Here is a 123,114-nt window from a genome sequence, read left to right as displayed (position 1 = left end):
CATCAACACACTGCAATCAGGGCCCGTGCCAGAGACCCCCCAGCCCTTACATTTCCTGCTCCACTTGGGTCACTCCAAGAAGCTGTCTGGGTTGGGTGTTGCCATCCTTTCCCTCTGGCAGCAGTGATCTCAGCCATCTTTAGTGGAGTGTGGGTGATGCAGTGGTTTCTAAAGCAGCCTGCCTTTGAGCTGAAGAGGGAACATTACCAGGTCCAGACCTCTTGTATGTTTCAGTAACCATAAAATCATTAAGGTCGGAGAAGATCATCTAAGTCCATCTAGTGCCCACTAACCACGTCCCTCAGTGCCACATCTCCAAGTTTCTTGAATGCCCCTGGGGATGGTGACTCCACCACTTCCCTGGGCAGCCTGTTCCTGCACATTACCACTCTCTGAAGTTTTTTCTTAATATCCAACCAGAACATCCCCTGGCACAACTTGAGGCCATTCCCCCTCATCCTATCACTATTACTTGGGAGCAGAGACTGACTCCCACCTCACCACAACCTCTTTTCAGAGAGCTATAGAGTATGATAATGTCTCCCCTGAGCCTCCTCTTATGCAGATTGAACAATCGCAGTTCCCTCTGCAATACCCTTCTCTAAACCTGCTCCAGGGCCTCAGTGTCTTTCTTTTTAGTGAGTTCCTGAGGTGTGGCCTCACCAGAGCTGAATACAGGGTATGATCACCTACACTCTTTCTGATACAAGACAGGGTGCCAAGATGGCCACCTAGGCACACTGCTGGCTCATGTTCAGCCAGCTGTCAATTAGCACTTCCAAGTAGCACTCTTTTCCTCTGAGCAGCTTGACAGCCACTCTGCCCCTCCCCTATAGCGTCACATAAGGTTGCTGTGAGCGAAGTGCAGTGCACAGCACTTGGTCTTGCTCATACAACTGGCCTCAGCCCATTGATCCAGCCTATCCAGATCCCTCCATAGGGCCTTCCTACTCCCAGGCAGAGGGACACATCCCCCCAACTTGGTGTCATCTGCAAACTTACTGAAGGTACACTCAATCCCCTTGTCCAGATCATCAATAAAAACATTAAACAGCGCTGGTCCCAGTACTGACACCTGGGGACCACCACTTGTGACTAGTTGCCAGCTGGATTTAACTCCATTCAATACCACAATCTGGGTCTGGCTTTCCAGTCAGTTTTTTACCTGACCAAACCATGGGAACACCCACTTCTCCAGGAATACTGTGGGAAACAGAGTCAAAGTCTTTGCTGAAGTCTAGGTAGTCCCACACATATTGTGAGAGTACATTCAAGGTGCAAACACTTGAGGTTTTTATAGAACATACCATAAAATAGTACCATAAAATTCAGCTAAGAGCCAGAGATCTCCAAATAACCAACGCTTCTGCTTTCTGCCAAGGATTAAAACCAGCAATAAAATTACTTGCATAAGAGTGGCAGGACTGGATATTAGTACTTACTGCTGGAAATAGTCTCAACCCAACAGATTTAATTGCCTTGTGCCATTGTCCCAGCTCCTAGAAAGCAGCATGTTGGTGCCACAGCTTCCCAGGTTCTCAGTACTACTCCTGCAGCCAGTCTTCCTTGTCTAGTTCCTCCCATCTGTTAGAAAAGCATCTTGAGCTGCATACTGTGTGCCCTGTTAAGGAGCATGATTCCACTGGGACAAAACTGCTCAGAAAGCCAAGAAACAATGGAGGAGGCTGACACAGTCATGTCTTCCAAACACCCTTCACCAAAGCCAGCAAATAAAAACTTCAGACTCATGTATGGTCAAAATGTCAAATGTACTGAATGTTTTGTCTGACAAAATATTCAGTAGAACAATTCAGTAGGATTTTCAGTAAATACAGATTTGTCCCAAGTTCACAGGGAAGAAACATGCAGTGAGGACCATTATAAGTAACTATATGTTATAGCTTTGCACTTGGTTGTAACTTTGCACTTGGTTGTAACATTAGAAGTAACTATATGTTATAGCTTTGCACTTGGTTGTGAAGAATTCTCAGGTTCTGGACTTAAATTATTATTTCATCTTTATAGATTAAATCCATGTTGAACAAGGTGAACAAAATCCAAGGTGAACAAAAATTATATATATCATACGGATCCCCAGAGACGCCACATTTTGGAGTAAACCAGCATCTAGCTCCCTTGTAAATGTTCCAGGAAGGCAAAGTGAATGCAAAGCACGTCAAATCACAGCATGCACTGCATGCTGTCACTGACAGAAAACACTGAGAATTGATTCCTGAAACTCCCTCTAATCTAATTTCTTCTCCATCATCAGTTTGGTCCTGCTGTCGTTCCACAGGCCACAGTGACAGAAGATGCTGGAGGAATCACCCTGAGAGCAAGGCTAACATTCACTGATGCCCACATAATCCTACAATGCTGATATGAAATGAGTCCACCTGCAGCTCTGATCTAGCACGCAGGTATTCCAGCACCAGAGTCCATGAGAGCATTGCCTGCAGCAAGGTCCTCTTTGGCCGTTAGAGGGGAGCAAAAGACCAGAAATGCACAGGGAGGCACGGCAAGCAAGAGCAGGTAGAAGGCTGGTCCTTCCTGAGCTCTTCTGCCCTGGGAGCAGCAGGGACCTCAGGCCCAGGGAGAGAAGAGGATCCCTGCTCCCCACAAGCAGACCCTCTCTGCCCTGCTTCTCCACTCTCTTTCTAGTGGCATTTCCTCACAAGTCACCCGAATGCGCACTTGGGATGCACACTGATGCAGTGGGAGGCTCATACAGCTTCTGCACAGTAACAGAGGAAGTAGTCCTCCCTTGCAGCTCCCTGCGCAGTGCTGACCAGCAGACACAACGAGCCGCAGTTCAGCCTAAAGGTCTCCTTCTCATGGCAACATGCCACTGTATCAAGTAGATCTGTAATGTGACCCTCACTGCGTTTTAGCATGGCCCTTCTGAAGGATGTGCACAATAACAACAAAGGTTGGAGGTCTGAGAACAGTTTTGCAGAGAACTAGCCAAGTGTTGCCTCCTTCATACAGGTGTTCTCCAAAAAACTGTGGTGGGAAACATGCTAGGCTGGACTTCCTCCTCCTGCCATGCAAGAGTGCTTCCCTGGCAGGACAGAACAATGCAGATCCACAGAATGGGAGGAGAAGGTTCAGCAGAAGGCACCCTTTGGAGTCCTTACAAGTGCTCCTTACAAGTTATTTCTTATTCCCTGACCAAGTTACTCCTACCATTGCAGATCACTCCAAAATTAATGTCAAGGATAGCTAATCTCCCAAGGGTTAAACACAAAAGTAATGGTGATGTCGCTTAACCTAAAGATGCCATTATCTGCAGTCCCTCTCTGCACAAATGCCATCAGAGCAGCTTCTCTGCTCCGAATTAGAGGTTATGGGTTGCAAATCCCTCATGAAACACTGACTCTGAAAATCATCTCAACGGAGTGCTCCTCCTGGTGGCACGGCAGCGGTTACCATCTATGTTACTTTCTCTTAAAACCTGCTAGTAGTCTGGTGGCAGTTGTAAATAGAGAATAAAAAAAGTGAAGTGAGTGAGCCAGTGAGATTTTGCCTGGAGTTGCTGTGCTTTTAAACTTAATTCTGGAAACAATAGCTGAATGCATATTCAGAATCCACAGAACTTCAGATTCCCAGAAAGTTGGTCAGTTTAATTCATCACTGTCAAGTTTTCACAGCTGGAAATTCAAAGGAGGGAGGACATCAGGTAGGTCTGACTGCCTTAAAAACGGGGCAAGCTTGTGAGCCAAAATTCCTGTTGAAGGACTCTTGATCAAGACTGTTAGCATGCTTTAAGCAACCTGATCAGCTGCACCTTTATTGCAGAACTCTCAGAACAGAGGCTGAGTGGAAGGAATTCAGGAGTGCATCAGTTGTGTTTTCTGAACTGCTCATTAGAAAGACTTGACGTTCAGTTTTTGTTTAAAGCACTGAGCGTGTTCTGGATGAAAAGAGTAAAATGAACTACATCACAATGACAGGTTAATTAACCAAACCTCCTTGTCACATGCTGCCTATATTGTTTACAGTGTATGCCTTGCATTCTCAAAGACTAAACACAAAACCTTCTCTTTGGCAGAGCTCAGAGTATTCCTCTGTGTGACTTACACAGCCAGATCTAGCCCACAGCCCTGCCAGCCCCTCTCTACTTCTCCATCTAGGCATTTCCTTGGCTAGAACCCCAGATCTTGCACTGCTCCTGCTTGAACTGAGACTGTGCCTCCTAGAGCATGGCACAAAGGTCTCCGAAGCAGAACTCCAGCTGAAGACTTCACCCAACTCATGTTTTCGTGACAGGCACAGTTTAACCTGTAGCGCTTTCAACAAAAGTTCACCTATCTTTTTTCAATTCTTCATTCACTTTTCAAACAATGGACATTAGATACATACCCATTAAGATTACATATCCACTAAGGCTTTGCTTTTCCCCACTCCTTCAAGCTTCTTGTTCTCTGATTTGATACATACAAAAAAGCCACCTTGTTTTCTTTAAACTACTGTTAATTGATTCCACACACCGCCTTGGGCACAATTACCTCTACACAGCTGAGAAGCGTCACTCCGGTTTTCCAGGACTTCCAGTAACAGAAGCAATCTCTACACTGCAAATCTTCTATTGAGTGTTAGTGATCTTCACATCAGAACATACTTCAGTCTTGCAACAGCCTACCTTACAGAAGGAGACAGGGATTAGACAGCAGCAGCACTATTCCAATTCTGATGCAAAGGCCTTCTATTAAATAATAATTCCGAATTTCTCCTCCAGAGGATCACCACGCAGTTGTAACTGCTATTGCTAAGGCTACTTGCAAGAAGCCAAGAAGGGAACAACCCAGCTGCACCCTACCTGAAATCTCTAAAAGCAGCAGTGGAGTAGCGTGTAGATTCAGCTGGATGGTGGGAAGCATGAGAGCAGCCTGATTCTGATGTTTTAGGGACAACAAAGACTCTAATTGCTTTTCTTTATTATTCTGAAACTAAATACCCAGATAGCTAAACAGCTAAATCCACAACCTAAGTAATGTTTGTGCCTATTACTCAGCAGCCATACAAAGGGGCTTCCCAGGAATTTGCTTCAGCTCAGACAAACCTGGCAGCTGGTTTGAAGAGGCCACTGAGAGGAGAAGGAGGGGGAGTGGAAGGAGGGACAAAGTTAGAAAGAACAAGGAGCAAAACCTTTGTAGCTATTAGAGCGCAGTTCCTTCCTCCATTCAGAAGGGAACATGATGTTTCTGTATCACACCATCGCTTGGCTTCAGGCTTGGAAACCCCCAGTATGCTGTTGCTGCGTGTCTGCTGAGGAGAAACCCCGTGCCTCCATGCCTGTTGCTGGCAGCTTACCTCTGCGTTCCATTCTGTCAGGGCTGGTGTTGGCTCCGTGCCTCCCTCACCACCCTGGCCTGTCCTCTGTGCACAGTGAGGGATGGCACTGCTGGGGAGCGCAGCACTTCATTTTGGAGCTGACACCATGGGGACATAGCTGAGATGAGCTATACTGCCTTGGCCTAAAGCACCCAGTCCCTAAGGCACAGCCAATTAGTCCCACCACTGAAATCCAGCTGGAACCTCCACAGAAACTTCCCTCCTCAAATGAATTACGTTTGGGAACTTTGTCACGGAGTTGACCAGATCAATCTATGTCCGTGACAGGGGCGACAGGCCTCTGCCCTCCCCCCCCACCCCAGTCCCACAAAAATGGGAAGGAAGGAAGGGAGGAAAAGAACGGCGGCAACAATCTATGGAGGAAAACTTATTTTACTATAATATTGGAATACAAGATAACACAATATATACAATTTAATTGAAATTGAGATTAATAAATCAGACAAGATGAGAGAGAGAGAGAGAGTTCCTGGGACCGAGTGAAACCTGAAAAGCTTGGAACGGCTAGGAAAGCACCCTCCAGCACCCACTGCAAGGCAGCAAGAGAGCGCCCCCCCCACCCAGAAGGGTCAGATCCCGTGACTTCTGTAATGTACAGGGATAGGTATTTGGAATTGGGGCAGTGACACTTTAATGCCCTGTACACTACATGATGTTTTGATGTGGAATACTGAAACCCAAAAACAAAAAACAAAAACAAAAAAAACATAGAACTATGACAAACTTAGTGCTGATGTGAGAACCTCCCACGGGCTGCCTACAGGCACAAGGATTGCTGCTGAAGGTGAGCAAGCCCTGCTGTGCAGCACCCCCTATGGCCTTGTTCCTCAGACCAGCACTGCTAGGAGCAGACACCCACAGAGCATGGGCTCAGTGCATCACTCCAGGCTGGGGAACACAGCTCGGTGCTTCTCAGTGTCCCACTCTCCCTGGGCCATTCTCCTCCACACACCCACACCTGCTGCTTGCACAGATGCTCCCTAGGCCTGGCCAGACGGGCACAGAAAGAGCCACAAATTGATTGAAAGGAGAAGAACTCTGCCCTCTGTGCTGTGGGAGTCGGTGATCCTGGAGGAGAACTTCTTGTGGTGGATAAGATAGCCGTAAATAACTGTAATGAGGAAGAAAAGGGAAGCATTGCCATATCAAGAGGATCAACGAAGGGCATAGGGAAAACCAGGGAGGGGCCCACAGGCAGATCCTGCCCTTGGTGAGCAGGTAGCTGTGGCTGGGCTGGACTAGGCTCATGCACCAGCCAAAGGGAAGGTTTGCTGGCACACAGGTACAAGGAAACTCCCTCATCTCTTGCTCATTGCTCACTGCCATTTAATGATGGGATGAGTCAAAATCTTGGAGCCTTCAAGGAGCCATCCTGGACACTTTCCTCCCACAGTCGCTGTGATTTCACACTTGCCTGCAGAGGGAGACGGTTCCCCCTTATTAGCCAAATTTTGTTGACACAATTTGGTGCCATCACCTTCCCAGACTGGAAAAACCAGCCGAGGAGCTGATGTGGTAGCTGTGGGCTGAGGATAGGCTCTCCTGTTGGGATGCTGACATGGAAGGCACACCAGGACCCTCCTGCATATAAAGCACTGGGACTGATCAGCACTACCTTATGAGCTGCTTGCAAATCCTGCTGTGCTCCTTCACACCTGCCTGTCCCCAGCCCAGTCTGACCCTGGAAAACACATTCATTTGCAGTCCCAAGGTGCCTGCAAGTGAGGCCTGGTGGACTCACACGGCCACCTATCCCAGCGCAGAGCAGGATCCCCATACGGCTGGATGAACTCAAAAAGCTTCAAAAGTGTTTTCCCTGTGCCTCCCTGCCCACAGAGCCCTGGCAGGAGTTTGCGGGCAAAGATGAGACTGCCAGCACTTCAGCTGGGCTCCCTGTGAACCAACAGCGGTGGGTGAAGGCAGAAAAGGACTCGGCTTTGGGAAAGTATTGAGTCATGTCCTACTTCTCCTCAAGGGGGAAAAAACAGGGGGAGGATTTGTTGCCTGTTTGGTGTTCTTGTGTATGGCAGAGTAGGGCACACAGCAGCCAAGAAGCACCATATCCAGAGAGGAGGAACCAGGGCTGTCTGACGGGCAGAGCTCACCCCATTCATTCCCCAGCACAGGTTTTGGCCCTGCCTGTATGTGTGACAGGCTGCTCATTATTGGTAATTGAACTTAATAACCAGCTGAAAGCAGTGTTGTACTTTCCCTCTGTATTCAACACTGAAAGATTAATGTGGAGAAATCCAAACAGAGAAAGCTGTGCCTTTAGCAGGAACACAGAATAGTTAAGGAACTTAGGAATAAAGCTGGAAAGCTAGAGAGTCCTCATCTTTGATAGATAAATCCAAATACCTGCAGAGAACCACCCCATTACTCATAGAACAACTCCTGGCCATTTCCAAATTCATACACTGCTCTCCCTGGGGACGACTCTCTGGGGTAAGTTCTGTATGGCCACTGCCTGCTCATGAGGTCCTTGTGCACAGGTTTGTGCTTTACTTCATTAAAAGTAGCTTTCTCACTGAATTGTTGAAATGTCTTTTCATATGCATATTTTAACTCCCTGGATGAACACGCTTCCTGTCTCTGCTGTATGTTTGGAAGTGAGAGTAGTCATGAAAAGCTTAAGGACATCACTATAGCAGACAACACACTGGTGGTGCCATACTTTTATTTTCCTGCCTTGAATCTCCTTCTGAATCTGCAATCAGCAAGAAGGCAGCGTTGCTAGAAAGCTGGAAAATGATCTTCAGGCTTTTGTAAAACTGCGCAGTCCTTGGGCCATAAAATTCTCCCTACTCTTTCACTTGCAAGCAAAACAAGGTGCAATTCTCCAGCCCCCACCAGGCCCTCGTGCCCCTGTTGATGACAACAAAGCCACCACAGGGCAGCCTGCAGCCACACTGCAGAAATGGCACCAATATATTTCCCCCCAGAAAACACCATCCTTGACATTTAAACTTGGAGGCAGAAAAGTGCCATGTAGCCAGTGATTCCACCACCCATGCACTCTCCACTATTTGTTATAGCAGCTCGTCTTGCTCTTTTATCCCCCACTGGGAACAATTGCATTCCATGTCCTAATCTCAAAGCCACATAGGCTGTGCTTTGTAGCAGCCCAGCAGGTCACCAAGCCCATGACTGCCTGCAGTCAGCCTTGGGTACCCCAGGAGCTGTCAGAAAGTTCGGGAAGAACAGCAGCAGCGTAGGGTCACAGCCTGTTCTCACTCACCCTAGACAGGAACGGTGTCTGAAACTTCTACTGCAGCCCTGCTGCATGCTGAGAGCTGGGGAGGAAAGGCAGCACTGCCAAGTGTCAGAGAAGCACCGAGTCAGAGCTGGGCACTGCCCCAACCCTGGGCATCCCAGGAGCCCAGCCAAACGGCTGCTCGCTAGGTTACACACTGTGCTGCACCTCAGCTAGAATGAGAAACACACACAGAGGCAATCAGGAGCAGAGCCTGGAAATGCCAGCAAGGTTACTCTCCAGCTTGTGGCAGCTCTGCAGAGCCCTCAGCATAGGGCATCACCAGCAGGGCTGCGAGCCAGTGCTGTGGGAAGGTTGTGCAACTGCACCCAGGTGTGGGTTTGCCTCAGAGCCCTGAGTGAGTAAAAACACGTGGGTATCACTCCACACCACATCCCTGATGGGAACAAGAGCGTGTCTGCTCACGTTGAAATGAGAGGGACATTTTCTTCAGAATGAGCAGAGGTCATTGCTTCTGTGAACAGCCTGTGCATGGCCCACTGCCTGCGTGCAGCTCCACAAGCTACTGGCTGATCTTCCTGTGGCCCAGGCAGACACGTCTGCTCCAAATTCTTCTTTTCGTACAGGGTTAGAGGTTCCACAGTCAAGGACGTGTTACAGGTGGAGCAGAGTAGGCAGTATGAGAGCTGTGGGAAGGCCAAGATAAGCTGCTGACAGCTGTCAGTAGGGGCCCAGAAGTACAGGGAGGAGTGGCAGTGGTGACAAAAAGGGAAAAAACAAGGCTCAGGGACTTGCATTAAACCAAGACTGGAGCACTGCTACATGGAGGAAAGAACATAACTTTATTTAAAAAAAAAATAATAATAATTTAGCTCAAATACAAAGAAGATTGCCAAGGGTTGAAAGAAGCAGGAAGAACGATATTTACCCCCAGAACTTTGAACAGACCGATTTCATTCTCTTTTGAACAATACTTCCAGTGCCCCTCCCTGCCCACAGCTCTGCTCAGGTCCTCACCTGAATGAAGGAATCCTGGCTCTCGGGGCTCCTAGTAACAAGCCAGAGGAGAAACAGAACCAGCCTAAAACCAAACGCTATTCCTACCTCCAGAGTTACCACAGAGATGCAGAAAGAGAGAAGAGCAACACCAGCATCTAAACCAACGCGCAATAAGAAGGGAACAGCTCACGTTCCTCCCTAGAAGTCTCCCTACCCATGCCCCACTCCCAGCATCCTGGCCAAGTACTTCCACCCATGCCTGAATTCACATCCCCGCCCACCAGTGCAGTACACAGAGGTGTGCACATCGGCCTTCGCAACAGTCCTCCCTCCCCCCGGCTCTTCTCATCCAGACCTGCTCATCTCTCGCCTCTCGCTGTGCCTGCGTGCCGTACATTTCTTGGCATGGCAGCAGCTCGTTTCACACTGAAGGGATGTGCCCTAGAACACACTGAGCCACTATTGCAATTTCTTCTGTTCTGTGAAGTGGCCTCTCACACAATTGCCATTCTGATAGACAGGGCTGGCTGCCTTCCTCCTGCACCACACCACAGACTTGTAGAGGACAAATCCCATGCTGGCCAGGCACAGTAGGAGGAGAGCCAAGATGTCCAGGCAGAAGTACTCGTACAAGGAGAGGTCGTAGACAGCAGGGCGGAGGTACGGTGCCCCGTCATGACGGAGGATGTACTCCAGCCAGTACACTGTCCTGTTGAGAGCGTGCATCGGTGTGTCCAGGTGCAGAGCAGAGATGAGTTTAGCTGCTTTTCTGTAGCTGCAAGGGAAGAAGACAATAAATCATTGTTCTGACAGGGGCTTCAGAGCTGAGAAGTGGCCTGATCCATCCAGCGGTGCTTTCGATGAGCAGGTGTTTCCTTGGGCCAGAGGAGCATTTCCTCCATGATTTCCTTTGTATCTGCTGTGAAAGCCACTCTGATGGCAGAGAGCATGTTACACGTTAGCAAGGCTCCCTCAGTTCAAGTTCCTCAGTAGGGGGGCTGCTGAGTGACTGCAGGCAGATCGTAGGTGTCTAAGGTCAGCCTGTGCCAGTATACCTCGTCCAGCAGCAGTCACATCTGGTGACCGAGCCAAATCCTTCAGCCTGCCAACTGCTAACACCCTAGCTACTTACTCTGAGGTCAGTAGTAGGGGCTCCTAACAGCTGATTTAAAAAATTATAATAATAAAGCTCTTGGATGGCACTTTAACCACTATTTGCTTCTGTCATATTAGGTGGTGAGTGCACTGTGTCACAGTGCCACAGCAAATCTCAGAAAGGCACCAGCCCCTGCATACAGTCACCACCAAGGAGGAGCTCGATGCACCTGAACACCTTACCTGGGGTCAGTGATAACCGTGACAACAGCCTGGTAAAGCTCCTCTTCTGTCACACTGTTCCAGTCCATGAGGATACCCATGCCCTTCGCCTGCACTCTGGTCATGATGTCAAACTGATCTCCATAGAATGGGAACCCCACCACTGGCACACCGTGATAAATGGCCTCAAATATTCCATTCATCCCACAGTGACTGACGAAGGCTTTCACATTGGAATGGCCTGCAGGCAGAGAAACAGCAGCAGGTCAGTGTCTTCTGCACCAAAACAGGGCTATCGGTGGCTTCTTCAAGGCACACAGTTTGTGTGCGCTTAGTGAAAGCCAAGCATGCTGAGCAGAGAGATTGAACATTAATCTCTGCAGCCCAAAACTTGCTGGACACAGCCAAGAGGAGGTGGGAGATAGCAGCCGAGGTACAGCTTCAAAACAGGTGTTAGATGAAGATCAGGTGTTAGACTTAACACCTGATCTTAAGGTGTTAGATTACAGATGGTACATGCAACAAGTGAGAGATTTTGACCCATACAGGTGCTGTTTTCCTTGTACGTCTTTGCTGTAGTTTGGACATGTTGCTAGTGGCATACAAGTACACACATATACACACACACACACACACCTTGCCTTACCTAGCAGGTCGTTTTGGGGCAGCCAGTCCATCATCAGTGTGTTCTCACCCAGGTTTCTTGGCTTCTGTCCGAAATATCTGTAGGGTGAAGTCAAGAACAAGATAGGAAAAGACACACATGCAATTACAAATTCAATCAGATCAAGAGAGGGAAAGGAAACTGTGATTTTCATCCAACTGAAGTTAGAAGGAAGACCTTGCCCTCCTCACCTCCACACCACCCGCTGTGGGAGGCGGGCAAAGGCGCCAGCCATCTTTTCCACCAGGTCAGTGGGAAGAGCTCGGATCCCAATGCCAAAGGAGACGACAACAACACCTGCATCTGCTCCTTCCACCCAGAGACGCAGATCCTGTGGGTAAAACACACACAGATGCCTTGAAATCTTATTGGAGAAAGGCCCTCCCACCTGCTGCCTCTGCCAGCAGAGACCAGCCTATGGAAAAGATGAAGCCAAATCCATCTCTTTTTAACTGGGGAAGCAAGGAAACTAGGAGACATCAGCCAGTACAACTGCTGTGAAGCAGGTGAAACATTCTCCTATATGCTCTGCTGGGCACCTCTTGCTATGGATTCTGTCTGCTTTCAAGTTCCCCGTGTACCAGCTCACCATCAGAGACATTTTAGGGAAGTTTCTCAAATTGTCTTTGAATATGATACTTTCTTGAAACAAACAAACAACACATTGTCTAAGAACATGAAGGGTAAAAAGAACACAAAAACTCACCCTGTTTTTAAGAAAACAATTAAACCAGAATTTTTTACTAGCAGTACCTACAATGTTGAGTATCATAGGTATATAGGAGTTACAAAGCAGATTTTAGTGTTACTCTCTGGGGATGTTTGCCCTTTCTCAGGTACTTTGGGACTTGAGCCTTTCTTTGCAGAAGAGCCCTAAACCCCACCAGCAGCCAAGAATCACAATGATTTCAAAAAAGGGCTTTGGTTTCTCACTTCTCTTGAATCCCATGTTTCCTTTTGAGTAATACAACTACTAGAACTGTTAAGGAAGAGGAAGTACTAGCTTGGCTTTGCTGGATAGCACTTCAGTGACTCACGAGGCAGAGGATTACACTGTCCATTATAGTTAGGCCTTCACATCTGGCTTTCAGAAATAGTATTAAAGTTGCTAAGGGAAGTATGATTGACCACCAAAGATGCTTAACTCTCAAATACATATCTATATTCCACTGTGCCCTAATTAAAGGAACTCTCTGCCACGATGTTTCAGATGAGGAAATAAATCCTTTAATTATATAACTCAGCTCCTGCAGAGATGGGAAATATCTTAAGCTACACCTAGATCGACCAAGCGCCTCTCTCCTGTTGCCATCCCATCACCTGGGTATCAACCTGCCCACCTGCCTGCTGCCACCTACCACCTGGCTCTGGACCTATCTCCATCACTCTTCCCTTGGGTGCCCTGGGCTCTGAAAGCCATGAAACACATGAGTAATGCCACAGCAAACAACTCCCTTCTTTATAAGGCAGGCGTGTATGCGTCCAGATTGGACCAAGCTAATGTTTTGCAAGATCTGCAGGGCAGTCACTCTCTGACACAGATCTTGGAGCATCCTACATGAATTGCATTACCTGCACACTGTGTCACACTGGAAAGGGTAACGTGCAGCCATACTTATCTCAAAGACTTCTGATTCAAAGCACCTAATCTCATTTCCTCCTTTTAACTTCAAAAAGGGAATCCACAGTCACAACTAAAGCTGCCATCAGAGACCTTCACAGGCATTTAATCAGGTGAAACTTGAATCTTATCTCTATTTCAGTCTATCAGTTGGGACAGCAGGACAACCCAACTGCCTCAGTGCTATTATCCAAGCCTATTTCCCCACACTGTTTGTAAAAGTGGTAAAGCAATGAGAGGAATGGGAGACAGGTCCTTCTCCATTCCAATGCTGTCCTTCATTTGGAGGCTTTATGGGTTTGTCCTTCTTAATTTATTACTGGGGACAGAGAGGTACAGATCAGGGAAAGCCTCTGGGATGCCTGGGGAGTTTTCCTCAGGGCTGGCACTTAGAAAAGAGAGAACAATACATCTTGGTTTTGTATACTTTGGGACTCCACAGTGAATTTGATAAGAAAATAAACACAGCTCTCTGCTATTTCTTAGGGCTACCTGCTTGTAGGCAGAAATATCTTGTGAGAAACTGGATTAAGGAAGAAATTCTGGATTCATTTAAGGCAGTGATGAAGCAACAAAGACTGATTGTTCTTCCTACTTCCTCTTAAAACCTAGGGACAGTTTACTTGTGAACTACTTCCAAAGAAAATACTGCCATTACAGGACACATCGTTTTACACTGATAACACAGCTGATTCCTTCTTCAGGACAGACAACTTAACTCAGTACCCTTCCTGCAGACCCACAGTCCTCAGTGCTCCCAGTCTCCTTACTGCACGCTGGCACCAAAACAGCCTCACAGCACTTACATAGCTCTACAGAAGATTTGCACCAAGTATCTCCCCATCTTAATAGGCAACCATGGCTCAAAGCTTTCCTGCACTTACCACTGGAAGAGGCTTTGCAGGCTCAGCAAGGATGCCTCCTGTGAAAATGACATGGGGGAGTGTTGGCCGGGGAAAGTCCAGCACCACATCATTACAGAGGAAGAAGAGGCTTGATCCATGGACAAGATCTAGCATGGATATCTTGGGCTCCACCCCATGCTTCTCCATGAGATGTTCAAACTTGGGGAGGATGACCAGCTTTGTAGCCACACGAGTGATCATGTAGACCAGGAGATTCCAAGTCCTACCAAAGAAGCTCATCCTGTCAGTCATCAGGGAGTTGAACTCAGGGACATAGGCAACGGGGGAAGTGGCACCAATCTCTGCTGGAAACCAGAAGCCAGTGGAGATCACAGCATATTTGACACCGAGGATATGAGCCAGGATAAAGCCACACATCTCATTGGGATCCACCAGCAGCAGGTCAAAGTTCTCATGCCGCAGTTTCTGCAGGAGGGTAGAGTTTCCCAGCACAAGGTCACAGTTTTCCAGGTACTTCTCCAAAAAGGAGAACATCTCCAGAGAGGTCATCTTCCCTTGGAAGACACGCTTTATCTTCTCCTGCACCCACGCATCTGCGCTCTGCGTGCTGAAGATGCCCCAGTATCTCTGCACGCGGAAGGCAGGCAGGTGGGCTTCTACACCCCGAGCCTCATGAAGCAGCAGCACGGGGTCATGGCCCCGCTCAGTCAGTGCCTCTGCCACACGCATGAAGACTCGTAAGTGGCTGTCAAAGACGATGGTGGGCATGATCAGCAGCTTGGCACAGCGGCATGGCTCCAGGCTGAATGCAGCCAATAGGAAGAGAAAAGCAGCGGGGCACGGTAATGCCTTCATCTTCTTCACTGCAAGGAAAGACACGTGCCATTTATATGGTATGAAAGGCTCGGCCACACGCTTGGACAGCTAACAACTGAGACTACAGCTGCAATCCAGAAGCTCCTAAGGTGGGAGAGGGGAGCAGCGGGGATTTCACTAAAGGGAGGAGAAAGGAAAGAAAGCACAAATAAAACCAACAAAAATGTCAGATACTAGGGTGTACGACATGTGTTTTCCAGAAATTCAGAGCCTCTTTTCTGTGCCCAAGAACAGGTGGGCTGACTACAGAGAGGAGCAATCAGAGGGGCCCTGTGGAGTCACAGCACCAGCTAGGGCACCTGCAGCTCCATCCCTGTTCATCACTACAGGATCAGCACAGCTGAATTTCATTTCTATTTCTGCCTGCCTCCGAGACCTTAGTGGCTGTGCAAGCTCCCCAGGAGGCCTGCACAGCCCAGCCAGACAGCATACTCTGCCTTTGTCATTGCAAACCACCATGCTTGGTGCAGAAAGGGCAGGAGAGAGCCCAGCAGGACTAAGGTAAAAACCTCAACCTCAGAAAGTACAGAAGGGGTCTGGGTGGAGAGCTGCCCCCTCCCCAGTGATGGATCAGCTGTGGGAAATCAGTGGAAAAGGCTGGAAAGGTGAAACAGGTGCTGGAATATCCATGCAGTGGGAAAGAGCAATCCCTGAAAGCAGTCCCGGAGACAATGCGCAACACCCAGGGCACACTGACGCCCCTTAGTCACACTCCTACAGCTGTCACCCCATTCCCAGTTTAGTGAAACACACAGCATTTCTCTTGTGTAAGGGGTGTTGCTACATCACTGGAAGCAAATGCGCCTCACCCACACCTCATATTATTTTGGGAGAAGAATTACATGATAATTATTTGGGAACAGTCAGAAGCAGAGCCGTGTCCTGAGGACCCAGTTCAGACTTGCTGGGAAGGGGGTGGGGAAGGAGTTACAGTGGGAACAACTGTAAGTGGATGTAGGACAGCCTCACACACTAAGCCCCTAAGGGGCTACGGGGATGTGGTGAAGCAAAATGGGAACCAAGAGAAGCACCATAAGAAAAGCATTCCATCCCTCTGCTAGCAGGAACAGGCTGGCCAAAGCCAGCAGCACGGCTGCAGGCCCTGGGGCACCTCTCTGCACTGCCTGTGCCCAGAGAGGCACCTGTAGGCATTGGTGCAGCCCAGCCCTCCAGTTGCATGAGCACAACTCCCACAGCCACCTCTGGACTGAGATCAAATGGTCTTCAGCAAGAAACCACCAAACAGTGGGGTTCTGGAGTGCAGTCCTGCTGGGGGTGGATTCTCTGCTTCTGTGGTGTGGAAGTGTTGGGTTAGGGGCTGAAAAATGTGAGAAATAACAATGAAAGGAAAGGGAAAGGTTTGTGAGGAGGCAAAATACACCCTTCCCTTTGCATGACAAATGTTCAGCAAAATCACACAAACTGCACAGTTATCACTAAGAGCCCAGGATGCTTCCATTCGGGCTGAGATCAGCTCTGTGCACTATGTTTGACAGGGAAGGACTTCAGCATTAATGGAATATATTATCAGTGTAACTGAAGCAACCAACAGCCACAGCTCCGAAGACAGATGATTCTTTTTGGGTGCTTTGTATCAGGCTGAAGCACTAAAACCTTCAGCAGCAATCAGTCCAGGTAGATGCCCACAAAGAAAGGGTGATGAGCAAATATCCCGTAGCAAGAAAGCTGTGCTGTACACCTCTCCTTACCCCTCTAGTATTTTCTGTTGCCTGGTTCCTGCCTAGGAGTGGGAAACCCAAATGCACAGGGCTCCATTATTTCTTCCTCTGCTTTGTAGTCTCCACCTCAGTCTTGCCCACAGTATGAAGAAGTATTTTTCCCTGTAAACTTCTCAGGAATTAACAAAGCACCAACAGAAATCTTCACCTGAGTGCTCTAAACTCCTAGAACAGGAAATCAAAGTTTGCCTCATCTGCTAGGTGTAATCAGAGAAAACAGCAGTATTTGCCACCACCAGGCTGATGGCAGCCACTCAGTTGTGACTAATGGATGGAAACACAAGTCCCATGCAGGCAGGCAGCTCAGAGCTGCTGCAGGACAGCATTGTGTTACCAGTGGGAGCTGCCCTGGGAAATCTCTGGTGAAAACCTAGAAGATACAGTGCTGAACAAAGCCTTGTCTTGTTTTGTTGTTGTTGTTGTTGTTTTTATAATGCTGTTCACCTGCAGAATGAGCAGTGTGCAATGGGTCTGCTCAGAGCAATGAACCTTCCTGGCGTTTTCTGTTTGACATTCTCATAGCAGCCACAAGAAGTTCCAAGAGCGAGCAAAGCCCACATCTCCTAAAGATCAGAGGGAAAATCATACCAGCAACCAAGCTAACAGAGCAACCAATGCCTTGCACCACTTCCACACAACAGCATCAGAAGCTCATCAGAAGCCCCTCCTCTTCTATTTTGGATGGAATGATGCAGTCCTGAATCAGGTTAGAACTTTTAGGACCTGGGGCCATTTCCAACAGCATTCCTGGGTCATTGAGGTGGTACAAAGGAAGCTGTGCAGGCATGGTGGGAATCTGTGAGCCAGCAGCAGGTTGGCAGCCTGTAGCTCACAGCAGGGAACATTGGCACCAAAGAGAACAGATTATCCTTAACAACCAGGAGGACAAATTAAAGTCTGTGTGTCAGTTTATCACACTGATTAACACACTGCTCCAAGAACTCAGACTGCCCAGTGGTGCCCAGCAGCACACCTTTGCTTTCCCTCTGACCATACACTAAACCTGCCCATGTAATGGGATAGGTTTTCCCACTCCGTATGCACAGACTTCCCAGGTGCCTCCTGTCGGGGTTGGAGCCGCTCTGTAGCACTGCCTGCTTCACCAGCAGGCTTGTAGGGAGGCTCTCCTCTTGTTTGCAACGTGGTTGCAAGACCAGAAGCAGCTGAGATGAGGCTCTCTGAGAGCATCAGGGACAGCCAGCCAGAGCAGCTCCCAAATATTCACGTGAGCCACATCTTACAAGCACACATAACAGCTCGGTGCACGCTTTGGGCTAAAAGAGGGTTGTAGGATGCACAGGTTGAACAGGTTCCCAAGGTTGCAGAGGGAAGCAGAGGGCCAGGAGAGCAGAGAGCTTCAGAGGAGAGGTCAGAGGGATGGGAGGAGTGAAAGCCTACCCAGCACTGCTCTGTCATTTCGGCTCCTTGCTTTGGAGGAGCACCACATTAAAAGGAAGAAGTCATTAAGCATCCCAGGAGGTTGTGCAACCTGTGTAGGAAGCACCTGGGATTGATAAAGCCATGCCAGACAAGTTGGGCCACGTTTAGCAGAATTACAGAGGCAGAGAAGCTGAAGATAAGACTCAGCTTCTGTAAAATCACTGACGCCTCCACGTTAAAAATAAAATAAAATAAAGTTAAATTAAAATAAAATAAACAAAACAAAAACAAAACACACACACACAAAAAGCCTACTTGGCTCTAAGGATACAGCAGGAGTGGAATGGAACCTAGCCGAGCTACCATCAACTAGGGCTGGAGTGGAGGAGGAGGAAGGAGGGTAGGGAAGGTGCCCCTGAGATGCGGTCAACGAGAGGAAGATGCTGTAAGAGGCACTGAGGCTCAAGCGTCAGTGTATCCGGGCTCCGATCCGCACAGTGAGGCGGGCACCCAACTCGCGCCCTCCAGCAGCCCTGTGAAGGCGGAGGGGCTCCTGCAGCGCCTCATCCCTCCCACCGCCAGCGGAGCGCTCGGACACCCACGGCGCGGCGCCTCCCCCGAGGCTCTCTTCCCGCAGCTCTCCCCGGACCGGCACCCACCTGCACAGAGCCGCGGCCCGAACGGCACGGCGAAGGTAAGGGAGCGGCCGGCGCCCGCCCGCCTTCCCCTTTCATGCCGGCCGGCGGAGGGTGCGGGCGGGGCGGCCCCGGCCCCGGGGCTGCTCCGCTCCGCCACGCCCCGGCCCCGCCAAGTTGGGCGGGAGGAGCGCCGGGAGGGCCGTCCCCGCGGCCGTGGGTGGGCAGAACCGGCGTGCGGGGAGGGGGCGGCGCGGGGGTTCCGCAGCCGCACGGGCAGGCGGGGCCGGGAGCCCTCTCCGGGCTGGGATGGGGGCAGGATGGTGCGGCAGGGCTCCCGTACCGGCACCGTACGTCCCATGGGAGACCGTCCTGTCTGTCCTGTTCGACGTTAATCGCGGCTCCACTGAAGCCGAAACGCCACGTGGGAAGCGGGCTAACTCGGGGACGGCGGCAGAGCTGCGATGCAGGCCGAGCTTGTCCTGCAGCTCCAGAAGCAGTCTCCCCTTAGGAGTGCCACAAAGCACTGCTCAGTCGGTTCCAGCGGGGCCTGTGACATTCTGCGTGTGCTGCTGCGACCGCGGGCGGCGTTACACCGCCTCCTCCTACAGCGCGTTCGAGATGGAGGGCAGTGGTTACGGACTGACTGATGGATGGCATTAATCACAGCATGCCAACCAGCGCGGTACTTCTCTCCCGGCCTTCCCTGAAGGTGCAGCACGAGGTGCAACACCAGCACTGCAGCACAAGACCTCCAACAGGCCGTGCTCTTCAGGGCGTTCCCTTACCCTGAGCAGGCTGTCACAGAGCAGGAAGGCATCAAAGGGAACACAAATTACACCTTTAATAGGTATCCACGTTTTCGAGTTGTGCCAATTCTTACTCCCACAGGTTGGAGCTACCTAACTTACATTGCTAAACACCATAAGGTCAATCTGGCAGCAGCACTGCAGGAGAGTTGGTGCAAGGGATCTCAAGAAGTCTCAGCTTGTCTTGACATCAGTAAATAACCTTCTATCTTCCATCCTCTCCAAGTTTGCTGCAGTAGCAGCAGCACCCACTAGCCAGCTGCACAGGCACCAGTCCCCTCTGCAGGCCCATTACATCCAGCTGAACACCCAACTCCAGCCCCAACAATTGGGTGCAAACTGATGCAGTCAGCCTTAGTGCTGCAGCTTTTACAGGACCCAACCCTTCCCACATCCCACCAGCCCCCCCACATCAAATGCACAGATTACAAAGGCAGCAATCTTTATTTTTGGAGACACTTGAGTACCCACACATAAAATACCCCAAGCACAACAGTTTTTAAAAAGTGTCTTTCAGCAGTTAGAGAGTTCAAACAGAAGAGGGCAAAATAAATGACAAACTAAAATGATAAACTATAAGCAAGGTTTTGTTCGCATCCCTAGCACAGGTAAAAATTCTTCCCACCTTCCTTTGGCCTCCAATGTTGAATGCTGTGTGATATCTGTGGCCCCTGCCCTCCCCTTCTCCCCCCCAGCCCTCTGCACAGTTGCCGAGGATCCAGCAACCAGCCCAGTTGTGCAAACCCCAGGGGAAGTCCTGAAAATGCTCATGGAAACAAGTTGCAGCATCTGCACATGGGGTTGGGTCATCAGTTGCAAGCAATGCTGAATTATGAGACATTGCTTTGCACACAACTGTGGCTTCCTGCAGCAACAGGGCTCTCCTCACTGGCAATCCCCTGGGAGGGTACAGAAACAGCCTCTAAGGGGCAGCGGTGTCACAGCATGGGGGCAAGGCAATCTCACAGCCCACTGCCTCTTTTCCCACAGATGTTCTACACTGTTCAACCCATACTGGCTATGTGCTCAGCATACTGCTCCATAGGCTAAAATTAACTTAATCCACCTAAGAGGGAAATGAAGATCTCTCAAAAGCAGCAAGCCTTCAGATCATCTCATTGCTTATAAAATCTCACTTCCTGCTGCAATTACTGAACATGAGACTTTACTCACACTACACAACTTGTGGTGCAACACAACACCAAAGTATGTGCAATAAGGTGATGGGAAACTGGCATTTTGCTTATTCAGAGGGACTTCACAAGTAGAAAAACGCTGAAAGAGAGCAAGTGATTTAACCAAAGCAATTTAAGGCATTAATGTTACATTCATCTCATCTATGATCAATTGGTGTGGCACAGTACCAAGTAAGCACAAACTGGCACATTATATGCTCAGAGAGAACAGAGTGGTGCCATGCTGCAGTTGAAGCTTCTTTGGGAAAAAAAACCCAACTGAAATCACAGCAGAAAGCAGAGCTGGGTTTAAAAAGCTAAAAATAAACAAAAACCCTCACTTTCTCCTCTTCCTTAAGCATTCCCGCTGAGCCAAAGACACTTCTTCCAACATGACAGCAGGAACTGTTGACTGTATTGAGGCTATCTCCACTCCCTGGCTAGATTCCCAATGTAAGCCTTACCAGAAGTGCCACAGTAATACAGTAAAGACCTTGGCCAACTTGTAACTCCAAGCCATGCGATTCCTCAGCTACTGAGATGAATTTACTCTCCTCAACTACTCTTGCCAGTACCCTCAATAGGAAATGAGGGAAGAAGAAGGTAAGAGTTTATTGCAATACAAAGCAATCAGAAAATAAAAACCTGGACACGCTGCAACTGTGAATTTGAAATGTCAGATATGAGTGGAGATCACAGCCACAGGATTCAAATGGGTTGCTGCTCTCAGGGTAACCAGCCAAAGACAAGTCACAGTACTTGCAGCTTCACAGGTATCCAAGTTAAAGTAGCCGAAAAAGAAACAGTGGGTTAAGTTAGAGGGAAATAAATTCTCCCTTTTACTAGATGACAGGAAACTAGAACAAAACAACAAAACAAACAAAACAAAAATTACTGTAAGTCTTTTAAAATAAGACTAGAAAATTTAAGTCTTGGAGGTCACCCTAGTGGTGTTTAACACCAGCTCAAGGATGGTTTCATACGAGGGGCCTAAATCAATATTAGATAGAAATGAAGGAAGAAATCGTCCAACCATTCTCCCACACCCCCATACGAAGCTGCCTGCCCACAGGGGGCTGTGGAAGTTTGCGTTCCAGGACGGTTTCATGTCCATAAAATCCACGTGCCCATCCAAGTGATTCTGGTGAGCAGATGGTTCACAAATTTTCAAGGAAACATTCTCATTCGCTTTCAAACTTGACTGAATTTACTTGGGTTGATATAGTGCCCCCACAGTAGCTGCCTCGTTTTTTCTTAGTCTTCTCATGGCGAAAAGATTTGCCCTTAGTGAATTTCAGGATATTGTTAGCCTTCTCGCCCCAGTCACCAGCTGCTCCTTTCTGTAAGGGATGAACAGGGAGAGGAAGAAGAAACTCCTATCAATATTCAAGAGAGATGAAGCAACATTGTGCCCTTCATCGTGCCCAGTAAGTGCCAGTGCAGAAATACTGGAGCTGACAATACTCTTGTGCACTCCTCCAGCCAGTGCTCGTGCAGGGCTCATGCACCTCCTAACAGCACCTCCTGGTGGAAAAAGTTCCCATCACATGACTGCTCAAAAATCTGCTCTGGAGACCTATATTTACACAGGTCAAGTGTTCCCCCTCTGAGCACCACCTAACCATACCTTTGCATCAAAGGAGTTATCAGCAACACGGGCATCCACCTCAATTTCTTCTTCTCTTACACGTCGGAAAGGAGAAGCTGCCTGTTAAAAAAAAAAAAAAAAGGCACACTAAGCACATATTAGCACATATCTTCCCTTAGGGACAACCTCCCTCCCTCTCGGTCCCTGTATGGGTCACCTAAAGCCTTAACAATTTCTCAGATTCATTATATTTTCCATTCTTCAGATCAGGTAGCACAGGGCTGCTCCTCTGCAAGCACATCCAATCAGCCTTTGCCACAATAACATTATGTATATTAAGTAGGGTTCTCCAGACAAGATTCAAGTGCTTGAGGAAGGAGCAAAAACATAAATAATTCCTATGGCTTGAGCCCAAAGAAAAAAGAAATCCCACAAAAGAACCCTATTGTTTTAGCATGCAAAGATGCCTCTCCTGCCAATCAGCAGCTTGCTCTCACTCACCCGTTTCACTTTCGGAACTGTATGTGGTGTTTTAGGTTTGTTCTTTGCCTTTTTATTGTCTGGTGTTTCTGACTCCTGAACAACTTCTCTCTTCTGTTTCTTCTCGACTATGCCTGTTAGAAGTAGCGTAGTAAAACTTCAAGTAATTGCAATGTGGAAAAAGACAATGGCATCTCTCCCCCAAAATGTAGTCTTGAGACACATCAATCTCTACATTATCCCACCAAAAAACAAAAACAAAAAACAATCAAGAAAAAACCAACAACCAAAAACCAGACACCAATAGCTACCCTGAGCAGCAAGGATTTTGCCATCCTATCTATCTAAATGGGTGATCATCAACTTTATGTAACTGAGTACCTCTACATTAATGATTTAGTGAATTTGAGAAAGTTCTGTCAGTTAAAATCTGCCAATTCTTGGAGTTGCACAGTAAATACACAAGCACATCTCCAGTTCATTGTGAGCGTTTTCTGTCCTGTCTATACAAAACCGAGATTGTGCACTGGGGCTACACCTGTGGTGATCCATTCACAATACAGATTGAGGTCCCCCAGCAGTCTGCATAGTGTTACTAATAACTAATAAACGCACAGACAGCAACTAATAACAACTGTACAAAGTGGGTTTCATGTCATCATAAATTCCTCTGCCAGGAGATACATAACATAGACAAAAAGGAACAGTAAATTAAAAAGTGGTTCTTCCCTCTCTGTACTGCACCAGATAGCATAACATAACACAGAAAGTAGACTGAACACCATTTAAGAAAGGCTCCCACACATGTTCAGCTCTGTAACATATTGACTGATGATCCCACTTCCCAGACCGTAGGCAATACCTCCATTTGCTTTTCCTTTCTCCTCTTCAGAACTGCTTTCACTGCTGCTACTGCTGTCACCAGCTGGCTTAGACTTCTGGTTCTTGGCTGCTGGTGTGGATGCTTTTGCTTTCTCTGTGGAGGCAGCAGTCTGAGAAGTGTTTTGTGCCCCTTTCCCAGATTTTTTGGGCTTCTCATCCTCTTCGCTGGAACTATCAGAAGAGCTACTACTGCTAGATGCAGCTTTCTTCCCTGCAGCTGCTTTTGCTGCACCCGTAGATTTGTTAACTGGTTTCACTGCTGGTTTCTTTTCTTCCTCACTGCTTGAGCTCTCGGAGTCAGAACTGCTTGCTTTGGGCACTGGGATTGGTTTGGACACTGGCTTACTTGTTTTGCTAGCTAATTTAGTTGGAGGGGCTTTCTTCTTCTTCTCCTCCTCAGAGCTGCTGGAACTGCTATCTGAATCAGAGCTACTTTGTGCTTTCTTTGCAGTAGCTCGTGGCTTCTTTGCTGCAGGGGTTGCTGTTTTACCTGCAGGTTTCACAGGCATCTTTTTGTGAGAGCTATCAGAATCTAGAATGGAAACAAGAATTCAAGACTCAGCCCTACTCCTTCAACATGAAGTTAACAAACTCAGTGCTGTCACAGTACACTTCTTTAATTGATTGAAACAACACAGCAGTGGGCAATCCCTATCCAAATGCAACCTCACACCCTGGCTGGAAACACAGATTTCGCAAGTACAATACGCACACAATAATTCTTTTTTCTCTTATCCCAATACCTGAGCTGTCTGAGGAGGAGCTGGAGTCCTTCTTTGCTTGTCCAGGCTTGGCAGCTGCTTTTGCTGGTTTGGAAGCATTCTTTATCACAGGTTGTTTAGCTGAGAGCTTACTCCCTACCTTCTTCTCATCTTCAGAGCTAGAATCTGGACAGAAGTAGTACATTCTTTCAGTTAATAACCTTGGGGTACAAGTTACTTTAGTAATGACATGTACGTAACTCATGAGAAAATAAACAGTGACACCGGTGGTGGCTATGTGTGGAACCACAGATAACTTGCAATAAGAAGCATCTGATGAACGCTTCCCAAGCGGGCAGGGGACAGCACTCATCTTTGCACCTATCTTCCTTCTTGGGAGAAGTGAACACAAATAGAAATTTAAGCTATTTATTAAAGCATGCACAAAAAAGCAGATAAATATTTGCTAAATAGGATTCATATGTTAAATATATCTTATTACATATAATTTATAGTAAGGGACTGGAAAAGAAATTGCAAATATCACCAAAAACAAACTCAAGAAGAAGAAACATTAAGAAAATAATCAATAAAGATCAAATAACAGGCAAGAAATTAAGAAGGCAGGAACTGTGAAGAGGCAATAGGACAGGAGCTCAGTATTCTACTTGCTATGTCAAAGGTGCTTAGCAACATTCCACTACTGAGACTGGAGATTTCTGTGCACAATTACACCTGTCTGACAGTAACCTGGAACACTACGCTTGATCTATTCCAACACCTCTGAACACCTTCTTCACAACAGTAAACAAATCACTGTTCATTTCTGAAAAACTAGACAATAACAAACAGAAAACACAGATCTCCTGACACTTGTTAAAGGATCACACAGTCTAGTGCTAGCTGTCTGCAGACAGACAGGCTGCTAACACTCACAACCCTACTGTAGCATTAGAAATGTTGAGATAAACAAATCAGGAGACCTTTAAACAGGAGGAAAAAAGCATGGTATGCTGGGCCGCATTAGAAAGCAACTTTATCCATTTATTTATGGATAGAATTAAGCTTGGTATGGTGGTAGTAGGTTTTCCTATCTTATTTTCAAAGCTTCTCTCAAAGCCCATAACAGGATAACAGAAAGTGAAAAACTTAAGATATGGACACAAGATTAACAATGAACCTTCCTGGAGAAACAGAGTGCCTCCACCCTTCCCACCTGGCAACACAGTCTCTCTGCTGTGCCTCATGATCAGGATGTGCCCTGCACAGCAGGCTCTTTCTCAATTTCACAACGTGTGGAGATCGCGAAACTTTTAAGCTCATATACTAAAGGTTTTTCACAGATACACCACATCAAACCACCTTAGCCAACAAAAACATCAACAGAAAACAAAATGATTTCTTGAATTACCTGAGTCACTGTCTGAACTGGATTCAGCCTTCTTTGCAGTCACAGCTTTGCTTTTTGGGGTAACGATTGTTTTAGCTACTGCTGCTTTGCCTGCAAGAGCAAGTCTAAAATTAATACACGTCATATTTACACAAAACCTTTGTACTGACGTTCAAATCTTCCCAGAAAGTTCCCTGTTCAGTATACTAGTAATTCAGTCAGCACCCTAGAAGCCAAGCAAGAACCTGGCCAGTTTCAGCAGTGGGCCTGACTCATCCTCATGAAACAAGATCCCTATGACTTTTCAAACCAACATGTGTAAATAACCCAATCTGCACAGTCACATACACTGTGTTCTGTTTGAGATAGCTTCCAATTACTCAGAAATTTCCAGAGAAGCAAATAGTAACACAGACTTGTCATATGCCTTTTTCATGGAACCGAAAAGATGGCCATAACACTGATTACACTGTGTAACAATTTCTTCTGAAGCCTCCTGCTCACAACATACCCGTTCCTCCCTTTGGAGGCATCTGTTCTTCCTCATCACTACTGTCTGAAGAGTCACTGCTGTCAGCCTTTTTCACTGGAGCCTTGGCAAGAACTTTCTTTGTCTGCACAGCTTGTGGTGGTGGTACAGCACTGTACTGACCTGCAGAGAAACAGCATTTGGATGCCCATACAATAACACAAGCAGCATATCTAAGATGCTATAGTTAGAATAAATCACTTCTGCTTCTTGGTTCCATTTACACCTCTCTTTTATGTACAAAGATATCAGCATGTAATTTCAAATGTTACACTTACTTCACTGCTACCCACTGCTTCTACTGTAAGTTTAGCTACCCTCTTAGGGAACACTAAGAGCACTATACTGTATTGAACAGAGACTCGTTTAGTCCATCAGACCATCCATAAGACCACAACTTAACAGCCCTGGATACTTCAGGGAAAAATTAAAACAATTTAAAAACTGCAGTTACAGGATAACCAAATTACAGGCAAATGAATTCCCAAATCCTGACAGACAGGAAACCTTTAAGGGCCTTAAAAGGCCATCTGAACAGTGGATATGCAGACAAGTTAGCCGAATCTCAGAATCTCCACCACTTTCCATCCTCTGCTGAGAGAAGGTCCGAATTTTAAGCTTACTCCCAAAAGCACACATGAAAAAAGCTGCTATGTTTCTGGTTCACAAAACCAGCAGCACTTAGAAGTTTGTGTGCAGCAAAATTTGCCTTTGGCTGTCAGCTGTTAAGTCCTGCCATCCTAAAAGAAGTACTCTCCCACATAGAACAATGGTATCTAGCATTTACCAGACTTTGGCTTTTTTTTTGCAGGTGGCTTTTCATCATCTGAACTGTCAGAAGAGTCTTCACTACTTGAACTTTCCTTGGCAGGTTTGGTTTTCCCTGGACATGACTGTGTGGCTACAGGTTTGGGCACAGATTTCTTGGGAACAGCCTTAACACAAGAAGGAAAGAAATACAGATTAAAAAAAAAAAACCAAGCACATGCTATGGAAAACTTGGGTGGACAGTTGGATGCAAATCTCTAACTATATGTCTCACTTAAGAGGCAGCAAATTTTGAACATAAAGGAAGAAAATTAATGAAGATTCTCACATGCAAATTTCAGGAAACACATGAGTATCACATCACGGCCACTATGCTGTTATTTTCTGCTACATAAATTCTTAACTGAGAGCTAATCTGGCTGAAGAGCACAGGTAGCTAAGCACAGAGAATTGATGCAAAATGAATGTACAAGGGAGACTATATGGTTAAAATATAAGAAGACATTTTCCTGTAGAAGTAGCAGTGGAAAGTCAGGGCATGGACAGGACATGTTAGGTCATGTTCTGCTAGGAATGTTACACAGAGGGCGGTGAGGACCTGGCAGCAGAGAAGCTGTGGATACCCCATCCCTGAAGGCCAGGTTGGATGTGATCCTGGGCAGTCTGATCTGGTGGGTGGCAACCGGCCCACGGTATGAGGCTTGGAGCTCAACGATCGTTAGGGTCCTTTCAAACCTGGGCTATTCTATAATTCTATGGCATAATCCCACCATAAAAAAAAAAAAACAAAAAAACACACAACTGTTTAATAGCCATAAATATTTTACTCAGCTTCCACGCAGTATGTGCACATACTCTGAAAGACAGAGATACATCCAGTCTTACTACGTTACTATAGCACTTTAAAACTCTTTCAAAGTCCAATTTACCTTTTTCTGCGCAGCCTTTTTCTCATCAGAATCTTCACTACTGCTGCTACTGCTGCTGCTGCTTGGTGCTTTCCCATTGACCACTTTGGTGGTTGCTTGAGCAGCTTTATTTCCTTTTGGGACAAGTGAAAAGCAATACTAGAACATATGCTCTGAGAAATGAGGAGTCATTACATTCAGCATAAAGTATCATAAAGAGAAAAACACGGGAAAAGATAATAAGGAACCATTACGGTAAGTACTGTAAACTTCTTATTCTTACTCTTCTTCAAGTTTAGGGATGATTTTCTGTAAGATGTCCACTCTAACTTATTAATACTTCCATGACCAAAGACTAAGTATTGTTAACGTCTTCCAGCTCTGCACTTCAGGGGAATACACTGATAAAAGCATAACATAAGCAACTAAGGTTGCTGATTGCAGCTACTTATGCAAATAATACAGCCTTTATGACCTGATGTTTCATTTATGACTTGATGTTTCATTTACAATCAGTTCTACGCATGCTCCATGTCAGAAGTAGACTGCTTGAGAATAAAAATGGCAGAGACAGCAGATTTGCAAACTATGTTAACAGGTATGCCTCACTCCTCTAGCTTTTTGCGCACACAGACTCACAATATGCAATAAGGGAGATACCTGCTTTAGGTGTCGCTGGTTTTGGTGGCTGTTTCTTTGGTGCTTCTTCATCTGAGCTGCTTGAGTCAGAGCTGGAGCTCTCTGCTTTCTTCTGAGGCTGGATTTTGGTTACAGCTGGCTTTACTGCAGGTTTTGTGCCTTTCTAAACGAAAGGAAGAAAACTAAGTAGCCCTTATAGCAAATAAAAGAGGCTAATAAATGGTACACGTACAGGAAGTTTAAAAAGCTGGAAACCTCACAGCCTAACAGCTGGTGTCTGAAAATCTCTGAATAATGTTTTTGTTTCCAGTTTTGCTCTGGGAAGCCTCACAGAAGCACACAGAATATGTTCTTTACTCTTCAGTCTCCAGTTCTTCCCCTTCCAAAGAAGGACAATCTGAGACTAACACTGGGTTCTCTTCTTTCGGGGGATCAGACAAGTTCAAAGACCGAAAACATTGATGAGGCAACCTTGGTTTGCCTCTTCAAGTGTAATACTATTTTTCCTGCCTCTCCTTGTCAAGACCATGGCAGCAGTGAAAAAGGAAAAGAGAAAATTCTCTATTTATACATGCATATAAGCTGTAAATAATCTTTCTCTTAAAAAAAAAGAAGAAAAGCAAGCACTGATAGTCTTGGGAAAAGAGCCATGAGCAAACATGGATGTGAAACAAATAGCTGTTAGACATGAAATTAATTTTTCAGAGGATCCATCTAAGCAGTACACTGTCAATTGCAGAAACATCTCATTACATTGTATCTCCAGAAGTCCAGGTTCTTTGCAGTTTATGAAAACAAGCTCACTGTCACTAAGAATTTTGGTGGTCAAATTTGCTATCATTCATCGTTATCTAGCATGTAGTAAAGAGGCTAGAAAGGAAGGCTGACCTTTGCTGGCTTCTTCTCCTCCTCCTCCGAGTCCGAATCATCACTAGAGTCCTCGCTGCTGCTCTTCGCTTTCTTGGCTGGAGGAACTGCTTTTGTCTTTGTTACAGCTGTTGCTTTAGCTGCAAGTAAAGGAAAAAAATACATTGATCAGCTAATCCACACTTCCCACACACATATATCCTGTATTAGTATTATATCACGTTAAAATGATCTATTAAAGTCAGTAAACTATGCCTGAAGATTGTAACATTGACCCAGGCTTCTGTTTGCAATACACAGAGCAGTAGAAGAATCCAAAATAGTTCTAGATTCATCCATCCCTTATTACTCACATATTTAAGAGCAGACTTATCAGCAACAACACCCCACATAAGAAGCACTCCCACAAACTGAGAGAATATTGAAATTGCCATCAATGCTGAATACCTTCCAGCATCAACAATAAATCGCTGCAGACTTCCAAAGGGAACCACTGCAGTACTGTGCTACAGATTTTAACTTTTATCTACATAACGAGCTCATGCTCACTGGGAATTGAAAACGTACCACAAACAGAAATGGGAAGCGCAGGCAGTAGAGCTGCCAGGAAGAAGATTGAGGGATTGAGTGCATCCTCAGTAAGTTTGCAGATGACACCAAGCTGGGAGGAAGTGTTAATCTGCCTGAGGGTAGGAAGGCCCTACAGAAGGATCTGATGATAAGTAGCATCAATGTGTTGAGGCCAGCTCTATGAGCTTCAAGACAACCAAGCAACAGGTCCTGAGCACTGACTGCAAGAACCCCATCGCTACAGGTTTGGGGCAGAGTGGCTGGCAAGTGGCATGGAGGAAAAAGATCTGGGGGTGTTGGCTGACACTTGGCTGAACCATCAATGGCATCCTAACTCATATCAGAAACAGTGCAGTCATCAGGACTAGGAAGATCTCTCAGGTAAAAGTGACAATAGAATGAGAGAAAATGGCCTCAAATTGTGCCAAAGGAGTTGAGGTTGGATATTAAGAAAAACTTCTTCTCTGAAAAAGTGGCAATGCATCGGCGCAGACTGCCCAGGGTGTGTTCAAAAACACAGAGCTGTGCACTGAGGGACATGGTTAGTGGGCATAGTGGGGGTGGGTTGATGGAGTACATGATTTTAGTGGTCTTTCCCAGCCTTTACAATTCCACAGCTCTAAGACCAGATCGTGACCCTGCTCCCTGACAGTAGCAGAATCGCTTCACCTGAGCCACAGCCACCACGCCATACCCAGAGCAGGCTCAGGTTCCCAACCCAACGCGGCCCCTTTCCCCCTCACCCGGCTTCTTGGCAGGCGGGGCCGCCGCCTCCTCCTCCTCCTCACTGGAGCTCTCACTGCTGCTCGAGGCAGCCGTCCGCTTTGCCTGAGGCCCGTTGGACACGAGCTTCCTTTTCCTGGCGGCAGGAGACCTGCAGGGAAACAGACGGATGGACGGAGCTCCGGGGAACAGCCCCTAGCAAAAGCCCCCCGCCCCCGAGCAGCACTCACTTCACCCAGTAGCTGAAGATGTCCAGCAGCGAGGCGGCGTTGGGGTCCTGCTCCTTCTGCGGAGACACGCGGATACGCGTTAGCTGCAAGTGCAGGGACACGCTCCACATCACGCTCCGCTCCCTCCCCTCACCCTCCCTTCACCCGCCCCGGCCCCGCTCACCGCCGCCGCCTCCTTGGCGAAGGCGCGCGCGGCGCCCTCGAAGCGGTTCTCGCGCAGGAAGGCGAGCACGAAGGGGAAGAGGTCGCTGGGCACCGCTCGCCGCTCCGCCATGCTGCGCCGCCACGTGCCGCCTGCGCGCACGCGCACCGACGCGATGACGTAACACCGTACGTGCGTGCGGCCGGAAGCCCGCGCGGCGCCTCCGCTGCGGTCTGAGGCGAGGGTACGGCGCCATGTTGGAGGCGGGCGGAAGTGCGCGCGTAGCGCTGGCAGATTGAAGATTTCGGTGCGGTTAAATTCGCTTTGTCCCTTTTCTCCCCCCGATCAGCCCCCTCTAGTCGTAATCCGTTAAAAAGGGAGAGGCGAATGGTAAGGAGCAGGAAGTGCAGGTTGCTCTGTGAGGGAACGTCCTGCCCGTCAGTTGTAGAGCCGCGTGCTAGCGGTAGGGGCGCCCGCAGCGCCGGGAAACGTCGCACGTGAAGCAGATCCAGCATCTTCCTGGGAAACGTGCAGAGCAAAAGGAGATGGGGCTAAAATACACGTACCACTAGGCCCAAGGGGACTACTTATAAAGGGGAACTAGAGAAGGTCCTAGAAATAGAAATGAGGTTACCTACAGTAGGTATGTAGAGGTTTGAGGGGTATGTAGGAGGTAAGGTGAAAGATAAGGTTTGAAAAAGACACACGTAACAACAAAACAAACAAACGAGCCTCTAATGCATATATTGAATGCTGAGACTAGAGCTTAAAGTGAGCTCTGGGACTTTGAGAGTAAAGGGTGTGGGGGGAAGTCACAGGTGAGGCTGATCAGAACGGCTGTGGCCTGTTACTGTATGGGGGGGGAAAACTGATAAAACATTTAATTCAGCTGCTGTATAGTGCTGTGGCTTTAAATTAGCTATTTCTCTTTTTCACTAAAAGCTTTCTTGTCTGTAAGCTTCGAAGTATTTGCTAATAAATGGAATGTTCTATTTTATTCCTTTTGCTTTGCTCTGGGGACTTTTTTTGTTGTTCTCTTGATAGAAAGTCTACTGAGCGTAAGTGGGAGAGAGCTCTTTACTGAGAGTCCTAAGTTAGGGCTGCTAGCATTGAACAAGTAGGAGTAAGGGAGTAACATTAATGCTCTTGATGGTTCTCTTGGCCTGTTCTTTGTAAGGCTGCTTAGGTACTACTGTGCCTAACTGTATGGGAGTCCTGTCCCTCTCATGTGCTTAGGTGGTGTTCGTTGTATGCAGGAAGGTCTCACTTGTTGCTTTCATTTTCTGGAAGGTCTCATGCTTGTGCTGGGGGGGAAAGAAAGCACCTTATGTAGTGGCAGATACTACTGTAAATTAATCTAAGCACTTAGTACTTAGTACTAAGGTACTGTTGTGCAGTTAGAGACAAAGGCAATTCTATTTTACTGTTAAATAATTGCATTTTGTTTTCAGATTCTTATCTGCCCTTATACGTGGGATTGATCAAATGTGAGGTGCAGAAAGGAAGCTATTTCCAGGAACCATTATTTCTCCTGATTTTCATTTATTTGAGACTGTCAAATGCAGCTGCAAGGCCCATCTGCAAAGCTCAGCACAGGTTATGTGCCTCCTTTTACATCAGTAAGGAAGAGGTGCATCTATTGCTGATAAATCCTTTTTATTTGAGGTTCTGCTATCTTAAGTGATTCTGCTGTGATAAGCCAGGGAAATTAATGGCTGTGTTAAGCAACGTGAAGCCAAAAAGCTAAAAAAGCTAAAAGTTTGGATAGGTAAGGTGTGGCTAAATTTTCTTCTTTTGGCTTTAAAGAATTTCAAAGCATCTTATGCAGTAAGATCTCTAAAGATTCTGAGATTTTACTGCATAAAAGGGAGGCAAGAGAAAATCTTTCCCATGTTACAGATGTAGGGAGTTACGTGTATTTGTCTGCTTTGAGGATCAGAGCCTGTCCTGTCTCCCTATCAGACAAATCAAATTGCCCTTAACATCAGCAAACTGGTTTTGAGCAACAGCTTTAGCAATTAAACCTACTACATGATCTGACCTCTGTGGTGAATTTTGTGGGACAGATTTTGGAGCAAGGAAAAGCAAGTGACATATCTTCGTGTCAAGTGCTGCTTTAGTCAGTGTCGGAATTGTGCTGGTAGATAAAAAAGGAATTGTAGAACTGGAAGCAGAAGGTCATTGGGTTATTACCCATAGGGGAACTGGAGGTAGAAACAGAAAACGTGATGAATGCTCTTGAAGTCCACGGGAAAATGGTCCTTACACTGCAGGGTGGGTTAAGTAGTGCTATTCCTGTGAGGAAGGTGCAGATCATGCTGATTTCTAATGAAGAACTGACTCAGCAAGGCTCAGGTTTTCCTCGAATTAAAGTGGTGAAATTTGTTTTTCTTTGCATGAGCTGCTGTGCTGGAGCTGCAGTCTTAACTGAGGACCGAGAGCCTGACTTGCAGAGAGACAACCTGGCTCTTCCTCAGTAGGACAGTAAGGCATTTCTTTTACTTTTTCCCAACCCACGACTTCTTTTTCCATGCATTGAAGTGAGACTGACATGTTTTGGTTCCAAGTGTGTGTAAAGCATTCTGTTGTAATTTTTCAGGAGGAGGTTGTTGTGAAGTTTGCTGCAACAGAGCACTGACAGTTACTTTGGGGAGGCACATTAATTTTATTTTAGAGGCTAAAAGGATTTCCTGTGTTTTACACTGAATAAATCAAATAGCATCCCAGGTGACACTGATACAGGCAGAGAAATCCCATGGATTCTCGTTAAGCAAGAAGATGATATTGCTAGCTGCTTATATGATGCTGCAAAGCTCTAAAGGGAGAAATAATTTAAAACTTGTTTCAAAGAGCACGTTTAAATCCTAATCTGACAACAGAGATGATTTTGAGATTTTTTTCACTTTTTATTCTGAGATTAAACAGATTTACAAGAGAAATAGCAGTAACTGTGGAATAATAATTATGAAGTCGTATATATACTAATTCATCTATTCTTTCTCATATCTGTTTCTGAATATATGAGTATTATTCCATTATATCAAAAAATTAGAAGAAAATAGCTTCCAACTGGCAGATTTTTGTCCCTTATAAATGTAGATTCTGTAGCTGCAAATTTTTCCAGCACCCAGGTCTTTATTCTATTGTACATACTCGGAATTCAATTGGGGAAGTGCTGACTTCTTCTCTGCATGCCTTCACTTTCTCCTTAGGATGTACCCTCAGGATTTTTTTGTTTGTCCTAATAATTATTGTAGGAGAAAACTGCCAGTTTTTGGAAGGCAAGCCGTAGTATGTAGTTATTTTGCAAGCTTAGAGTAAGTTTTAGGCAAAGAAAGGTTTGGAGGTATCTGGAGAGTTTAGTTACGTTTGGAGATTGAATGGATAAGCAGGAAACAGACTCGGTTCTTGCTGTGTGTGACTAGCTAACTGCTGTGCTCTGCTGTCAGTGCTCATGGCAGTGAGCTGCATGCACAGTGTGCCCCACGTGAGTGACTTTTTCTTCACTGGGAAACCAGGCTGTAGGGCAGTCGGTGTTTGCTTTACCAAAGTGCAATGATGAAGACTTCACTGGTTCCCAGTAAAGAAATGTATTTCTGAATACATAAATATATACATATATATACAAATGTGTTGTATGTATTTTTTTTTTCATCCAAGTTTGCAAGGGAATCACCTGAAATAATTATTTGAGCAGAATCTATTGGTTTGTCCTAAGTGACAAACTAAATTGAGCCCTATTTTCTGAGCTCCAGCAGAACCTTTGGAACCTTTCTGCTGCTCTCAGTATGAGCGCAGTCATCTGGACGCTGGTGAATCTAAGGGCACCAAGGCGTGTCCTCTCTGATTCTTGTGTTTTCCACCTTTCCTGGCTGACAGCTGTGATTTTAACCACTGTACTCCTTGTTATTACCGTTTCATGTTCACCTGCTCTCTTTCCACTGTATTGGACTCTTCTGTTCCCATCCCTCCAGCCAGTGCTAAGCCCTGCGGAGCCGGAGCAGCTTTAGCTGGAAGGAGGAACGGAGACAGTTCGAGGGAATCCCAGAGAAGATATAAGTGGTCATCCTAAACGCTCGCTTTTAGGTAGCTCCGCGGCACGTGGGTTTTAAAAGCGCTGGAAAGCGAAAACGAGCAGTGCTAGAGCAGGAAGGAGCGGCCGGGGCTCAGCCTGTGCGCTGTTAGTACGAGCGAGAACCTGCCGTCGCGGTAAGCCCGAGGGCGCCGCCGTCGGGGCCGGAGCTCCGCTCGGAGCGGCCCCAGGGGCGGTGCTGGCCGGCGGCGGGGCGGGCGGGGGGCGGGCTGCGGAGCGGGTCTCCGGACGGGCCGAGGAAGTGACCGCGGGACGGACGCCGCGGTGCGCCGCCGCCAGCCCCGGACCATGACGGCCTACGGTAAGTGCCGCGGCCGCTCCGTGGGGACCGGGGGGAAGCGCCGGGGGTCGGTCGGGGACGGTGCGGGAAGCGCCGGCCGCCGCTGAACGGGGCGGTAGAGGAGCGCGGAGCTGCCCCGGCCGCAGCCCGCCCCGCAGGTAGGGCGGTGCAGCCGGCCGGCGGGAGGGGAAGAGGAAAGGAGAGTGCCTCCCGGAGCGCCGCGCTCGCTCGGAGGCAGCTAACAAAAGGCGATGGTCACCGCGATTTCTACCCCGTCTTGCTCTGCTTGTCTTGTCGCTGGCAGAGCTGTGCTACTGAGGGAGAGTGTTCGGCCGAGTAACCTTGCCCTGCCGCGCACCGGTCGCCTCGGTGGTCCGCCGCGATGTTCTGTAGCAAGGCAGCTCTTCCTAAATATCGCCTTATTCCCCACCATTTGCACGCTCCCTCTTCGGGGTACGATTTTGCTGCCTTTTGCCACAGTGGCACCGGTCACAAGGTGCGCTGGGTTGCCGTCCGTCTTCGCTGACATGTGCGGACAAAACTGATTAAAGTACACCGGCAAACTCCAGAGGTAGATGAGGTTAACCCGAATTGTGTAAGTTCACTAGTGCCCACTCTGCAAGTTCCCCCTTTGCGGGGAAGTGTGTGCGTCCTCTCTAAAAAAGGGAAAATGTGCCGTTCTCAGAGAGTGAAGTAACGGCAGCGTTTCACTGACGCGTATCTCCTTGTGATGTAAAATCAGCTACACGGGAACCTCTGGAGACTTGTGGGCAAAACTACCTTTCTCCTTAAAGAGAGGTGGTTTCACAAAGACTCCTAAAAGTAGAACGGCTGTAAATTCACCTATCATAATGCAAATCTCATGTGAAGGAAAAAAATGTATCTAGTTCGGTTCTGTTTCCACTTGCTTGTTTGCAGCACATTGAAGTGGAAGATTTCTATTCTGGTCAAAGTGAGAGGTGTCGATAGCCTGTTAATAATTATTGCATGTGATCACTGTTGCTTTGTCATGCATTCCAGCTAGGCGAAGAATGCATTTCCTCATACATGACTTAAATACACACATTGTAGACACCAGATATGAAAGTTACTTCTTTCTGTGGCACACCAGCAGCTTCTAACATCCCTTGGAAGATCTCTCATTTAAGAATTTGATTTTTAAGGCATCTCAGGTGGAGTTTAATTGATATCATAGGGATTTTTTTCATAGGAAATGCATCCTCCTGTATCAAGGAATTGGCTGCTGCTGTTTTCTTTTATCTTCTATACACATATATGCCAAAGCAAATTGATGATAATGTAGATAAGAGACTACGTAGCGCTTCTTCATTTTGTCAGAATTTGAGGCAGACTTGATCTAGCAGATGAAAATCAACTTACTTGACACAACATTCTGTCTTTTAAGACAGTGGAAAAGATTTGTCTAAGTTTTTTATAGTCTGTGGTTGGTCTATGGACCCTGAGAAGGCATGGACTACGTAGAAGGGGGGTACAAAAAAGCTGTGTACTGTTAGATCTTAAATTTGCTTTAGGAGGCAGACAAGTGCAACGGAAAACTATTTACGGTCTGTGAATCAAAATGGTTAAACATTTTGGCTTGTGAAGTGAAGCAGTGGTTGATTGAGCCTATCAGATTCAGAAGTGTGAAGTAGTAAGTGGGCAGATGTGATCTTACCCAGCTCTGATCCGCTGACTTCCTGCAGTAAGCTTTAGCCATTTCAGTGCTAATCAGAATCTTCCAGTGCTGCCGTGAACTGCTATTTCATGTTTGTTCCAAACTTAAGAGATTGTCACCTCCCTACTCCTGACCATGATCCGAAGAGGATTCATTCTCAAAGAGAGGCCGTGAAAAGCCATGATACAGTCTATCCTTTAGGACGCTTTTATTCTCTTGCCACTGGCTGTCTTAGATTCTGACTGATAGAATTTATCCCTTTTTATTTCATGTGTGGTTCAAGAAGCAGGGAAGGCTTTTTATCTTGTTCTTTGTCTATGCCACTCAGTTTGTGGGACTTCAGCCTCACTTAGAGATCTTAGGTAATTCTAGAGTGATAGATCATAACCTCATCAGCTTTATATCATTACTGTTGTAATGAAATATACAGCTAAGCATCGAAGAGGGAGTTACAGCTGGAAAGGAGTGCAGAGGTTATATTTTGTCATTGCAAACTGCAGCAGAATTATACTTGGATGATTTTCTATGAAATAAATAATCAAGCATGCCCTGCAGTATTATTGTTAATATAGGTGACATTTGCTAAGCAAAAATCATTTTCCTACTCTAAACTTAGGAATGCATGAACAAGATATTGCTGATATTCAAACAAGATTGCACTTTGCGTGAAAGATTTCTGGAACAGTTGACTGACACAAATCTTTCCTTGTCTTGCTAATGCCCATCCTGTTCATAACTTTCTTACTTGAACTGAAGGCTTCCTTATGTTTATTTTTGCAAAATCAGGCTGTTGAAAGAACTACCAAAGCATATGAGGTCAGGATTGAAAGACATGCTTGGTGTTCACCTAGGGTTTCCTTGTATGTACAATAGGAAGGATTTACATTGTGCTTTGAAGTGTGCTCTGCAGGTTCTTTTTGTAAATGATGTATGAAGAACTCCTCTATAAATACGTTCTGTATTTCCTGCATTGCACTTTCCCCTGAGGACTAGCAGTAGTTGGTGCTGCGAAGGAAGGTATTTAATCAGATGAAAATACCATAATCTGGGAAAGTGAGTCTTATCATCTGTTATTTATTTACTTACTTACTTACTTAGAAAGAAAGGGGTGTTGTAATTGAAAACACATCTAGGTTTTCCCATCTGCTGACTTAAGCTTAGTGAGCTAGCTCTTTGGGACTCACTTCCACTGTTTTTGCTTATGAACTGGAAAATTGCCTTAGCTCTTAGCATGGAGTCAGTAATTTCATTTTACTCTTCTCCTTTTAAAGGCCACTGGTAGTTTATCTGAAGCATGTGCAAAAAGGGTACAGGATGGAGGCAAAAGAGCTTGGGAAGAGCTGGCACAGCTCTGTTGAGAGGAGCAGCGTGCCAGCTAGAGGATCCATGCTTTTCCTAAACTTCCTTGGTGAAGTTTGTTCCTATGTTGCACTTTGCTCTGGGTGGTGATTTCCTGGGATATAAATGCCATCTTGGGAGCTTGCAGAGGGTCTGTCAAGCTTGCATATTTGCTGTTTCTTATAGGGAAGGAAGGCTTCTCACTGTGCCCCAGTGATCAGTATTTACAATTAATGGCTTCCCAACTGCACCCACCCCCATGTGCTGGGTTCTTGCTGGCGTGAAAGCTTTTTTCTTTTTTCTTTTTAATTATTATTTTACTGGATCCACTTTGGAGGATGTTCAATTTTGATTTAATTTTAATAAGATGACTGCAAAAGTGCAGTCTTCAATTTTAGTAAGCTCACTCTTTGCAGATGCTCTTCTTGGCATGCTGAATTTTAAACATTGCCTTCTACTTTAATTAGCAAAATCTGCCTTTGTTTGCTTGCTTCTGAATGGAGGTAGGTTAGAAATGCTGGTGATTTTAAGTTAAACTGCAATTAGAAGATAGTTTGCTCGTAACATTTGAAATATTCAGCATTGAAATTTGCAATGGGGTCAAAGCCATAATATGCAAATTTGAGTATATTTCTTCTTAGAAGAATGGAAGAATTAAACTTTGACATCAGCATTTTGGGGGGATTTATAGATAAAGCTATAGATAAAGCAGCCTTCAGTCTGCATGTGACCTTCACAGCAAACTGGAAGCAGATTGAGAAGTGCCTTTAGTCCAGAATACAGAAATGCGAGGAGTCGTTAGGAGATGTCTCTAGAGAGATGCTGAATAAGCCAACTGTGAGCTTATTTCAGGCTGTGTTATAGCCACCACTTATTGTACTAGTTCCTTCCTTCTGAGGAGGTGGGGTTTTTTCATGCCAAACAGGTCAGGAAACCTTTTCATGACAGTTTTGGGGCTCCAATGCAAGCTTACAAAGCCTCTGAAACCTGGATGGTAGGACTGTGCTGCATGCCCTGGTGCTGCTGTACCCTTTGGTTGCACACATACTTTGCAGACCGTTTGCTTTCTGCTGCAATGACAGCAAAAGTGTCTAAAACCATGGAAGCTGTCATGACTTCCTGTGAGCACTGAGATCTCATTTAAATGAAGGCCTGTCTTATCTTTGGTGTGCTGTGCTGAGTGTATGCTCCACTTGAGTATGTGATGGTCTACGGTTGTGTCGCAAAACCTCCTGTTTGCCTGAAATGATTCTGATTCTCACCCTCAGGTGATATCTCATTTTCATGCTATTACTTTTTTCTTTTCTTTTCCCTATTGGCGTGCTTTAAGTCTGAAAATTTCCTCATGCGGCTTGTTTCACTTGAAACTACAGGAGAAATTCCCTTCGCTAGAGAAGGTTTTTGAAAACGAAAAAAATGACTTAAATTACAGTGGAGTCAATTCCGAAGGAATTCAAGCACCCTTAGCATCGCTTACTTTGGATATCACTATCATGCATTTAAAGTGCTTTAGAGATACTCAGATGAATCGCAGGGTGACAGTTCTGTTGATCGTTTTGCTGTAAAACTGTGGGTCCATTCTTGCTGTGTGTTTAATCCTCTTCCCCGCTATGATCTTGCACTTCTACAGGAACCCATGGGGGATATGATGTGCTGATTCTGTATGCGAGTGACGCTGCTGAGTGGTGTCAGTACCTCCAGAACCTCTTCCTCTCTACTCGGCACATCCGAAAGCATCAGATTCAGAGCTACCAGCTGGAAGGAGAGTCTGCCATCTCTAACCAAGAGCTGGACATTTTCAGCAGAAGTCGGAGCATCGTTATTTTGCTATCTGCTGAGCTGGTGCAGAGCTTTTATTTCCCTCCTGTCCTGCAAAGCCTTCAGGAAGCTTTATGGCCCCCACAGAAAGTAGTCAAGCTGTTCTGTGGTGTTACAGATTGTGATGACTATTTGACCTTTTTCAAGGACTGGTATCAGTGGCAAGAACTCTCATATGATGATGAGCCCGATGCTTACCTAGAAGCTGTCAGGAAGGCTATTTCAGAAGGTAAGGTTGTGATTGTGGAGGTGGGCTTTGTGATCAGCAACTGGAGGCAGGATATTTGTGGTATTGTTCATCCTTATTTTAACGCTTGTAACATGTTTTTCTGAAACCAAAAACTAAAGTAAATTGGACAACCATTGTAAACTAGACAGTTCTGCAAGCTGCTCTTCCTGTGCCTGGTCAATTGGTTCCTAATTCAGGAAAGATCACCTGTGATTCACAGAGAATGTCTGAACTTGTGGATTGTGTTTTTAATTTTGAATGCAAATGGAAAATTACAAACTTAGCATCTTTAAATTTCTGCCTGTAAATATTGTACCCTGGAGTTTATTGATCCCAATCAAGAGAAAATTATCTTTTTCTTCAGACCTTCTGTTACACCAGAGTCAAAACAATGTTACTTAATGTGAATTCTCTAGCAATCAGGTTGAAGTCAGAGGGCAAACCATTCTGGCAGAAGATGAGTTTGTTGTTACCCATTATGGAATGTCACAAAGTAGTTGGGTGGTTTTTAAAGCTATCAGTGCAATTCAAATATCAGAGTGTTCTCCAAATACTCTGAAAATGATCACCTCATAATACACAGAGAAGCATTGCTAGCAGAGAAATGTTTACAGATGGAGACTAGGGATGGAGTTCTAGTCAAATCTGAACTTTCCTAAACTCTGGAGTAGTTTTTGGTATTCCTTTCTCACAGTATCTGTAGAAATGAAAGTGGAGAGCTCCAGGGAGTCCAGTATTGGTTAGGATGTTGTATAATCAAGATGCTATAATTGCAATATAGTTGTTTAATTGACAGATATCAAGATGTTGTAATCGCAATATAATCGAGAGAAACAAGCAAGGTAGACAATGATCACAAAGAGAATAAGCGGAAGAGCTTACCCTTCGGCTGAGCTCACCAGAAGACACCAGGAGAGGGGATCTCCAGAAGAGATCCTTCCCCTCTGGTAGCCAGCTCTTAAATAGGTCTAGGAGGGGTGGAGCCTGGCTCCACCCCTTCCGGCAGCACAGGTGAATTGTCTTCACCTGTGCTCCTCTGGCTGACTCATGGCTCGCCTCAGGTGATTAATCAGAGGTTCAGGCCGCGACTCAGCAGTTCCCATACAGATGTTTTTATGACACTGCCACAATGAGTGTTCCTGTCATCCTTAACAGGATTGGAATTCCATGACTGCATCTTGGATTAGGATTTATCTGTATTTAGTGGCATGAATCAAAAAAATGATGTCTTCTGATACATCTGCTGCTGTGTGTCTCCTTGATCTTTCACCTTACAGAATTAGGTGCCCTGGGACCAGTTGTATTGCTGGAGAGCTAATGCTGTACCGCTGAGGCTCCAAAGTGTGAGCAGACTCTCATTCCTGCAGCTCTAACTGCAGTGATCCTTCAAAATGTTGCTGCTGTCTCTTTGCCTTTCTGTATTTTCTTTGCCTGCTATTATATTTTCACCTCCAGCAGATCTCTTACTGTGGTCATCTGATCTCATTTTGGCACTTGGGAGGTTTCAGAAGCTGCAGATTGGATGGGAGATGTCTGTGCCATGATTATGATTTCTGCTTGATCTTCAGAGGCTGTTTGGATATTCCGAAAAGAGGCATTATGCTAAAATAACAAGAGGAATAGTTATGATGACAAACTTGTTGCAGTAAAAATAAATGTTGACAGTCATGGTCTTTGCCAGAACGAGTCCCCTGAAAAAACTTGGCTTAGAGGTTGTGTGAAGATGACGTTCTCAGGTGAATAGGTCACAACAGATGTTTCCTAGTACCAGTCTGTATCCCTCTTTCAAATAACCCTGAACTGTGCTGGTTTTCTGATAGATAACCTAGACCTAATGTAGGCAGGCTCCTTTCTGTGGCCTGAACGAAGACAGAAAACAGTGGCTGAATTTTTATACTCTTAATACATTTAGTGTCTGGTCTGTATGTTTTAATTTACTTTTCATATGTGCCTTTCACACTTAGGTAAATATAAGCAATATCTCTCTGGATTATGTATGTTAGTTAACTTGTAATTACTACGGAATAGCTGTTAACAGAGAACTGTTGGAGTGAAAGTGTGAAGGGATACTGACTGAAATCTCTTCCCAGAGCCAGCTCTCACCAGCCTCTTCCATTCCTTTAGCTGGAAGACTTCTTCTCCAGAGGTGTGACCTCTGTTGAAAGTTAGCATGTGCTTTAGTTACATGTAAATTGTGTTTTTAGAGAGAGATTATGCTTTGGATTTCTGTAGTTGTTCCTAAGTAACAAAAATAATGCAGGTTATTTTCTCTGTATGAAAAAAAGGAAGGAGCATACATAGACCTTATACTAGCTTTAGTATATCTGGAAAATATTTGACCATGAAAAAGATGAGATGATATTTGCTATGGAGTCTTCTGCAGCATTTTCCAAGTAGTTTGGTACGTGAAAAGTCAGAATTTCTGGACTTGCTGGTACAGAAGCCCTACCTGAAGCAAGCTGCCTACTGCATACCAGTTGGGTGATGTCCAACAGTTTGATTATGCACATTAGAGTGGTTACCAAGACAAACAGCCTCCTGTCACTGACTCCTATAAAGGAAGAATCTACTTCAGATGGGCTGGATTTGTGGCTGAAGCACTTGGATGAACATATCTCGTTCTGCCACAGGGATGAGGTTTCACACCCTGTGATTCTACAAACAAAGCTTTTGTGAATAGCCTCAAATGCAAATATATCCTCTGGAGAAAAGACAACACCAGGTGTTGCCTTTTGGGGTGAAACTGCAAAAACTTTCTTCTTGGTACTAAAAATAAATCAGTGTCTTCCTTCTAGTTTGTCTGTAGCTAATGCAGACATGAGAGGCTTGAAGTAAGAGTGTAACAGCTCTCTCTCCCATAGAGAAACGCAACATGTGCTCTGCTTCCACTATTTCACTTTTAAGTTTTTAGACAAGGCCTTGGAAGTCAGGATGCCTCAGTTCAGTCCATTTTCTGCAGCAGACTGTGTATTTTTCCCAAGAAAAGTATCTCTCTACTCCTACAGCACTTAGCAAGGAAAGTTTATGACCATGTTTGAAACAATTTATCTGGGTGTCTACCTCTGGAAATATTTATTTCCATAGGCTGAGTTCAGTTTCTTAGCAGCTCTACCCTGAATGAGAGGAGCACAGGACTCAGTGGGAACAAATACCTCTCTAGAATCCCTATATTGGCCCTTTTTAGGTTATTTTGTTGCCTGCAGTGCAGCTGTTATACTGTGGTTTGTTTAGGGCATCATGGGAACATGACACCTGCAGACATCACACACTGAAAGCTATTTTAATTTTTATTAGTTTAGTAGAACGCCAGAAATGAGGAAGTGTTCGTCTGGCCTTGTTGAGAACAAACAGTGTGTTGACACTGATGTTTGCTGCTTGGTAGGAAGGGCAGTTTTTACTCTAATTTCTCAATTGAGGCAAACTACGGAGGCCAAGAAGGTTTCTGTTTGCAAGCGGTTCTGTTTGTGTTTCTCGGGCTGTGTACAAACTGTGCTGAGGACGTGAAAATGCTTTGGATGGCGCTGTACAAGTCAGCTTGGTTCTGACGGGATGTAATCCCAAACTGGGTGTGATGACCAGCCTACTACTTAAGGCTTAAGCCATTGTGTCCAGCTGGAAGCTTGCTGTTGGAGCCACTGATCTTCCTCTTCCTCCCATGGTGGCATAACACAACTTACATCTGCTTTGTGTTGTTAAGATTTATCCAGTTCATTCCAGCCCCTACCTTTTTTTTTTTTTTTTTCCCCCCCCCAAATGCCTGGCTTTACAAGTCTGTTTCCAAAATGTTTGCTAATTAGTCAGTGGCCTTGAACTTTTGTATGAGAGCAAACTCTTGCAGGTAAAATGCCAGGGAAGCCAACAGCTGCCTGAAATTGTTAAGGTGATGACCAGACAAAACAGCAGTTAGAAGTCAGGCTGTTGACAGACAAGTGCAGCCTTGACTGAACATAGTACTCATGCAATGAGGTGGATGAGAAAGAAATATCAGTGCTAGCAAACTTCTTGCAAAACAAAAGGATCAGAAGTGACTGTTAGGAACCGTGTGACATACCTGGAAGGAGATGCAAAAAAAAAAAACCAGTCTCACGGTTGGAATTTCATCTGTGTCAGTCAGAATCATGGGGTAGAGATGCCTGTGATATTTTCAACTTGTGGTTGTTGTAGCAGAAGCCTTTTTGGCTGTGATGGTTTTGTTCTTTTGTCATGACTGTGAAAAACCTAACTCACAGAAACTATTTGCCTGCCAAAGGACTTGTGGAAAGAAGAAACACTATAAATGGCTTAATTTATCTGCTGGGAGGGAAATGGTGTAACAGAAACCACACAAGCTATTATCATTCTCTCTCCTGTACATGACAAGGAATTGAATTAACTTCCTGGTTTTCTTCTTGCTCTGGTGAAAAAGCATGAATGAAAGTTGGGAACATAGCATGGAATATTGATGTTGGAAGGGACCTTTTGAGACTGTACAGGCCAACCTCTCTGTTCAAATATAGCCAGATAAATCATGTTGCCCAGGACCATGTGCAGTCAGGTTTTGAATATCTCTGCAGAAGAAGACTTTGAATCTTCTCTGGACAGTACTGGGAAGAGTCTTATTCTTCTTTCATTCCCTTTCATCAGGTGCACACTGATAAGATACCTCCTGACTCTTCTCTTCTACAGGCTGGAGAGTACATCTCTGATAGCCTGTATCTATTTCACAGCAAGCACAATGAAATCCAGTGTTATCTGATTCGTTACCCTCTTGCTTTAACTATCTGCAGGAATGACAAAGCGAATATCACAACATCCGTAGCTTTTGAGGATAAATTTGTACACTTTCCCTTCTTTCCTACCTCTTCCCCCTTTAAAAATATTAATTCACGTTGAATGCTTTTAAAGGCAACTTTTCATTAGAAACCACAAAAGCCACTGCCAGTAACAGCTGCACACTAGCACAAGGACAGTGGTGATCCTGAGATACCTCATACAGCAATTACTGAATAGTAGGTGCTCTCTGTTGTACTGTGGAGCTGATACCTCCTTCTGACAGTAGCAGCTGTTAAGCTGTGTCTGCTTCTGGATGTCAGTACTTCTCTCAGGACCCCTCTGTCAGCCTCACACAGAGACTTGCAGGTAAGACAGTGGGCAAAGGGTGCTATAAACTGGGAATTGCAACCTCCCTTCCTCTCTACAGGTTCATTCTGCTCTGTATGGGGACAGACGCCTACAAGAAATGGCGTACTGAGATTTCCAGTGTTCACCGAGCTTGCTGTTGCATGTGGGGGCAGAGCTAAACCCAGCAGCTGTAACAGCTGCTCCCAGTGCTGCTTGACTTATTTCATAAGGCTTGGCCATTGAGCCTTGTTCCTAGGAAAGCTGGATGTGAAAGGGGATTCTGGTAGGAAGAGACTTGACATCACCAAATAGTTCATGGGGAAGTTTTGCCACCCTCTTAAAGGACTAATCCTAGATACAAAGCTGCCAGAAAGAGCTGTTTTCTCACAGGGGATTACCTTTAACATTTATTTCTGCTGGCCTTCTGGAGTGGCCTTGTATACCAAAGGTAACAATATTACCTGTTTTATTGCAGTCTTTCCTCCATTCCTTGATCCTTTTTTTCCCCCTCTTTGAAGGGGAAATATTAAGTGCATTTTTAAAGCTGTGTTTTTCTCTGCTGAATTGTTTTGAAATAGAGGATATGCTTCCTTGACCCTGCTCTTTGAAGAGGAACAGGTGCTGCATTAGTCAGTCCTCTGAATGCAGTGAGGGTCTGCTTCGCTCTTATGGGAGCTGGGCTGCCCAACTGGTTCTCAGCCTGCCAAGGAAAGGAAACTGTGATATCGATGCACAGGAGTTAAGGTTGAGAGAACATAAATTCACATGCCCTTCTTTGCAGCTGTTGGTGTAGCAATAAATGACTGATGTTGGAAGCACGTATTTCAGAGAGTGGTTTAAAGCAACTAGAAATTTTAAATAAGCCCTCAAGAGATGTTGAGAGAAATGCATCAATGTTCTTACCCGTTTGTGGCAAAGAGGGCCAAGTAGTTGAAACAGCCTTCCCAATTAAAAGATGGGAGTGTTGTTTGTATCAAAGGTGCTTCATAAACTCCTGGCTTATATACATTAACAGCAGTGCTTCTCAGCTTGTCTTCTACAATGGTAGGAGATTCAAACAGGGCTGATTTACATAGGTGCATATCAGCTTTCTGGACTGAAGCAATGAAATGATAGTGCAGAACTTTTCAAGTACAGAAACTGGTGTGGTTAGGAAGCATCAGGCTATAATAGACTCCATGCACATTGCAAATGCTAACCATGTTTCTCTGTATTTTTAATCTCCCTGTGGGTTGCCTCAAGGTGATGGCTAAGGTTAATTTTAAATATCCTCAGTGTGAACTGCAAGGCTTTAAAACATGCTTAAAATAAAAGCCCAGCCCTATCGCTGATGGTCTCTTCCAAGTTGAGACAGCTGAAGTAGTTTCTGCAAAAACTTTGCAAATGTTTGTGGTCAGAAAGAGATACTGAACCGATCGGGTTTGAAGAGATGTGTGGGGCAGACTTCAGGTTGTCTCAAAGACCTCTGTTGTGCATTTGGAGAGTTGTATAGCTTCTAGGTTTGCATTTTGCAAGGTTCTGGTGGATCCAGCATCACCACAGAAAACTTTGGAAGTATTTTTAAAAAATGACTGAAGGATACCAGTGGGTCTTCAGCATCTCAGGGAGAGGTTCCATCGGTCGCAGAGCTGACGGTTACTGTCTTTGCAGTATTCAGGAGCGAGATGTATAGAAGTTCTTTCACATCCTGAAGGTCAGGGGCTGGCTGCTCAGTCTGAACTCCCACTTCTCAAATGCTCAGGCAAAGATCCTTGGCTTGCATCTTGCTGACACAGCCAAATACATTCCTTTCTGCTGGCTTTGTTGTGTGGGCTGCAATTTCTGGTGGAAATAAAGACAAGAAAGGGAAGCAAGAGTTGGGAGGAGGGCGTAATGAGTGCAATTGTATTTTAAAACTTCTGTAGCTTTTACTTTTGTGAACATCTGTCCTCCAGACAAGTGCAGAAGTTATTTTTTCATCTTAACATACTTGCTAAGCCATGATTACTGTCTGAAGCAAGACATACATTTGAGCCAAAGCAATGTTTTCTGGACAAATGACACTGCTGTAAGGGAAGTTTTTTACTCATGCTTTATTAGGCAATAGAAGATGACACTTCTTTTCCACAACTGTAAAAGGTCACCTGAGGATTTCTAATAGCAGAACTTCACACACTGACTCAAAAAAAAAAAAAAAAAAAAATTACAAAAAAAAATTTGAGGGGTCTCTGCTGGGAAAGTGTCTTTCTGTTACTGGGAAACTTGCTGGTTTCAGGCTGTATGCATTCCTTGCACATTGCATCTCTAGGAATTCCTGTGATCTCAGATCCATCCAGTCCTTCACTTTCAAGGTCCCACTTTCAGCTCAAGGCTGCTAATGAATGAACAGCGCTCTAAGTTTGTAAAACTAAAACAGTGTTTTGCACACAATCCTGAATTGCAATCTGCTATTTATGATATGATGGGATTACTGAGTGCTATCTTGTCATCCTGGGGAAACTGTTAAGTTTCTGTGAATCTCCCCTGTTCTTAGATCTTTGTGAACGTGTTCTTGGTACAACCTGCAGTTACAGAGAAGTACTTTCCTGAGCAACTGAAGAAGAGGAGGCTGCAAACCAATCCTGAGCTACTTGCTGTTGTCATCTGCAGTCAAGGCAGAGAAGGCTGAGAAGTGTTGCTAGGGCAAATGAAGTCGTAGGCAGTTTCCCAACTGTTCCTTCTGAGGCACTGGATCCAAGAGAAGAATTCCAGCGACATGTTGATGCAGTTCCTAATTCCATCTTTTGCTGATGGAAAAGAATTCCTATAACGGGCTCTTAGCTGTGTTTTTGCATATCAGGGAATGCCCCTGATGATATGTGATTGGTTGTGTGCATCAGTCTGGTCACATTTGCTTTGCTGCTGACAGTGCTTTGTCAGTCTCAGCTGTCTGAGATATCACTAAGTGCCAGGAAACCTTCTGACTTTCTCCATCTGGACATGGGATTTGATTCTGGCATTTGGAAAGAGAAGTAATCAACTTTATGTCTACAGTACAATAGAATCAAGGTTGGGACCATAATGTAAACCCACAATTTTCTAATTGGTGCTGTATGCTGGTGAACAATTAAAAGCAGAGCTTAGCAGAAACAGCTGACTGGAAGTTACTGCTTCCATTTTCCCCTAAACTGGAGAAAGGTTCCTTTTATACCACAGGTTGTCTTTCTGTTCTGTACTGATTCTCTGCCTGCTTGGGGTTTTCATTTTATTACTTTTTTCTAGACTGTCATTATTCTTCTTATTTTCTTTTCTGTGTCCTCTCCACTTTTCTGGCTTTTGAGGCTTTACTTTCTTAACCTCACTGTTTCCAGGTCTTCATGCCAGATTTCCTGTTCCTGCAACCCAGGTGTGGGGTATGGTATTTGCTGGCCATTTTCTTGTTCTTACTTTCTGGCATTTACATGAGTGATGTGGAGTTGTCCTTGACATTGTGAACAACTTTTAGTTTTTCATTTTTCAATTTTTCATTTCAAAGATTAAATTAAAAAATAACCTGCGAGCAACATTTAGGAATATTGAGACAGGAAAAGTGAATAGATTGATTCACTTGGTTTATAAATTAATGAAGGTCACAAAAGCCTCTTGCACTCAGACATTTTTCTCTGTTCAGCTGCATGTTCATAGATCTATAGTAATATAAAAGAAAACTCATTCTTCAAGACAGGATGAAGTATGCTTTATAGAGAAATTATGGAGTAATGTGTCTTTTTTGAGTATTAAAGATGTGTGTTGTCTCAGTAAGTCATAAAGGTAAACACAGCCATACCTTCTGGCTTCTCACAGTTTGCTGAAGCGCCAGTCCTGACCTGCTGAGATGTTGTGTCCTTAGTAAGAAAACAACTTCCCCAAGTGATATGCACACACTTGCTCAAGCAAATCTTGGCCTGATAAAACACAGCTTGTTTTCTTAATGGAGATTCAGAACTATGATTACAAATAAAATGTGACTGCTTTCTTTGTAGAACAGAGAATCTGGCTTTAGGTGTTCTACATGTAGATTTAAGCAGCAAGCTTCTTGCAAATGCTGCTGGAATTGCTTGGGTAGCCCTAATGTGCTTGTTCCTATTTGGAAGAGGAATTTGGCCAGCTGCAAGTCTTGGCTGATAGCAGGAGCTTTTGTTTTGCTCTGAGTGTTGGGAGGTGAAAGCCTAAGATCTCATGAAAACTCCTCGGCTCTGCTGGTGAGCTGGTGGATGGGTGAGATGGGAAGTATTTGCAGATGCTGACGAGGGGCAGTCTGCTCACACAGAAGCTGTAGGGACAAGTTGTTGCTCAGCTTGCGATGTATCTGGATGACAGAGTGCTCACAGGGAGCAGATTGCTGACTCCAGCCAAGTGTTCACGTGTCCTGCAGTGTCACAGCTGACTTCTGAGAAACCACAGATGTCAGCTCCATGCAGACACTCACAGCTTCGCCAGGAGGAAATGGATGACAGAGCGAGCTGCGTGCTGCCTTCAGCAAATATCAAAATAACTGGCTGATTCGTGTTGGTCTCTAAGAGCTGCTAAATGGCCTGAGATGAAGCATGTGGCCATACCCGCATTTCCCGGGGTTTTCCTGGGTGAGAGTGTTGGAGTGTTGGTGGCCCAGCAGGGCAGCAGCCTGCGTGCAGAGCAATGCAGGACAGAGGGGCCTGTGTGGGGTGTGCAGTGCTGTGCTGCCGCTTCCTGCCGGGGGGCACGCTCTTCGAAGGGAAATGTGGTTGGGTTTCTTGGACCGCATCTCCTCCCCTGCTGTTCTCATGAGTGTTTCAGCGACTGTCAGGCGTGGCCTGAAGTAGCTTTCATTTAAAGGGGAATAGAAAGGGCTTCCAGTGAAGGCAGAACTGTCAGTAACCATGAGCTATTGACCTATGGCAGCTGTTCATGGAGGAGCTCGATTCAGGTAATCTTATAACTTTCTAACGCCTCTGATCTCCTCAGTGATGGCCTGTCGAGCCTTGCTACTGTGACAAAGATATCACTGCTGAATCAATCCGCTGATTGGAGTATCCTCAATCTTGGTCTTCAGTCAGCCTGTTGATTATCATCAGTCAAGTATCCTATTAAGTGGAAAGTCTGATTAACAATGCGTCGCTTTAGAGCGTGGATACTTGTGAATGTAATAGGATGATATCCTGATGCTTGCATGTTCACAGAATTGTGTGAATGTGCAGTGTGCAAGACAACAATAGCATCACTCTGATACTTATAGGGAAAGTTTATAATTCACAATTTCAGAATTTTCTAAATGAAGAAACAGATGAATAGTTAATACCAGAAACTGCAGTGCTTGTTCCATCAGCTGTTAATGCAGTTACTGATTAACAGTGTTTCTTCCCATATTACCTAACAGCCCTGTTCTTACATATGACCTCCAGGCACTCAATTCTGTTACAGAAATGCGGAAGCGCGAGGTGAAATCCAGCAATGCCAGAACTTCTTAAAAGCTCAAGCGCAGACTCCTGCAGTTGTCCTTTCTCTGCTAATTTCTCACCAGTATTAAATAATGTCATTACAGCAAAGAGGCCTGGAGACTTGTTCTCTCCTTGCTCCTCCCTTATCCCTGCTTACTGTAGATACAGCTGAGATCTACAGCTGTAGGTTTTATTTCTTCTGAAATTGACCATACGTTGGGCAAGTGAGGTACAGGTTACCATTCTATTGGCTCCATGTTAAGGTGTGGGGAATTATGCGTAGGGTCAGGATCTCAGCAAGTGTCAGCTTGCACTTTTGGTTGACGAATATTAATGTTTAGCTATGATTTGGTTATTGCTGGTTCTGTTATCTGTGATGAATTTAGTCTTTTTGATTTAGTCATATTGGAAAAAACCAAGAGATTAGAGACTTAGTTCTAGTAACAGTTGCCTCTACTCCAAAAGGGCGTGCTGTCTTGCTCTGCATATGCCAAACATCTGATGTGATAGCTATCGTGTAAAGGAAGGATGTGGGACTACTTCTTTGATTTCCTTCTATGTCACTGGGCTGCCCAGCATTCTCTGATTGGAGCAGTCCACCTTTCCCCAGAACAAAGATTCCCAAAAGTGGGGTCTGGCTGATGACTTCAGACAGTATCCATTATAATACTGAGTTAAGGGATTTATAACCTCAGTCTGTAATTTTCTGCAATGCTTAGTACTGCAGTCTGAAAAATCCAAAAGACCTTTAGTGTCTAGCCTTGTCCCAGCAGTTTCTTTGTGGCCAAATCTAAAAATCTGTTTTGATGCAGTTTTAAAATGTCTGCCTTATCTACACATACTGTTCTAGGTTTAAGAAATACTGATATTTGTAGTGATACCTTACTTGAACTTTAGAGCTGTAGAGTTTCACCTCTTCTCTTTTTACAGAAAACATTAAAGCAATAGTGTGGTTGTACTCACGTGAGTACTTGCCATGTGAAGCACTCACAAGCATGAAGTTGTGTACTGTTCTTTGTGACAAAACCTTCAGCTGAATAATTTGCTACACTTGCATGGTTTAAAGCTGGTCTCCTGAAAGCACAATTGCATCTGCATGAATTCATAGAGTCCTATTCAAATGTAGAAATTACAAAAAGTGTCAATCAAGAGATTAAAAATTAGGTTTTAAAAATCTTTTTAATAAGTAGATACAGACTTTGTATTTCCCTTCTGTAGCTGGGAAAAGTATTTCCTGGCAGGGATGTGAGAATTCTCAGCTATTTTAATTCCTGCTTCTCTTGCTACTTTTTTTTTTTTCTTTCTTGTGTTATCAATATGTTTGCCCATCCATCAGTATAAATATGTGCTGTTTCTGGGAGGCCGGAGTGAGAACATTGCTTTGTATGTGCAGATTGTAGGGTTACAGATATTTACTTCTCTTGGCTCAGTTTGGGCAGAGTACTGTGATTCTTACGCAAAAAGGATGTTTTTGGTGTTTCAGATTCACTCTTGTATTCACCCTCTTGCTTGAGGATCAGGATCCTTTCAGACTACTGCCTTATGTTTTGCTTATAGACACAGTAGTGTGTTCTGGAGTTGGAGCAAGTAGGATCCAGATAACTAAGGATACTGCTGATATGAAATAAAAGTAGGTTTCCTTCATTGACTTCGGGAGAGTAGGACTTCAAAGGCTTTTGCCCATTCTACAATGCACTCAGAGAGTGGCAGGAGTCAGATGAGTCCATTTGCTGATCTTTCTTATATGACATACTGACGTACTGGTTTTCCTATCTAACGTGAGAAAGAAACTGTCCATCTCATGAGGGAGTGTTTTTTTTTTTGTTGGTTTTGTTTTTTGTTTTTTGTTTTTTTTCTTCATAAGCCTTTGCAGTGCTACTTCAGCACTTTTTTGTCTTTTTGAATTTTCCCCAGCTGTCCCCTTAGGGGAACAAATGAGGAAACTGTAGTTTCTCTTTCTTAAACTAGATCCCCTTTTCTAAATTTTGCTTTGAAAAGTGTATCAAGTTCTCCCCCACTTCTGTGCTTGCTTCTCAGGGCTGATGTGTGTATATCCATGAATTTCAGAAAATTGAAATAATTTAATGGGACTCTCTATGCTTTATTTTAGACTCAGGCTGCGACTCTGTAACTGATACAGAAACAGAAGACGAGAAAAACTCAGTTTACTCCTGCCAACTTGCCATGAATGAAGAGCAAGAATCATCCAAGAACGTTGGGGAGCATCTGGTGGTGCAGCCTGATCACATACGCTGTGGGGTACCGTATGGCCATTTCCTGGGCTATGTTCTTGTATGCTAGTGCAACGTGTTATGTTCTCCACAGTACAGAGTTTTACAACCTGGGATGTAGTCCCTAATTCATTTTTTGTTCCCTGTCTTCTCAGGCTCCCTCAGTGTCTCTGCTTTATAAGCTTGGTTTCCTAGGCCAGGAATAGCTTGGTAATGTGCAGTGTCACTTACTGATGGATAGTCTCACTGATGTGGCTGCATGTCCTCTGTCTTATGAAGCAAGTTCACACTCTTAACTCTTCATCTTCCATTCTGGTGAGATTTAGTGCAGACAAGTGGAGTAAGGTGGTGAGCCAATTAACTCCAGCACCTGGATGCAATCTATCATGGAAGTTCTGGTGCTTGTCCTGCAAATGACTCCAAAGAGCTTGGAGCTTAGCTTCCTATTTGAAAAACAGCTTTTTTTACTCTGAGGTCCTTTCAGATGGAAAACACTAATACCATGGACCCGGAGAGTGGGGTAAGGCACAAATGGCTTCACCTCCTCTGCGGTGTACTTTTCAGTCACTGTGGCTGGGCTTCCATTGCATGGCTTTGTGATGTGGGGTAAGAGTGTAGGAGGGACTGGTTGTCAGAGGAAACTTCAGCTAACAATTTAGCAAAGCTTCACAGCAGTGTTACTGCTGCTTTACATTGCTTCCTCCTCTATCCCCCTACCAGGGGCAGACTCATGCTTCAGTGCACTGAAACTAAACTCAATGTTTTTCCCTTGTCCCGTGAGTTGGCAAAACATCTGGATCTTAGTGTTTTTTCTTAAAGCACCAATTAAAGCATGAATTTAGGGAACCTCTGCTTTTACTTAGAATCTGACCTTCATGCTTTCAGGGAAACTTCTAAAGGAATGACATCTCAAATTTGGTAGCAACAGCCTGTGTCATGTCTTAGTAAAAAATTTTGAATGCTATACCCTGAGATAAGACCAGAAGTAAACTGTATGCCACCATATGATGGGGAAGGAGGAATAACAAGCTTTCAGTTGACAAATAGAGCTTCCCTTCTCCCTTGACAGGGGCTGAGCACTATAAGCACAAAACTGTAATTCCTATAGACAGGTGAATGGATTTATTGTGCAGTGTGCGTGCGTACCTTGCAGCATGCTGGATTTGTAGCATATCTGAGCCTCTAACAATGAGTCACAGATGTTTAGTGCTGGATTATTTTGATAGTTTCTGAATGTGCCTTAGATTATAGACATAATCTACTCTCAGCCTGGGGAAAGTAGCATTCTGTCAGGGCAGAGGGAGAACTGACATAAAGGATCAGACGTTTTAGGAAGTGTCCTTGCCTAAATGTTTTGAGTTCCCTCTTTGGTGTGTGCAGCTTGATAACAGGATGTTTTGGGAAGTCATCAAACTGCTAAGCTGCTGGATTGATTTAAGCTTTTACAGAATTGATGAATTAACACAGAGAAAACTGTAGCTATGTGGATTATTTACTTATTTATTTATTGCATTAACTCTATTTGCTTGTTCATGGGCATGAACATGGGAATGTTCATTCTTGTACATGGGAATGTTGCTGTTTCCCTTTGGGCATCTGTTAGCACATTCACTTTATATGTGTCCAAAGCTTGGCTGAATATCCTGGTATCTTTCCTTATTAGATGAACTTCTCCAGTGCTGGTGCCTGAGTCTACCAGCACTAGGTGGCTGGTGGCAGTAGTAGTGACAGATATGCCCTGTCCGTGGATGTGTTTGGGGCCAAGCTGGATGGGACTTTAGGTAACCTAATCTAGTGGGAGCTGTCTCTGTCCATGGCAAGGGGATTGAAGATCTTTAAGGTCCCTTCCAATCCAAACTATTATATCATTCTGTGATGTTAATAAAGAACCTTTACAAGGATATTAAGAAAGATACAACTCCCATAGCACAGCTTCTCAGTGTTTTAAGGATAAATTCCTTAACTGGCAAGAAGTGGGTAGGAATGAACTCTAGAACTCATTGGAAGATAGAGTTGTGAAAGAAGATTCACCTCTGTCTTGGATCATTGGATCACTTGTTGTATGTTGCTGTGGGCTGCTTGCATTGGCCTAGGCAAGGTTTATTATTTTTAGCATAAGTTTGGGGCAAGAAAGTCTTTTCAGGTTTTTTTCAGATTAGTTATTATAATATCCAGTGGAGTAAGCCATGTAAATGCCTACAAGGCAGGTCTTTGATCTATAAAATCCTGCCTGAATGAGAACTGAACAATATTACATTGATGGTGTTAAAAGCTGCAGGGTGTGACCCAGGAGATCTTCTGGTTTCCAGAACTGAGAACCTGTTCCAGAAATTTACTTTCATAATTCACATAAGTAGATGTTAGACATGTCTCAAGCCACAATTAAAGATTTGAAATGTAATAAAATATTGGAGTTATTTAATGTCGTAACTAACTTCTTAAAAGCAGAGCCGGGGAGAATTTTACAAAGCTGAAGTTTTAGTCTTCTAATGTTCAGGCTAAAGACACATGCTGCAGGGTAGAAAAAAATAAGAGAAATTGGATAAAGCTTCTACAAGTCCTTTAATCTCCAGAATATATTCATTTTAAGCTTCTTTCTTTGTTTCTCATAAGAACAGGGCTGTGCTGCTTGAAAGATGAGGCTGCTGTGCTTGAAACTAAGTCAGTTTTTAAATAGCATCACCAAGTTTTTATCAGCTTAATGTCTGTATTTGTGCTACTGCGAAATGAAACAGAAGCCACCTGAGCAGTTATTCCATAACTGGAAGGTATTACTGAAAACCACTTGGGATTGTGGAAATTACAGATTAATTTACACATTAGTCATGATAACAACAAAATCTCTGGAAAATGGGCTTTAAAGTGTTCTTATATTGTAAACCTGTGTTTTCTAATGTCTTTTCTCTTAGGTACAGACCACTGTTTATATTATCATGAAATGTAGACTAGATGACAAAGTGAAAACTGAAGTTGAATTCTCTCCAGAGAACTCATCATCTGTGCGTGTGCTGGCTGAGTTGGAGAATGAATACACAATATCTGTGGAGGCTCCAAGTAAGATGGGCTGAGATTTGCTTTCCCACTTCCCCACCCCTCATTGCACCTCTTCTCTCCCAGCCTGCCTGTCCTGAATAATATCAGAGGGGTAAGGGTAGAGACTGCAATGTGGGGAACAGTGGGACCAGGAAATCTTGGACTTGTGTTCTTGTCTGTGATACTTCTGTGGTGTGGAACTGACGAGGCAGCTGCTTGACATCTGTTTTCCCAGCAGCAGTGTCAGGATTGCAGTGTGGAAACACCTTACTGGAAATTCTGCAAGCAGGTGACATCACATAAAGTGCTTTGAACTTAACTATGTTAGTGTTATAATCATGTTAGTATTCACAGACACCATGAGAAGATAAGTGCAGGTAAATAATTGCTTATTGTACTTTTTTAATGTTTAACGATCTCTGTGTGAGCTGAAACTGTTTAACCTGACTTGCCTTTTTATTCAGTTATGTTCTGTCACTCTGGATATTTATATTTACAGAAGCTTAGATTGTCTAAGCTTTAGGTTCACGAAACTTTAAGGGCAAGGTTTTTGAGCTCTACAGACTGATAACAGTTTCCCAGGATTATTTTATTTAATCTGCTTTGGTCTGTCCTGTTGAAGAGCAAATATACTATGTCTAGGAATAGAGAGACTAATAGTAGTTATGGCAAAGACTCCTGTAAAGACTGTCAAGTGCATGGCTTTAAAGAAGGTAACCAAAGTCACATGAAAATGTTTAATTTAATCTGCTCTAAATCAAGACTTTGGATTTAAACACCTGGAAACTAGCTTACGTGGCTCCCAGCACAGGAGGGATGCAGAGCTGTTGGAGTGGAGTGTTTCCCTTGTCTGTTCTTAATGATGATTTCTTCTCTTCCTTTTCAAAGATTTAACTTCTGGGACAGTGCCTCTGCATATATATTCAGGGGACTTGATGGTGGGAGAAACGAGTGTCACCTATCATACTGACATGGAGGAAATCAGCAGTCTCTTGGCTAATGCAGCCAACCCAGTACAGTTCATGTGCCAGGTAAAAGCTCTAGCAAACAGCCGGAACATGGCTTTTGTCAGAAAGTAGATATGGGAATATAAGCAAAAGTGCTTGCCACAAGGTAGCTCTTCTGAAATGAAGAAAAACAGTTTTTTAGGGACTTTCTCATAGCCCTGCTGTCCCTATTTAGACCTTGCTTTGAGAAGATTGGAACGACAAACTTGATACAAGTCAAATTACTACAGATGTCTGGATATTTGAACCAAAAGGTTTTTGGAAAAGATGTGATGATAACAGATTCAAACTTTGTGAGTTAAGCAGGGTAAAATAAAAGTATTTGTTTATTCTTAGCTCTTATTTATTTTAAGTCAATCCTTAATTCTCATATGACATTTTCAGTTAGTGTAGCTGAGCCCTATTATAGAGTAAAACTTGTACAAACGTGTTCTCCAGGTCTGTTGTCTTTAGTCCCTGTCTGCATGTCCCTATTAGCTGTGTGATAGAAGCCTGTACAGTAGTGTTGATCACCAGCACTAAAGAAGTTGTCTCTCACTTCCTTTTAAATCCAACTTAATAAGCAGTTTTTACTGGGCTGTGCTCCTACCTGGGGAATAGGCATGCTCCACAGTCTTTGGCTAAGAACCAGTCAAAACCCAGAATGTGCACCAGGGCAATTCAAAACTGATTCGTTTGTACTTAAAACAGTAGCAATACTTCATTGGAATGGTGAGATTATATCCATCAAGGTAGAGATGGAAGTAAGTCTTCTGTGCTTCCAGTTGTGTGAATGACTTTCTTCTTGTACTCTTCTTGTGGAGTGTGTGGTTCTCATCTGTTCAGATTAATGATCTTTTGTTTCTGGACAAAGAAATTCTTTGTGTTCCTTGCTTATTCTAAACAGTTCCACCTTAAGTGTTTATGCTTAGTTTTTTCCCCTATATATACTACATAAATAAAACTTAATACATAACGACGTAAATCTCATCTTAAATAAATCTCTGTAATTCCACAACCAAAATCACTTTCCATGTATCTCTAGGCCTTTAAAATCGTTCCATACAGCATAGAAGCTCTGGACAAACTGTTGACTGAGTCACTGAAGAAGAACATTCCTGCCAGTGGCTTACACTTGTTTGGAATCAACCAGCTGGAAGAAGATGATATGACAACAAGTAGGTTGAAAGATTTTTGATTTATTTTTAAAATTCATGTCTATAGACTGTTTTTACTTTGGAGCACCTGTAGCTCATCGTTCCTGGATAGGCTATCTGAAAAAGTCTTAAATCTTAGCCAGGTAGCTAAATTTAAGATGCCTATAGAGGGAGGATTCCATATGGTTGTGTGACCCTTCTTTGTTACATATTGCATCAGTTTCTTATAGTCTGACAGATACGGCTATGTAGACAGCTTCAGCCACAACTGAAGTCAAAAGGTAGTGCTCCCCAGAATGTCTCACTTGTTCTCTTGGTCCCATGTGGCATTTCTTCCAGTCCTTTTCTAACCTTGTGAATCTGTTCCAAGGTGCATAGTCGGCAGTTGGATCAGTGTATTACTGTGATGTGGTTGCCTTACAGCAGCTGGAAATTAGTGGAATTATGATCTAAGAGATCCTTCCAAACCTCCGATCCTATCTACGTTCAGCTAATACAGTGCCAGATTCCTTGCTATAGATGATAGGATTCAGACCTGGAGATGTGCTGGATACCTCAGCGACTTCACTTGTGTGAAGTTAGCTCTGTTTTAAAACAGTATATGTACTTCTCAGGGTTTCAGGCCTACTTCAGTCAGTGTGCTTGCTAGGATGTTAGATTCTCATTTACTGTCTTTGTTGCTGCTGGAGAAAAACTTAGATTCTAACAGGCTTCTGTTCTCACAGATCAGAGGGATGAGGAGTTGCCAACACTGCTTCACTTTTCTGCAAGATATGGGCTGAAAAACCTTACTGCTTTGCTGCTGACATGCCCTGGAGCACTGCAGGCCTACAGTGTAGCCAATAAATATGGTCACTATCCAAACACAATAGCAGAAAAGCATGGCTTTAAGGACCTCCGACAATTCATTGATGAATACGTGGTAAGAAGGAGCAGCATTCTTCTACATTGTCCTACAGCAAATGTGGATATCAAGCTTTGCACTGAAAGTGTTGTGTGTGAGGAATGCTGAGGTAGTAAAGGGTGCAGGGTGATGTGGTAGGGTGTAGGAGGCAGATGTACAGCCACCAAGAAAGCTTCTGTGCTTGAGGGTTGGTTTCATCTCTGGAGCCAGGATAATTCATAGGGGAAAGAACAAAAAAGATGGAATCAGAGCCTGTGATGTTGGGTTTCCTTGTCATTCATCCATCCAGTAATGTTTCTGCAGACACATGGTTCCTCATGTACATTTCTAACCTCCTGATCTTGGCAAAACTGCAGCCCCTTCCTCTCCCTCCATGTGAGAAATTTATGAGAAAGAGTTCTGCTGTCCTGTGAATCGAAAGTTGTTGGTATTACTTGAGCAGCTGACTTCTATGAGGTTTCCTGTTAGTTTCAGAGAAAAGGGTGGTCTGTATACTCCCACTAGGTGTTACATGCTACTGCTATTGTCAAAAAGCTGAAACTGAATCTAGTTAGCAGAGTTAAAATTTGTTTTCTTGGAAGTGCTCTGCATGTGGCAAAACTCCCTTTATGGTAAGCTACGCTTACTCCAAAATAGCCATTTATAAGCCTTTGTAATTTTAGAATGAACTTGTTCTAGGAGATTATAGATGTCAAGTAGAAAATGAAACTGAGGGGCAGAAAGGTACTAGTGGTTATTCAGAATGGGTCAGCATCTGCTTGTTTCACCTTAATTGTCTGCCATTACAACTTAGATCATGGAGGCTGGCCCCAAAGAATTGTAGTATGGATTTAGCTCCTATGAGAAGCCTTAGTGTTTGGGAGTGGAGTGCTCTTGGAAGGCTTTTTCCACTAGTGGTGGAAGAGTGATGTGTTTTGCTTTGTGCTTATTCTCCAGATTCTTTGATTTTGTTTTTTTTTTTTCCTCCTTGGACTCTTTTCTTTACAGGAAACTGCAGATATGCTGAAGAGTCACATTAAGGAAGAGCTGATGCAAGGCGAAGAGGATGAGTCTGTTTATGAATCCATGGCTCATCTTTCTACTGACCTGTTAATGAAATGTTCCTTAAACCCAGGTTCTGACGAAGAGCTTTATGAATCTATGGCTGGATTTGTCCCTGGTGCCCCAGAAGATCTTTGTATGTATAATCACTACGATATTTTGGGCTTAAAAACCTCAGTTGCTCTCTCTCGTATTTAATACGTCCTGGTTGAGTTTCAAGAGTAAAGGCTGGTTATAGTTTTTCCACTGTAAGGAAATCAAAGTCCACTTTTGATGTTGGCTGGTTGTAGTGGAAATGCTGAGTCACAACTTGTAGCAGTAATTGAGCTCCTGGTGGAAGAAGGCAGGGCCAACCCAGGGGAGCTTAGGTGCATGCAATGCTCTTGAGTGACCGGAAGGGGTGGAGCCAGGATCCACCCTTTACCAATCTCATGTAAAGGTTGGCAGTGGAGGCCTAGGGTATCTCTTTGGAGATCCTTGTATACCTGTGGCTTTCTGAAGGTAAGTAGCTTCTGTCCTTTATTCCTGTGCCCACAGCTGTTGCATTTGAGCAAATCCGCACTTGCTGCAGCCTGGGATCCTGCTGCTCTGCTGTCATTGCTGCACTTTCCATCACGTTACACTGGCTTATAAAATTGCTCAAAGGCTTCAGAGCAAGATTACAAGATCAAGAACTGTTTCCCCATCTCTGAATGGGATTCACAGACTAATTCTGAAGAAGAGAAAAGCATGCTTAATACCACTAAGACCAACTCATTGTCTTCCGTTTCTGGGACGTACAGAAATCCCAGAAACTGTGAAATGGTATTCCTTTCTATCATGGATGTAAATCGCATGCTCTCGGAAAGTCTAGTTGAAAACTGGTAAATTACAATACGACATTCTGTCAAACAAACTACACTAAGTTTAACAGCTCAGGTAGAGAGGTTTTCCTGCCCTCGCTTAATCAGATCTTAGAAAGGAATGTGGCTGGCACTTTGGATGGAGTGCACCATACACAGCATGCTTGGCTGATGGGCATGGAGATGGAGAGCCAACACATGGCTGCCTATGGATGGGAAGAGTTGTGTAGTCAAAGCCTCAGTCAGGCAGCTTTCCGTGGGTCTCCTCAGCAGGAAAGTCCAGCAGACTGCTGCTCTTAGAGGAGCCTTCTGCAAGCACAGGCGGATCAGCAGGATGATGGAGGTTTCCAGGGTCAGCAACAGAAAGTTCTCTTGGTGTATGCGCATGATATAGGCTCTGCAGGACTAGTGGGACTGGAAAGGTAAAAACCCAAGCTTGCCCCAGAAATAGATATTTATAGTTTCTGTGCTGGAAAGCATGGCTAAATGAGTCTGTTTCAAAATATTGAGCAAGTGTTCTATGTGGCTCAGTAAGAGAAAGAAGAGTACCCTGCTTTTTCTGGGGTTCTCCCAGTGTATTGCTGCTGTGGACATATTTTTGTCACCTTCCAGTCAGGAGTATTTTACAGAAAATATCTGTTATTTCTTATGTAGCCTATTAATCTTTGCCTGATTAATATTTACAACTTATCCGAACAATGCTTATAATTTACCTGTATCATAACAGGTAAGTTTAAATTGGCACAGTGCTCCAATACTGGTTCTCTCAAAATGGGAGAGTTTCACCATTTTTTAGAACACCAGCGAAAAAGAAAAAGCCCACTGAAATTGGTAGGAGTGCTGGCTGGCTCAGGACTCATTTGGTTAGGGTCACAAATTAAAACTTCAAGCTTTTGTACTGACCTAATTTTGGGGGGATGGAAAAATTCCCTAGGAAATTATAAACATCTGCTGCTGAAGTACTTTCTGCAGGTCAGAATAGCCCTTATGTAAGTACTTATAGCTGTGGCACAGAGGACAATACCTGGGCTGTTTTAAATGTAGGCATACTGTGGCAGCATGCCCATTTGTTGTAATCAGAATGTGTTTCCATGAGTTTCTTGGAGACTGATCAAAGAAAGGTTGGTAACACTCAGCTTGCCTAGCAGAAGCTGATTTGAAAAGAAAGAGCCATTGTAATGAGAAAAGTAGCAACAAATACTTTGATACCAGAATGTTCTACCAGTTCTTACATTTTTCATCCCACTTCATTTCTTTTAATGTGTTTTTGGTTTTGATTTTTCTATCTGCACTTGGTCTTGGGGAAACATTTGCAGAGAAAGTGCAGAACCTACAAAAGGGCCAATTTTAAACTGATGCTACAGAAAGTCGAATGCTGCTGTTGAGGGTTGCTGGTGGTCCCTGTAAGTTTTGTGTGGGTCTTAGTAGCCTGAGCAGCGCAAATCAGAAAGTACTCCTAACTCGGGAACTTAGCAGTTCCTGCTGTTACCTTGTTTGCTGTTTTTTTAAAAAAATGAGATTGAATTGCTTCATTAAATTCCTTATAAACTGTTATCATTCCTACCTCAGAAGAGCACTTTCCTTTTATTACCCTTTTCGAATACTCACAATGTCAAACAACTTTCTTGAATATGATTGGAATTTGCTCTAAGCTGGTGTAGATCACAGGTAAATATTGTTTAGCTGAGTCATTCACAGACTGTAACAAACAACAGCTGAATAGCAAGAAGGGAAAGTGATCTCTATCATACCAATCTTGTAGTACAAACTACAGCATCAGATAAAATGCTTTACTTTTTCTGCTTCCCCCTCACCAGCATCTCCTGAATGTTACAAAATAGTATTTGTGAGTAGTCTAGAATCAGCGTAGGGAAGGAGAATCTAAGTGCAAGGACTCTAGAAAATGCTGAAAACCTTGGTGATTCATGTGAAGATTGAACTGCCAGGTTTTTCTGTGTGTATTCAGTGTATGAAGTACCTTGAGCAAGAAGATTCCTGCAGAGAGTACAGAATGATAGCACTTATAATCTTCTCTTGCATTTTTCTTTGCTGACTTATGTTTGATAAGTCAGCTTAGTAGGTAAGGCTGAAGCTTATTGTTGTGCCATTTTACTTGAGGAAACATTTAGATTGCATTTTGTCTATGCAAGGCCAGTTGCTAACAGTGGCAAATCCTGGTGGGAACAAGTCCTGACTCATGACATTGTTTCCCTATCTATGAACTCTGTGGACATTCAAACCAAAAGAGTTTGAGTTTCGTCCTTTATCCGTGAGAGTTTCAACCAAATAAAATACATTGTGCTGTAATTTGTAGAGCTCCAACGCCTAAAAATTAGGTACTTATGATGCCCTTGTTCTACATCCTACGTATCCTTTCCCTCTCCCACTATTTTTATTCTCTTAAGACTGAGTTTTTGACGCTGTCCTTATTGGTTTTTATTTTTTTTTTTTCTTTAGTTGATACAAGGAACAGCAGCCTCATTGTTTTCCTTGAGCAAACTGAGGGAACTGTGCAGCAAAATATTAACTACTTGTAAAGTTCAGGGGTGTAATTTATACCAACACATTGAAACCTTTGTCTTACATAAAGGATAGGTCTGTGTAAAGAGGCAGCTTTCTTCATGTGCAGAAATACTTAACTCCTATTGGTTAAAAAAGTTTAAAGGGAGAAGGATATAACCTTTTGTTACACGGTGTGCATGCATATGTATTTTAGCTCTAGCAAGGGGTCAATGGGTCATAATGCGTCTTCTATACATTTCTCTGTTTGCAAGTTACTTGAGCTCCCTTCTGAAATCTTAAGCCCTGCAAAGGGGAAGTAAAAGTCTCTTTGAAGAAAAGTGTTTTGGTTATTAAATTGTGAAGACTGACATCCAGAACCTCCAGCTCACTCTTCCCACTGGCCCTTCAGAGCAGCATTACATGCACAAAGAAATCCTTAGTGTCTGCTTGGAGCCTTGTCAGAAGTTCTCACCAAGCAATGTTAGTCACCTCTGTTTTCTTCAAGTATAAGTAGCAGACTGCTGGCAAAGGTTTGTGTGAAGTGGACTTCGATTATTTGCAATTTATATTACAGGCAATTTATTGAGCCTTTAGAGGCAAGAGTCTGGTCAGTTGTCTGCTGTAATTTTTGATGTTCACTATAAAATGAAAATCCAATCAGAATTGTCATGTCATTTTGTATGATGTTTTTCAATGTGCTTAAGGACATAATCAACAGGCTCATTGGTCTGATTTTTCTTTTTCAGATGTAGAAATGCTTCAGTCCAAGGCAGACACTCCAATTTCTGGAGATGAAATCTCTCTAACTGTGAAAGACTCGATGCTCCGCAAGTTTTTAGAAGGTGAGACCTGTTTGGAGAGGAGGGGAGCAACACATATGGAACAATTAAATGGAACTTGAGATTTGTTCTTGATCTGTTGAGACAGGAGCTAGTACTCACTATTTGACACAGACAGCCTTGCTTTAGTGGGTACAGATAAAATGTAGTATTAAGAGCATCCTGTAGAGCTCATGAGGTGACTTGACTAGTGTGGTTTGTATCTTACCATGAGAGATGACTGACTTCTTGTCTGATCTATGCTTATCAGTGAGTACAAGCACACAGTTGTTATCTGTTCAGAAACGGCAGTCTTTGTCCTCATCTTTGTAATGGGAATTAAATCTGATGTCTTGATGCTCACGCAGGTTCACCTCATGGGCAGGGCCTGAGTATGAAGTGGAGCAGCATTAGCTAGTGATGAATTTTAATGCGGATGCTTTATTCACAAGTCAGTCTATTTGAAAATAGCAGACTGGAAACTGGAAAAGAAATTCTGGTTCCCAAACATGCTGTGGGCTATACCCTTTTGCATGACATGGTCATCCAAGCACTTTCCCAACTCACCAGGTTCCATGGGATCCAGACTCACTTTTCATGGGTTACCCAGCTGCATTCAGAGCAACATTAAAACTGTGTCTTTTAACATATTGTTCTATTTCCTCTGCCAGCACTGATACTCTGGCTTTCATTGCATTAATTTAGCTAGGTGTACAGCAGCACTGAAGGCAAGTAAGTCCAATGACTAGGTTATTCATTTATGACTTGGTAACAGTGCAGGCAGTTAGTCCAAGGGCTCTTAATTGTCTTAATTTTGAGCCGATCGTTTCCCAACATACAAATGCATGAAACTGACTTTTAAATTAGATATGACAGCATTTGATTTTGCAGGGAGGTTAGTGAGAACAGAATGGGGGTGACAAAGGTGGTGTAGTACGAGCTGGGTCTTTTAAGTGCGGATGCAAGCAGCCAGCTCCCTCTGAGTTCTGTTTTTCTCAAGTCAAATAAATTGTCAGCTGGTTGTGATTGTTTCAGAAAAAAGAAAAATTCCCTCTAATGTTCTGTAGACAGCCACAAGTAACTTCTGGAAATCAGTGCCCTATTTGATTTGTTAACTACTGTCTGTTAATGAACTGGAACTTAAGATGTTCCTGGTTACCAGTGTCAGTAATAATTCTTAGACCAATTTTTAGACTTTCCCCTGTGGTTTCTTTACCAAAGCACACAGTACAAGCTTAGTAGCAAATGCTTACATGCTACTAGGTATTAATGACTTTACGGAATCCTGTCTTGAAGGTCTTTGGCACTGTAATTCACTGCAAAACTGTGTATTTTTACCTGAGAAATGACCAGGTTGGTAAAAATGTGATACATTCCACACCTGGAGGGATCCAATTTTCAGTGAAGGGGACAGGTTATTTTTCTTACGAGCCTTTCTATGTTGTAGGTGGTAGCATGGATGCACCAGATTCTGGGGAAGGAGATTCCCAGCAGTATGGTGAAGATGTCTATTACTCAGTGGAAAAAGATACTTTTCCCCAGGAAATGGCTAGCAGACCTCCAGTTCCTGTTCCAAGACCAGAATCCAGCTCTCCACAGCCAGACAATGAGCTGTACATCTCCAAAGGTGAGTTGGGTACCGCGATCTTTACCAGTCATCTTTAGAATGGCATTGACAGAGGCTCCAGTTACCAAATACGTACTAAGAATATCTACTCAGTGTTTCTGTGACCCTTTGATTATTTGTCTCTCAACCATAGGAACTGGATTACCTTTGGGATTTTATTTCTGTTTTTCATTTTCTGCCTACTCTGAAAATGTGGAGTTGTTGTATCCAGAGGTCTTGGCCTGAGATTTCTCTTAATGAAAACATGAGGATGACAGATTGCCCCTAGCCAGTATAAACAAATCCATCTAAACATGAAAGATTTTGGTATTGTGAGGGTATGATCAAGCTAATAAATTGAGAACTTGCTGCTCTGTAATGGTATCGTTGGTTCAATGGCATTTACATAGGACAGTACCTCATTCTGAAGTGATTCCAAATTGAAACTAAGGAAAACTTCTTCTTAGTTACCTAAGCCCCTTGTGAAAATTGTCATATTCCACAAACACACTAACAAGAACTCTAGTTGAGTGTGGGAAAGTAATTTCAGTAATTTCAATTTCTCACCATTACACTACTGTAGGAAGGTATTTCCAGAGTTCTCTTAGAGGTGACTGGGCTAAATTCTTTGAAGATGACAGAAGGGGAGTTTTACTGTACAGCTCGTTATTCTGTTTTCTTTAGTGGTCTTATTAGGCTTCAGTAGGAGCTTAACAGAAGCTGTAACGCAATGCAGAATTGAGAATGCTTACCCTATTCATCCTGCTACTTGTCTTCCTAACTTGTGATAAGTGTCTAAAGATTGTTGGTTTTTCAGTTTTTGCACAGAAAGCTCAAAGACCTGAGAATCTCTATGTCCCTAGAGGAAAGGTGAGGAAAGGTAAGTCAGAAGTTCATCCTGAATATCTTTCAAGTAATCCAAAAGCAAATCTGCTGAGGTAGTGTTGTTCAAGTGAGATGTGTATGTGACAGAACACTGTCTTATAAGACTGGGGATAATAGTCCTAAATGAATGACTTGACCTTACATTACACTGCAAACTTTTACATCCGCAGTGTGAGGAGTGCTCTTTTATCTCATACAGTACATATCTCCTGTCTCAGTGTTTATCCTAAGATGGGATTTTAATGATGTTTGAAGTCCTTTTTTGTTTTGACCCATATTGCTTCTTGGAGCTGATACTCCACTCCTGGTCTTCTGGATGTAGTCACTGCCTGCTGATTGTTACTTCCTGGGATTTAACCTGTAGTGCACTGCCTCCCATTGATCTCTATGCTCCAAAATTATGACCTTGCTCTTTAACTTCTAATCCAGTTCATTGTCAGAGTGCTAGGAACCATCTTTATCTCTTATCTCCTGTGTTAGTTACTCCTTTTTTAATGTTGTAAATGAGGTAAAAATAGCCAGCATCACTAGGATGAGCTTTCAGTTGCTGGAGTTACATTGCACAGATTAGGAAGTCCAGCTTTGTGATTGCAAAGTGAAACACTATTTTATGGGTTACTCAGGGGAGAGAGGTACTTTTGAGATGAGGAAACAAAGTGCTTAAAGGAGGGTGTGCTGTTCACTTAAATTTATTTTATTTTAAGCATAGAGATTATCTCTAGGACATATTTATGCACAGTACTACCTCCCAAGCTTTCAGCCTTGATAAATGGTGTCAGGACAGATAAAGACAAAATACTCTTCTGGTTAGTGAAACATTCAGCCTATTCAGTAATAGGGCATCAAGCCTGTTTGAATTGCTTTGTATTCAGCAAGGAGGGCAGATAACACGAGCTCAGTGATATTTTATTGTCTCTTCAGAAACGATGGTCAGGCCTGTTAGAGACCTGTCTCAATCAAGTATATATGATCCATTTGCTGGAATGAAAACCCCAGGTCAACGGCAGCTGATCACATTACAAGAACAAGTGAAAATGGGCATACTCAACGTTGATGAAGCTGTACTTCACTTTAAGGAGTGGCAGCTAAACCAGAAGAAGAGATCAGAATCATTCCGTTTCCAGCAGGTACTGGTTTATTCCGCTGTTTAAGAAATACAGTGATCTCTCTAAGCATATATCCTAAACATTTCAGTGTAGGTACACTCCTTTCCAGGTTGGAGCAGGAAGACTCCTCACAGTCCCCCCACTAGCAGGTTTTTCTTCTGACTTTGAGGGGCTGTTTCCATGAAGCAGCAAGCAGATAACTGTTTTATAGTTCTGTTTGTCTTGCAGTAATAGCTTTAGTCTTTCAAAGATGGAGGATGCTAGGAATCGGGCACAATCCAGATAACTAAATTACCTTTCTTTCCACCTAGCCCCTACTTGCTGGCAGGGACTTCAGTGAATGAACGTTCAGGTTGTCAGTTGCCATCCATTTCAGATCAATGAAGACTCTGTCCCAGATGGTGTGTTGCCATTAAACTCCTGTCCTATAGATGGACTGATGCTTCCTCAGGTCATTTGAAAAATTTTGGCTTTCATTCCTGCAGCATCCAGAACTGCCTGTTCTTTGTAGCTGGGCGAAGTCTAGTGAAAGTGCCGTGGTTGAGTTGAATGAGGAAATCATTCAACTGCTGGCAGCAGCAATGCAATGACCGGTGGAACTAGCAGTCACGTTTTCAGGTTTCTGTTATCTTGTTAGTATGGAGTTCCCTATTTGAAAGCATTCCCTGCTTCTTTTGGAGCCTTGTGGTATCTTGTGTTCCTTCTGCTTCTCTGCCTGTTCAGGGATTTTCTCACTTTCACATATGTATTTATTTCTCTGCTGTAAAAGCTGCCTTATAGTAAGGAAAGGAGTGGGGAGGTAATAAGTGGTATGTAAATAAACTTTATTCCCAGTTATATTTGCAGGTGAGCCCTCTTGCTTTATTGGGGGACATCCCAGTTCTCTCAATTGTCCATCATTCTCCGATGTGTGGAAATCTGTCCCTACAGTCAGAATTATCTTTTGTTAGTACAGAAAGGACTGTGCAGTTACTTGAACCTGTGTCCTGTTTCTGTGCTAGTGTAGCAGTGGAGACAGAAAATTCAGGGATGTTCTAAACCCAGTGTGCTTTTATCTGCAACTATATCTGATCTGTGAACCTGACCTGAAAGTATACAACATCCGAAAAAAAGAACTTGGCTTCTAAAAGGCACACAGGGATTTCTGAAGAGAATAGATTAAAACTTGTTGACATGGTTTGGACTTCATCCAGGTTTAGCAAGCTTTGTTATGGATTGGTTGTAAAGGTAGCTTAAATATGTTCCTTCACTGTCAGAAAACCGTTCATCCTCCTTTGTCCAAAGCCCTGAAAAGAATATTTTGTGATCTTTTAGGAAAATCTGAAACGGCTACGAGACAGCATAACCAGGAGGCAAATGGAGAAGCAAAAATCAGGGAAAAGTGCAGGTAACAGTCTCTGATTCTGAAATTCTCTGGTAGTGAAGCAACTAAAAATACTAACAGATTCTTGAGGCAGAAATGTCGCCATATTGTAATTATGTGATATATTGATACTCACATCTGTGTGCCTGTTGGCTAAAAAAGACAAAGCTGCTTTACTCCTCAGTTTCCCAGGCCGAGAAAAGGATGTCCACACCTGTGGAGTGAATCCTGATTCATACATGTACAATTACGATCGTCTTTATGTGACTGTTTAACTTTGTTTTGGGATGTGAAGCTATCTCAGAGGTTAGACTCAGTAGATCATTCTGAGCTCTTTGTTCTCATTTTGCCCTCCAGATCTGGAAATTACAGTACCCATTCGACGTTCTCATAATACTTTGGGGAAACCAGAATGTGGCATATATGAGTATACTCCAAGGAAAAACGTATTCCCACCAAAAAAGGAGCTAAAGCGAGGAGACTGGAAAACAGAAAGCACATCCAGTACAACAAGTAAGCAAACCCTGAGTGTCACCCCCTCTCTGCAGGAAGGCTGGGCAGAAAATATTTCCCTAGCATGAGTCTGGAAGCCAACTCATGAATCAGGACTTCTGTTGCTGAATCCTAGTGCCGACACTGGCACCCTGAAGTATGCATGCCAACTGATTTCAAAGCAGTAAAAGCAACTCCAGGTTCATCAAAGGATTTGGGTACACATGTTGTGCATGAATATCTACAGGAGGAAAACCTGAAAGCTGGGCAAAATGTTTCCCTTGAGCCTTCTGAAGAAAGGAATAGTCTCCAAAATCAGTCCTCAAAAGTAGATGACAGCTGCTTTCATAGGAAAAAAATAAAATAAAATTATGGTCCCTTGCTGTTACTTCCAGCAAGAAATGTGCTGTTCTGTTCTGAGGGACGTAACCATATTGCAGGCTGGGAACAGATCTCTACTTGTAATTTCCTCAGATGTTATAGATAAAGGGCAGCATTTCTCATTGATTTCTCTGGGACCCAAGCTTCTGAGTGATTTGGACGCTCTGGACATATTTATTATATTTGTGTTTTATGAAATTTAACCATGCTAATGAAATTCCTGCATTTTCACAGACTCTGCAAACTGAGCACAGAAAGCTCATTCAGTTATTCCAGAAATTAATGTGGTGATACCCTTAGCCATGTACCTGTATGCAGTTTGGACATGGGGACTGATAATTTAAATACACGTAAAAGTTGAGTGTGTAACAGTTGTGAAAATATTTACCTGACTTGCAGTCTGACACTAGCACTGGACCCTTGCAGTTAGATTATGGCCAAGTATTTAACCAGAAGCCTGGACCTTGGCAGTGGAGAAATCTGCCAGAAAGTTAGATCTGAAGGGTTTGGCCCAGTGATCAGTGTTGTAGGAAATGAAATCATTTCAATCTTGAACGTGTGAAAAATAACAATGGAAACGACTTTATCTAAGCAAGTATTAAATCATATATGCAAGAGGTACAGATGAGGTTATGAGGAATAGTGAGTCAGTGGTTTGCAGTAAAATCACAAGGATCTAATGAACCGTTTTTTCCCTTGCTTACTAACCCCAGGTAGTGCAAGCAACCGCTCCAGCACTCGGAGCATATTGAGTGTCAGCAGTGGGATGGAAGGAGACAGTGAGGTAAGCTCTTGGCTACATGCACTCACTGGTCTTTCAATGGCTTTGTTTTTATATGGGAAAAATAAAGTTTTTAGGGATAGCAGAGTATTTTCATAAATATCAAAATGTAGCTGCTTCTCTCAGGAAGCTAATAAAAACCAAATTCTGCTGGTCTGCAGCCTGTTGTGCAACTCCCTCTCTGCTGCTTCTGTCTTGATTAGATGCTTCTGAACCACACTTCATGCCATTGGTATCAACCATTTTGATGTTTTGCTACCAAAAGTGACTGAAAATCTGTATCTGGGTCTAGTTTGTAATCTTATTTCACAGAATTCAGTACACAGACACATTACTGATAGTACATGTGTCTTTGCTTTCAATTGTGTTGATCCTATATCTGCATACACTAACTGGTCCAGTCCTGAAGCTGTGTGCCAACTTGGACACTGAGGAAAACGTGTGCTTTAGAGGTAAATTGTTTCAGAAGCATCTGCATCTTGAGATTTTGTTGTCGGTTTCTTTTTGATAGGACAATGAAGTCTCAGAAGCAAGCAGAAGCCGCAGCCCTATCCACAGCCAAGCAGAGAGGCTGCCTCTCCCCCTGCCTGAAAGGCCTCCCAGAGTGCCCCCTCGAGGTGCAAGCAGGTAAGTAGAGCTAACGGGGAGCTCAAACCTGAGCTTTTCAGTGAATCAGTACAGAAGAAATGCACGTCTTTTCAATAGGTCTGCCAAACTGTTATGTGTAAACAAGCACTACTAAGTAACTGTAAGATCGATTCTTCCTTCTTGTCTGCAATACTTGATGGAATGAGTTTCGTGTTGGTAACCTGCCTGTTGCAGTGCTGTCACTGTGGTTCTCACACATCCAAAGGTGAACAGTGCTACAGATGCACACAGAGTTTGCCACAGTGAGGCAGATCTAACTCAACTAGCATCCTGTGCCTGGCAGAGAGCTGGAATATTTGATTCTCCTGAGTAAATCCTCTCAGAACAAACTAAATGCAAAGCAGGAGGAGTTCCCTTCTAGCATTCCTTTGCAAATTATTTTCTCTTTATAAATTCAGATCTGGACTTCAGTAAGGCTGTTCATGCAGTACTCCACAACATCCCTCTCTACAAATTGGAAAGATACAGATTTGATGGGTGCATCGCTCAATGGGTGAGAACTGGGTGCAGGATCAAATCCAAAGAGTGGTGGTCAATGGCTCCACATCTGAATGGATATCAGTGATGAGTGGTGTCCCTCATGGGCCAGTGCTAGGACTGATACTCTTTAATATATTCATCAGTGACACTGACAGTGGGGTTGAGTGCACCCTCAGCAAGTTTGCCAATGACAGCAAGCTGTAGGGTACAGTGGGCACACCAGGCAGATGGGATACCATCCAGAGGGACCTGGACAGACTTTAGTAGTGGGCCCAAGTAGAACCTCATGAGGTTCTATAAATCCAAGCATGAGGTCTTGCACCCGAATCATGGCAATGTCCACTACCAATACAAGCTGAGGGATTAAATGACTGAGCACAGCCCTGCTGAAAAGGATCTGAGTGTGCCGGTGGACAGTAAGCTGGATGTGAGGCAGCAGTGTGCCCCTGCAGCCCAGAAAGCCAACTGTATCCTGGGCTGCATCAAAAGAAGCGTGGCCAGCAGGGCAAGGGAGGTGATCCTGCCTCTTTGCTCTGCGCTGGTGAGGGCTCGTGTCTTGTACTGTGTCCAGATGTGGAGCCCTCAGTGTAGGGGAGATGTGGACCTGTTGGAGCATGTCTAAAGGAGGGCCACAACAATGATCCAGGGAATAGAATACCTCTCTTATAAAGACAGGCTGAGAGGGCTGGGGCTGTTCAGAGCTGGAGAAGAGAAGGCTTCGGGAAGACCAGAGAATGGCCTTTCAGTATCTAAAGGGGAGCTACAAGAAAGAGGAGGGCAGACTCTTTAGCACGGTGTATTCTGGTAGGATACTACCAAAGGGGAAATGATTTCAAATTCAAAGAGGGTAGATTTAGGTTGGGTGTGAGGAAAAGTCTTTTACAGTGAGGGTGGTGAGGCAGTGGGACAGGTTACTCAGAGATATGGCAGGTGCCCCATCCCTGGAGACTTTCAAGACCAGGCTGCCCAGGCTGTGAGCAATCTGATTGAGCCATGGATGTCCCTATTCATTGTAGGGGAGTTAGACTAGCTGACTTTTTAAAGTTTCCTTCCAGCTCTGAGGATTCTATGACCTCTCCAGGCCATGATATTTACATGTATGATTTTCCTCAAAGTAAGAACTGAGCTCATTTGAGATAAGGTGTTGGGAAAGGGATGGGAATGCTGCATTGATTGGACTGGACCACCAGAAACTTAAGTAACTTGCAGATGCTCCTTTCATCCAATCACTGCAAGTCTATGAAGTCAGGAACCAGAGAATTATATGAGCAGATGTTAATAATAAAATGCTTCAACTGCTAAAATAACTATAACTGATGTGTGGAAATAGTAAGGTTTGTGTTTTGTCCTGCTTCAGGCAAGAATAAAGTTGGAATTCATCTGTAACTAATTTAAAACAAAAAATTAAAATTTGATGCCTTTGCTCTTTTCCTAATTCTCTTCAACTAATCTTCAGAAAAGAAGCTACTATATTATCAAACTTTATTCCAAACAAGTATTGCACCACCTCCTCCCAGTAATGGTAGAATCACTGCAGCTGGAAAAGCAGCAGGAAAAAAAAAGGCACAGGAATGTGGCTTTAGGTCCTTGACATCAGCTCTGTTGCTGGATCACTGAAAGCCTGTTTTTCCTTTTGTGTGACTACTGCCTGTACTGTGTAATTAGGTACAGTGTTTTTACATGTAATTTGTTGCAACACCCTATTTTGTTATTTTTAATGCATTTCTGTTCTGTTTTTTAATAGGCCTGTAAACTATGAAGGCTTTAATCCTCCACCTGTGCCCCCAAGAGGTCGCTGAATCTCTCAACATCGGTGGAATATGAGATTTTTCTATATATATATGTATGTGTGTGTGTTTGTACAGATATTTTTGGGTTGTCTTAAATTATTTATAAGTGGGAGCCAAATGTTTTTGTATCTTTCTTCCTCCCTAAAGCTCTGGTAGCTCTGCCTATGGTTTTCACTGAGATTTTTTGGTCTGCTGTAGTTTTTTTTTTGTTTGTTTGGAAGAATGCTGGTGCTTTAAGACTTCGAGGGAAAAATCATGGTTGAAGAGGAGAATGCTGATATGTCTTGGCAGCCCTACACCAACATGGAGTTTCCCTTTGATGAAGAAAGAACGCATCCTCTTAGAAATTAAATCCTGATAAGCACTGTCAACAAAACTTTCAGTACAATGTACAAGGGCTTCACTGGAAAACTTACTTAGAAAAAAAGCAAAACCCAAAAATTAAATACTTTGTTTGAAGAATTCTCATTACAGCAGGAGGTGCCGTGTAGTTCTGTTCAGTGTAACATTTTCTGTGCAGGTACTGAAAGTCCAGAAAGTATGGAATCTCTCCAGTAATTATTAAACCACAGTTTAATTTTTACAGTTAACTTTTTACAAATGTTTTGCTTATAATTTTGAAAATGCCTTTTCCCTTCCCTCCCTGGCGAGGATAGACATTAATGAGATGTGGGTGTGCTGTGTTTGCCATGAAAGCTCCCAAGGCAGCTGGCAAGGGATTTGCTGTGTCAAGACAGCTGTACATAAGCCATTGTGGGACTTGTCACTTGAAATCACACAGCTGACCTCTTAACTCAGGGGAAGAAAACGGTAGCACTGCTTTGTTCTTATCTTTATGCATGTTCACCGTAGCAGCATGAAAACCTTCCACTTCATGCTCTGGAATAATACAGCAACTCTGAAATTCGGGAGGCACACACCTCACAACTACAGCTGCACAGTTGGCTGCTGCAGTGGCATCCTGCCTGGGGCTTGCCTGTGTTTGCTCTGCCCTGGCTTTCTAGCAATGTGAATCACCAACAGCTGTGTCCAGTTCTCTTTTCTGCCTGAGGGCGTGCCAATGTAAGGACAGCTTCACGATTGGGCTGTGTCTGCCAAATGTAGGAAGCACATAAAGCAGAAGTTTATTTTGATTCTTCATCTCAGGGGGGCTGGGGTGATTCAAATAAGGTGGATTTTTTGGTTGTTGTTGGTTTTTAGGTTTTTTTTTTTTTTTTTTTTTTTTTTTTTTTTTTTTTCCAGACCTTGTAATCTTCTGTGTGCATATCCTGGCTCTTGGGGAACAATGAGTACGGGGTTCTGGTTGTCCATGAGTGACACAGATGGGAATTCTACAGGACAGCATTCAGGGCAGAACATTAAGGAGTGCTGCCTGCTTGGTTTTCAAATCACTCCCCCTCTTCCAGCCATGAGTGAGATATAGGATATGTGATGCTACCATTAGGGTATGTAAGCTTCCCTTGCTCTGTAGCAGAGCAGTGTTAGGATTGTACCCTGTTCTCTTGCAGCACGGTGAGGACAGTATAGGGAGCTGCAAGCTTCTGCAGGTCTTGTGGGCATAGGCATAAGCTAAATGTCATCTGCGTGTTAAAACCTGTAGAGTATGATGCCAAGTGCTGTTCGTACAGCCCTTACTCTTGCTACGAAAGGGCTGCAGACTGTGTACTGCAGGTCAGTAGATGAAGCGTGAAGAGTTAATGTATTTGTTGTTCAGGGTTTCTCTGTGAGGTGGGAGCTGCTTTCCGGTGCCCTTCTTGATTGGTTTCCAGGGTTGGTTTGATTAAATTGCTTTAAGTTTCTTGCTGCTCAGTGTATGGAGTCCTCATCTGTAGACTTGAGTTGTGCTCGGTGAGCCATGGTGTGTATTGCCACCACCTGAAAAACACACTGAAATTAAAGCTTGAAAGAGATTAGAGAAGCATTTGCATATGACCAAATTGTTGATTAAGCACACATATGCTTGGATAGGAGTGTGAGAAGAAAGCATGTTTCCATGTAAAAGGACTGAGAAGATAATAAAATTGCTGGTAAAAAGTCAACGGCTCTTCCACAGGCAGGGGCACTGAGCTGCCTCCCAAACTCAGGTGGCAGCTGGCCGGCCTGGCAGAATGTTTGCTCTTTGTAATGTGCCTCACGCTGTTCTCTGCAGCAGATGGCTCTGCCTGAGAGACATGAGCACTGAATAAACCAGAGACATTGAGGCACTCTCTGTCTCCCAGAGGTATTCAGCTCTACTTTGGACCGAGGTGCAATGACTGAGAAGAAGCATACGGTGCTAGCAAGGTTGTCCAAGTTTGTTTTTTTTTAAAAGAAATTATAAGCAAGGGTTTTGAATGCGTTAGGGCAAATATTTCTTCCTAAAAGGAACTTGCTGTTACTGTGATAGGCGGGAGATTGGGAATATGGTATCATGAATGTAGAAGACCACAGAGGGAGAAGCTCTGATGATAGTGATGGAGAGCAGTGGCAACCACGGAGCTCTGGGTTTGGAACTGTGCCTACAAAGCAGAGGGTGGCAAGCAACAGCACTGAGCCCTTGTGTTCAGCTCTTCTCTTACTATCTATTTGTTGGCTCGTGCCATACTTGAGATGGCACGGTTTCATTTTTGAAATATAACTAGCCTCTAAAACTTGGTTGTATTTGGTTTAGCAATTGTCTAGTCAGCAAACACCTGATGCTGGCAGCTCCTCAGCTTCGTATGTTCATTTTCTGGACTTGTTAGTAGAGGTACGTGGAAGCACTTAGTTTGCTGCCTTTGTCCACGGAAAACTGGGCTGTTTGTCACACGGGGGCAGTTCGGCCTGCCCTGCCAGCCCGTGCCCTGTATAAGGACGCAGGCTTTTGCACTCTGGAATGGCGCTGTGAGTTTGTGGTGCCTGCACGGGCATCGCGGCAGACCAGACCGAGCGCGAGCGAATCTGCACGCTGCTCTGCGGCCGAGTTGTGTGGCACGCGGTTCTCCGTTCATTCCAAACGATGGATCGCTATCCTAACAGTTCATCGATTACAACATAGTTCTGTCGGTTAAAATACGGCTCTTCTCCACCGAGCTCCCCATAACGCCGCCGCGAGTCTCAGACCCGGGCCGTGCTTGGGTCAGCGCCCCTCGGCCGCTCCCTGCGCCCCGCCCCGCCGGGAGGAAGCGCTGAGGGCTGCCCCGCGCGGCGCTCCACGGCCCGTGTCGGCCGCCGTAGGCAGCCCGCTTCCGGCGTGCGGCCGGATGACGTGGCCGGGCGGACCGGAAGTGGCGTCGCAGGTCGGCGTTGGTGGCGGGGCGCGGGCCGGCTCCGCGGCGGGGCCTGCTGCGTGCGCGGGGACGCGGAGGCCCGAGATGGCGGCGCCCGGGCTGTTGCTGCTCCGCGCGGCCGCCGCGCTGCTGCTCCTCTGCCTGCCGCCGCGCGGCCGCGCCGACGAGCACGTGCACACGGTGAGGCGGGCCCGGGCCGAGGCGCGGCCTGTCCGTGCCTCCGAGGGGCGTCGGTACCCGGGGCTGGCGGGAGGCGGCGGGTCGTGGCCTGCGGGGAGAGGGCGGAGGGCCGCGCCGGCCGCGCCGCTCGGGCTGCCGTCGTTGCCGTGCGGAACCGGGAGCGGTACCGGGAGCCGCGCTGTAGGGGTGCGGGCCGCACGCTCGGGCCGCCCCGGGAGAGCGGGCACGGGGGCTTCTTCTGCGGGTCTTCCCGGTGCCACCGGCAGCGTGGCAGCCGCGAGTGCTGCCGCCCTGTCCCGGAGCCGCGCTCACGGCAGGCGCGCCGCCGTGTTTGCTCAGCGCCGGGCCCCTCCTCCCAGCAGGGCGCCGAGCTCAGCTTCGGGACGGGCGGCCGCGGAGGGTTTGCGCGGGCACCGCCGCCACAGCCGTTCTCTAAAGCCCTCCGGCATCCCGCGGAAAATAAATAGGTCGCGTCATCGCCTTCCGCTTCGCCGGTGCTGTGGTATCCCCCGCGGCCTCCTCTGCGCCTGGGCGGAAGCTGCGCTTGTTGGGCTGTGAGCGTGGCATGGGACGGCGCCGTGCTGAAGCTGCGCGTTCTGTCACGGAAGGGCTGTGCTGCCCCGGGCTGGGCTGGGTGCCGCCCCTGCCTGCAGCCTGGCCGCTACCGGCGTTCGTCCTTGGTGCTGCATGGGGAGCTCGATAAGTATTTCAGTGAGACGGCAGAATGGCACCGATAGCGTGCGCGCAGACAGTAGTGTGTGTGTGCATAATTCAGTGCCTTCGTGAGACTTGAACGTTGTTTAGAATAGCCTTTGTTTTTAGAAAGTGAATGGGATTTATTGGTGCTGCAGCTAATGACAGGAAAGCAAAGCCAGCGCCAAGTGCTTCCGGGGAGCAGATGTGTCTGTCTTAAAGGCTGCTTGCTTTTGGGATTTCCTCCTTGTAGAGTTGGCAGCTCTGTGGGGAGAGGAGCACTTCAGAAAGCTGGCATTCAGTTTTTATTACTTTTTTTTTTTTAATTGTTATTTTTTAAGAGCTCTCTCTTCAGAATTTAATTCACTTGATGGCTTTAGGTCTCCTGAACAATCGCTTAAGCAATTATTAATGGAAATTACAAAGTCATTTTTAAGTTCAGTTGACTTTTTAAAATCTAAATTACAGAAGTCTTCGAAATTGTATCTCTGTCCCCTGGGTTGGTATTCTGGTTTGCGTGATGTCCAGTGCAGGCACGTCACGTGGTAGGTTAAGAATAGTTGATGTAAGAGGACAGTTATCTTTTTTTGGAAGGCTGTTGCCCCGCTCGGATGTTCTGAACTTTTAATATCGCATGAGATGTGGGGGTGGAAGCACTAATAGCACAAGTGAAGCATAAAGAGGATTTTGATTAGCATGGTGATTTTTGAGATTAAGAGCCTGTAGGAGGCGTTCCTTAAAGGCTGCGTTTTAGTGAATTTTCAGTGTTGAAAATGATTGCAGTTGGAAGATGGCTTTCCCTGCAATCCCAGTACTATGTTATGTTCCAGAGGCTCTGCTTCCTTTTGGGAAGTGGTGGAGAAATAGTGGTGTACTGATTCAGAACTTGGTGGCTTTTCATTGACTTCAAGACTGAATCCTGCTGGGAGCATGTGGCGCTGTGCCCCATGCTGTCCTTGTTCCCCAGCCCCTGGCTGCTCTGTGTCAGACATGCACAGTGCTTGGAAGTACTGCCTTCCACGTTAGCAGGTTAATCTTCTGTTCCTTTACTGCTGCTGTAATACAGAATGTAAACACGGTAAAATGAAGTGTGTACTGTGCTGCGTGTTTTAGTGCATGGTGTTCAATTTGCTGCTATGCTTTATCTATGTTGTTTATATTACAACCTTAGAAGTGAGGAAGCAATTACCACAAGAGTAGTAGTGTTTATGGAGATACTGGGTGTGGGTAGCTTTGCTGAATCAATAACATTTACAGAAGGTGTGCTGTGTCTTAAGCGTGTGTATAGGGCTTTAAAAATTAGGGAAAGGATAACATAAAGCAGTTACACAATAAGGACTTGGCTGCTTAGAATCAATAGAGAGTAGAGAGGAAATTGGGATTTGACTGCCTTGGTGTTTCAAATGGCATCAGTGTAACTTCAGAGCACAACAGAAGAATTTATCAGAGACTGATAACTTGCCCACTGATTCTTCGACTGACTTTCGTGCTTCAGAGCATGTGATGTACCTGTGGTTTGCCTTCGTTCTGAGATTTGTGCCGTGTATTGACCACTGTGTGATGTGACCTTGCCACACGACCCTGCAGAGGCGAGGCAGTTGCTGTGGGGCTGCTGGGCTGCCATTGCCACTTGGCTACTGCGTCCTCGGTGACTTGACGTGATGGAGCTGATGTTAAAATAAACCACAAAAAACTTGTGAGATGCCCTGAGACTTTTGTCACAGGTAATGGTCCGGGGAGTAGGTAGCATTGAATTGTAATGTTGCTTCAGTTCAGTTATCAGTACTTCATAAGCATGGAAATAAATGACAGATATTGAAAAGCAGATGCAAGATAGGCTGTACCTAGCAGCAAAGTTCTTCATTTGTAATGATTGAGAGGAGTGTTTTTGTTGCGCTTACAACCTGATATATTCAAGTTCTGGGATTGTAAAACTTGTTTAAAATAATGCATAAAATTGTGAAAACTGTGTAGTAGCTATGAACTGTCAGCTAGAAAAACACTGTAGAATACGTTTCCATGTGCCTAAATACATCTTTGCTTACAAAGCTGTGTGCAGACAAGCAGCCCTGGTCCTTTTTGAAGTTGTCATGGTTCCATTTTGAAGAGGTGAAGTAGATATCAGGGAAGCAGGACGTGGTGTGCTGGGCAGCCTTGTGCAGCAGGAGCTGAGGCTGTTGGGGGCCTGCTTGAACTGTGGCAGAATGTGTGGCGTTTTGGTGAGCCCTGACAATCAGAGAGAAATGTAAGGACATTGCTGGAAATCACTTGCTCTGTCAGAAGGAGAGCATAAGGCAGAAATCCCTGGTTTAATTGACTGCAGATATGAGCTGCAGTTGCTCATTATCACAGAGCCTGATAGAATATCTGTAAGATATGGGGGACTTGAAGCCTGGGATATTACTTGATGATTGAGTCTGGGTTGCTGCCTGTGTTATTTCCTGTCCTGCTTCTGCAGTTTTGCTGTGCCAATAGCTGATAATATTGTTCCTTTTTCCCCTGAAACAAGTGCTGGTGCTTAAGTGGTGCTTTTTGGAAAGCCTCGCTCCAGGCTTCAGCTTGAGGAGAGGAGTAAAATTGCAGGGTGTCTGAAGGAAGGTCTTGTTTTGAGATCATCTTGCTGAATCATCACATAAAGTCTGGTAATTGTAATCCTCTGTATGTCCATCATTTTTTTGCAAGGTGTTTTTAATGGTTGAAAAATATCAGTAACCTACCGATGTCGTGTCCTTTTCTGCAGCTTTTCATTTACTGGCTTAATCTAGCCTTTGTTGTTCTATGGGGCAAAGTGCTTATTTATAGGGTTGCCATACTAATATCTACAGTTGTACAAAGGGAATGTTGAATTACATCCCATGTTGCAGGTGCCTTTTTGAGTAATGGCAATGAAAGTTTTATGCCCTGTGCCAAAGATGAACTCAGTATCGCCATGCTTGAATTGTTTTAAAACCATGCATACGGATGGAAATTGTCTTTGTTTTAAGCTTTAAGTTGGCACACAGGCGTGAGTTTTCAGCACTTGCATTGTCAGAAGTCAACGCTTGGGTGGTGCAAACTTGTGCTGGCTTCCTGCCCCTTCCATGTTCTGCTGTGCACTTGACCGTCATGTGCTGCCTTGTTGGGGTGTGGGTAGGTTTAGGGTTGTTCTGTCTCACAGCCATCTTGTGGGGCTCTGGGATGGGTGTCCACAGCTGTGATGGGTGTTACAGCTGCTGCCCAGTTGTACTTGAGACATTGGTTGGTCCTCCAGCACTGTGGTGTCAGTTGTAGGGGAGGTTTCTGAAGATGGACCTCCTATAAGTCGAATTGTACTGGTGTACAGTCGGGAGATGGGCAGCTTGTGTTGATGCTGTGACTTGTTTTTGTCTGCCACTGTGCTCTTACACAGTCAGAATAGATCATTTTATGCTGAATTTGGTTACTGAAATTACTGAACTAATATTAAGCTTAGTGCAGAAAACGCTACGCTTACATAACGAATGCTATCTTTTTCATAAGTTACAGGAAACAAAACATATCTAAAACTCCTTTGCAGTTGTACCAGCTTGCTGATGTACAGCAGAGTGGAGGTTGCAGCATCTTATTTGTTGACCTTTTTTGACGTGGTGACATCTGCTCAATTGCCTTGTCAGTATCTGTGTGCTTAGCAGGGCGCTGGCTCTCCCAGTTCACGACAAGCAGCCTTTCTGCTGTTCAGTGCTGTGTGGACAATTCAGAAAAGAGAACGGAGATCAAAAAGGAGGTTTTGAAAGAGCTGAAATTCTAAAACACTTTAATACATCAAAATAAGTCTTTCACATTAGGAATATGTTGTAGTTTGTTTTCACAAAGAATAATGTTGCACTGATACGTAAATGTAACTGTAGATATTAAATTCTAATCATTCAAATTATCTGGAATCGACTTCGCAGATGGTAAACTGTGCTTCAAATTATTTTACCATTTGACAGTTATTTCATTATTTGTAAGCCTCAGTGGTTTAGATACAGCTGTAACAGAAATCTTTGCTACAGGATTTTTAGAAAAGAGACGATGATGAGTCAAGCAGTGACTCAAAAATCTTATTGCACATGTCATGGGAGCATGACATTTCCATTTAGATCTTGTAAGAAGACAGAATTTAACTTGGTCTCTTGACATGGATATTCTTGTACGTTGAAATTGGCCTCTTTCGTTTGTTCTGTGCCTCTACTGATAGAGAGCTCTTGGTACAGCAAGGGCTGTGCTGAAAATAATGCCTCCTGTTCTATTGTGCTGACCCAGAACGTGAGAGGCAGATGTTGGGGGTATGGCAGTAGAGACTGAAATTGCCCACCAATGTTCTGTTACGTTTTGTTTGCTGTGTGACAGATGGCAGCAGAAGGGCGGTCTGACAGAATGGCATCTGACGTGGAATTGAATATCAAGCAGAGGTGTGTCATTGAATTCCTCCATGAAGAAAAAATGGCACCTACTGACATTCGTCAATGCTTGCAGAATGTTGATGGAGACCAAATAGAGGATGTGAACACAGTGAGGAGGAAGAGAAGGAAAATATGTCACTGCTGGTTATACCATTTTCATATTGCTAAATGACAGTTGTTAAAATGAGGTCATTACACTGCCTCCTGTCTTATTCCATGTTGGTATTGACTATATGCTATTGCTGTCTTGCCTCTTAAAGTTAACAAACAGCTGTAGGGTTTTGTTTTGCTCTGGTGCATTCAAAACTCAAAAAATATAGTTGAACAGTTGTTCATCAGGCAGTATCAGAATAGAAAAAAATAGAAATTCAAGGTTCTGTTTGGTTATTTTGTCTGGTTTTGTCTGTGGCTGATAACTGATATAAGAATAATTTCTTCGGTGTGTTGTTTCTGCCAAGAATGGAAGGTGGAGGTGGAATTTTCTCCCTATTTTCCATGGCCTCCAGCTCCCCACAGACCTTAAGAGGCTTCAAATATCCTGAAAGAATTTATAAAGGAGCTGGCAATAGTTGAAACCTCTGCAAGACTCTGTGAATGGGCTGACTAAAATCTAATCTGTACTGATTGAGCATACTTGAGTGCTTTTGTTCCAATTAAACCAGGTCTTTTTTTATTAAGCAACTTATTTTACATGATCTCTTTCCTGGAATGACATTTTTACTGGAAATCATCGTACAGAGGTGACAGAACAGTCTGAGAAGAGGCTCAATTTCTTTGTCTTGTCCAAATAGGGCTTATCTTCTGCTAGTGCTTTTGGTAAGTGCTTCACCATTGCTACTTGTAGGTGCTTGGACATTGTGAAGGCAGTCATGTTTCTTGGTATCACTGGTTTCTTAATGCCTAATTGCCTTGCCGCTTAAAAAAAGGCTTTTAGAACCAGCCTTGGGAGCATCTTCTTGCATCTTCTGACATCTAAAGAGTGAGAAAGTCTTATTGGGCTTCGCTGCGGAGCCCCAGTGACTTTGTGACTGACTGTTGCTTGGTTGTTGAGGCCTCAGCAGCAAAGGGAAGATCTATTTTGTACAAAAGAATGCCGTAATCCAGGGGAAAGGCTGGCAGTATGCATTTTGGAGAAAAAAAAAAAAGGACAGATTTCTGGAGGAAAAGCAGCGTAGCTCGTGTCAGATTGTGTTGAACTCCTTGAGCTGCAGCAGAAAGCTAGGCTTAATTTTAAGATGAGATATTGTGACTGCCTGTATTACAGACTTCCTTGAAAGAGATCTTTTCTTCTATACATCTATGATAATGTCTGCATGTTTGTGCTGAGGGAAGTTTGCTGCCCACAGCTAGGAACTTCAGCTGCTGTATGTGTTGAAGTTGGATTGTGTCACTTGCAGGATTCCCAACTCAGTATGAAGCAAGGCAGAAAAAAATAGCTAAGTATAACAGTGATCAGTGCCTTCTTTTTTTTCCAGGCACCATTAAAAATGAATTTACAGACCTGAGAATGTTGTCTTATTCCATTAGTAAAGGCTGTAAAGAGACATAACTTGATTTACATGTAAGCGGTTGCATTACAAGGGCTAAATTGGTGCCTCGACAAGTTTTGACTGTTCTGAGAAAGGGCTGTAAATGTGTCTTACAGCTGCTAGAGAAGAAACAGAAGTGGTCTAGGCATAACAACAGAAAGAGGTACTGACCAACTGGTCCCTGACTATATTGGCAAGAGCTGAAGGCAGCATGCTTGTGTGCATTCTGCTTTCTGCTGCTGAGGGGACTGAAAATAATTTTTCTTTCTTCCTTCTCTCCCAGCATCTACTGGAAATTGGGCAACTGTACTGCACTGGTATAACCTTTCTGGTTGCTGGCAGAGAGGAGGAATGTCTACTTTCTCTTGCTGTGCTGTTTACTTTTTCTTTTCTCCATTGCTGATGTTCTTTATCCTTCTGAGCTCTTCCACTGTCTGTGTGCCTTTTGTGGCCAGTTATGTGGCACTGCTGACTCTTTGGCCTCTGTTGCTGTTCAGAGTGAAATTAGTGAGATACTTAGCATTTCTTGTGGGAGCTCACACAGCATGTATTTTTGGAAACAAAAAGATAAGGCATGTGGTTGAGGTGATGTATCTGCATAAAGGAGTACATTTCCCAAAATATGCTTGTTTAAATTGTTGACTTCAGCTTTTAAGCATCATATCTGTAGAATTTATTGCATTCCAAGTGTAGCTGATTATGTCTGAGTTAACATGTTGGTATGACAGTGGTTATTCAAATTAAGTGCAGTTGAAGAACACTTCTTCATTTGTTAAGAAGGGGGGATGGAGAGTTATATGAAATATCTCAGCTCTACTCTATGAAAGAGGCTTATTAACAGTTGACTTTTGTTTTGTCTCTGGCGTGTTTGGTATTTGCAAATTGGCCTTAAAATAGTACTTTATTCTTGTGTAGTGTACCAGACCAGGATCTGTACGATGAACGTGTTTGCAGGTGTGCGTGATTGCAGCCAGTTTCTTTCTGCCTGAGAAGTTAGATCGCTGCCTCCCAGTCTACAGTAAAGAAGGAATTGTTTTGGATGTGTGAGGCTTTGTAGTTACCTGCAAATCTGGTATCTAATCCAGGTATATTTGGATGCAGCACAAGTAGTGATTTCAAATCACTTATTCTCTTGAATTTAGGCAGAGTTGGAATACTGATACATGAATAGTGATAAGAACTTTTCTTAAACAGCGACCAAAAAAGCCCAGTGGCTGCTAGCCAAGGAGTGATTTTTGCTGGCTGACAGTAGCTGTGGAAAGTTGAAGGCGGTTCTTTCCACAAAGAATTTCATGACAGCCACCAGACTCATTGCCTGTCTGGCTTTTCAGAGAGAATGTTGGAGATGTATCAAAGTAACAGTTCTTCTGTCTGACAGTTGTGTCTTTCGGCTCCTGTAGGTATGCCTCAGTTGAGCTGTAGTGCTTCCTGTAAGGCACTGCGTGCTCCTCGTGATTCTGTATGTAATTTATACCGTCACAAAAATGAAGAGATGTGTTTTAGGAAAGTGCCATGTGTCTGTCACCATGGGTTGCTTGTCTAATTTGCTTGCTAAGATTCTGTTTAACAAATTTTGATACTTACTTTCTCTGAGTGGAGGTGCATGGAGTTTTGCTTTCAACTGGTGCGTGTTTCCCCAAAACCTGTACAAAGTTAGTTTGCAGTTTCTGCTTTTCCTCAGTTCTTCTCTTTACATCTTCTGGTTCTCTTTCAGATTTGTGTGACGCATCCCCCTCTTTCGATACTTAATGGTAGGCTCTCGGCTAAATCCTTTATTTCCTTGGAAAGCAGGCTGAAAAATCCTGTTCTGTATCTACTGACATCCAAAAGATAACAGCAGATTGTCTTTAAAAGTAACTGTTTATTGTGATTGAGCTACCCTGCTTTACTAGCTGTATGAATGGGAAAGATTCTAGAATGCTTTTATTCTGCTGGGATTCTCATCTAACTCAATAAACTTTATCTTCCAGTACCAAGATAAAGAGGAAGTTGTTTTATGGATGAATACAGTAGGACCTTATCACAATCGCCAAGAAACATACAAATATTTCTCTCTTCCTTTCTGCGTGGGATCAAAAAAAAGCATCAGCCATTACCACGAAACCCTAGGAGAAGCACTTCAAGGAGTAGAATTGGAATTTAGTGGTCTTGACATCAAATTCAAAGGTAAGCACGTGAAAGCACACAGTCGCTTAAAAACAAGCAAACAAAAACACACAAACCCATAGAATTAGATTTTGAAGTTAAAAGAGTTGAAAGTTAGCTGCTGCCAGCAGCTGGGTGTCTTTCACCTTGTTTCAGAAGCCCTGCAAGGTTGCCTGCTACTGCTGAGCGTTCAGTTTACAAAGTTTCCATCTGTATGACCCTTAAAGAAGGTGCTCACAGAAGATAAATTTTCTGAGAGAAATGATTATGTTTTATAGAATAAAAATTAGGTTTCTGCATATGAATGATTAAGAATATAGTTACTGTGATTATTCTGGAGTTATCAATTCTGAATATTTTTTTCTGTGGTGTTGAATACTTGCATGTCCTTTGTGATTGAAAAGGTGAAGCAGGTGCTCAGCATCTCCTGAGTTCTACCCTAACACTAGGTTAGTTACTGTATCTGTCTGTTTGCTGTCTACCTTTAAAATACCTTTGACAAATTTACTTCTATTGAAATACGGTGGCTCTAGCTTCTTTTTGCAGATTCATTTATTGGCGTTAGGGACTGAGTCTTCTGCCACAGAATTTCTTTGAACTGTGTTCTTTGGTACCCAATGTCCTTCCATGTGCTGTATAATTAGTAGTTGCAGAGCTTCATATAACAGATTTCTTTTGTTTATATCAAATTTAACATTTGTGTTTAATCCAACTTGGAAATTAATGTTTGTATTGTTACATATATGTAGTGTTATTGCATCGCTGGTTCTTACTGGGTAAAGAACTTAAGTATAGTGTCTCTTGTCTGACCATTTGCCTTCAGAGGGGACTTATTTTCTGTAGTCTACAAAGTTTTATCCAAAATTGAAAACCTCATTATTATACTTCTCTTATAAATTGGGTAAATTGAATAAATAATTATGATTTTGTTAAAACCATACATTCTTCAGAAAGTTGTATATCACATAAGTGGTTGCATCTCAGCATTAAAGGAGTTTGGAGTTGAATCTTTCCTTGAAGAAATGAGGTGTGCCTGTATAAACACCAGAAAACAGCCCTATTGTTTCTTTGCAGAACTTACAGCCTGCTGAAAATTTTGATCAGTGTGAGGGAAATAGCTTTCCTGCCAAACTGTGTAGAAAAGGTTTGGAAACAAACTGCTAAAAACACAGAGGGCAACTGGCAGCAATTCAACGTGATTGTGAAGATTAAGCCAAGCTTCTGTTGTCTGAATACAATAAGTATTTATTTTTACAGCCTGTTATGTTTAATTTTTACTCCCTTTGTTGCATCTCTGCAAAGAGATTGTGTTATTCCAAGGACAAGCATATGCTCTAGATGATGCACCAGATTGAAAAGGCATAAATACTGTTACCAATGGGACTCTTTCTCCATCCTTTTTGTAAAACAAAATAAGGTTTATTTCGTGATTTTATTCCCCCCTCCCCCAGCTTGTTTTCTGAAAATTAGCCATGGTTAATTTATTCCCCTGTCATTATCAACTTCTTGCTAGTGCAGTCTAGGAGTACTGCAGCAGGTTGTGCTGATCCTCACTGCTCAGCACTTCTCAGACCTGTCTTTTCCTTGTGGACCTGGAGGTAGTAACTTAGTCTGCTTTAATAGAGGAAGTGTTGATGTGATGTCAAAGAAAGGAGATGAACTGGCTTAACTTCAGCAGCTGGTTGAAATGCTTGGAAAAGTTTCTTCTGCAGAAGTGGAAAAAGCCTAGAGCCTCTGCTGTCCCAGAAGTATGTGCCCTAGTCTGGCTTAAGTTTGTGAAGCTGGTTCTACTTGGGAGAACAGATGAAGTAGAGTGAAGTTTTGATTCATCTTCTGCTGCTCTTTATGGCCTGTAGTTTCATGTTCATCCTTCCAGGGTGTTTTTCTGCCTTTCTACTGTGAATACAGTCTCGAATGCTTCTGTAAAATGCTTTGATAATGGAGAAATTAATGTGTTTGTTTCAGTGGTACTCATACAACTCTTAGAAAAAAGATACAGAATGCCTGTTTTCTTATACAAAGGTAAGTAGAGCTTAAGTGACTCTGAACTTCCACCTCCTCAATGCAGCAATTGGTACCATTCCTATTTGCTTAGGAGAGGTCTTTTGCAATGAAGATGGGTTTATTCCAGACTAACAAGAATTCAGAAGAGGGAAAGTGCATAGGTTTTTGTACCTTGTGATTGGTTTGATTTTGATGATGTCCCTGCCAGTTTTGTATGTCTGTTGCCTTTCGTGAATCTTAACAACAGGTTTTCCTTAGGTTTTATTTTCCTTTGACAATTCTGATCCAAAACTCCTTGAGCTGATGTTTTACACAAAAAGCTCTAGATATTTTTCAAATATTCTTTAAGGTGAAAAATTGAGGGCAATTTCCCCGGGGCTTATGGTGCTTATCTTCTGCCCAGAATATTTCTTCATGTGCCTTTTACATCTCTGATTGTATTGCTGGCCCATACTAGTATCTAGATGCTCCGTTGGGGCATGTTTTTGTGAAGACTGCCCATGTCATTCAGAACAGGAAGTGGATGAGCATAGTAGAGTAGAGTCGTAGTTGTTTAGATTGGTTGGTTGTTCTTTTTTTATTTTTTATTTTTAGAATTAAGTGGATGTTTTAGTCTTTTTTAAGTGTGATTGATAAGGTAGTGGCACACATAGAGAATTCTACTATGTCCTATATTAATTATTACTTTTTTTTTTTGCATTTATTTAGCAACCCATTTCTGCTCTTTGTTCATTGTTAATCTGTATGGGACTTGTTGTGAATTTAACTCCTAAACAAAGTGGTTACAGGTCAGATGTTGTCTATAAGGTAGATGGTATGTGATGGCTGTTCGATGCCTACACATGTGAGCACAAGCAGAGGAGCTGTCCCTGTGCACTTTTACAGTTTGTGTCCTCAGCATCCAGCAGCTTCTTCATTAGGAGGTGGTGTAATGCTTTTAGTGTCAGATTCATTAAAGAAACCTGAATGGGAGTCAACTCTGTTTTATTCTCTGTAATTTGTGTTTATTTATTTTTTTTCAGCTTTCATAGTAACAAGATAAATTCATTGTAGTTATTAGGACTTAAGCAGTTGAATTGTCATCCTCTATACATTACATCAGAGACCTAGTGAATTACTAAACATACTGAACGTTGCCATCATAGCAACTTTAATTAGAAAATTAATTTTTGGTGTTGTCATTAACACAGTAACAATTAGCAAAGGTGAGTGTAAAGAAGAAAGGATTTTTTAAAAACATATTTAAATTTTGCTCTTATTTAGAATTGGTGTTGAATAAGTGCACTTCTGAATGAGAACTCTTTGCCCAGGACTGCTCTTCTGTATCATCTCTATGCTGGCTGTTCAGGGTGATGTTCAGTGTTGTACTGGGAGATGGTCAGATACCAGATTTTGTACTATTTACACGTCTGAATGAAACCTAATTGATCAGACATGATAGAAAATCTGAAATGTGACATAAGGGCACCTCCTGGGTCTTGCTTCCTTATCTTTAAAACTTTGTTACTGTGTTACTGATATTAGTAAAGCTGTTTTGTATAGCAGGCATATTTTAGCAGATGTTATTATATAGACAGTGATATCTGTGACTACATAGTAGCTATCGCTAAGTTTACATTCCTCTTGTAACCATGACTGGGATAAAAAGTATCTTAGGAGGGCAAAGCTTCGTATCTGGTAAAGCTGATGTAGTCTTCAGCTGCCCCAGCTGCTGCATGCTGATCTGAGCTACTTTCATTTAATCATTTCATACAGCAGACTTAAGCTTAGCAATCTAATCTTGTTCTGTAACTAAGTTAGATCTTCAGTATTCTCTTTTTAAGCAGGACTGTTTTTTTTTAATGACTTGAGCACTTATCTTGGTTCCCCTTGCCTTTTCTTCCTGGAAGAATTGTTTTGGCAGGAGGCAGGGGGAACTGTTCACCATAGTATGGTTGAAAGTGAAAGTATGCTATTAAAATCACACATCTATATGTTGTAAGAATAAACTAAGGCTCTTTCTAATAATTGTACTGGCTTTGTGGAAGAGCACTGAATTAATTTGTGACATGGTTGATCCGTAGCTGATGGTTATGTCATTGCGAGGTCTTCGTGGTATTCTGCATACTGGAAGGAAAATCTCCAAAAATGGAGGACAACTTTTTGGTAGTATGCTGCTGTCAGCATCAGTGCAGTCCATTCCCTTCATGTGATACTTCAAAGTCTTTTTTCAGCAGCAGAAGAAAGTATTTATCTCCCATAGGATTAAATGCAGAGTGACACACTTGAGTTAGCACAAAAAGCCAATTCCTGGGGTCTGATAGCCCGTGGAGGAACTTGACGTTAGATTATAGTCCAGTACTACGTTAATTTTAATTAATAGCCACAAACAAAGGCTGTCATATTCAGGCTAAAATGGGGAAGATCTATAAACAAAGAATTTATGTGTAGCTTATGTTTTAGTTCAGTAGTAACACTCACCCCTGCCCTTGTGTTGTTCTTCAGTGGTGCTGGTACCAGTGCCATTTGTGTAGCCATATGATCAACCATGCAGGCAAGAGAGACCTGCTTAAAAAGAATTGGCCCCTTAGCACTTCCCCCAAAGCAGGTTTCTGTGCTCTGGTGCTACGCAGTGCTTCATCTGACAGACTCCACTGGTTTATCTTTTTGAAATACTTTCACCCTTATGTTAGTTCATAGGGTATTTTCATCTCTGTGTGTTGAAGAATCCCACGTGATTAAATGTAACATCAGAAAGGGGTTATTACTGGTGTATAGTGTGGGACTGCCCAAGAGTGATAATAAAGTACCCGGCGTTTTGGAAGGAATGAATCCCCTACTTAGCAACAAGTACAGAAGGTAGGCATTTGCTGCTTTTTTTTTTTTTTTTTTTTTTATTTTTAATTTAATTGATGTAAATTGGACTCAAATAATCAGTGAAAGTGGAAAAAAAATGCCAAAAGAGGATTTTTTTGTTGTTGTTGTTGTCCAGAAAGTATAGGATCCAGCTCAGCAGAGGCATAAATGGAAGCTGAAACCTGGATTTGTAAGTCTGTTTAAATTGTAGTGCCAGTTTTAATGACTTACCTCTCCAAAATGTAACAGTATCGATCTTGGGAATGTAGCTCATGAATGCTTAGTCAGAACAGTCAGAATGCTGACCAGAATGGTATTATTCTTCTCTTTGTTCCTGGCTAAGTGACTTCAAAGCAGCAAAATATTTGTTGCCTAATATGTCAATCTGGAAAGTAATTTTTGTCATTGTGCTTATGAGGCTTGAAATGCAGTTATTGGATCAAGGAACAAAAATGGAAAAAGTAATGTTTCCATAAGAAATAGGAAGAGAAGTAGCATCCAGAATAGCATACAGGATAAATAGCCAGGGACACTGTTTTGTCCTGGGCTATAGGAAATTACTCCAACTATGCAGGACTGCTGTTGGCTGGTTTGTTGCTGCCCTGCTTCTCTGGGCTCTACATCAATTTTGCTTGATGAGAGATACTGCCTGTACTTCTGTTTTCACAAATTGTTGTCATCAGAGAAACTATGTTTTGTATTGGAAATACTCTGCTTGTCACTGCTCTTTCTGTGCAGGTAATTCAATTTTCTTATTAAGCTTTGTGTTTCAGTAGCATATGGAAAAGTTCAAGCAGGCTGAATTTCAATACACAGTAGAGCTTTACTTTGAGTATCTACTAGGAATGGGTTGCTCTCTCAGTGATAACAAAAGGGGTAGCAGGAATCTGTTTACGTTCTGTTTATTTTCTACTTCTGGAGAGTGAAAACATTCTCACAGAAGCAGCTATCTTTTTTTTTTTTTTTTGTCTCTAAATCCATTGCTGCATGAGTTCTTCTACATGTGAGCCCTTTTACTGCCTTTCATTTGAAATGGAAATGGAGGCGTGAACGCATGGTTGTTAACAGCATTACTTGTGAATTGTAGATGCTGAAAAATAATTTTCTGGCTTCAAAGAATGTATTTATTTTATTTCCAAATGTGGACTCTCGTGCATTCTTTGCATTGTTCCTACTTCTGTTTTCTGCCTTTTTTTCTTAGCTTCTGTTTCTTCTTGGAAATTGCTCAGAACTTTACAATACTTTATAATGATGATTGTTCCTGGTGCCAACAGGGACAGTCAATGAGCCTGAAAATACTAAAGAGAAGAGTTAATAACATAATGTGATTTTGTTTATTTGCTAATAATTTAATATCTCTTGTTAAAGTAAAAGCGTTCTCAGTATCTGTCCAAATAATGCTACTGTCAACAAAAGGATTTTGATCTTGTGCTAATAAAATAGCATAAGGATTCTTTGAAACCATTCTTTGTTCAGTCAATGGGAGGCTTCTTTATTTGGAAGAGTGGAATTACATGCACAGTTGTGTAATTGCTTTAACAGTTCTGTTTTAAATGTCCTTCTCTGTTACCTGCTTCATTGTAGCCAAAGACTCCAGCAGTGCCCATTGCTCTGTCTGCTTGGCCGTGTTCGTTTTGAGCCAGTTCTTTAATAAATCATTAATAGTGCTTTAATTTTTTTTTGCAGACGATGTAATGCAGACTACTTACTGTGAGATTGACTTGGACAAAGGAAGAAGAGAAGCCTTTGTGTATGCTATCAAAAATCACTATTGGTACCAGATGTATATTGATGACTTGCCAATATGGGGTGAGTAATGCATTGCATTAACAACGAGGTTACAACTACAGGATTGCAGCCCACTGTGCTAGTGGCTTTCCTGGAGTCATCAATGGCTGACCTTCCTAGAAGAATTTCACAAGCTTGTAGAATTTATGTAACTAACTAATACAAGTAAAAGGATTACTGCTTTGAAAGAACAGTTGGAGGACCAATGCTAATGAATTACATGAACAGTGAAAAACAGCTTTGTTTCTCAGGCATCTCTTTGATAGTACTAAGTTGCTAGGGTTAAATTCATCTTTCAGATATTAAAGTAAATGGTATTTGGGTTGGAGATGATGTCTGTGTCTTCTAAACTCCAATTTTGTCCCTCCCTTGTATCTCAGTCACATTCCTAGTAAAGAAGTACTCTGCATGTTTCTCCTGGCATTTTATAGTGATGGCAGTCAACCAAAGTAAAAGTAGTGGTTTAGGTTTTTCATGGTTTTCCACCCTGGTAGGGCTTACTAATGTGAAAGTCAGTGTGACATATGCACGATCATTAAAATTTGGGAAAAAAAATGGGAAATCCTCAGAATATTCATATTCTACTTTACTGAAGTCCAGGTAAAAAATACCTTTCATTAACTGTTTGTAACTAAATATAATGACTTCAAACAGCTGTTTGAGGGCTTTTGAAGACTTGCACTTTATTTTCTGACCTGAAAGGAGCAACCAGCTCTTCCTAAGTGCATTCAGATACAATGATTCAGTTTTTTGTTTCTGCCTGTGTTGCTGTCCTCCAGTGGAGTGGCTTGAAATGGCTGTTTTCTACCATCTCCCAAAGTATGGAGCTGTGTATGAGTTCACTCCTTCAGATACTGGTTGATCACAATGTCTTTTACGTGGAGTGGAGGTTGGCATTCTGTTATTTTGCTAATACCATGGGAACAGGTGGTACCCAGGTGTTAGGCTGTATGGCATAGGCATGAACTGGGGCTTGTTTTGCGTGTGTGGCATATGCAAGGCAATTCTAACTGATGAGCCTAAGTAAAATTACGGCAGGAAACTTAAAGCATGTAAGTGCCGTTCCTTCACACACCTGCTTCTTTGTGAGACTGTTTTTCATATCCTTCACCTGCTTACTCTCTCGCTGTCCTCATCCTTGAGAGAGAGATCTTGAGAGCAAAAAGTGTGTGCTGAAGGTTCAGCTAACGAGAGCACAGTGAAAGCAGAGTTTTGTAAAGAAAGAGAAATGAGTGGAGGGGAAGGCTGAACAAGGTGATGGGAAGATACAGAGGTCCAAGGCTAAGTTGTGTTTATACATTTTAAATCCATATTCAGGTAGTTCTTTATCTGGCAAGAAGTACACATAACATTAGAGGAATTGTTACTTCACATTTCTCACGCAGGATTTGTAGCTGTGTGCTGTGGTGTTAAAAAGCCATTGCCAAACAGTTCTTGTAGATAACTGTGATTGAAAGTATAGTCCAGATACTGCATTTGAAAAGCAAAACATAGGGTCTGCTGTGTTCTCTTTGCTTTAGCAATATTGCTTTTTATCTGCCAAAACTTTAGAAATCTATATTTTTGAACATAATTGTATAATATTTGGAAAACAAACTGTGATAGATGCTTACACTTGTTTCCTGTGCAGGCATTGTTGGAGAAGCAGATGAAAATGGGGAAGATTATTACCTTTGGACTTATAAAAAACTTGAAATTGGTTACAATGCAAATAGAATTGTGGATGTCAATCTAACCAGTGAAGGAAAGGTGAAACTGGTACCAAATACAAAAATCCAGATGTCGTATTCTGTAAGTACTCTGATGATGCATGCGTAAGAAGAAAGTTTACATGATGAAAGAGCTCAAAGGTAGTTAGTTACTTGTATACTTATGTATCAGTGTAAAACTATATTAGAGAAAGATATCTAATTCCATTATTTTTATTCACTTCTGAAAAACCTTGATAGGTTTAATGGCAGTAAATGGAAAATGAAAATAATAATTTTTGAAACACTTTAAACATACCAGAGCTTGTGTAATCTGCAGAAAAATGTTTTGTTAGGAAAGGAGGGTGTTATCCCCAAAGACTTGGAGGCTAGAACTTTGAGGACCCCCAGGCAGCTATGTATTTCCTTAGTGCTTGGAGCAGTGGCTTGCATGTCACAGATTTGAGCTGGATTCTGAACTAAGATCAAAACCCTCTTTGAATGTTTGTATTTTGTAGGTTTATATATAAACAAGTGCATTTCTCATTAGAGAGGCTGCCACCAAGAAGCATTGCTTAGAACAAGTTAGATTAAATCCACCCCGTGCAATTTATATAGCCTCTTGTTTATTTAGCCTCACAAGGTTTTCTCTGAAGCTTTCTGCTTTTCTCTTGAATTGCTATGATAAAAGGTAACAAGTAAAGAATATTTTCTGATCTTTCCCATTGAGTGAGATTATTAGATTTTCATTCCTTGTTGATTTGGTCCATTAGACATTTAAGTCAATTCTCTCGTTCTCTAAATTCATATGCAGAAACCAACTCTTAATGCATTAGTTTTCTACTGTGTGTTAGCAGTAGGTGTCAGCATAAGATCTTTTGTCACGGTACATTCTTGCCACTGTTATGTTTGTCTTACGTTGAACAAGTTATAGAGTTTAAAGTGCAGGTAATTGTATTTATCTGTGCTTTCTCAAATCGTTTCTACTGCAAAATTTATAGTTTCAAATATTACCAGCATTGTGAAATTCATATGTTCTGTTAATTTTGAAGTGGACAGCACTGAGTAGCTGTCAGTAATTAGAGTGAAATTACACGTTCCTTTTAAATACTTCTGGTGTACAGAGCTTAAGACTTAACTTTACATCTCTTTTGGCACCACTGGGCAATTTTTGGTCAGGCATCTGTGCAGTGTTTAGTTCACAAATTGTATGGGGTGGATTTAATCTAACTTGTTCTAAGCAATGCTTCTTGGTGGCAGCCTCTCTAAAGAAATGCACTTGTTTAAAACAGTGTTAACATTAATATTTTGAGCTATTAATCTTGATCCACTCTGTATTTTGAACAAAATAGCACTTAGTATTGTACCTGAGAGTGAGGGTGACACTGAGGTCTTGCAGTTTGAGTATGGCTGTGGTGAGTGATGGGTTATTCAATCTGTGTTAATAAGTTCCTATCTGTAATAGCAGGACAGATCTTCTGGAAAGGGAAGGTCCTCATCATGTATCTTTAAATACAAAAGCAGGTTACGTTTGTTTCACCATCACTAAAATTCCTGAAGTTTCCTAATCTCAGCCTGCTTTTGAAAAATTCTTAGTGTAAATTTGTATTTAATTTCAAGAATTGCATTCAAAAATTCTGATGAAAATAGTCTTGTTCTACCACGTTAGCAAATTCATCAGTGCAGCTGAAACTTCTAGATCCAAAGCAGTCCTCTGTGGAGCTTATAGAGTAATTACTACTAATTAGTACCAGAAATATTTGCTATTTTCCTGTGAGTGTATGGTGATAAACTTATACTTTTCCTTCTGGTTAGAGTTGATCATTGGTGGATGAAATGTTTATATTATGACCATGTTGTTTTGCAAAATTCTAAGTGGCAGCTTTTTAGCTTGCAGTTTTAAAAAATGTAACTTCTGTCTTGAAGGCTGATTCTTTCTTGTTCCTAAACATGCCCAGGGAAGGTTATGTCTGTAAGGCCAGGTGGCTGATGTTTGTTCTGTGCCTGGACAGTAGAGTGCAGCTTTAAGAACTCTGGTTTTGCTTTTACCTGAACCTGTATTGAAGGAAATCTCTGAAGTATGTAATTTAAAAAATGTGGCTTGGTTTCTTTGTGGTTATAGCTGAATGCATTATAATAAGCTTCTCAGTTGTAAACTTTTCTCTTTAGGTGAAGTGGAAGAAGTCAGATGTAAAATTTGAAGACCGATTTGACAAGTACCTTGACCCATCTTTCTTTCAGCACAGAGTATGTACTGTACTAAGACAACCTTACGAAGTATTCCTCTGAAATGTGTGTGTTAGTTCACAAGATGTAATGGAAATTTTTATGGCTGCCCCCATTACTGTTCTTCTATAGGGAAAATGTAGTGGGGAGCCGTTTTGAAGCAACCGGTATTAAGCTTACCTCTATTTGTTGCATTTGTTCCCCCAGTGTCTTACCTGTATTGCTTTTTTAAAATTGAATTCTAATTTTAGGTTCATAAGTTGTCCTTTCCATTGAAGCAGGGGTGCCATCACATGTTGTATTGTTCAGCTTCCTGATATTGCCCATCACCGTGCTGTTCTGAACGTCAGACCAAAAGGCAGCATGCAAATGTTAGAAACTGTACTTACTGTTTTGTTGGTTTTTTTTTTAAGAAACAAACAAGAGCTCAGTCAAATCCACTCATTAAGTGGATGTTGGGACTGTCTCTAAATGTAATTTTCTGCAAGTAGTTTGAATATAACCCTTTGAAACGTTGGCCATCTGATAGCCAGCAAAGAGCTTAATTGTGTTGGATTTCTTAAATTCAGTATTTTTGTGTGGTAAACTTTTTGCTAATTAGAAAATTAACTTAATTGAAATAACTTTCTGGCATTTAAATTGCAGTAGAGTAAGCAGTATAGAAGCTTTCTGCGTAGAATCCAGATGATCTGGCATGAAGCTACTAGCCAGTGGAAGACTATTTAAAAAACAAAACAAAACAAAACTAAAAAGTTTTCAAGTTATTTCCAGTGTTTGTTGTTCCTTGTGCCTTTGATGTGGCCTGTAGGTCTAGGTCTGTGAGGTTTTCCTCTCAATCAGCAGTTGTTAAAGAAACATTTCTCTCTACTAGGTCTTGTGAAATTTAGTTCTTGTTAGTCTGCTATAACAACGCAGGCTGAAGCCTACTGGTACTGCAGTATGAATTGTAAGATGTTTGGGGGCAATCAGGCAGCTCTAGGACTGCAGGTTTTAAGTGACAGTTCTGTTACTTAAATAGGATGGCTCCAGTCTTCTTAAGTGCTTCAGCAAACGTCTGTGTGACAGTTTGAAGTGAGCTGCAGATACCAGGGTGGTTCAGGTAAATACATTCGCGTGTTCAGAAGCAGTCTCAGCCTAGAGACAAAACCACCATGCAACTCCACTGCTTGTCAGTCGGATAACTGCAGCTGTTTACGTATACACTTCTTGACTGAAGTAAATGGAAAGCAAAAGGGTGATGCCAGTTGTGATTGTTTAAGCTGCCATTGCAGTTTCCTTTAGGGTAGTATACTGGGCAATGCTTCTTTCTGAAGTCAGAAGATTTGCATTCTGTTTGAGCTTAGTAAGAAAACAAAGTGTGCTTGTTATAGGCATAATAATGCTGCAGCATGTTTTAGTCCTGTGCAGTGCAATTGTTTATTCCACTGATTTTTTTGTGACCTGTGAACGTATCTTTCACCAGTACACCCGGAACTCTTCACAGTTCACCCGGATGAGGTTTAACAAAAGCAAGTGTAGAGTCTTGCATCTGGGGAGGAATAATTCCATGCACCAGTACAGGCTGGGGGATGAGCTGCTGGAGGGGAGCTCTGCGGAAAGGGACCTGGGTGTCCTGGTGGATGACAGGTTGGCCATGAGCCAGCAGTGTGCCCTTGTAGCCAAAAAGGCCAATGGCATCCTGGGGTGCATTAAAAAGAGGGTGTCCAGCAGGTCGAGGGAGGTGATCCTCCCCCTCTACTCTGCCCTGGTGAGGCCTCATCTGGAGTACTGCGTCCAGTTCTGGGCTCCCCAGTACAAAAAAGACGGGGATCTCTTGGAAAGAGTCCAGCGGAAGGCCACGAAGATGGTGAAGGGCCTGGAGCATCTCTCCTATGAGGAAAGGCTGAGTGAACTGGGTCTGTTCAGCCTTGAGAAAAGAAGACTGAGAGGGGACCTGATCCAGGTCTATAAATATCTAAGGTGTGGGGGGCAGAATGGCAAGGCCAGGCTGTTTTCAGTGGTGAGTGGAGACAGGACAAGGGGAAACGGCTGGAAACTGCAGCATAGGAAGTTCCGCACAAACATGCGCAAGAACTTCTTTACAGTGAGGGTGACGGAGCACTGGAACAGGCTGCCCAGGGAGGTGGTGGAGTCTCCTTCTCTGGAGATGTTCAAGACCTGCCTGGATGCCTACCTGTGCGACCTGGTGTAGGGAACCTGCTTTGGCAGGGGGGTTGGACTCGATGATCTCAGGAGGTCCCTTCCAACCCCTACAATTCTGTGATTCTGTGATTCAGTGTAAACCTCCTTAGTAAGGCAGGAGTACATTGTGCCTTTACTCTGCCCAGGGGAGCATGCATAGAGTTGTTCAGACTTTGCTGGTGCTTAAGTAATTTGTGATACCTTGGTTACAGCAGTCAGCTGTTGAAAAGCTTTGTGTAGTGTTTCAGAGGTCAGTTTTAGTGGGACTTTCTGCAAATGTAGTGTTGCATACAATGTGGGCTTATTGTTGCTTAGCTAGCGCTGTCTTACCAATCAATACCTGTATTGAAACAGATTTCAAATACATTTATGATTCTAAATCTTCAGGGTATGTTTTCTTTTTGTAGATTCACTGGTTTTCAATTTTCAATTCCTTCATGATGGTGATCTTTCTGGTTGGCCTAGTGTCTATGATACTAATGAGAACTTTGCGAAAAGATTATGCCAGATACAGCAAGGAGGAAGAAATGGACGATATGGTAAGATCTGCATTAGCAATCAATTTTATTTCAGGCTTAACAATTTCTTTGTGCGTTCATTGAGTTAGCTGCAATTGGATGGCTTTCTTCAGTTGTCAGAAAACTCCCAGTGGGTGTTTTGAAAGTGTTACTGGTTTTCTTTACAACATGCTTCTAGGTTGCAACCCAGAATTCTGTGTTGTTGTTGTTGTGTTAGTGTTTGTATCCCCATTTAGATTAAATGAGATCTCCTTTGAGTACATACATGCATGTGCTTCACTTGAGAGGATTTTAGAGGCAGGAAGAAAATCTAACAGATCTTACTGCATCCTACATTCAAGTCGTATTTTTTTTCATTTCTCTCTTCAGTGCATCAGATCTAGTGGAAAAGTAATACACTTGCAATTGTTTTATTAAGTTAAATCTTAAATCTTCAATTTGTGCCTAGCTTGTGTGTTTGTCTAATTTGGTAATGTTTAATTACGATGAACAGATCTAATTTTTTTTTTTTTGTTGTCATTCCTAGGACAGAGATCTAGGTGATGAGTATGGATGGAAGCAGGTCCATGGAGATGTTTTTAGACCATCCAGTCACCCTCTCATATTCTCATCACTTATTGGCTCTGGGTGTCAGATTTTTGCTGTGTCTCTTATAGTCATTGTTGTTGCAATGATAGAAGATTTATACACAGAGTAAGTGTAATTGTTCCATGTCTTTCACATATAAATGCTTAAGTGAGCAAAATAATCAAAAAAGTGATAGTTCTGACTAGCTTGGAAAAAAAAAAAAAAGTGTTCCAGAGTCTATAGGAAATAATCAGTAGTAGTATTTTGGGGGAGTCTTGAATTCTAGTGAAAGTTTTCGAGTAATCTGACTGTGTGATTTGATCATCTTTAACTTCGTGAATTCTTGCTTTTTTACATGATATATTGGTATATTTTGAAACTAGTTTGTTCTTCTGTGGTATTGCTGATAGATTGTTGGGGAAAGAAGTGTTTGAAGATGCGTGTCTCACTCCTGCTTTTATCTGCAGTGACAGCATATTACTGTATTACACTTTTTGTTGCCCTCTGTCCTGTGAAGATTAAATTATGAGTTTACTGTGTTGTGAATAATCTTGTTTTCTGCTGACAGTGCATTAAGTCAATCTAATGCACAAGTCTCAGGTTTGGGAATTGAATCTCTTACATTTTTTTCAAACAGATGACAGATGCCACTCAGCAGGCATTGCATGCAGAACCTACAGTAGTAGGTGGTGTTTGGTCCTGACTGGGGAGAACTTTCTTAAGCAGTACTCCAGTTCCAATTTAAGATAACAATTTTGGTTCACCCAGTTCTCTTCCATGCTTTTCAATGTGCTTGATTTCTTTTGCTGTTCTGGATTGTATTCTTCAGTTTTCTGTAGTGACTGTTTTGAATAATGAAGAAAACTGTATTTCTTTGTGTTCTGTTTTCCCTTACTTGACACCATTGCTTTTAAAAAGCTGTAGTACTCCTGATACACCACTAGAGAGAACTCTTGTTACTGAAGTTCACTGCTTTTAAATGGCATGTTTAAAAACCTACTACGTGGTCAGTATCTTGGCATATTTTAATTTTTCATATGATGCCCTTTGTGCCTCCTTGTCTGTATTTCTGCATACGCTTGTACGCATTTGTAATTACACAACCTGTTGGCACTTTAAGAGAGGGATTGAAGCAATTTCAGAATGCTTGTGCACTGTAGTGAAGCTATAATTTGGTAACAGCAATTGTAAAATGCAACAGAACAGTAATTTAAAGTATGTGTGCATTTAGGCTTTTATTGCAACAGGTCTTTGTATTACATTAAGTGAATTCTGGGTGTGTAACTGAGGGCTTGACCAAACCTGGACCAGAACATTCATATGTTGAGGGAAATAGCAGTGCAATTTCAAAAATGCCATAAATGCCAGTGTGGGAATTGCCCGTTAGTGTTCTTCAGGTCTGTTAAAACTGTTAAAGTCATGCACCTGATGCCATCTAAAAGCCTTTCTGTGAAATTGGATCATGCCAGCTATTCATTTATTAGTAGTGATTTGTGTTTTGAGCAACTTTGCTGTTAGAGTATTTGAAACATAAATGAGTAAGCTTGAGAATAAGAAATCTTGAGATTCTACATTTAGATGAGCCTCTGCTGATTGCTTTACAGATAGCTTAGATTTACATGCATCACATCAAACTTCGTGGTCACCTGGGGTTTTGCACAGTTTTCCAAGTTGGCTTAAATTAGAACAAGTGTTAAAACTGGTTTCTGTCTAGCTTTCTAAATAGAAAATACTAGCTTTCTAAAATAGAAATATTATTTATTTATTACAGAATCACAGAATGGCCAGGGTTGGAAAGAACCTCAAGGATCATGAATCTCCAGCCCCTCTGCCACATGCAGGGCCACCAGCCTCCTCATTTAATAGTAGACCAGGATGCCCGGGGCCCCATCCAAACTGGCCTTAAACAATTCCAGGGATGGGGCATCCACAAACTCTCTGGGCAGCCTTTATTAACAAGCATATGTTAGTGTACTTCTCCTTTAATGTGTGTGTGACCAGCAGTTACATTTGCTTTGTTCACTTGTTCTGGTCATGGAAGCTGGTTGTATTAAAGATGACTTCATTCCAGCAATTGTTAATCAGAAGGCAAATTACCAGCAGCCTAGAATCTCTCAGAGCAGCAAACTGGCTGAACTCTTTCTGCTGCTTCTTGTAGCCAAGGTGGCAGAGGGATATGGAGAAACAGTTCTCTTCACAGATAATTTGCATCTTGCTATTCTTAAGTATCATTTAAAAAATGTGTGCTGGGATGGTTTTTATAATTTAAAATTATTAGGTTTGCATGTAAAGTTTCAGAAAGTATGCCAAGATAAATACTTCAACGTTTAATGAGGTGATAATTTAGAAACGACTCTTCTCTTAGAAATCTCTTTAGATAGATAGATAGAGATAGATTCTCTATCTCTTTAGAAATAGACTCTTCTGATTTGACTACTCTGTGTTGATTGTGGTTCCAGTATTTATAGTTTCTAACTCCAGTTTTCTAATTTTCTCCAAGGTGAACACTTTTGGTCTTAAAAGTTGAGAGTCTGAGGGATGGCAGAAACATTTTTCAGAATCATAGTCAATTTTTTTAACGCTGACTTTAATGTTAATCAAAGGGTACCTTTTATCTGCAGCAGTTGAATCTTACGTTTAATATATGACAGTTAAATATTGCATTCGCTGATACGAATCCAAATGCGAGAGTATTTTGGGCAGAGATGAGATTTTGTACTTGATTCTACTGAAAATAAGTGCATAATATGAAAGCATTTTGTATGCCGGACCCATGTTTCCCAGATTGAGTTATAGTTGACCAGAAGGTTTGAATACAAATAGTTCTCATTTTTATGTAGACTTTACCTACATTTGCACATTTTCTCTATAATCTTTTCTCTAATACTGTTTGCTTTTCTATTTCATTTACAAAACCATATCTTGTAGGAGAGGATCAATGCTTAGTACAGCTATATTTGTTTATGCTGCAACATCTCCAGTGAACGGATATTTTGGAGGAAGTCTTTATGCTAGACAAGGAGGTAAATTGCTTTTGTGTTTCAACATGTTCATTACAGTGTTTTATGAAGAGTGTTATTTTTATTTTCAGTGACTTAGAAGTATTCTCATGGAGTAACATCTTTCAGTTGGAATCCATTGAGATAGTAATTATTTTGAATATATTTAAGTTTTGTGTTACTTCTTTATTCCATATTGGCTCTGTTTTCTGTGTAAAAATAGCGAAACTGTGGTTAATTTAAAGATAATAAGTACATCCTTGCGGTTCTTCTAGCTTAATCCATGCCTTACTCTGCAATACGAAAGTAATCAGTGTCTGTTATCTTATACAGGGTTTTAGGAAAGCCCTTATTTTAGGAAAAAAATAGGGAAAATAATTCTGGTGTGATTGAAAGTATTCAGTCTTAACTGCACTGAAATCCATCATGAGTTTGGAGGTTAGACATCTGTATGTGTGTCGCCTACGTATTAAGCTAGTGATTTCTAGGAAAGCAGATCTACGTAAATCATTTACTGATCCAAAATTGTGTTCCAAGCTCTGTAGTTCAGCCAGATTTGCATTTTGTTTCCAGTTCCAATGCAGTAGACTGTGAAATGCTATCATATTGGCTCATGGTGAAAATGCATATGATGGTCTTGAAAAATGTATGCTGTTCTTCTGACTGTTTTACATTTAGTGCACACTACAGAACCATGTATGTTGTGTATACTTAAAATATATATGTTATTTAAGAGCTTTAGAAAGTGAATATATACAGTGAAAATTAAGGTATTGTCCAAGAGAAGCTTTGTTTTGAAGCTCCTAAGGGAGATGTATACAGTAATACCTGGTAGCAAATGTTGTTTTTCCCCTTACGTGTGGTGTTTAGGAATCCTTTTCCTTCTAACTTTTCTGCTACTGAAGAGATCTGAATTCTGTTTTGCTGTATATTTTGCTTTACACCTGGGTTAGCTAGTTGTTTAATGCATCCTGAATGCATGAATTCAGCTTAGTTGGATTGAGACAACCTGGAGCAGGTGCTATACTGCTGAGCTGGCCCCAGAGCAGAGTTCTCATGCGGTGTAGCCATAACCCCAGGATGTGAGCAGGCTTTGCAGTGGAGCCAGCTCTACAATCTCTGGCACTGCCCGTCTGTAGCCTAGGTATGTGCTGATGTTTTATACCCCAGTTTCTTTGGCCATCTTTGTCAGTGCATGCTGTTTTTCAGCCAGAACGTGCTCACACCACGTCTGTTTTTCTTTTCACGTGTCCTAGTAAATTGATTAATGTACTGTCTCATAGAAGTTTCCGGAAGCCAAATAAAAAGGGTAGTTGGCTCTTGGCTCTTGTATCCTTGCAGTTTGTCGTTACTTATCTCTTTCATCTTTTTTTGGGAGAAGAAATCAAATACCTAAATTCTGGAGAGCTTACTGGTGTTTCTTAAGGAACTTTCTAAACAGATTCCATTGGAATGTTCCTTCTTACAGGAAGGCGATGGATAAAACAGATGTTCATTGGAGCTTTCCTTATTCCAGCAATGGTGTGTGGAACTGCCTTCTTCATTAACTTCATTGCCATCTACTACCATGCTTCAAGAGCTATACCATTTGGAACCATGGTGAGTCATTTTAGTGGAGAGTTTAAAAACCACTGTAGACATGGGAGAACTACCTTTTAATCAAAATACGGTTGTGAGTCATGGTTTCAGCTTTTTAGTTACAAATTTAAACTGGGAAGTTTTAATGTGCTTCAAGTATAATTTCCTTTAATCATAACAGATGCTGATTTCCAGCAGCAGGCCTCTCTCTTCTTAAAATGTCCCTTCTGCTTTGTGCTTGATCTTCATTCTGTAATAATCCTGTACAACACATGAAGTCGGCGACTTGAATGTTCAACTGGATGACAAATGCCAACTGTTTATAAACTTAAACATAATCCAAAAGGAATCCAAGTGAAAACCACTTCCAAATTACTGTAGTCAAGCAGGGAAAGAAAGGAAAAAAAAAAAAAAAAAAAAAAAAAAAAGCTTTAAAATTTGAGACAAGAAGTCCTGAGCAAATCTGGGTTTGAAAAAAAGAATCACTGTTTTTACTTTCTGAATAGGTATTTAGTATCCAGTTATGGTCTTGTGACTGTGTGTTAACCGTGTCACTTGGTGAACAATGCTTGCTGGATTCTTCAGTATTTAATCAGTGTAACTTTTCTTGTTTCTCATGGCTTTTGTGAGGGTTTTTTTTTTTTTTTTTTGTGCTATTGTTGGCCCTTTAAGTAACCTGAAATAACCCTGTGAATACAAAATAGGAAATAATAACTTGGCACTTCAGCGGAATTTCTTTTTGATCTTACAAGGGGTGTTATTTCAGAGGAGAACTTTTTAAAGTGCTACAAAATAGCTTTTTAAAATTTTATGCAACAGTTCTTCAAGAAATACTGAAGGGAAGACTTGTTATCTTTGTAGGATCTGTAGCAAATCATAATATGTAACATTTGTCATAGCTCCCTTCTTTTTGCACCAGATTTAGTGAATTGTTCAATCAGAGAGATTTGAGTAGCTGTGGATTTCTTCTTAGTTTGTCTATTGCAAAATGTAGCTTATTAACACAATTTTTATCATATAAATTGTAATATTAGAGTTATAATCAAACTCAATATATGACTGGAAATATTTCTGAAGAACACATTGTTAAATAATGAATGTGGTAGAAATCATAAATGGTAATTAAAATGAAAGAGACAATTCTAGTTCCAGGCAAAGGCTTTTAATAACTTTTTCCAATAGAATAGTAATTACTTCTTATGTTTGTGCTGATTATAGTTCTTTATAAGAGGTATTTACAATGTCCACCAAATTACCAACTTTTTGCATTGATTAATTGTTACAAAACTAAGTACAAAATCAAGTTAAATGTGTTTATAAACTGTTCATTTAGTTTTTCTGATTTTCTTCTTGAAGAAGATGGACTAAAATTTTCTTTGATTATGTTTGTATTAATCAGTGTGTGCCCCAAAGGGATATTGTAGTGTTTTTTCTTTCCTAAGCTTACAGTCATGTACAGTATTGTCAGAAAGTTTTATAACATTGATCTTTGACATGTGCAAAGGGGATGTGTTTTACTGCTGAGCAAGCATTTATGATATCAGATTTCTCACTCTGTATTCCCAGTTGGAACTCAGAAATGCTGAGGAAAGGGAATTCCACCTGCGCTGAAGTTTGTCTTGTAAATCTGTTCAGCTGACGTGTATTTTAAGATCATGGAAACATGGACGTGCAAAAGCAGATGGGAATATAAATCTTTAGGGGTCACTTAACCAGGGATGTTAGGGGTCTTTATACATAGTGATTTTAACAGTCTCAAGGTTTTATGAGCGTGTTTGAATCGTTATGACTGGTAATAAAACTTCAGTGGAGTTAGGGGACTTTTAGTAGGAGCGGGTTATGAATTGGAAACTTCATCAGAATCATCAACGCTCTAATGAATTCAAATTAACTAATGGGGCTGGTTGTGAAAGGCCGTGAAAACTGTTTGAAATTACTGTGTTATGCTGGGGTCTGAAGTCCCTGGGAAGCTCTCTAGATATGTGGATAAGATACCTTTGCATCTTGTCACCTTTGTTTTTAATGTAGAGAATCTTCCATAATTCTCTAATGTAAACTTGTTGCTGCTTCTGTTTTGTGGAATTAAAGTCTGTCAGCTGAATACACTCAAAACTCGGAAATGACGTACCTACCCTGGGATATGTTGAGGCTACCCTCTTTGATTTAAAGTTTCTGGCAAGAATTAACTATTTATCCTTCAGTGCTGTAAAAGTGGAAAAAGCCAAAACTGAATTTCTGAAAAGAATTTCTGGGCTAAAAGGTTGCTAAAAAACTGTGCTTTAATATGACATCCTGTGATTTGCCCTGTTTCGCATTGCTACTTGCAAATGAACTGCAAGGTTCACTTCTCTGCACCTTAATTCCTTCTTCCAGACAGATTCTTTCTGTTAAGTCTAGGCAAGGGCAGCTGATGCTGTCAAAACCAAGATAAGCAAGTTGACACACAGTTTCTGCATCTTTGATCTACCTGCTATCTGCTTCTCTGCATTTTGTGTTTAAGTACTCAGAATAATCGATCCCTCCAGGACCATCATACACCTGACTGTTGTTTTAGAACTGTTTTAAACATCAAAGCTTTGTGCACCTTGAATATCTTTTTCTTGATGTCTGAGATTGCCTCGAAGATGTGGCAAGGACTAGGAAGACCACAGTTATTTTCTGCAGTGTTTCATCAGTGTTGGAACTCTGCCTTTAGCCCTTTTGGATGTTCATGGCAGCTATACTAGGGCAAGTTTTGTGCAGTACTTGAGCCTCAGCAAAGGCTTAACTTCTTCACTGGGACATCCTTCAGTTGCCCTTCCCTTCAAAATGCAGCTAAGAATGTGGCGGATGTTACTCAGATATGAGAGCTTTTTAAAACTTGATGGCTTAATGCTTTCAGTACCCTGAGCATTTCAAGTAGATGTAAAAGTCTGTTTTTAATTTCATCTCTTCATTTTTGGGTGATGTTCTACTCTGTTCTTTTGGAGCCCAAAGTTGTTTTCAGTTTGTGTTTATTTGTAGAATCTCATTACTATTGAATGTGGATTTCTTCTGAAGCTGTTGTACACCTTAGCTGAACTTCCATTGATTTTTGAGTCTTTCCAGTGTATTAATCATTCTATTTTGTCGTGTTTGAATTATAAATGGAAAATAGAGCAACTAAAAATAATTTTAGTAATAGCAAATGAAGTGAACTCTCTAGTTTTTGAAGGAGTATTATAATAGTTCTTTGCAAAAATACTAATTAATGCTGAATTTCTAGAGTATGCCATGGTAGAACCTCCTTAATTCTGACATTTCTTAAGCTGTGACTGCTTACCCTGTTGTGCATGTAATACGTAATTTAAAGGTTCCCATTAAGACTGGTATGACTAATGTAATATTCTGACTGCAGAATCCAAGCAGCTTGAACTATTCAGGTTGTACCATTTTTGTTTTGTTTGGACAGTAGATTCCTGTGTGGCTATCATTTCTAGTGTGCATTTTTAATGATCTAATTATATTAGGTTATTCATAAAGGACTTATCTTGCAATCAGGAAACTACTGTTTGCAGTCTTTATTCTTTGTTGAAATTGGAAAGAAGTACTTCCTATGACAGATAGCTTAATCCAGGCTACAGCCATCCCTGACTGCTATAAGGTGAAGTAAGTGTTGGTTGCCACTGAAAAAGGTGAACGTGTTAGCACCACAGATTTTCATCCATTGAGCCAGATCAGGAAATGAACTGGCTGAATCAGACCTTGCCTAAAAAAAGGGAAAAAAATCTAGTTATTATGTGTTCAGCAGATTACTCCCTCACATTTGCTTGAAAGTTACTGTGGAGTCCTTGGTCAAAAACAGCTTTTATGTTGAAATTGACTCAGCTTAATGCTTTTGGCTAAATTTTTTAACAGTTCTATTTATTACCCAAAGTAACACCCTAGATTAACAATTCAATTGTTAGAAAATTAAAAACAATTTATTTTGAAGCCTTCTTTTTTTGCTGTGTGTGACATTTTGTCCAATTCCATGTAGAAAACTTTCACTGTACGGATTCATTACCTCTATTGGGGGAAGGTTTTATGCTGTCTAAGGGTGCAGTTTTGGTAGGTGACAGGAAAGATCAAGCTGCTGCCTTGACAGTTAATTTTTATTGCTTTTCTCCCTTGTGCATTAAGCAGTCAAGGCACCACAGCCTGCCAGTTGCTGTTTAATATTAGATATGCCCATAAAAATTTTAATTATCACCTTCGAATGAAGTTTAATCTACAGTTGTCAGAAAATATGAAACACGTGGTACTCAAACGTAAATTATTTCCCCCTCAACAATGTTTCCTTTCAAATAAGGAGAAGCGAATTCTGTGCCTTCAGTCAAGGGCAGTAAATATTCTTTCCCTCTTAAAACAAACAAAGAAAAGGTGTGGTGAAACAACGCAAGAGTGGTGAGGTTGATGGTTTCTCCTGTGACAACTACAGTCTGTGCACTAAATCACATACTCAGGTGTGAAGAAGGTATGTAACAAAAATGCAATAGCTGAAATAAGTATGTTATGCAGTGTCTTGATAGAAAAACTCATGTAATTTGCTTGTGTTTAAGTGAATTATGGAGAGTGTGTGCTTTTTTTTTTTTTATGAACTACTGTTTTTTCAGTTGTAGTAGATCTGCTGTTTGCGTAATTTGTTTTCTGAAGTGATGGTGAACACTGCTGAATGAATCTCTTAAAGGTCTCATTACGATGTAATTCTTGCATCTCTGCCTGTTGCACAACTGCTATTATTGCTTCTTACTAAAGTTTAAAAAAAGGAATAAAATTACTGGTTCATCTGGAGAGGTGCTTCTGTGGGAAAGCAGAGCAACCTCCATTGATCCTGCCTTCATTCCTTCTCACTGTGATGATAAAACAGAGGCCAGTAAGGGCCTGAGCTGCTTTTACTATTGTAGTGTATTGTAATTCCATTCTTTGAAACCTTCAAGGCAGAAATCTTTCTTTTTCCTCTTAACTTTGCCTGTCTTTTTTTTTTCTTTTTTCACTGAAGAGCTGGTTTTACCCCCACACAAACTCTATTTGTTTCAGATTTGGCTTTAAACTCTCTGGGTTTAGGAATTGCCTAGCCTGCATTGTAACTGCCATGGTAATTTGCGGCAATAGGCAGAACGTGTTCGTCTTGGGAGGAGGCAGTGTTTTCACCTCAAATCTGAAATAGATAGGGTGTCAGAAGCTAAAAAAAGCTAGTTATTTCTGGTCATTTGTCATGTCCAAAGAATGTCAAGAATGAAGAAAGTAATTTTCAGCTAGCATCAGTCTACACAGGTAGGCTACCGTGAGGTCAGGCAGTGAGGTGAAAGTGAGAGAGAAGATGCTACTGAGATGAGTGGTGTGTGTTGGTTGTAAACAACACTGGTTTTGCTGATCAGCTTTCTAAGAACAGCAGGTTGCTGTCACCGGAGCACTGTTGTTTGGACTTAATATTCACGTCTTTATCATCTAGTGCAGCTTGTCAGAGGCAGGTGGAAGTGGGAGACATTGCTAAGCCTGCGCTGTCATCTCTCCTCTCTCATTTTGTTTGCCCGCCCTTGCACTGCAAAATTATCTCGGTTAATTTTTAGACTTCTTAGTGGCTCCAGGAAAAAAAAAAAAGCACTGTAAATCCAGGTGTTCTCAGAACATAGTAAAGCATTAAGACAAGTGGTGCATTGTACTGCTCAGTAGATTTCAGCAAAGGTTCTGGCTGTTCAGTCTGAAATTCATTTGTTTTTTAACCAAATAAAATACATTACAACATTGTCAGTCATGTTTTGACTGATATGATAACAAAACCACAAGCACTCGGGTTTTTGGATGGATGCCAACTACAGATGTACTGAGGGCAGGTTGGCAGGAAGCCATTATTCAAGGAACATTGGTCTGTCTTAGCTCGTTCTATGCAGATATCATTTCTAGATTTCAGAATTGTTGGTGGGTCTGTCTCCCAAAAAACGCAGCAGCCATGCTCAGCAGGAGCAAGTTGGGCCTGTGCCTTGCTCACCTGATCTGAAGCCATTCAGCTCTGTGGTTGTATCACTAGAGTGTGATGATGCTGGATGCCTTTCCTCATCTCTTGAGCTCAGTGGCTAGACCTTGGTTTCCTTCTCTGAGGCTGTATTCCTTCCATGCAGATTTTCTATGGTAGATGTTTTGTAAGATGGAAAATCACAAGCCTGTAAGTTTTCTTTCAGTGAGACTGAAATTCAAGGCCGTTGCTGGACAGTTTTTCTGTAGTAAAGTACTGAGATGGATTTGCTTTCTACTGATATCCACATATCAGAATTTATTTATGAGATCAAGAACTGAAATGAAGCTACAGACTCTTGATAACTCTGCCCTGCAAAAGCCAGTTGTAGTTGGATGAGTAGTACAGATGCTCTGCTGTGGTGCCCCTGGCTGAGCCTCTTGCCAATGCCAAGAAGAAGCCCACCTTATAGCCAAATGTGGGGAGAACCACAGACAAAGGCAGCCTTCTGCACCCCATGTCCCTGAGCAGGCAGAGTGCAAAGCATCTTTCAGTGGAAATGATTTTGGTACCGTCAGCTCAAATTCCTTAGAGCCTCTTCAGGCCTTAATTCTGGAATATCTTTTTACACCCTACAGCTCAAACGAGCTGGGTCTTTTTGATCTATATCCATTAGCTGTTATTTATTTTTTTGTGGTAGTGGTGCTCTTGTCCTGTTAAGTTTAAAGGATTTTTGAAGTATTTTATTAAATGTAGCACTCAAGATGTTCTTTGTCTCAGCTGGTTTTTGGCATTTCTCTCTCAAAATTTTCATCTGCTTATTCTTTTGAGCAGATTTCAAGTGCAGAGCCTGCATCCATTAAGTGAATTATGTACTTCCATAATTCGTTCTTAGTGTACCTCAGTGTCTCACCTAAGACACTGTGCTTGCTTACCTGTGTTTTTCCAGTAATGGGAAAGAAATGGGAGATACTAAATGTATGTCTGCTTTATTATTGCCAAGTATAAATACTAAGTTTCCCCTTATTTACTGATGAAGCTTCTCATTTTAGTGGCTAATAATGCAATGCTTTAATAACATCTCCTCAAAGAGGTATAAAACAGTACGGAGAGTGTGCCTGGTTGGTGTACTGCTTCTCTGAATTTTAAAATCTTGATCCATTCAACCATAGGCAGTGTTTCCTGTTTGCATCTGGCCCAGGTTAGTGGTACTGTGCAGGTCAGTATCACAGGGATAACCCACTCGCTCCCTCTTGTCAGATGTTACTTTAAACTCATGTCGCTGACGTAATACTTGTATTGAATTAAAGTAGTACGACTCCTTATCCCCAGAAGTTAACAAAATGTTTAATGCTAGTTCATTTTATGCTAAAGGTTTGTGAATATTTAACTTGTTGCTAAACATTTTTTCTGTATTAGAGAGTGAAAATACACTACCTTCCAGGAGTAGTAGTAGAGATACATATGTATATTGGAAAAATTGTCCTGGTAAGCTTTTAGGGAGGATGCCTCGTTGGAAAGATGTGGAACATCAGCTTGACTTTGTATTGTGCGTAAACCTAATTTTTATATGTAAGTAGGGCCATTGTGCTTTTAAACTATGTATTTGTATATATCAGTGGTCATTTGTGTCTTTGGCCATCTGTGTTCTTAATTACCTGCATGATGGATAGCAGAGAAAATTAGACCTAATATTTTGATTGGTAGCGTTCTGATGTGGTTTTGCAATTCTTGTTTAGGGTTCTTGTGGGGATTGGATTTAAATTCTTGTACCCAACAGTATTTGTTGTAGATTTGTATGCAACTACCTAACTTGCTAGGCTGACTCCCAGGGATAGCTGCAAAAAGTGAAAAGAAGCTGGCGAAGCTCCCAGTGATGAAGCACAATTGAGGTTTAGTTTAATTCCATAGTGATTAATACAATGTTTAGAGGAAAACAATAAACTAAAGAATCTGAAATAATTCTATAGTTGATGTAAGAAAATATCTCTAACACTTTTTAATAATATCTATTATGAAGTTTCTCAGGGAATAAGTACTTCATTTGATAAAATAGTTGTATATTAACTAATGCTTCATAACCAAGAGTATGGTTCTGCAGCAGTGACTAATACAGACAGACAGAATAGGCTGATTATCTTCTTTCATCTTTTTTGATGTTTATTTTTAAATTATTTTTCATTTTCAGGTGGCAGTGTGCTGCATTTGTTTCTTTGTCATTCTTCCACTGAACCTTGTGGGTACAATTCTTGGCCGCAATCTGTCAGGACAGCCCAATTTTCCATGTCGTGTCAATGCAGTGCCTCGTCCAATACCAGAAAAAAAATGGTAAAAAAAACCCATACATGTTAACTAAATGCGTTTGCTTCAGTATGTTTAAAGTGACTTATCAGGCATGATCACTATAACTTTCTAAAGTAACTTTTCTGATTAGAGTTATGTATGGAAGAGTACCTTTACTAAAATTTTATGACTTCTTTCTTTTGAATGCAACCACCAAGCACAGTTAATGGGTAATAGATAAAGCAGATTTTACAGTCCTGGATCACTGGTTTATGTTTGGCCTGAAATGCTCTCCTGTCTCTTACGTAAAAAGGATGGTTCCAGCCTATTTCTGATATGGGTGTCTTGAAACTAAACCTGTTTTCCTTAGTTAATGCCTCTTACAGGTTTAGGATGCAGTGTGCCTTGGAGGCAGAACTGTTCTGTTTAATGGTCTCCACTTTCAAGTTGAGACATCTGCAGGGTAAAGGCGGGGAAAAGCTTGTAGTGCTTTTCTGTATTTTTTTGATGGTACAGAGCCTAAAATATTCCAAAGTAAATTGTTTGAATTACAAATAAGCCTTAATTATTTTTGCAAGATTTGTAAAGGAGTGCCTGGTCTCAAAGAGTAGACTTATGGGGACTTCTTTGCAAAGCTTGAGTGCAGCCACTTTTTCCTATTAATTTAACGTAGAGATTGAGGCAGCAAGCTATGGAAATGAAAACATTCTCAGAGGATTTTCTTAATAGATTTTTCTTGCTTTTCCTGTTCAGAGGAACACAGTGTGAAGGGGGCACTGAAACGTGTACACTTACAATATCCAGCAAGTGCAGCATTCTTAATCTCTTGTTAGTGGTGGATTGAGCAGCTCAAATGCTAGGATTTGAGTTATACTGTGGCCTGTATCTTGGGAATCTGATAGATTTTGCAGGATAGGATGACACGACCAAAAAAAGAAAGGTGCTTTCCATAAAGATAATGTAATTGCATGGTGTCAGTTTAGACAGCTCTCCCTATAAATAATAAAAGAAGCTATAAATTAAATCACTGGTTACCAACTATGTTTGGAATCACTGCAAGTACTAGACAGATCACTTTAGTAGGTGTGTAAGTATTAATTTTTGGCCATATGCTGGTGACTATATAGCATTAAAATGAACACTGGTTCTTAATCATACAAGGATGACCCTGTGGAATTTTCATTCTGGTATTTGCAGTATCTGTTGTCAACAACAACACTGAATTTTAATTACTTCATTCAAGGCTGGTGGATATTCTGAGGTTTGATTGCTTAGGCCCTTCCTGTCAAGAGAAATTCTTTCTGTAGCTGTTAAGGCTGCTAAGATGCATGCCTCTATGCTTGTAGATATGTGTGAGTCTTACATTTGCTTCATGTTTCCCCAAGAATGACTCCTCATTCTACCCATATGCAACATCCTTGGGGGTGCCTTCTTTCTAATATACTGGTATGAGACATAATTCTTGTTAGCATGCCTTTAAATAATTTTCTGGGCTTTATAAAGTACCTAGTTATATGTTACATTATATTTTTAGAAATATTATTATTGTCCCTAAACTGGTCTTAATATCTTTCAGGTTCATGGAACCAGCTGTTATTGTTTGCCTTGGTGGAATCCTCCCTTTTGGGTCAATTTTTATTGAAATGTGAGTTTGACAGCTATTTGCCCATTTGATTAAAAACAGTAAGTTAAGTAGAATTGCAATATTATCTGCATATTTTGTTTACTCTCTGCAGGTATTTCATTTTTACTTCATTCTGGGCTTACAAGATCTACTATGTTTATGGCTTTATGATGTTGGTTCTGGTTATCCTCTGCATCGTGACAGTTTGTGTGACTATCGTTTGTACATATTTCCTGCTAAACGCGGAGGATTACAGGTGGTAAGTATTGTGGTGTTTGCATAGTTGACCAGGCTGAGAGTTTTATAGAATCAAGAGTCTTGACAGGTCTTCTCAAAGTATCCCATGTTCAGATTTTGTCTGTGGGGAATAAAAGTGAGTTCTTGGATCCTTTCTACAGAGGAACTTTCTTGGTGAGCACGCATCTGGGCACGTATGTGTATATGCATTAAGAAATACATTGAGGTACAAATGAATATAAAGAAGGATCATTTGATATCAGCAGTTGGTCTTGGTCTCGCAATAGCAACTTTTGTCATGTGTAGCAAATGTAGATTTTGATAAATAAGTCTGTAGAACCAGGATGCTTTATTTTTAGTGCACTGTGCATCTTCTTGGGAAGCATTTTCAGTAGATGTGTGATAAGTGTGTGTGTGTGTGTGTGTTTTCTTTTAGGCAGTGGACAAGCTTTCTTTCTGCTGCATCAACTGCGATATATGTTTACATGTACTCCTTTTACTACTACTTTTTCAAGACAAAGTAAGTGATGGTTTTCTTGAATATCGGATTGCCAAAGAAGTTTATTGCAATAGACAGGGAAAAATACCTACCATAAATTTGTATTTTTTCTTTTTCAGGATGTATGGCTTGTTTCAAACATCATTTTACTTTGGTTATATGGCAGTATTTAGCACAGCTTTGGGAATAATGTGTGGTAAGTTTCAAATATATAGAAATTCTTCAGTCAGAATTTTTCAGATTGTTTTGTTCTCTCACTTTAGCTCTGTGTTTTTGGTGCAGGAATACGTACGAATTTTGAAGAAGAGTATTTATGTATTGTGGAGCGAATTTCAGCTCCTCTACAAAGCTGAAAGACTCAGTATTAGGCAAGAATACAAACAAAAAGGAATAGGTTGTTTTTAGAGCAGACTGACTTCTTCCAAGCAAATTCCATGTTTGATTGAGTCCATGTTAATATTTTGTCTTGGAGCTCTTAGTGTTGCCCTTTGCCAAGCAGCTAGGTATTGGTGTTGCAGTACTGATGAGAACCTTCCTTATCCTGTGGCGTGTTGAAGTGTGGGTGACAGTTCAGAAAGGACTGGGACATCAGGGCAGCATTTATAAAAATAAGCATTGGCAAATTCAGAGATGAAGGAGAATGCAGAGTGCTCCCATGTTCGGCAGGATTTCATTGCTTTTTAAGATACCTGTTTTAACAGGTGTTTAGTGAAAAATAGTTCTCGTCACGGAAGTCATCCAATGAAGCCATATATATTTATTTGTTAGTTTTATTTTTATCCTTTTTTTTTTTCCCAGAAAGAAAGTGTTTCTTAGTTCTTTTATGCGTTATGTATGATCCTTAATTAATACTTTCCTTCACAGCAATGAGTAGACCTCTAGACTCTAGTGGAAGGCTTTCTCTGAGTTAGATATTTGGGACCCATGGTATCTTACTGGAGTTGAGTTTTACTTTCTGTAAAGTATACATTTCCTGATATCTCAACAGGATAATTTCACAATGCTTTTTAAAAAGAGGAGAATCATCTCTTAACCTCTTTCCTCTCATGAAATCTAATCTTGCCTCATTGGGTTCTTGGCACATTACAAGACTTCCCTGCTGTTCTGGTAGTCTCACAACCATTTTTTTTTTCTTTAATAGGCTTAATACTTTTCAGCTCTAATCTTTTCTTATAAAGTGCTCAGGCTGGTATTGATTAAAATGTCTGTGATGCAGAAGCTGAGCTTGCCCACCAGTTCCTGTAATTAAAATGTTTTTTAAAACATGGAAGAGTCAATTTGTCAGATGTTTTCCTGTTATGGTAATACTGTACTTGGTGGAATATTAGGACAAAATCTAAATTTTTTCAGAATCAGAAAATACTTCTGTTACATTTAATTTCCATACCTCTGTTGAGATTTTTATTTTTTTTTTGTCTTTTTCAACTGTGCTGTAAGAGAATCTGTGAGATTCCTTTTTACTGAGAACTCATATTTTCAGCATGGGGGGAGGGGAAGTCCCCTGTCAAAAAGCATTTGTCCAGGAAGCTAGCACAGTTCTCTATGTAGTGTACAACTCTTGTGTGCGTGTTTGTAGAGCTGTGATTTGGATGCTTGTGCAAATGGCCGTGTTCAGTATCACAGTTGGCTGTAAGATGAACTAGTTCAAACCAAGGCAGCCACAGTGTTAAGTGTGTAGGCTAGTATCATCCAACTCTTTTTTTAAGTGCTGCTGATGCTTAGTTGTGGGATACTTTGATCCATTAAGTCTTTTGTCCTCTGCAGAACATCTGCAAGTTCTGGAACTGGACTGTAGGGAGCCCATGAGAACTTCCAAATCTGTGGAGCTTCTTGTGCTTCCCTCTTACTGCCAGAGAATAAAACTGATTCCCCAACTCAGTGTATGGCCGTCTTTGTTTCAGCTGGGTTGGAATTAGTTTTTTCAGAGTGTCTGATATGGTGCTATGTTTTGCTTCTAGGAGAAAATGGATGTTGACAGCACATCAATGTTTATAGTTGCTGCTAAGCAGTGTTGTACCAAGCTGATGACATTGCAGCTAAGGGCCCAAGGAGCTGGGAGGGAACAAAATTAAGACAGCTGACTTAGAGTAGCTGAAAGGATATTCCATACCATACAACATCATGTGGGAGTTTTGAACGGAGCTGGGAGTTCTCTTCATGGGAGTCTTCTCATGGAGCTGTACTGAATAGCATCTTGCTTACTGTTTGTTTTCCCTGCTGTGGTGTTTGTTAGATTAAGGTTTTTATTTTGCTATGCTGTGTGGCCTTGTCTTATAATAAAATAGGCAGCTGAGAAACTTATGTTTTGTGCGCATGTAAGATTGCAGTCATCTCTGAGCTTTGGGAACCATACTGTTGATACTTTAGTAACTACATTCTTTGCTTTGCCTCTTTGAGGAACCAGGCTACAGAGAAGATGGGAGGGAGAATTGAGGGAGACTTTCCAGCAGTCCGTCAGCCTCCCTTTCTCTTTCATTTTTCTTTTTCTCTATCTTAGTAAATAGTTTGATCTCAAAAAATAAAAAATAAAAAAAGGCAGTATAGAAAAGCCTTTTGCAGTACTACGCTTTGGCATCCACAAAAATACTGTAAGTATAATTGTATGACTTTCTAAAAAACTTAGATGCTTAGAAAGGCTCAGACTATAGTAAGTCTCAATTGACTTGAAGTAATAGATGGGAATTAATGTTTGATTGCTTTTCCTGGCTATTTGGATTCTTTTAAATTCTGTTTATTTAAAGCCTGCTGTTCTGCTGAAATATGCTTACAGTTTATTCCTGCCAGATCTATGTAGGCAAGTTAGGCACCTTATCAGGTGATAAGAAGGTAAATAAAGAAGGAAACGGTTTTGTTTTGTTTTTTCTTATTTAATTTACATAAACTAACTGTCCTGCATTATTCTCAGGAAGACATTCTTTAATTGTTTGTCTTAATTGTCTAGTGTTCCTTATCAACTCCCCCGACTTTTATTCACTGCCAGTGAAGTGGCTTTTAGATTGAACCCTTGAACTTAGCCGTGGTCATTAGTGGGACTTCACTCATACAGCTGCTGTGGTTCACAGTGAGTTGTGACTTGCTTATGGAGTTGAGAGCTGTAGTCTCATGTGACTGCTGTTTGCTACTACTCCTCACTTCTATTGCACCCACATATTCCCAAAGGAAGCAGAATGAGTTGTTCATTCTCCCAAATACCTTGTGGTATCTGGCATCACTAGAGAGGCTCTCAAAGAACGAGTTCTGGAATGTGTCTGAGTTCAGGAACTGAACTGGGCATTGGATCTGCTGGCAGTGCCTGCTTGAACAGGCAAAATATGATGAATCTTAGAACAGGAATTCAGTACCTTTATTTTGTCCATTTGCTGTCTGAGACAGATTAGTATCATTGACAGGCTTCAGAAGTCCACTTGTGCTTCTGTTTAACTCCAAGCTTATGTCATGCCTGCAAATCACTGCCTGGCTTCCCCTCTGCTGCATTCTCAGTGCATTTAATGCTTATGAGCAGCAGCCTGATCTTGTGTGTACTGTATTCATTTTAATGATACTCTACTTTGTCCAGGCTTGTAATACAAGTACTTCACTTGCTGACCAGGGAGTGACTGCCATATTTGCCCTGCTTGAAATATCATGCAACAGCACAGGCTGCCTCTGAAGGCTTCTAATTATTCCAGTTGTTATAGAAGTGATGCATCAGGTTTGCTTTATTCAGGTTTCTTGATTTTACATGAATGTTGGGCTTTTAGAATTTGAAAAACAGAGTTTCGAGCAAATTTAGTGGCTGGACTCATGAATTATCTGAGAAGTCCCCAAAATTTAAAGAACTGTCGTGGTTCTGAATAAATCTGTGGTCTGCCAGTATTGTAAGGCATCTGTGTTTACTCAGTCTGGCAAACTTGGTTCTGAGTTTTACCGGTAGGTTGCTGAATCTCTTTCTGAGAGAAGGTCTGGGTCTCATCTGTATTCTTCGTGTTTCTAAGTGTGCTTAGTCTTTCAGTATTTTGGGTATGGCACAAACTGTTGCCCTGTTGTTTTTTTAAAAAAACAAACAAACACAAACCCACCAAACAAAAAAGATTCAGTGACCTGTTCTTTTACTACTGCTGTGACAATGCGTAATCTGCTCATGACTCTTACTAATTTGAAAACCCCAGGTTGCAATTTCCTTTAACTACTAACTGCTACTAGTTTAATCTCTTTGCACAGACCTCCTTGGAGTTTAAGACTCCTGGGATGGGGATCTATTATTATTTGTGCCTTGTGGGAAGAAAAAAGCCATCTGCCAATAAAACATTCATCCAGAAGGCATGCAACTTATAATAAAAACCTGCCCCCCCATCTACCTTCCCTGCAGAGTGGGTGATTGTATGGTTTTTACCCTCTGTTCAGAAAAAGGGACCCAGTTATTGGCAGCAGTAGGGGGGCTACTATATTTATCGAGGCCAAGTGAGCGTGGCCTCTTGGTAAGATGGCTTAATGGATTTAGTTTGCTAGGCTAGGGAGTTCTTGCCAGATGATTGCTGGGAGTGTGGATAATTGGAGAGAATGTTTGAGAACAACTATTGCAGATAAATAATTTTGTGTGCAGGGAGTGATTTTAAGCGACTGTTTATTCTGGTTTATTTTGATCAGCTCTCTAACGTTCAACGTTTTCTGTTTACTTTGCAGGAGCTATTGGTTACATGGGAACAAGTGCCTTTGTTCGAAAAATCTACACTAATGTGAAAATTGATTAAGGAAATAAGGAAATTGAACTATGGATCAGTTCCTGTTTTCAGGGGGATGAACTTGCACAACAAAAAGCGCGAGAAGAGATTTGGGTTTTAACACTGGGCACTGTATGGGTCTCCATTTTGTGGATGGCTTAAAGTAACATCTATTTCATTGATCCTAGGTTCTTAATGACTGCTTTCTCCAACTGTTCACAGCAAATGCTTGGATTATATGCAGTAGGCATTACTACAGTACGTGGCTAATCTTCCCAAAAAACAAACAAACAAAAAAGACCCCAGCGCATTTAAGATGAATAGACTAGCTCTCTTCAGTGAAGAGGACAAACGGTTTATTTAAAGCATTGGTTCCATTCAATAAAAAGGGGGAAGCTTGGCTGCTAAAACTACTTGATCAGTAGTCTTCCTGGTACTTAACATTTCTAACTTATGGAAAAATGCTGTTCCAGAAAGATTACTTTTCTGATTTTTACTGCCATTGCCAGGATAGGAGGTATGTTTTATATTTTGAATCCAGGTGCTTTTTGGTTTATTTGCGTTATCGACTCTACCCTACATTCGTTTAAAAATAATTTAAAAATATATTAAAAAAAACCCACATGCATGTAATATATCAGCTCTCATTCTAGTTGGACCAACTTCCCTTTATTTATCTTTAAGGTAATATCCAGCTATATCTTAAATCCATCCAAAGAAAATAGAGTTTGAAGGCAGATGTGTTCTCTGCAATGCAATTTACTGTACAGTTAGAAAGCAAAATGTTAAATGAAGAGGATTGTTTGTTTTTTAATAAACACTCTGAGGTCTAGATTAAAACAAAACCAACATTTTAACTGAATGTCTAAAGTGATTCTCCTTTTTTTTTTTCTTTTTTTTTTTCCGAAGTTATTCTTGCTTTTTTGGGGGGGTTTGAATGAAGATTTTCCTTTAGACATTATACAAGGGGTAATAAGTGTATATAACATTAAATAATGTAACTTAGGTGTAGATCCCAAATGTATTTGGATGTACAGATTTACTACAGAGTACTTTTCTGATGATTCGGTGTAAAAATGTGTGAATTTGGGTGGCTTTTTACATCTTGCCTGCCATTGCATGAAAAGTTGGGTTTTCTTCACGATGTGTGTATGTCATGCTTTTCTGTTCTTTCCTTTCTCAAGCTCTTACAGGAATTAAATTTGTAATTTAGAACATTTTAATTTTTGTTAATCCTATCTGGACACTCGTGTAACATCAAAAGCACAGTTGCTTTACAGTGTTCAGAAAACTAAAATAAACTTTTCAGACAAAAATGTTCTGATTGTGAAAATAGATGAGTTTACAGTTGAAAATGTTTGAAAAGGCAGTGAATGCCTGTTTCTGTATACGACATCAGTATGTTTTTCAAGTATCAAAACTCCACGCATGGAATTCAGGATTTCCTTAGAACTGTGTTGTACGATGCAGCTCCGTTGTGGCTGATCAGCATCTTAGAATTCTTTTTGACTGAACTGTTTGTGGAGAAATCTGTTCTGTGATGGAGCTGGTATACTGAGAAAAAATGGGGTAAGCACGGACTAAAATGAATGGGCAAATAAAGGTTGCGTCTTTCTAAGATGACTGTTAATTATGCACTGTATTTAGCTAGAGAGATCCTGAGTGTGTTTGTGACAGACTTAAGAAATGTTTAGCATGATGCCTTTTGGTTTTTGTTTTTCTGAGGGGAGCATCTGCCACACAGGGATGTTTTTATCGGTGTGACTGTCTGAAGCAGAGCAGCTACCGTGGAGAATGTGACTTCTTTAATTTAAAGAATGAGCCAAGTATTTGTATTGATCAATACTTTATTGTCTCTACATAAAAAGTGCAGATAATGCAGTAGCCACAATGTTTCTGCGGGGCTGGGCTGGGGAAACTGAACGTAAAGGTATTAATAAGAAGCAATGCGTCTGGCTGTGTATAGCTTCTGTAACATATTGAGCTCTCAGCTCAGACACCGTTGTCCAATTTTAACCAATCTGTCAGAAAATAATTAGGTTTTGCTTCAAGTGAGCGGGTGGTGCCTGCAGTAGAGCACTGGCATTTAACAGACAGTTGTTTTTTTTAAGGTGCTGGCTGATTTTGAGATGGACTCATAAACTGGGTCAACAATTAGTTTCCCTTGGTTCAAAAACATGGAGTCTTAAAGCAGAGAATGGGTTTTGTGCTAGTTCTTGCTAGTGTGAGAAGCCCTTTTTTCATCCATGTTCTAAATCTCAAGTGAGAAGCCATTATCTGTACACAATAAATACATAAAGTACTCCTCTGAGATGCAAGTTTAAAGGGAATATTTTTGATAATGGGTCTGTTTTTCTATTTAGAGCACTGCTATGTGATTAGTCTATCAGAAATGTCACCAAACCATTTGTGAATTTCATTTAATCACTTTTTAATGCCACAGAATGGTGGGCTGCCTACTTGCTTTCTCTATCCTTTGACATTATTAGCTTTTGCATATCTAGATAAGATTGTATAGCTTTTAAAGTGGCATTGAAAAGATACTTATTGCTCGGGCATTGCTTTTGTTTCTGCAAGCACGTTCCTTTGGAGAAGTACTGTGTTTAAATAATTGACATTTTTATGCTTTCACCTTAGCATATGAATAAATTGGGGATTTGCTTTGTTTTCCCCTTTACTTTGGTTTCTGGAAGGGTGCAAAATAGTTCTGAACAGCCTGTCTCTGTGGTTGCTGTTTGGGAGTAAGGCCATTTATTTGCCCCACCCTCCAAAAAGAAAAAGAAAAAAAGAAGTGGCTCTGATGTGAACCATTCCGTTTAGTAGAATTTGGAAGCTCTCTGCTTAGATGATGTAGTCCTTCCTCTTTTATGGAAGAAATAAAGATCTTACAGCCAACATTCCTCTTTTCATGGTTGTTTCTCAGGAGTTTCTGGTTCTTGAAGCTTTTTGATGACTCCTCAGTTGGCTATCAGCACTTCTCCTCTTTGCACTGGGGCTGGAGAATTCAGCAAGCAGTAGTGCAGTGTTAAGTGTTACTTCTGGTACTTTCTTTATGAGAAGTGAACAAATACTAGATTGAAAATGGTGTGATGTTTGTTTACAGTCTCAGTTGTGCTCTTTTTTGATGTCCAAATGTTTTGAAACAACAGTATAACAGTTGTCTGTTAATTCCTCCC

General features: G+C 42.3%; 4 protein-coding genes across 4 annotated transcripts; 2 read left to right on the top strand and 2 right to left on the bottom strand.

Moving 5' to 3' along the window:
* Positions 1 to 10,027: 10,027 nt before the first annotated feature.
* LOC306946862 (2-hydroxyacylsphingosine 1-beta-galactosyltransferase-like) lies at positions 10,028 to 18,765 on the bottom strand (the record flags this gene model as incomplete). Its single annotated transcript, XM_079535965.1, has 6 exons — positions 10,028 to 10,343; positions 10,907 to 11,126; positions 11,532 to 11,608; positions 11,741 to 11,880; positions 14,055 to 14,894; positions 18,691 to 18,765. The coding sequence occupies 6 exons, from the start codon at positions 18,763 to 18,765 to the stop codon at positions 10,028 to 10,030; spliced, it is 1,668 nt and encodes a 555-aa protein (XP_079392091.1).
* A 3,066-nt stretch (positions 18,766 to 21,831) lies between these two features.
* Positions 21,832 to 31,199, bottom strand: NOLC1 (nucleolar and coiled-body phosphoprotein 1; the record flags this gene model as incomplete). The annotated part of the gene is made up of 14 exons (XM_079535816.1): positions 21,832 to 21,990; positions 22,278 to 22,358; positions 22,740 to 22,852; positions 23,581 to 24,132; positions 24,344 to 24,487; positions 25,713 to 25,802; positions 26,203 to 26,343; positions 27,008 to 27,155; positions 27,918 to 28,030; positions 28,557 to 28,698; positions 29,424 to 29,542; positions 30,716 to 30,846; positions 30,926 to 30,981; positions 31,089 to 31,199. The coding sequence occupies 14 exons, from the start codon at positions 31,197 to 31,199 to the stop codon at positions 21,832 to 21,834; spliced, it is 2,100 nt and encodes a 699-aa protein (XP_079391942.1).
* A 4,249-nt stretch (positions 31,200 to 35,448) lies between these two features.
* Positions 35,449 to 74,069, top strand: PIK3AP1 (phosphoinositide-3-kinase adaptor protein 1; the record flags this gene model as incomplete). Its single annotated transcript, XM_079535897.1, has 17 exons — positions 35,449 to 35,461; positions 40,084 to 40,500; positions 53,125 to 53,273; positions 56,155 to 56,299; positions 57,167 to 57,309; positions 58,310 to 58,442; positions 59,147 to 59,343; positions 60,313 to 60,502; positions 64,457 to 64,552; positions 65,976 to 66,155; positions 66,952 to 67,014; positions 67,941 to 68,146; positions 69,440 to 69,512; positions 69,846 to 70,001; positions 71,075 to 71,145; positions 71,654 to 71,769; positions 74,015 to 74,069. 17 exons carry the CDS (start codon positions 35,449 to 35,451, stop codon positions 74,067 to 74,069), a joined length of 2,403 nt encoding a protein of 800 aa, XP_079392023.1.
* Positions 74,070 to 77,281: 3,212 nt separating this feature from the next.
* TM9SF3 (transmembrane 9 superfamily member 3) lies at positions 77,282 to 119,968 on the top strand (the record flags this gene model as incomplete). Its single annotated transcript, XM_079535822.1, has 15 exons — positions 77,282 to 77,488; positions 86,084 to 86,279; positions 92,784 to 92,906; positions 94,516 to 94,676; positions 96,743 to 96,820; positions 99,388 to 99,519; positions 100,025 to 100,191; positions 102,994 to 103,088; positions 104,533 to 104,663; positions 112,784 to 112,923; positions 114,455 to 114,523; positions 114,615 to 114,761; positions 115,176 to 115,259; positions 115,358 to 115,434; positions 119,901 to 119,968. The coding sequence occupies 15 exons, from the start codon at positions 77,282 to 77,284 to the stop codon at positions 119,966 to 119,968; spliced, it is 1,875 nt and encodes a 624-aa protein (XP_079391948.1).
* Positions 119,969 to 123,114: the final 3,146 nt, after the last annotated feature.

Source organism: Tetrao urogallus (assembly GCF_951394365.1).
Source record: "Tetrao urogallus genome assembly, chromosome: 5".
NCBI lineage: Eukaryota > Metazoa > Chordata > Aves > Galliformes > Phasianidae > Tetrao > Tetrao urogallus.
The sequence above is the reverse complement of the archived record's forward strand: the minus strand, read 5'-3'. Positions and strand labels throughout refer to the sequence as shown.